This window comes from Malaya genurostris, chromosome 2, assembly GCF_030247185.1.
Source record: "Malaya genurostris strain Urasoe2022 chromosome 2, Malgen_1.1, whole genome shotgun sequence".
In the NCBI taxonomy this organism is placed as follows: domain Eukaryota; kingdom Metazoa; phylum Arthropoda; class Insecta; order Diptera; family Culicidae; genus Malaya; species Malaya genurostris.
The window spans coordinates 329,941,017-330,047,721 of record NC_080571.1 but is presented as its reverse complement, the minus strand read 5'-3'; the positions used below and the strand labels follow the sequence as shown (position 1 = coordinate 330,047,721).

General features: G+C 37.3%; 5 protein-coding genes across 7 annotated transcripts; 2 read left to right on the top strand and 3 right to left on the bottom strand.

The window, feature by feature from the left end:
- Positions 1-8,200: 8,200 nt before the first annotated feature.
- Positions 8,201-46,365, top strand: LOC131431515 (protein pelota). The gene is made up of 8 exons (XM_058597291.1): positions 8,201-8,713; positions 8,769-8,865; positions 8,926-9,072; positions 9,134-9,541; positions 10,617-10,686; positions 10,751-10,943; positions 45,747-45,853; positions 45,909-46,365. The coding sequence occupies exons 1-8, from the start codon at positions 8,673-8,675 to the stop codon at positions 46,004-46,006; spliced, it is 1,161 nt and encodes a 386-aa protein (XP_058453274.1). The 5' UTR covers positions 8,201-8,672; the 3' UTR covers positions 46,007-46,365.
- LOC131431516 (uncharacterized protein DDB_G0271670-like) lies at positions 10,959-36,566 on the bottom strand. Of its 2 annotated transcripts, none has more exons than XM_058597293.1 (3): positions 36,437-36,566; positions 27,245-28,322; positions 10,959-11,122 (listed from the first exon to the last, which is right to left on the bottom strand). In XM_058597293.1, exons 2-3 carry the CDS (start codon positions 27,967-27,969, stop codon positions 10,993-10,995), a joined length of 855 nt encoding a protein of 284 aa, XP_058453276.1. In that variant the 5' UTR covers positions 27,970-28,322; positions 36,437-36,566; the 3' UTR covers positions 10,959-10,992. The 2 variants fall into 2 exon arrangements, with proteins under 2 accessions (XP_058453276.1, XP_058453275.1); XM_058597292.1 differs by having other exon boundaries at positions 35,964-36,550.
- A 5,752-nt stretch (positions 46,366-52,117) lies between the features above and the next one.
- Positions 52,118-72,852, bottom strand: LOC131431513 (maternal protein tudor). 2 transcript variants are annotated; one of them, XM_058597288.1, is made up of 8 exons: positions 72,695-72,852; positions 72,042-72,120; positions 70,622-71,921; positions 69,881-70,545; positions 62,130-62,294; positions 61,419-62,068; positions 55,306-55,528; positions 52,118-55,242 (listed from the first exon to the last, which is right to left on the bottom strand). In XM_058597288.1, the coding sequence occupies exons 3-8, from the start codon at positions 71,903-71,905 to the stop codon at positions 52,725-52,727; spliced, it is 5,505 nt and encodes a 1,834-aa protein (XP_058453271.1). In that variant the 5' UTR covers positions 71,906-71,921; positions 72,042-72,120; positions 72,695-72,852; the 3' UTR covers positions 52,118-52,724. The 2 variants fall into 2 exon arrangements, with proteins under 2 accessions (XP_058453271.1, XP_058453272.1); XM_058597289.1 differs by lacking the exon at positions 72,695-72,852 and adding an exon at positions 72,193-72,214.
- Positions 72,853-79,110: 6,258 nt separating this feature from the next.
- Positions 79,111-97,520, top strand: LOC131431514 (zinc finger protein Xfin-like). Its single transcript, XM_058597290.1, has 6 exons — positions 79,111-79,371; positions 79,447-79,968; positions 89,076-89,954; positions 90,012-90,497; positions 90,559-90,942; positions 96,879-97,520. The coding sequence occupies exons 1-6, from the start codon at positions 79,249-79,251 to the stop codon at positions 97,323-97,325; spliced, it is 2,841 nt and encodes a 946-aa protein (XP_058453273.1). The 5' UTR covers positions 79,111-79,248; the 3' UTR covers positions 97,326-97,520.
- A 2,250-nt stretch (positions 97,521-99,770) lies between these two features.
- LOC131431512 (uncharacterized protein DDB_G0284459-like) lies at positions 99,771-106,027 on the bottom strand. The gene is made up of 5 exons (XM_058597286.1): positions 105,840-106,027; positions 105,202-105,713; positions 105,029-105,143; positions 102,865-104,921; positions 99,771-102,771 (listed from the first exon to the last, which is right to left on the bottom strand). The coding sequence occupies exons 2-5, from the start codon at positions 105,645-105,647 to the stop codon at positions 100,473-100,475; spliced, it is 4,917 nt and encodes a 1,638-aa protein (XP_058453269.1). The 5' UTR covers positions 105,648-105,713; positions 105,840-106,027; the 3' UTR covers positions 99,771-100,472.
- Between the last annotated feature and the right edge of the window lie 678 nt (positions 106,028-106,705).

The following is a 106,705-nucleotide window of genomic DNA, read 5'->3' as shown; positions in this document are numbered from 1 at the left end:
AACCCATTTCATTCACATCATTTTCGCTTAACACAGCTCAAAAACAGTACCCTATTCTACATCTGGAAGCTTTAGCTTTAGTCTGTACCATCAAGAAATTCCATAAATATTTATATGGACATCAATTCATTGTTTATACCGACCATAAACCCTTAGTGAGCATTTTTGGTAAAACTGGCAAAAATTCGATCTTTGTAACAAGGTTGCAACGTTATATTTTAGAATTGTCTATTTATAATTTTGAAATTAGATACAGACCGGCCGCTAACATGGGTAATGCGGACTTTTGTTCTCGTTTTCCTTTAACACAAACGGTTCCAATTGATTTAGATAAGGAATATTTAAAAAAATATTAATTTTAGCGATGAATTACCGATTGATTTTACACGTGTGGCACTTGAGACAGAAAAAGACACATTTTTACAAAAGATCAAGAGTTATTTGATTAATGGCTGGCCAAAACGTGTAGATAAACAACTCAAAAACGTCTATGCAAGCCAACAAGATTTAGAATTCTATAATGGTTGTTTATTGTTTCAGGATAGAGTACTTATTCCACAATCAATGCAGCACGCAATTCTAAAATTATTACATGCGAATCATTCAGGTATCGTTAAAATGAAGCAATTTGCGCGTCGCTCTGTTTACTGGTTCGGTATAAATAAAGACATTGAAGTTTTTGTAGGCTCATGTGAACCATGTAATAGAATGGCTATTGTATCTAAACCCAAAATCAGCTCTTCTTGGACTCCTACTACAAGGCCTTTCAGTAGAGTTCATGCAGATTTCTTTTATTTTGAGCAAAAAACTTTTTTGTTAGTTGTTGATAGTTATTCCAAGTGGATAGAGATAGAGCAAATGAAACATGGTACAGATACGAAAGCAGTTTTACGAAAATTAATAAGCCTTTTTGCCAGGTTTGGTTTACCAGACATTTTAGTAACAGACGGTGGTCCTCCATTCAATTCCGCACATTTTGTTTCCTTTTTAGAAAAACAAGGTATTAAAGTTTGGAAAAGCCCACCTTACCATCCATCCAGCAACGGACAAGCCGAAAGGTCGGTAAGAACCGTGAAAGAGGTACTGAAGACATTCCTTCTGGAGTCAAACGTTAAGAATTTGGACTTGGAGGACCAGATAAATATTTTTTTATTTAATTATAGGAACACTTGTTTAGCTTCTGATGGGAAATTTCCATCTGAAAGAATATTTAAATACAGACCAAAATTATTGATAGATTTGATCAACCCCAAACTACACTTCAAACAATTTTTAAGCCCTGCACCGAAGAGTTTCAATGAGGATTCAAATGAAACATTAGTTAAACCAACAAAACAAGACAATATTGATAAGCTAGTAGTAGGTGATATTGTTTATTATAAAAATCATAAATCCAACGATTTTTCTAGATGGTTGAAAGCAACATTTTTGAAACGATTTTCCTTGAACACATTCCAGGTGCAAATTGGAAACGCTACCCTGATGGCGCATCGCAGTCAACTGCACGCACCTAATGAAATAAAACAACGAATTCGGGGGAACATTCTCCTACCCATTGTTACAGAAAATATGAACAAGAACAGTAATTCAAATGCATGCGAAAAAGGAAGGAAAAGAGCGAGGGCTCCTTCCGTAATAGACAACGATGAAGTCATCAGTAGCAAAATACCAAGACACGACGATAGCAATTTTGGTACGGGGAACGGTTTTCGAGGATTCTCGACCATTGGCGGGGAAACCTTTAGAGGATTTGCGAGTGAAAATTTTAAACCCGAAAGTGATGCAAACTTAAAATTAGAAACGAGACCGAGAAGATCAGATAGGTTGAGTAAGAAGAAAAAAAAAGTTTACAGAAAATAAATTAATGATTTAAATGATAATGTATTATCGCTCGAGAATAGAAATATCAATTTATTGCAAATGCAAAATCAAATTTTAAAGATTCATGAATTTGTAAAATTATTAAGTGAATTACGAATAACTATAAAGCTTATAACTGCTTGAAAACTTATGAAAATTTATACCATTTTATGTAATTAAATGTCGAAGTTTATATTTGAAAGGAATCATACTCAAAATCTGAAAGGGTGAAGAAGTTGAAATGACCAATTAGATGGTGCATACCAGACTGAGAGGAGGAACTCTTTCTCAATGCTAAATTGAGAGCGCGTTCGATTCGTGCGAATAAAGCGTTCGACAACGATGAGCAGGCTCATTCGTATTTTGTATCTCTAAACTTGTACGCGTGTTTATTAGTAATCCGAAAACCCTTTTAAAGTATTATAGATATATAAAACCAGTGAAATTTGTCGACCCGTATAAGTCCGATCATCGGCCCGATTATCGGACCGATTAAGCACGATATGGGGCCGATCGTAGCGCTTCAATCGGCCCGTCATCGGACAATTCTGCACCATTTGCATCAACCGCGTCGACCTAAAAAAGCTTTATGTTTACATTATGTATCGCTAGCGAAACAGAGCGAAGGAATATCAAACAAGGCATTTTCGAGCCGACGTCTCCCCGATAGGGTGTGAAAGAGGGTGTGAAAGAGGCTTTAACCTTGAGGTCATTCGCCTCTTAGGGCCAGAAAGACTCCGGCCCTACACACTTAAAACCATTTCTTGAGCTCGGCATAATAAAATGCCGAAACTGATCAGCAACACGTAAATGTGCTGATTGCTCAGTAATCAATATGCATGTTTCTGAACTTCGTTAAATGCATTCACTGATATTTCGGTAAAATGCTTCACTTTGCCGAAATTTGGCATAATTGCTTGCTGAATTTATCAGTAAACAACAGATATGCCGACATCAGCAGAGATGTTTGCCGAGATTTCGGAATATGCGCTAGCTGTTGCCGAGATTCAGCACGACAGCTGTCATTTATTGCCGCGTTACATTTTCCAAGTGGATAGAGATAGAGCAAATGAAACATGGTACAGATACGAAAGCAGTTTTACGAAAATTAATAAGCCTTTTTGCCAGGTTTGGTTTACCAGACATTTTAGTAACAGACGGTGGTCCTCCATTCAATTCCGCACATTTTGTTTCCTTTTTAGAAAAACAAGGTATTAAAGTTTGGAAAAGCCCACCTTACCATCCATCCAGCAACGGACAAGCCGAAAGGTCGGTAAGAACCGTGAAAGAGGTACTGAAGACATTCCTTCTGGAGTCAAACGTTAAGAATTTGGACTTGGAGGACCAGATAAATATTTTTTTATTTAATTATAGGAACACTTGTTTAGCTTCTGATGGGAAATTTCCATCTGAAAGAATATTTAAATACAGACCAAAATTATTGATAGATTTGATCAACCCCAAACTACACTTCAAACAATTTTTAAGCCCTGCACCGAAGAGTTTCAATGAGGATTCAAATGAAACATTAGTTAAACCAACAAAACAAGACAATATTGATAAGCTAGTAGTAGGTGATATTGTTTATTATAAAAATCATAAATCCAACGATTTTTCTAGATGGTTGAAAGCAACATTTTTGAAACGATTTTCCTTGAACACATTCCAGGTGCAAATTGGAAACGCTACCCTGATGGCGCATCGCAGTCAACTGCACGCACCTAATGAAATAAAACAACGAATTCGGGGGAACATTCTCCTACCCATTGTTACAGAAAATATGAACAAGAACAGTAATTCAAATGCATGCGAAAAAGGAAGGAAAAGAGCGAGGGCTCCTTCCGTAATAGACAACGATGAAGTCATCAGTAGCAAAATACCAAGACACGACGATAGCAATTTTGGTACGGGGAACGGTTTTCGAGGATTCTCGACCATTGGCGGGGAAACCTTTAGAGGATTTGCGAGTGAAAATTTTAAACCCGAAAGTGATGCAAACTTAAAATTAGAAACGAGACCGAGAAGATCAGATAGGTTGAGTAAGAAGAAAAAAAAAGTTTACAGAAAATAAATTAATGATTTAAATGATAATGTATTATCGCTCGAGAATAGAAATATCAATTTATTGCAAATGCAAAATCAAATTTTAAAGATTCATGAATTTGTAAAATTATTAAGTGAATTACGAATAACTATAAAGCTTATAACTGCTTGAAAACTTATGAAAATTTATACCATTTTATGTAATTAAATGTCGAAGTTTATATTTGAAAGGAATCATACTCAAAATCTGAAAGGGTGAAGAAGTTGAAATGACCAATTAGATGGTGCATACCAGACTGAGAGGAGGAACTCTTTCTCAATGCTAAATTGAGAGCGCGTTCGATTCGTGCGAATAAAGCGTTCGACAACGATGAGCAGGCTCATTCGTATTTTGTATCTCTAAACTTGTACGCGTGTTTATTAGTAATCCGAAAACCCTTTTAAAGTATTATAGATATATAAAACCAGTGAAATTTGTCGACCCGTATAAGTCCGATCATCGGCCCGATTATCGGACCGATTAAGCACGATATGGGGCCGATCGTAGCGCTTCAATCGGCCCGTCATCGGACAATTCTGCACCATTTGCATCAACCGCGTCGACCTAAAAAAGCTTTATGTTTACATTATGTATCGCTAGCGAAACAGAGCGAAGGAATATCAAACAAGGCATTTTCGAGCCGACGTCTCCCCGATAGGGTGTGAAAGAGGCTTTAACCTTGAGGTCATTCGCCTCTTAGGGCCAGAAAGACTCCGGCCCTACACACTTAAAACCATTTCTTGAGCTCGGCATAATAAAATGCCGAAACTGATCAGCAACACGTAAATTTGCTGATTGCTCAGTAATCAATATGCATGTTTCTGAACTTCGTTAAATGCATTCACTGATATTTCGGTAAAATGCTTCACTTTGCCGAAATTTGGCATAATTGCTTGCTGAATTTATCAGTAAACAACAGATATGCCGACATCAGCAGAGATGTTTGCCGAGATTTCGGAATATGCGCTAGCTGTTGCCGAGATTCAGCACGACAGCTGTCATTTATTGCCGCGTTACATTTTCGCTTAGCAGTGAAAAAATGGATAATCTTCGAAGAAGCGTGAAACCAGTTGCAAGTAAAAATATTGAATAAATATAGTGACATGTTTCGCTTTATAAAAAGCGACTTTATCAGAGCACTCGCGATTATAAGGGAAAAACACCCAACACAGGCTCAAAGCGTCCTCGAGACAAAACTTTGGGGAATATGCGAAAAAATAACCCAATGCATGGAATAATTCAATAGATCAAAGTACGTTTATTTTTTTAACAATACCGTATATGCATCATTAAATATTGAACATTTTTGTAAGCCAAAAATCAATATATATTTTTATTTTCATATTTCCAGCTCGACTCAAGGTGGCCGCATCTGAAAACGCCGCTTTTTCTATGCTACATGTTTTCATATAGAGGCTTTAAGCACTACTGACAACAAATTTGTAAGCCTCCTTTAAGTGTTAATAAAATGAATTTTTGATCCTGAATGGCGTGTTTATAATGTTGAGAAATTACAAACAAAATTAATTGACTAGATTTTCAATTACTGATGATTCGGTAATTTATTTTTTCATTTTTTCGTTTTATTGGATTGCCGAATATTCAGTGAACGTTTCACTGAGCAAACAGTAAATCTTATGCTGACGATTTCGGCAATATTTGACGTTTGTCAAATTTGAGGGTGCCGAGACGCTCAGTAATTCTATTTTTGCCGAGATGATTGCTGATTCGGCTGTGCGAATCTCGGCATTTTTTTGCCGAGACTCAGCTAAAAAATTTAAGTGTGTATGTTCGGGGTTGGAAATCCATCCCTGACATATTCCATCCCCTGAGTATCAGACATCCGCTCTCTGCTTTGGTATATCTTCACTCTTTTGTTCTACCGATACACTATGTAAGCTCGAAACGCAATCAAAAGCTTTCGTGCACGATGCGTCCGATGTTCGGATTTACTGGGTATTGGTAGATTCGGGTACTCTACGATTATTACTTATTCAGTTTTACCCTTCTCTCGTTCGTGCAGTGAATAGTTCAACGTTGTTCGAGACAAGCATGAATATAGACAGGATATTCGCACCGAGGAAGGGTGAATGAATTAGTCAAACTAAGAATATGTGCAACATTGAATAATAATCCTAAAATAATTCGATGCGTGAAACTCAAATTTTGAGTAAGAGTTACTTATAACAATCACGGACAACCAAATACAAATTATAATACGGAATACTTCGACCAATTTTCTAGGACACATTTTTTATTTGTATTCGGGATAACTACTGAAATTTTGACGTTTCCATGTATCTTTTGACAATTAGTATCTAGTACTTGAAATCTGAGTAACTTTTTCTAAACGTGTTTATGCTGAGTCGTCTGGTCACGCTAGCAATTCAGTATAAACTGTTATGCACTGATGAGTCAAAGACGATACGTAAAATCAAATCAAATTGAGTATGTGCGTTTAGCATAAATGTGGATGTATAAAAAAGATTTTTTCCCCTTCAAATTATCACAATCTGTACGGCTAGCAAGACGAAACTTTACCTTCAAAATAACAATTCAAAATTGTTATTGTCACCATATCAACGAAAAATTCGTCTTAAAGTTATTTTTTTTTATTTTTCTGCGTATAGTTACCAAATACTGTATTACAATAACATTTTTGCTTGCCGACTGCCGAAAGAAAGTTGGCTAGTTTCTTCGATTAAGACAAATTAGTGAAAAGTTCGGAAGCCGTCTAAAATTACAAAAAGGAAACATTTTCATCCTCTCCTCCTGGAAATTAAAGTTGGCTGTTTATTGGCATAGAACGCGAAGGGCGATACTTGTAGTAACAAATGAAATGATTGTTTCGCCCTTCATAATTTGTTTACCCGTATTGAGATTTTTTCGGAAGCAAAATTTCAAAACTAAATTGTTCGATTCTATCATTTATTTTTTACAAAAGATAATTTATCTGTAGAAAAGAGAAACTCGATTTGTTTACTTTTGTTAGATTCGCCCTTTGAAACAACTGATTTTTGATTAATTCTAAATTGAAATTTAAACTTAAAATATTCATCGATGTTTTCCTCCATTTGCTGTCAATGAGATATAGTTGAATTGGTTTTAAGGATCAAGAGTAAACCAAGTTAACTTGTGTTGGTAATTTGTGTATTACATACATTTTATTTGATACGTATGCCATATAGGGTAACAGAGGTATTTTGGCCCACTTTAGGATTGATTTTATTTTGGCCCACTTTGTACAAATATCCACCAAATGTTGTGATATCTTTGAAAAACCCTTCCGCAATAGGTAATTTTATATGATAGGAATCAAATTGATGCAACATGGGTTACTTAACATGGATAAAATCTGATAAATTCGATAAAATTTGTTAGGTGGGCCAAAATATATGAAGTGGCCAAAATACCTCTGTTACCCTAGATTGCGCTACACAAAATAAACAAAACTAAATATTTTCTGTTACAAAAGCAGTTTTCCGAAAAAATAAATAGTTTTACGACAACATTTCATATCCATTGCCTTTCGCGTGTTAAATTAAAGGTTTCTTTTTTGCGGGTTTACTTATAGAAGGTACTTAAATCTTTATATTGCAATAATTTCTGCAAGAGGAAATCCATATAGGAATGTGTTTGTTGCTAATCAAATGTGTCAGTGGAATTAAGCTGAAACTGAAATAATTTTTCTCGAGCAGTTTTAAGGAAAACGGAAGAGTTTTAGACTACGATTTTCGCTTTTCCTGAATTGCAATTTTAAGTAGTATGAACCGATTGGTTTATTTTTCAACCTAATGGGAGATTTATTGAGTAATATCAGGAAAAGAAGCGCCGGAATTCGTTTTTACGCACACATTGTTGGCATTACTCATACGCTTGCAAAGAGTCTTGCTCCTTAAACCCATATCATAAGTAATGCAAGAATTATTATTTCTCGGTTGATTTTTCAATAGGGCGTATAAGCAAGTGACAGTTTCTCTTTAATCACTCTCTTTTTCGATTATTGTGATGTGATTAAAAAGATTTTATTTGATATCACTATTCTGTTTGAAAGTCGAAAGTTTCGGGTATCATTTCATGCAAAGAGTTGAGTGATAAACGTGGGAACCGCTTGGTAAAAGTAAATAAAGAGAAACTGTCACTTGCTTATACGCCCTATTGAAAAATCAACCGATATTTGCCTTTAACCTTATTGCTGAATAAATTTAATCGGCATCACTGCTTAATACATAAATGAAGACAAACACGTGAAAAGGTCCTAAGTGCAAATGACAGTTTCTCTTTGTTTACTTTCTCTTTCGAGTATAACGGTCCAATCAGCAATCTTTCCATCTAACACTTCACATAGGATTATAGCAAAAACCATCAACTTTCGATATGCACTGTAGAATTTGTTGGAAATTACTGGAATTTGCCGTAATAATTGAAAGAGAAAGTAAACCAAGAGAAACTGTCACTTGCACTTGGGATCTTTTCTAATGTTCATCGAGAAATAACCGAATTCGATGACAACATTAACGTGGATCACTCTTTTATAACGTTGTTCTTCGTGATAATGCTCCGTCGCAGTCCACCGGTGTGAATTTTATCTTTTGATCCGTAGAATTTACTGTTACAATGAATAAACTTCAGGTCAAACTACATAGCACGGATTACGAATTTATATGACCTTTGAAAACTACGGTACAGTGGAGTTCTTGAATCTTTTTTTATCAAAACAACTTTGAAGATGAAGCTGGTTCATAAAAACTTAGATAAATTCGGCGATGGGTAATATATAAAGGAATTATTTTGAAACAAATAAAAATATTCTTTGTTCGATCAGGAGCATTACATTGATTCCAGAAGAACCGGAAGACATGTGGCATGCCTACAATCTGATTGCGGAAGGAGATCAAGTACGGAGCAGTACGATTCGAAAGGTAATTGATAACTTTGATATGTTGTATCAAAGCATAAATATTAACATGAATAATCTGCAGGTGCAAAATGAAACTGCGACAGGATCGTCAACCAGCAGTCGAGTTCGTACTACTCTTACAATTAGCGTCGAAACAATCGATTTTGATACTCAAGCTCAGGTGTTACGCCTGAAAGGTCGTAACATAGAAGAAAACCAATTCGTAAAAGTAATGCTTATATTCTCCTAAATATACTGATTAGTTTATCAGTAGAATATTTCCGTTCTAGATGGGAGCTTATCACACCTTAGATCTGGAGTTGAACCGTAAATTCATTCTCACCAAATCGGAGTGGGACTCGATCGCCTTGGATCGAGTAGAGATGGCTTGCGATGTGACACAAAGCGCGGATGTGGCTGCGGTTATCATGCAGGAGGGATTGGCTCACGTTTGTCTGATAACCTCCAGCATGACACTGGTACGCAGCAAAATCGACGTCTCCATTCCACGCAAACGAAAAGGCAATGTGCAGCAGCACGAGAAAGGCCTAGCGAAATTCTACGACTCTCTGATCCAGGGCATTATACGGCACGTGAATTTTGATATCGTCAAGTGTGTGCTGCTCGCATCGCCCGGATTTGTTAAAGACCAGTTCTACGAATATATGTTTCAGCAGGCCGTTAAGACGGACAATAAGGTGGGTGAAATTTTTGTTATTAAACATTAAATAACTTTTGCCGTCGCAAGTGGCGACCCCTTTGCGTGTGCCACTGAGTTTTTCTTGAGCTCGCTGTGTTATGCCAATTGTGCCAATAGTCTACTCATTATTCGAATCAACATATTATATTAATTATTCCTTGTTCTGCGATCAACGGATTGCGTTGTAATCGGTCGATATATATTGGCTTCGGTCCTTAACAGCAATATTACTGGAAAAATTAATGAGACAAATGTGCAATGCTTCTGTTATAGCAGACCCTGTCTATCGGCATCACATTCAACATATCTTGCCAATTGTATGGGTGCGCAGTACTGCTATTTTGGTGCGCACGAATTCGACATATCTCTCCCTTACTTCTATGTACTAGATTCGATGCGTGCTCACCTGAGGGCACCATGCTCGCAGAAAAGGATGTTGCCAATGATTTGTTCGGGAAATGCGAGAGTTGGATATCTTGTCAATATGGTGTCTTTGGTTATAGTAACTACTAATGTACTACTACTTCTGGATGGCCAAACAATGTACATGTTTTCATTACACCTTCTAGTCCAGAAAGGTGCAACAAACGATTGCGAACAACCTTTTGCGCATTTGCTTTCAAGCTGCGTTGCAATCTAAGCAAATTTTCTTCCTCTGCCCGGGCGAGCAAGATTATGTCTCACGCGAGGTTGAAACCAACAGGGCGTCAGATTTGGCCCCGCGGTTCTTAAAATATTGGATTTTGGGTTGGTCACTTCATCGCATGCAATAAATTGTGAACTGTAGCTGAAGGTTGAATCTACACAAGGGTATAGATAACTTGGGTAAAAACCTAGGTGTATTGTACTGTACATCGTTAATTTATATCCGGCTTTAACCTAATAGTGATCGTTCACTGGGTGTAGAGTTTATGTGCCTTTTTCATTTTCCAAAAAGTGTTCGGTTTACCCACCTAAACGAAAAAAAAACTGATGGTTCTTTGACGATTAAAAAACCATCGTTATCTCAGATGAACCCCGGAACGAATTGTTTCCGCAGTACTAATTTACAATGTTATTTTGTTTTCTTACAGGTGCTACTAGAGAATAAAAGTAAATTCATGTTGGTCCATTCGTCATCGGGGTTCAAGCATTCACTGAAAGGTAATGACATTTTTGTTTCCGGCTAATACAAAATCAATAAAAAAAATTCATTGTCAATCTCTAGAAGTCCTACAGGATACGGCGGTAGTAGCCAAAATGTCCGATACCAAAGCCGCCGGTGAGGTAAAAGTGCTTGAACAGTTCTACACCACATTGCAGTGTGAACCCGCTAAAGCATTCTACGGTAAGAAGCACGTAACCAAGGCAGCCGAAGCTCAAGCTATTGAAACAATGATGATTTCGGATAATTTATTTCGGTAAGTCCAGTCAAGTTATGTTCAAGTCTTTTATTATTTTGCCAAACGGTCATATCTGCAACGGTGGTAGCACAAACTGATCCAACCGGTTGTAGCCGAAAATTGTGCGGTCATATTTTCTCTGGTAATTGATCCGGTTGTCGGTTGCCGGGGGTGGTGTTGGCACTGCTAGCGAAAATCTGCAATGAAAAGCGAGAGAAAAGAAACGAGTCAATTAGCATTGGTAAGACCTTTTGATTGATAGTTGTTTGCCGCTTACAGGCGCGGAACCAGCAAACAGAAAACGAAATCAGACGAAATGCGAAAAACGGTAAAAGATGTTCAACCATACGTTTGTGCTATCGCTACTGTTCCAACGATAGTCAAACGCACGCCTTAAGCTTTTTGAGATACGAACATTTGATCTAATGGAAAGCAGTTTTTTTATAATATTTGAAATTTTTCAAATTTTGGTTAAACCTAGCTTCAAATCTGAAGAGAAGTTCAGAGTCGAGGCATTTTTTGTTAATACACCGAGGTCTTTTTTAAGGCCATCGTCCAAGTACCATGCGCGCGGGTGATTTTAGGAATTTTTCGATGGAAATTTTGAAAAATTTGACAAAACCAAAAACATACAGACCTTTGAAATACTTTTATCTATCTACAGGATGAAAATGGCTGGAAAATTCGAAGGATTTTCCGAGTCTTATCAAAAATATCTACACGTATTTTGGTTTTCTCAAATTTTTCAAAATTTCCATCGAAAATTTTCTAAAACCACCCGCGCGCATGGTACTTGGACGATGGCCTTAACGCGGGGTGTCGCGTAACTTCGAAGATACGCTCACAGACAGGACTCGAACCTGCGTTCATATGCAATCCGTGCATACGCGTTTACCATTTCCGCAACACATCCTCTCTGTTCATCAGACCGCAAACACTAGGCTTCTCGCTCTACACGTATTTGCCGCTCAAGCACTGGGTAGAAGAGTATATTTATAATCTGTGCCAGTCGCTGCCAGGCTATCGTCAGCGACAGACTCTAACAAGGCTGTTTTGATAGTACTTTCTTCCGTTTTAGAGCCATTGAAACTATTCAAAAATAAAGTTTTTGGGAAATGAAGAAATAAGATGTGACTTTCCCTTTCCCATATAGAATCGAGCTGCCCGATGGCCTGAGTGTCATAAAAAATTTGACTCAGTTAGTCTCTGGGTGTCATAAATAATAATACTTGGTTTTCTCTAAGTTTGTTGAATCGTTTTTTTAAACATAGATTCAAATAGAAGACCCAACAGATCGAAAATAAGCTATCCACAATTTTTTCTTTCAAATTATAATAAAAAACGATATTTTATTCAAACTAAAAATTGATCCTTTTTTGTACGAGGTTAAACTTGAGCATAATGAAATCCGGATGAAATTTAAGTTATTCCCTCACGAATTTTCGATCTATTGATCAAACGCTCTTCATCAAGTTCCGGACAAGTGTTGCATCACATTTTTTGGACGCTTGAGCCCAATTTTTTTGAACTCCTGCCTTACAAGTCTTCTTGAAGACCTTCTTCACGATTGCCCAGTAATGTTCGATGGATTGAAGCTGTTGGAAATTTGATGGATTGATATTTTTTTCAACGAAATGTATACCCTTTTCCGCAAGCCAATTGAGAATGGCTTTGACATAGAGAGCCGACGCTAAATCCGCCTAAAACAGTGGAGATGTACTATGCTTCTTATATAAAGGCGCAATCTTTTCTGGAGACACTCAGATCGATAGATTTCAGCATTTAAAGTTCCGGTAGTGTAAAAAATAATTGACTTTAAACCACAGGAACATATTGCTTGCCATATCAGTACCTTTCGACCGAATTTCTCTACTTGAATCGACCTGTCCGCATCGCTCACATCCTCTCCAACGACGATAGTAATGTATTGTGGACCTGGAAGGGTTTTCAAGTCCTCCTTTACATAAGTCTCATCGTCCATCAAAACGCATGCAAAAATCATCCGAACACGGCAAAAGACGTGAATACAATTTCCGGGCCTTTGTTGCTGCTCGCTTCTTCTGTTCTACACTTTGTTTCGAGATTTTCTGCTTCTTGTAGGTCTTCAGGAGATTTCGCCTCTTGATACGCTGGATCATTCCGACACTCGTTCCTGCTGTTTTGGCCAAATCACGTATTGACATTGATTTGTTCTTCATGATTAGAGATACCACTTTCCGGTCCAGTTTCGGGTTGAAAGAACCGGATTTTAGGCCTCTTCCCGGTAGCTCATCCAAAGAATAGTGTTCCCCAAACTTATTAATGATGGTTTTAACACTGGCATGATGAATTCCAAACCGCTTCGCCAATTTTCGCATAGTAATACCCTTCTCACTTAGCCATGTGTCCAGAACCTTAATTTTCACTTTCTTTTCAATACGCGAAATTTTGAAAACGCCGAATTTCAACCGTACAAACAAGTAAACAAACGAAAACTGACAGAAAAACGCAAAGCTTGCTGTGATTTGAGCATAAAAAATCATTACAAATATATGCGTACAACACAAATGTATGTGGATAGCTTATTTTCGATACACTCCTTATGTCACCAATTTTTTTCAGAGATGGTGCAACCGATTTTAACAAAAATAGTAGCGAATGAAAGATCATACGATCCCATTAAAAAATTATAAATCCCATTCGGATCTAACTTCCAATTACGAAATTACCAGAAAATTCGTCAATTTCTTCTAGAGTTTGCTTTTATAAGCGAATATGTAAAGAGGATCGAACTTCTAAAAATCCGTCATAAACATTCTTCTGTTTTTTGGATCCAATATTCGGATGTAAATCACCCGAATCTTCTAAGTTGGGTTCAAAATTATTTCAATTTGTAAGTCTTGTTAGTTGATGTTCATACAAATTAACTTCGGCCATAACGAAACTTGGCTTGCAGTCCCGAAAGTACCGGAAATATAGGTCAAAAACTAAAAAAAATACCACACTTCACTTAAATTTTTTGGGGAGGGTGAGGCCGATTCCACCAAACTCATCTTCAAACTAATCTCACACAACTTAAATTAGGTTTGAAGAATCATCCGAATATTCCCGAATGGAGTTCACTCCGATTTCTTAGAAATGGCTTAGTCGATTTCATATACTTAGATTCAAATGAAAAGTTTTATGGTCATATACAAAACTCGTGAATTTTATCTGGATCCGACTTCCGGTTCAAGAATAACAAGACGATGTAGACTTTTAATCCGGCGGTCAAGTGCAATACGGAAAACGAAAAAAAAACTTTTAAATTTTGCTCAACACTGTTCGCAAAGGTTATGCTATTTTATGCATACATAAACTTTTTTGTTTTTATTATAGATTCAATGAAAATTTTTTTTGAAAAATCCCTTTGGAAAATTAGAAAATATGAGTAATATGAGAAAGGCATAGAGTGATAAAAGCTGGTTTTTAAAAGTGACGTTGCAAATTCCATGAAACTGATTTCTCAGTGATGACTGATCCGATTTTCACAGAATTTGAAATGAAAGATCTTACCTATAAGACTGTTAGATGTTGTTGTGCAATTTTATTCGGCTCTAACGTTAAAACACATAGAAAATCAACGAAACTGTTCTTAAAATTGTTATAATTCAGAGAGTAAGTTTATGACCAAACGAATCAGTTTTTACTATACCAGTCATTGGGTCCAGCTCCGGAATCACCGGAAATATTTGTTCTGATTTCTTAAAGATGGTTAAACCGTCTTTCAAAAACGTAGATTCTTATGAGAGATTTTACGATCCCATAGTCTACATAGAAAAAAATATTTTGTGAATTTACATTTTTTTGCCTTACGTTATAGAAAGGTATTAGAATTGCTCGAAAACCCGACTTTCGAACGGAGCCTCGGAGACCCATAGTGTTATATACCATTCGACTCAGTTCGACGAGATCGGAAAATGTCTCTGTGTGTGTGTGTGTATGTGCACTTTTCGAAGATATTTATACGCGTCCAATTTTCTCAGAGATGGCTGAACCGATTTTAACAAACCTATGCTCGTTTGAAAGGTATTGTCGGGCTATTGATCATGTTCGCAGATCAAATGGCTTTGACTTTCGGTTCCGGAGATATGATTGTATAAGTGACGTAACCGACAAAACGCGTTGTATTTTTTCGCGCTCAATTTTCTCATAGATGGCTGAACCGATTTTAACAAACCTATGCTCGTTTGAAAGGTACTGTCGGGCTATTGATCGTGTTCGAAGATCAAATGGCTGTGACTTTTGGTTCCGGAGATATAATGGTATAAGTGACGTAACCGACAAAACGCGTTGATTTTTACCGCTCTTATACATGTAAGGGTGCCAATATTCAGGGTTCACCTCTAATTTCGTAAAGCGCTAGTGCTCAAAAGTTTAAGCACCTCGAAAAATGAACTCATGCAAAATTTGAGCTAAATCGAACATGTGGGTGCTGCTCGGCGGTTAAGGTTTGAAAATTTTCGATCTTGAAAAAGCACCATAGGGGGGAGTACATGAAATTTCCAAAATCGAAATTTTTTTTTGATGCCGAAACTCTTAAAACTGCAAGAAACGTCAAGATTTAGTGTCATCTCAAAAAAAAATTTTTTTGAAAAAATTAACTTCCAAATTTTTTCAAAAAATTTTTTTTTCGAGATGACACTAAATCTCGACATTTCATGCAATTCTAAGCCTTTTGGCATCAAAATTTTTTTTTCGATTTCGGAAATTTCATGTACCATGAAAAATCATGAAGTAAGCTGTCACGCAGCATCATCAGCATTGAAGCCCAAGCCCCGCGGTTTTACAGATATTAAAATGATTTTTTGAATCTTGGTGTATTCAAGCCAATCATTACGTCAGAAGCGACCAGAAACTAGCTATAGGCACGACAAAGTCTTATCTTCAAACGCTGTGTACCCGCCATACAGTCCAGATAAACCTCTGTCAGATTTCTAACCGTTTCGACAACTGATGCATGACCTTGCTTTAAAAAAAAACACGGTATCGATTCTTGGATGAATTCGAAATCGCTCAAAAAGAGGATGGTGGGCAAAAATGGTAGAAAGCGATGACGGGTAAACTGAATGAAATTTGTTTTCTACGATGAAATCATGATCTCACTTGTAGACCCAAAATAAAGCTTCATTTGTAACCAATTTTGAAAAGAGAACAAAGATTTGTCCCACTTCACAAAATGTTCTATTTCGACTAATTAGTAAAGTAAATAGATATATAAAAGCCCCATATCTCAGGTTGCGTGATGTGATGGACAGCAAGCAAACAACACGGCTTCAAACGAGAAGTGATTTTGTGTTGAAGATAAACAAGTCACCCTCAGTAAAAAAATGTACACCGTCATGTCAATCAGACTATTAAAAGCATCCTATAATAGGAAACTGAATTCTCCATACTTTGTTTTCTCGGAGAGCAATCTTCTTGTACTGTTCCAGGAAATACGATTTAATTTGAGTAAGTTACTGCAACTTGTTGATGAACAGTAAGATGTTGAAAGTGGTTTTGTCGTCAGCGAAAGAATTTCGTAATTTGTCTCATGAATTTAGGCATAACCAATAAACCTCATGACCAGCGCTAAAAAAGTCATTTTCATTGACTCAAAATATACGAAAAATAAATGTCACTCTCAGCTGCGCTTGTAAATTATGAGAACGAGAGCCAGGTCCAGTCAATGACATAAGCGGAACAGTAGTTTCGAAAATTGTGCTCTTTCTTTCATTTGAAAATTCCATAGTATGCAGGTCGGTATTCAACCGATGCTTTGGAAATCGATAATGACAGAAAACTGACTTTTACCTGTTGGTGTTCGAATTTGTAGTAGTTTTTGTTTCCAAAGAGCTTCTGGGATGATTTATCATAGTTTAAACACTCTTTTTAGCCAAACGTCACAGATTTTCTTTTCATCGATGAAAAAATGAGAATTGAAATTCTATTGATTCTCCCTGCAGACGTTAGTTTGGTTTCGTCTTGTCGTAGAGAAACGAGTGACGCTAACACTGATACTCTCTTTTTTTGCAATGAGAGACGAAAATGCTTTGTCTCTCTTCGTTTGTTTTTGGATGCGGTCATTTGCGAATGAGACAGCAAGAAACGAATTATGAGATTGTTGGATTCGATTCTTTCATTGAGAATGCGTGACAATGATAAGCTTTGCTCATGACAGTTTCCTGATCAATCCACAGTGAACAAAATCGACCATATATTCCGAACGATGCAGAGTTTTTTTTTTTCAAAATCACAATGTTGGTTGTCGTTACATCCGAACAACTGGTTGTGAGCAAATGGAAGAGTTACTTGGAGTAACTACTCCTAACTATGGTTAGAATATTGCGCTGAAACGAAGTAAGGTGCACCCTTGTAGGCCTTCTAGGTACACTGAAATGAAGAAATTACTACCAGAAGGTTGAACCGGAACCGGAAAGTGTTAACAATGCATGTGTATTTTCTCTTCAGCCTGTAACAACGCGTCCATGTGAAACGATTAATCACCAACTGACACGTTGAACATTCTATTGATCTCTAAAAACTACAATCTAAAACACCAGAACCAACATATCAATCGAACAGCTTCATAAGCAGTGCGTTACGATTCTCCGGTTGAAACATAATCAACATGCATTATAATGTGGTTAACGGTCGCCAGCACACTTAAGCAAATTAATTACTAAGCACGCGATTAAAAAATCGTTATGTTTTATCGATCAATCGGCTAGCCTATAAACAATACACCTAATCATGTGTTGGTTGTTAAGACGTGTGTTCAAATTGATCAAATTTCTACTTCCATAGGAGGAGCTGTTATAATTCGTAATCGTCATATTTGGTTTGCATAACGCAGTTGATATTTGCTCTCTTCAAAGTATTTTGACGCTAATGTATAAAAGTAATCAATCAATCAGCGCAAAACATGAAAAGTAAATTATAATGTATTACTTCCAGGTAGGTTTAAGTGTCTCGTAAGACGTTGATAAGAAGTTGTCTTATCTAAATGCAAACAATTTCTAACATTGTTTGGGTCGTCCCAGTTGCATTCCGTTTAGCGAGTGTTATCTAAATTCGTATATTTGAGAATCCGGTAGTGTTACCACCACGCCTAGATTACTTGCCCTAGAGATTTTATGAGCAGACAAACGGCAGGATAGTCGGGCGTGTTCAAAGATCGTACTGAATACAGAAGTGAAAAAAATTTTCATGTATGTATGTATGTATGTGTGAAGCCACCATCAGTTCAAGGCATTACCAGTGGATGCAGGTAGACTTACAGTAGATCCGAATTTGATTATCAGATAACTTTCATATTACTGCTGTTAAGAAGGCCAAAATGGACTTTGAGGACCCGGCGCCTTCCAGCAATAACATCCGGCCATATAATAAAAGAATTCGCTGTACCAGCTTAAACCTGCCTGATGGTTTGTTTGTTAGAAGGGTGCGTCTTACTCATTTCAGACCTTCTGGGGAAAACACACAGCTTTCCCCTGTGAATCGGGTTGACATTTCACTCCTTCATCCAGTCATTCACTTGTAAGATACCCTGATGCACTCCCATCCCTCTTCCCTTACAATGTACTTGAGCATAGTATTATATAATGTAACATAATACACTTTAATATAATTTCCGGTAGTATAATACAATAAAACATAATATAGTATAAAACGATGAAAAATCGTACGGTACAGTGTATTATAGTCTACTATAATATTTTATGATGAATATAATAGTATCATAATGTTATGTGACATAATATAGTAAAATATACCATAATATATTATAATATAGTTTGGTCACTATACGACACTGAATATAATAAAATATTATTATGCATAAAATATAAAAATGTAATACATCACAATGCAATATAATACACTTATAATTGTGTATTAAAAATGCATTACAATACTATATAAAACAATACCAAACATTGTACCATAATATAGTATAATATAGTACAATGTAATATAATATAATACCACAAAATATGACGTAATATAATATGATACAATTTAATAATATATGTGTAAAGTGAAATGTTTAGTATGGAAATGAAAATGTAGCTGATATTGATAAAGATTATAATAATGGTAACAATAGTAATAATAATAATAATAGTAATAAAAATAATAATAATAATAATAATAGTAATAATAATAATAATAATAATAATAATAATAATAATAATAATAATAATAATAATAATAATAATAATAATAATACTAATAATAATAATAATAATAATAATAATAATAATAATAATAATAATAATAATAATAATAATAATAATAATAATAATAATACTTATATACTACAAAATAATATAATATAACATAATATAGTAAAATATATTTTAATTTAATATAATATAATACAATGTCATACAATATAATATATTATAAATCAATATATAAAATAACAGTTACTGTAGAGTGTCAGTTATGCTCTTCTATCTTCGCAGTACTGCAGGAAGTAGAATATTTCTCTTCTAATAAGAATAATAATATCCACATCTATAAAAATAATATATGTTATTATTATTGATGACAAATTAATAATACTAACAATAAATATAATAATGAAAATAATAAAAAAAACAACATAATATAGTACAATGAATTATATAATAAATAATAGAATGAATAAAACACAACAGGAACCAGTGAGGACCAAGCTCACCTTGTGATGACCTTGATCTTTAGTTAAAATTTACTTTAAAAATGATAACTTATAAGGAAAACAAATTTATATTTTGCGCAGAGGTACGTAGTACTACTCATAATAAACCCTATAATATAATATAATATAATATAATATAATATAATATAATATAATATAATACAACATAATGCAATACAATATAACATAATATAATAGAATACAATATAATATAATATATTATAATATAATACCATATAATATGATATAATGCAATGCAGTATAATACCATACAACATAGTATATAATAACATAAAATAGTGTAAGCCGATAATATGTGAAATTATATGCTATGATACAATATAACAGTTAATGTCGCAGTGTAAGTTACGCTCTTCTAATAATAATAATAATAATAATAATAATAATAATAATAATAATAACAATAATAATAATAATAATAATAATAATACATGATGTAATAAACAACAGAATTATATGTTGTAATATACTATGATAAACACTGCACTTTAGGATGGGCTTCAACCTACAAGCCATTTCGCACCCTCTCATTCTGCTACTAACGCAGAAGGCGATAGCACCCAGTCGACGCCGTTCTATTGATCAAATGTCATCATAGACGCTCGGGGAGGCATGAGATAGGGACTTGTGAGGACTTAGTTATCTCACCATTTGACGACCTACAGAAGTGAAAAAAATTTTCATACTCCTAAACATAGGAACAAGTAAACTTTCAACTGTAATTTTAACAAAAAAGATTACTGTACACTTAATTTTTCAATGAGAAACTCAGTGGTTTTTGTCTCTTATTAATGAATTCTTTAAAAGTTGATTTGTTAGTTTTTATATCCCATGGAAAAAATTTAGTAAATTATAATTCAATATGTTTGTTTACGATCCGTCTTTGACCCATCAGTCCACAGCAGTTCAAATTAAACTGCCCTTTTGCAGAACTCGGCAGTTCAATTCTAAACGCTAAGCAGACGTAAATTATAATTGACGGGATTCACAATCATTTTCAGTTTAAACGTGCCCTCTATTACATGTATAAAATGCAAAGAGTAGGTCATGTCAGAGACATACGCCATTATTCTGAATAACGACGTATTGGTTTTTCGATCGAATATGGTTCGGTTGAATCCTAGCTACCTTTGATTTTGCTAGCGTTATTAGAAATACGAATGAAATACGATAAAAAAACGATACGTCGTTATTCAGAATAAGGGCAATAACCGGGAGATTGACGTAGGACTATATTTGCGTTATGCGTAAAGTTTCAGGGTTCCTGCCTAAGTTTCAAACTTTATCTGGATTGATATTTAACCTACCGAATTCAATATGATAAAATATCGTACACGGTTCAAAAAATGTTTGTCAATCTACACCATTTTTCATGCACATATTTGGAGCACACAATATGATATAACAACATTTAGTACTTATTTGGCTTTTCATACATAGTAATAAATCGTAAGTGTCGATTTAAAACATTATTATCCATTTAAAAATCACTTATATTTTCCCACTGACTTAATTGTCGAGTACACTACGGTTTCTTTTTACACGGGGGTTACCGTGTGCAAAAAAAAACCGCGAGAAAAATTGGATAGAATTATTCCAAAAAAACGTAGATTTGATTATTTGTTTGTTTTGTTTGTGTTAAAATGTAACTGTTACTTCATAATAAAAACTGAAATCTAAAAACCAGCCTGAAAACACATTGGATGACAAATTAAAATTAGAACACTTAGCTGGCAATATCACTCATAAACACAGCCAATAATCCCGTGAATTGCTAAATGAATGATTAACTTTCGAACTTTAAATTAGCTCTCATTTTCGTTTTCTTACAGACCAGCTATTCCATTTTTGTAAATTTTCACAAAAAATGACAGAGTGTTTTTAAACTCTCATCAGAACCCACGTTATTTGCAAAAACCGTGTAAATAGAAACCGTGTTAATTCCGGAATCCATGTAAAAAAAGCCGTTTATAAAAAAACCGTGTAAAAATAGTCCTTAGTTACACTGGAAATTGAGTTTATTATTATTTTTTGCCTTTCTCATATAGAAAGGTTATGCAATCACTATGAAAACCGACTTTTGAACCGAGGCCCGTATGGCCGAGGTTCATATACCGTTCGACTCAGCTCGACGAACTGAGCAAATGTCTGTGTGTATGTGTGTGTATGTATGTCACTCGATTTTCTCAGAGATGGCTGAACCAATTTTCACAAACTCAGATTCAAATGAAAGGTGTCACGGTCCCATAGATCGATATTGAATTTTAACCCGATCCGACTTCCGGTTACGGAATTACACAGTAATATGCACCAAAAAAATGAAAACAAATGTCACTCACGTTTCGCAGACATGGCGTGACCGATTTTCACAAACTTAGATTCAAACGAAAGGTCTTATAGTCCCGTAGATCGCTATTGAATTTTATCTTTATCCGACTTCCGGCTCCGGATGTGCAAATCTATGAGAACATGCGCATTCAATTTTTTCGGAAATTTCTCAACCGATTTTTACAAACTAAGACGCAAATGAAAGGTCTTGAGATTTTTCAAAAAGTCCTCGAAAAGTTGATCCAAATCCGACTTTCGGTTCCGTTGTTACAGGTGGGATCAGTATAAATTTTCAATTTCATGAGGATTTTTTCACAAGTAATGGCGAAACGAAGTGCACATTTTTGTAAAATTTAATGATAAATTCATCTAGTTGACAGACCTTGTTAGTTGGTGGATATATAAATCTACTTTGGGACTACTAGTGCCCGGTTTCCGCTTCCGAACACACACATAATAATGAAGAAAAGCTCCAAAAGCGGAACTCACCGATTTTCATGATTCAAATTAAAGCTCTTATTATCTTAAAAGATACTTTGCAATTTCATCCAGATCCGACTTCCGGTTCCGAAATTATAGGGCAACGAGTATCAAAACTTTCAAACTGTCATACAAAATGATGCAAAATCAGTACGCATCGGTACGTGCTGGTACGGAGGAAGAAGAAAAATCGCACCCGCCTAGCACACAGCGTGCTTTGTTCAATTTTGTATAGCGTGCGGGGTTACCACAGTTAAACAATTAAATTATGGAAGTTTATACCCAAAGAAAATTTTTGATTTTCTTCAAGCTTCAAAAAAATAAACTTGACCAAATCTGCTAGTAATGTTTTTGAAAATATAAGTAATATGAGAAAGGCATCATTACACCACTAGGTAGATTAAAACATGTTTTTTTTTACCTTTTTTATGAGAAATCGCTCATAGTCGAGCTTTTCTATGAGCTACCCAAAATTAGGTAGGAAAACAAATTTTGGCGCCACCCAAATTTTAGGTGAATAACCCATTACTCTTTTTAAGTTCATAATGAGAAGTAACTGAATTGTTCTCTACTCAAACTTCGATTTGATCGTAAAAAATAGGTGGCGATCATCGCTAAAGTTGCCATTTTCCATTTACCTAAATATTGACTAAAGAAAAATACTGGCTTATGTAATACGCTAATTACCTGAAAATGGGGAGATACACTTTAGTTGATTTTCACAATACGGATGATATTTTCCTCAAAGGCGAAGGATCAGCAGAATACCGACGAAAACAAAGCATCTCGTACAGGTCGAACGGTGCAAAAAAAACGAATCAGCGTTTGTTAATCGCACAAGGTGCGAACCAGTTCAGAAGTAATGTTAGTGGCTTGAAAGAGCTCTATTTAAGGGGCGGATAGGGTCTAACACTTTTGAAAAATCGTTTATTTTTTTCTTTGTATTTTTCTAGTAAAATATTTCGAAAACTTTCAAGCCTATCGGAACAAAACTCAGCAAGTTATGGGCCTTATCTCATACTGCGAAGAGTGAGAGCTCGGCGCACAGGCCCAAAATTTCTGCTTCGATTGACTTAAAATTTGACAAAATAATCTTGAAATATTCCATTATAACAAAAAAATGACATTTGGAAAAAGTTAGACTCTAGAGGAGCCCTAGGGTAATAATTTGTTTCCTTCGATTTTATAGACAAAAAACTTTAAACGCGTTTTTCTTCGAAGCAGATTTTGAAAGTCCGTGTCCATCGTCATTCAAAAACTACTGTCCCAATTCATTTCGAATTTTGCAAACACTTTCTACATGTAAAATAGCAGACCACAACGTTTTTCTTTTCGTTGTTTAATACTTTGGGGAGGTTTTACAGTTACAAAATGGCGGTTTTTTTTGTCGTGAATACTACTTACTTTACTATGGGGTGCCTTTTCAAAATTTACCCTCTGAGAGAGTGATAAGTTTTTGATCGTGAATATCTCTTGCTGTATCTGACGAATCAACATAATTTTTGCTACATGCCAACGGAAATATGATCACAATTTTATGATAAAATATTCAGTTGTGTGACATAATCTCAAATAATTCAAAATTAAACTTTTCTGAAATGTTTGGTATAAACGAGTATCAAAGAGGATAATTCATAAGGCGCGTTTGCCTTTCTCGTATTTTTAAAGCTCATAGCTCAGTGATCTGTGAAAGGATTTATATAATCTAACTACCAATAGAATCGAAATTTTTCAACTTAAACGTGTATAGCAAAAGCATTGAAGTATTTCAATAGTACACTATTGAAAAACTTGTCTCATTTGACCCATGTCAAAACCAGCCAATCAGAACGCGTTCTGAGGAAAAGAACAAAATATCTGCTGCTGTACAACAAATCGTTCGAGGAAAATGTTCCGAACAGTGTTTAATATCGTAGTGAGTTCCACAATTTGGTCCTTCTGAAAGGCAGGAATGAATCCCGTACAGCACCCTGACAGTTTCTTTCAATGAAATGCAAATCCGAAATGAAATAATCGACATTAAAATTTTGTATGCGGCTATTTTTATAGCCGTTAGGACCGCCCATTAGTGAAAAAGCTACAACCGAAATCACATAAAAAGAAATCTCTTAACAAAAATTGAATCAGTTTGGTTTCTATCGCCACTGCGAGCAGATGTGTTTTGTGTCGTCTGCACAGCTAGTTTCGCTTTAGACAAGAGCGATTACGTCACAGCTGCCAGTCATTAGCATTGGTGAAAAAACAACGGTGGAGAGCATTACACAAAATCAGCCGTTCTAATGGCTCTAAAAGTTTTCTAAACAACTATTAGGATTTTTTGTTCGCAAATCGAAGGTAATTATCCTCAGTTCAGTGCAAATCAAGAACAGTTTGGTTAGATTTGTGCACTTTTCGCTGTGTGAAATTCACAGTAATCGAGATCAAGTGAAGCCTTCTTTTTTTGCGAAAAATGTGAAAAAGGGGAATGCTTGCATAATTCATACAATTGATAAACTAATTGATATTCGGAAGTGTTAAGGAACATGTCAGTTGTTTTCGTATTCACGACATCCAGTTATGTCTCTGACATTAACCACCCGCCTTTTTCTTTTCGTTGTTTAATACTTTGGGGAGGTTTTACAGTTACAAAATGGCGGTTTTTTTGGTGAAAAATTGTAATTTTTGACTTTGAACAATCACCAAAAATTAAAAAAAACACAAAACAAAAGCGTTTTCAAAAATACCCTTTTGCTCAATATTTTTCCACGAAAAAATTACAAAATGTTGTTCGAATGATGCTTTGTGTAATGCAAAACGTTTGAGCTTATTTTATTGAACGATAGTTCTTAAAGAAAATCGCAAAAATGATATTTTTTTCATCATTTAGATCCATTCAGATGCATTCCTGTTGCCGGTAGAGATAATTATTCATTCTGAAAAACTTCTCCCCTTGTAACATGCGATTATTTATTATTTGAAAACACTTAGACAAATGCTATTTCAGTCAAAACTATAGCTCTGAATTAATTTTGATCAGATGCTTGTTTTAAAGAAAACGCTTAGTTGAAACAGTTTAATAAAATTGGTCTAAACGCTAATTTTTGCAGCTTTATCAACTGAATTATCTAAAAATACTATCGAACAGAAGTATCCAAAGATTTGATGCTATTCTCAAGTACAACCAACATAATTCGTGATTGTAGACTTTCTCTTTGTATCATCCAGTGATTGTTAAATAATCTCGTATACTTTCCACATTGACAGGACGTAAAAACAAATTGAACTTAAATCCTATTAAAATTAATAATTTAAAAAGATGATCCGAAAAACAAAATATACAATATCAAACTACATTGGGACCGCCGTTCCTGGCAACACATTTTTCTACCACCCTGCAATAATATTAATTTCAACAAATCACCAGCTGGTCCGAAACTGGCTCTCGTAGTGGATTAACAATTGTCAGGTCCTGTCCTGAAATATGCCAAGGATTCCTCGTTTCTAAGGCTGTGAACCATTTCGCGGTTAACTTTAACTTTTGGTTAAAATCTGACACTCGAGCGACTAATTTGATGTTGTCAAAAATAACCCTGCTCGAGAGCATGGTTATTTTTGACAGATCGATGGTTATTTCCCGACACTGAAAAAAAAATCTTGCAATGAAAATTCGAATATTAATTCTTTAATTTAAATTATTTCCAGTGGAAAATAAACCCAAATAACTTTCCGCCGCAGTTTTAGTTAAATTTAAACTACTCGACACAAAATAACCACTCAAGTGTCAGATTTCAACCAAAAGTTGAAATTAACCGCGAAATGGTTAACAGCCTAAGTAGCAACTTGCATCGAGCTTGCAATTCTTCTCTTCCTAAGAACATTTGGACGTGGCTGATATAGAAATTGTTCAGCATAGAAGGAGGGAAATAATATGAAAATTAGTGAATAACGTTTCATGTCAAATGGCTTTCTGCCAATTGAATCGGAAAAATCGTACAGAATTGTAAAGTAACTTGAAGTTTATTTTCCTGCTCCAAACATGTGCATGAAAATAGATGTAGTTTCACGAAACATTTTTATCTGTGTACACTTTTTGGGCTATTATGTCGTAATCCGACATTCAACGAATTTTTGTTCTGTTTTAATACAATCAAATTTGATACTCAATTTTCTCGATTACCTAATTAGTCTTACTCAACGATGAGAAATCTAGTTAAAATTAGCATATGCTTCGGAAACCCCTTTATGTTCATGCCTCAAGCTTGCCAATTCCGAGAACCCTAGAACTAAAGTGGAGCTAATTAAAATGTCACAAGTATCAGCGCCCACCGCATTCGTCAACTGAGCCTCGATTGTCTTCCAAGACAGCAAACGAAAGCACTTTGAATGAATGCAAATAAGTCACAATTTAGGAAGTCACCCGACTGGAACTGCCATAACTGAGAGCTGTCTGAGCAAATTAAATGGAGCAGCAAACATTCACTGCAACCATAGGGTTTATTTATTTTGCGTTGATACCTTCGACCAGGTCATGTTGCGTGCACGCATACTTCAAAAGTTCTGCAACCATGCGATATGTGCGTCAGATAGATAGTAGAACATCAATTTGAATTGATAGTTTTTTACGAGAGACAAAGGCTAACAAGTTACTCAATGTACATTGGAATGTGGCCTGGAATTAAATGGTGATCTGGGACCAGCCTAGCGTGCTTACCCAATGTTCGACTATTGTATCATTAAAACAAAACTGCAACACACTATGAGCCGAAGAAACGATAATGTCAACTGTTGATTGACCTGTCGAAAGTTAATCACTCGTATTACTCACCTGCATTGTCTCATCACGCGTTCAACGGAATCAGCAATTCGATTCGAATCAACTGCTGAAGTGATATTCGAACGCTGTCTGTTGCTGAGCAGTACTGGCGATCCCCAATTAGTGACTCCACTAACCCGAATGTTGCTATTATTGCTACCGCTGGTGGTACCGGTGGCTTGTCTAGAGGCTCTACAAGTATAGTTATAATTTCTATTACTATTACTAGGAATGGGCTGGGTGATGGTAGGTGATCTGGCACCGTTTCTGCGCGCATCAGACATACGCGCCATCAACGGTGACGCAACCGGACCTCTCCAGTTATTCAATACTGATATCGATGACGAGGATGAACTTGCAGGCCTGTGCGATAAATTTGTAATTGTCGAACTGCTGCTTCTGCTACTACTACTACTACTGCTACAACTGTTAGTGGATGAGTTTGATTTACTGTCCGCTTGTTTCCTTATCTCTATATCACTTTCAATTTTATTGTTGCGATTGGTTTGATTTATTTGGCGGTAGCTCGCTATGTTATTCTTTCTAACTTTTATGTTGTGCAAGCACTTGTTGAGCTTCACCGGATCGGTCGGTGATATGCTGCTGCTGGTGCGTCTCGTGGAATCCATCCCGACGTGATGTTCGGATGAATGAACAACTTTCTCCACTAGCCGCGGAATTCCGTTGCTTCCAACAAAGTAGTCTGGCTGTCTGTTGCAGGCTTTGATTCTCTTCATACCTTCTTCAAGTGTCGTTCCAGCGTTTTACCTTTTTCGGAACGCTCGGCCCTCAGCCAAAGAAGATTCTTATTTTACTGAGCTGCCTGTTATGGCTACAATTTGCGGGATTTTTCTTTTCTCTTTGTGCTTCGCTGGTTTCAAGGTTATCGACTGGATATCGCTTCCCTTTGCAAAAAACAATGCTCGCGGTAACAGATTTTCAACGAAATGCGGCGCGCAAGAACCACGTTAAACTTTTTGCTCCATGCTTCTTTTCGTCCATTGCGCTGTTTTATGCGGTAAACAATTAGCTAAGTTTTCACCGAAAATAGTCATCCGTTTGGGTAGCAGGATGATGATGATGATGATCGCTGTTGAAAAAGTATAGTGTTACTGCTGTTAACCTTGTGCTGTTTTAAAATTAAACATGGATGGTAACTTGAGACAAAAACTAAGCAAAGCCTACTAGGACACCTAAATCGTACAATCATATAATAATTGTTTATACAAAATATGCATATTTCTGCTTGCGTGAGTGATCATAATGACGATTTCAGTACGTGGTTGTCATTTGGAATTATTCCACTCTTGTTATTTTGTTGAATAAAAACGAACTGACTCAGCAAATATTCAAATCAGTTGCGTTTTGAAAAAGGCAAAAAAAAACATTTCTTCAAGACGTCACGAATTATATTACATTAATTTCAGGTTACTTTAATGCGAACGTTAGTTTTATTTTTCGGAGATAAAAGAGATAAAACAGTATGCACTACTTTTAATAAAATTGTCTAGTTTTCCTGACATAAGGCTGAATTAAAACTATTGTAGCAAATGATGGCCTCAGCAAAATTAATCAAAAAATTTGAAAATGGAAGAAAAAAGCATGTTTTACTCTGAATAAAAATATTGTATACTCGAAATTGGTATGAAGGTGCTTTCTTTATTAGAAACGTTATATGATTCAGAGAAGCTTTTCCAAGGACACCTAAACTTGGTTTTTTGGATAGAATTACTGAAAACCGCTAGTTTTGTACTACTATCATTGCTACTATTACGAATCACTTACATTTCCGGCTCCGGTGATATAATGGCATAAGACACACTTCCTTCTATGCGCTAAATTTCTCAGAGATAACTAAACCAATTGAAACAATTTTAGGCTCGTTAGAAAGCCATTATCAGGCCATTGATTATGTTCGGAAGAGCTAATGACTAATGGTTCCGGATTCGGGGATACAATCGTATAAGAGACGAAATCGACAAACCGTACTCTTTACTATTCGCTTAATTCTCTCGAAGATGACGGAGATTCAGACAAATATAGGCTACTGAAAAGTGAACAAAAGGATGTCGTAGGTTTCAATTATACACTGCGGATACATTTGCTGCGCTCCACACAAAGAAGAAAGCGCACTTCTTCTCAGTGTCCAGACAGACAGACTTTGAGTGCGTGCTTGTGTTGAAAGAAGCTGGTGCGAGAGAATAACATTCTCTTCGCACGAATCGCTCTCACGTGCTCTCGCCTAAATACACCCAAGTGATCACTGGCCCGTGATGGTGAGCGAACACTTCTGTGAACTTCAATTTATAGAGAGTAGATCTGGCCTTGCAATGAAAAATTTGCAATGAAAACCGAAAATTTAACAATAAATTGTTTTATTTTGCTGATTTTGCGTGCCCCATGCTTCTTCTTCGCAAACCATACACCAGAGTGCTCACCGGCGTGTACACCTCTGTAAAAGTATCTGCATCCACCAAAGAGAATTTATTAGCTAATGCTCTAGCACTTTGGTGCGATTTAGTGCTAGAGGTAAAAGAAAATAAACACGCGCACTCATTATGCGTGCACACTTTATACAACAGTGGTGTATATATGTGAAAGAGAAGAGCTCTCGTTAAAGTTGTCAGTGCGAGGGGAGAAATTTTGCTTGCTCTTCGTCACAAAGAGGAGATGGACATCTCTGGGTACGAATGCTTTTCGTACTTTTCAAAGGATTCAAATCCTGCGATGTTTTATTGTGTTATGATACTTTATTCGGATTTTTCAAATGTCCAGAACATTGAAAAATATCAATTGTTTTCAAAAATGTGTATGTCCAACAAGAATGAGTGTAAATGTGTCAAATCATGTCAATATTCCAAGTTTAATTCATACAGAGTGAAGACAAAACATTCACTCATGGGGCTTTTGTTTGACTTCTTCCATCAAATTTTGCACTGCCTCCTTACAGTGGAGTATCTAGGATCTAGAGTGGGATCGGCTTAGCGAGCAAACAAAGGTCCGTCAATTTCACCATCGAAGAGCGACAAAAAAAGCAAACCGCAGATTGTTTTGTCGCCTCCCAAAAACGTTGTGCCTGGGCCGAATTCAGTCTTCGTGGCGTTCGGCAAACTTTTTCCGAATACTTTTATTACATTAGTAACAATTGGTTACATCACATAGAACAATTTTGTCTATTTTAAGTGCCAGTAGCTGGGATTTTCGATATGCGCAAGCAAAAGTTCCTTGCGTCAGAAACAAATATCGAAATTAAACAGTAGGCATGATGCCTGTTGAGGTTCAAGTTAGTCTCGAACCTAGGCTGGGCAAAGATATGTGAGATTTTGTGTGTCTATGTTACCGTCTCAGCCAACGTTTGCTCGATCTTGAATTAACATGTTATTTTAATCTTGTAAGGTTAGAAGAATAACTAGCCATTTCACTATTTTTCTCTATTTTTCATTCGAAACTCAAGTTAACTGCTAAAAAGCTAAATGTTAATCCATCCATCTAAAATTATGTATCCAAAATAGACATTCGACCAAAAAATCTTGGGAAACACTGCTCTAAAAAATAGTACGGTTATCAAACAAGTTTTTTTGATTCAGCAATATTATGAATATTCTTCGTTTACTTGGTATATTATTCTTTTTGGTGCTGCTCTACTCATCTGTGATCATAATATAATATAAAACACCTAATTGTTGTTACTAAAACTCATCGAAAAAAAAACAAAAATGTTTAATTATTCTTCTGAAAAGGTGATCAGACACTAAATTTCTACTACAATTCCCCTTGAAAACGGTTCAACACGGTGGTACCAAAATCGAACAGCACTGTGAGTTGAACTTCAAACGACCGTATAAAGTACACAGAAAGAAATCCGTTACTGCTGTTATGATTAGAAAATCGTGAAACCAATCATTTTGACTTATCATGAAATCATGAGCAATAACTCTTCTCCCATGAAAATTATTCATGTTTCGAAAATGCGTTATTTAAAGAATGCATTTCTTTCAAAGCTCGTAACTCTAATTTTCTACCCGGATATCACTTTGAACCCTCTGCCTCAAGTGATGTGATAGATTGATAGATTAATTGTAAAGCAAAAAGCAGGCATTAAAAAGCAAGACCTACTGAAAATGTTTACTTGATCCTGAAGCATGTTATTTAAGCACGGCTACGCTTTTCATTTGACAAACATCCAATGTTACATTTTGTTCGAATGTATTCTTACATATTTGATGTGATCGTTGTTGCAAGAATAATATTCCGAGAGCTAGCGTTTAATTGAATTGTGAATTTGGAACATCATCTAACGAAAATCAGAAAAATATTTTGTTCAATCACTTTGATTAATTTGTTTCATAGATATAACAACACAAGCTGTATTGATGCACCTAAATATTATGAATAAGACGATTTTTTCGCAAGAATTCGACATAGAGTTTCTTTTTAAGAGGTTTGATTCACTCGTGTTTTTCCATTCAGTTCGTTTAAGTGTTTAAATTCTGAAACACAATATCAAAACTGAAGTAATAAACGCGTTATCTCTTGTGTCGTCGTTTTTCAAAAACAGAATATTTTCATTTTAAAAGAAGTACGTCGTGCTTTTCACTGAATTTATATTGCAAAAATTACCATCGTAGCAGAAGCACGCCTGAAGTTATACCCAACAACGTCAAGTGCGTTACTTTTAAATTTCGTCGAAATCAGTCCGAATGGATCATGATCCGAGAAATTTTAATCATGATGTATTATCATAACATGAAAATATATTATTTTCCCCAAATCATGACTCGTTTTGCTCATTTCTAGAATCAGAATTTTGCCCGTGTAGTATGTACGTTAGGGTGGTACACAATATTGATTTCAGTTCCACCAAACTTTTCGTGATCCTCTTGAGTCCCATAAGAACTAAGCAAAGTTTAAGCTTGATCGGTGAACCTATATTTTCGCGCCTGCGGTTTAAAATTTGTATGGGATTTTGTATGGAGAAATTCAATTTTCACAAAAAAAAATTGGCTGGAGATCAACCTATGAACTCTTAAAATCAGTGCATTTGTTATTTTCGTAGAAAATTTATTGAGGAGGAAAACCTTCGAAGACCGCAAAGCAATTTGTAGAAAAAGTAATTAAAGGAAAACGGACTCAATATGTCTAGCAACACTGCTGCTAGTAGTGGTAATATGATTTTGTTTTCTTTTATTATGCTCCGAGTTGTTTAATGTCTCCAAGATATTTACTCAGCTTATGCCGTTTTCGCTTGATGTCGAACCTAAACCAGTTTTCACTCTAACTGCTGTCAAACCGTTTGTTTGAAGCTAGTTTCGAACCTAGTTTCAACGTGGTTGAACTGAAAATCGAGCCTGGTTTTTATATCAGGTTTGATCAAACCCTCGTTGAACCCAACACAGTTTCGTAAGAAGTGTTTTTTTGAAGAAACTACCCTGGGTCTGTTTCAGTTTGCTCAAGCGAAAACGACATTAGAATGAAGATTTTTTAAGTGACAAACCATGCTTCAAACCTTACTGTAAAGACACAAAAAAGTCATGTAAATTATATTTTTGTTTTTCATAAAATAATATCGTCTATACCTGCTAAACTATAAGTGATAGAGAGTTTATATCTTCGGCAAAGTTATTAGATTTGTGTTTTTCTAAAATATTGTAGAAGATTCCTAAGGTTTTAGGAATCTTTAAATTAAAAAGTTAGAGTTTTTTGTGTCTTTATAGTGAGTATAAATGGAACTTGGCTTGTTACTTGAGTAAACCTGTTTTAATCCACCTAGTGATGTAATGATGCCTTTCTCATAAATAATATTGTGGTATTCTATTCAAAATTTTTCTCTTCGATTTTTGAAAGAAACCAAGGGATTGTTTGTGCTAGTATAACATACAGAATGAAACAGTTCTCTGATCGGTTAGGCCATCAAAATGAAATAGGTTCACTATTATGTGTACTTCCAGCACCGGAACGGGAGAACCGGTATAATCGTCGGTTCGTACGGCCACCAACTAACATGACGTACAAACTCAACTAGTTTTTATTTAAATTTTTAAGATTTTATACAATTTTATCATCGTACTCTAAACGACGATCAAAATTTTTGTTGTATCCGAAAACATGCAGTAATTTTTGGTTATGGTTATTTGACTTATATATCTTTCATTTGACCCTAAGATTGAGAATAAGGGGTTTGAGTCCAGTTTACAACGGTGTACAATATTTAACACACTTTACCCTATCACTCCGGAACGAGAAGTTGGATCCGGATGGGACCGTGAGACCTTTCATTTGAATCTAAGTCAAAATCGGTTCAGCCATCCCCGAGAAAACCTAGTGAGATTATTTGACACATACACATACACACACATACAGAGAGAGAGAGAGATTTTTACTAGTCGGTTTTTCAAGTGACCTTTCTATATGAGAAACGCAAAAATGTAACTTTGGTGAGGACATCAAACAACCATGTCAGAGTAACAGAGTTGGAATAAGGAGATAGTTGTCCTATTCGAAAATTCTTTCTCTATTTTCCCTCTCAGTTTGTTCCTCGTTGGTTGCGATGAAAAAGCAAAAACTGAGTTCAACACATTTCTAGTGTCTCAACATAAAACCTAAAATATTTTTGTCTTTTGTTTTTATCTACACAAATTTATAAAATAATTATGTACACACTTAGTAAGATTCACACTACCTGACACCTTTTTTTATTGATAATTAAAAGCTGCAAACGCAATGAAATGACAATAACTAAATTCGATTCTATTCAGAAAATCTAGTGAGATATTACTAAATCAACGATTTATTTCAACCACTTGTGTTCATGAATCCGATAAGTTACGGGCTATGGTGTTATGCAAACAAGTTGTGCAGTTTATTTCTAGTATATATCTTTTGCATCGCCTGAATAAAACTAAATTTCTACATAGATTTCCCTAGTGCATTCGGAAAATAACACTCTCTCCTAACACCACACGTTGTAGGATTCAAACACAGATCCGATCCGTGAGCAGTCACACTTGACATTAAACCTGACCTGATTTTTTGAAATACTCGATTGAGTTATCTAACGTCAGTAAACTTTGTCATTGAACGGTTCTTACGATTTTATTGATCTTGACTTGACGAGTTCTATTGGTCTTAACTTATTCATCTAGACAACACCTTTTATTATATGTTATGAGTTAAACTTGTCATCATTTACGTGACGTAATAAGTCAATATTTAAAGCAGTTCGTTACGCGTATAGTGAATAATTAAAAAAATAGATTGCCGGTTCGTAATTCAAATCAGATCAAGTTTAGTATCCATTCGTTAAGATAGCAGTTACTTGTCTGTTTGTTCGCGTTTCCAGCATCTGGAAATTACCTACACCGTCACGGTTTGCTAGTTACCTCATGAAGAAATATAAACTTGTTCAGCTGGCATTTTTGCTACTCTCATTCCCATACTCAATTTGATTGTCCATTCACCCACCCGCATTCTAGAATGAAAAAATAATAATAATAATAATATGTGTACGAGATCGAAAGACTGGATTGTAGCTTGGCCTTTGCAACCACGCTGTTTCAAGCCAAGCCGGTTTTCTTGGAGCAATTGATTTGAATGCTCAATCTTAACCAGAAAATTAACCACATTGACGCCTGTGGTTTAACTGCTTTTACAAACTCCTAATGAAGCAATATGGCAGGATCAGCAGATATATTGAACAACATCCTAATTCGACTATTGGAATCGCATTGAAGCTATGTTCCATGATAACAATAACAATTATTAAAAAAATTGCCTCTGTCACCAATCTCAATGTATTTAAATTTGACGCATAACAAAAGACACGGCCGACGTGTTCGCGTTTTGTTTTGCCGCAATCAAATCGTACTGAAACGCGTAGTTCGACCACAAACGAATTTCCAGACATGACAGTCACGATCTTTTTTTGGCGCACATCTACGGTCCTCCGTGAAACTGGCACCAATGGTGATAAATTGGTTGCACTGATGAGTTCCCATCAAACATTCATAATGCAAATGTCAAACCGTGAGAACCCTTTCGATTCGGTAGCTCATTTGTATATATTGAGATTTTATGGCACACTTTGATTGAAATGATAACATTGCAATTAATCTCGCGCTCCACCAAACGGTGAGTGCGGTCATTTCAGAAGGTACCGGGAACGAACCACATTTTTCAAAAATATTTATAAGCACATACATGTCTTTATTATTTATCTTTGGTTCGACTTTGATTCCACGTTTTGCATTCTGCATAGCTGCCCGTCTGCGTTGGCCATGATAGCGAAAATATAAATAAATGCGACTTGTTAAAAACAGTCGATGGTTACCGCAATGAGACAAATTTGCAAACATGCCAATCAGTTTCGACGATTGCCTTAATTGATCAGTGGCATGCGGAATACCATATTCCCGGTGTACGTAATAAGTGTTTCAGTGCTTGGCTATTTAAAAATTGCACGTATTTTAGATAAGCCCTCAAATAAGACCTATTCAAATCGTCAAACTTCAAACTGTTATAGCCGGCAAATGCCATAAATCAAACACAAATGAATCATTCACGCTTAAAACGTTGATAAAAATTCACACAGCAATTCGAATCGGAATTTCACCACTGCAAAACTACGTTGTTTTGTTCCGTTAAAACTTTCTCCTGCGTTTTCCGGCATAGGAGATTCATACACCATCCCAAGCACAAAGTCATTCCATGCTTTAACCTTTGGAAACTTTCTCACCATTCTTTCTCAATTTCGAAACATGATTTTTTTGGTCGGCATGCTCTCGATTTCCAAACGACCCAAGTCACCACCACTGTTGTTCCTGCTCCGCACTAAGGGTTCTCTTTTTTGTGTTTAAATATGAAACTGTCTTGTTTATTGGCTGCCGCTACGGTTTATATAACATTAAACACTGCTCGCGAACGACGTGTGCATTTTGAATATCCGATTAGCCAGTTTGTCTTTTTGTCTTGCTGGCAGGATCTGGTTTTTCCAGGTTTAAGAAATGCTGCTTCAATCGCGTTTGTAGATCTCATTCATATAATCTCTGTTGCATTTTTTTTCTATTCTCTCACGTCTCTGACACATATTTGATACGATGTTGGTTATGAGGTCAAAAGAATGATGGTCGTATCCGTATCTATTCACAAATGAACCAGAAGAAATTCGAAACTAGCTCTCGCAATCATTCGAGTTGTTTCTTGCCTTACTTTCGAAATGCGCGCCCAGGAAAATTTTTATCAACCATATCTCGGACCGGTGCCTTTGCTTACATGAGGCGTATCGCGTTTGAAGCTCAGCGTTCAACTGACTGACTGACTGACTGCCTGACTTAGTTGAAGCTGCTGAGTTTATAGTAGTGGCGATTCATGCGTTACTCTCTGATACTCTCTATTCGAAACAGTGAGTCCAGATATATACCCACATAAGTATGTGTGTTGTGAGTTTGTTGGAATTATTTCCTTAAGTCACAATTAAATGTAAAACTAAATCTAAATTTCTATATCGGAAATAGGTCCAGTTTATAAAGCTTCACATAATATAATCTTGATTCGTGAGTTCGACGGCATCGGGTGTGGCAAAGTACTCCTCCGTGGCGTCAATGATTACTTCGAGTGAGCTTAACTTGTATATTGAAAAGCCGTCTTCTGAGTTTTGGAAATAGATTATAGTCCAAAGGAGCCAAATTGGACTAATAAGGTGGCTAGGGAAGCTAGAACTACCCGATCAGAAGAGAATATCAAACGAAGACCATATTTTGTCATTCTTTTCGGAATAGCTAAATAATTTTATTTGGTATTGGTTAGGTTGAATTAAGAGCTAAAACATCAAAACTGAATACCAAAAACTTACACCATTTATATCAGATTCATAACAAGTTGAGCTATTTAAGATACAGAAACAATACCACAAGAATTTTAGTTTATACCAAATTTCTTTCTTGATGTCTATTTGAACCCAATTTTGATTACTACGATTTAGTCGTGCTGATCTAAAAATAGAATCACAAGCTTAATGTATTTATAGCCAACTTTTAGGCGTATGAAATTTGTTGTGAATGAATTATATTTAACATGTTTGTTAAAGATGAAACAGTTTCGAACCTGCGCTTTTGAAGTGGAAGGCGGTAGCTTCAACGCAAGGCCATGACATCCGATTGTTAACTTTTGTGCATGCATTCCAAGTAGATTCATGAGATTCTCAAATATGTAGTAAAAACATAATTACTATATTAAATTTTTTAAGTGCATTTAGTATGTAACCACACAATGAGGTCTTGTTCATCGCACCTCAACGAAATTATAATGCCATTCTATGTCGCATTATTTTGTGCGGGTTTCTTAATTATAATGGCTTTTGAAAAGGAATTAGGTTAGCCTTTTCAGCAGAAAACACATATAATTTAATGACAAGTGGATATTACAGGCCGGGATTCGACAATACAAAGGGAGAAAATATCTCAAATGTTCATGGAACTAGCATGGAGTAAGACCCGTCCCCCAAAAACACATTTTGGAAAGACTAAACAGAATATATGTTAACCGGAATCCATTTCATCTATTCAATTTCGGAAAAGGTCTTTTTGTAAATCTTTGTAAGGTACACACTAAGAGAAAATCATGGAAATTTACATCTCAGCTTACTTAAATTTACAACCAAAAGCATGTACAAATTTATCATGTCACTAAATTAATTGACAACTTTTAATATGTCAATATCGGATGAATACAGTTAAATTTTGAAAAGCGGTTTTAGTATGTATATTTGAATGTACAAACCAAACACTGACTTAACACTACTAAAATCGTTTAGGAAACATTATTTTGCGAGAACCAAACAAACATTTGTATCGAAAGAACGAGTTTAGTTTTGACCGAATTTCGCTGTGAACGAAGAACAATTTGTTTATTTATTATGGGGTCTGATCCACGCTGCGTTCCTGAACGACAGTCGACCCAAAAGTATTCGGATATAGGCATTAGATTCGGAAGAACCTGCTAACCTGAAGCTATACACCGCGTTTTGCATACAATTTTTTTGTTCGGTTCTAGAAATGAAGATTATTTACAACAATTTTTGCATTATATACGATCTGAGTCTGTTTTTTACACCCAATATTTTTATCCGGTCTTTGTATTTAAATATATTCAAGAGTGTTTCTCATACTAAATAGTACGTTTCCGATTTTTGCATTGATTTACAAAGTGTCATATACCAATCGAATCCGATCGTCGAGATCGGCAAAGTCTGTATGTGTGTGCTCAACAAATTGAGTGCACTTTCTCTCAGAGTTGGCTGAACCGATTTTCATAAGATTAGATTCGTTTGAAAGGTCTTGTGATTCTATGCAATGCACAAGAATTTTAGTTGAATCCAAATTCCGGTTACGGAGTTACAGTAAGATAAGTGCAAAAATTTTGATTAGGTGCTTATCATAAGTGACCGTGTAGAGAGCTGCGATTCGCTTGAAAATTGATCATAAACTTCTCTAGTTACTAGATCTTGCAGACAGATCACCTACTGTTATACCGGTTCCAAGTTTCTGGTTCCGTAAGTACCGGAAAATATTTTTTAAAAAAGTTTTATACTAAACTAAAATAAAGTCCAAATTTGTGTGAATAAAAAAGTAAGACGGGCTATACCCGTCAGCATGATGGGTTAGCCGAGGCCTTTCATGCAGCCCATCTGGATTCGATTCCCAATTACCTTAAGGTTAAAATTTCTATAATTAAACCAAAAAAAATTAAGGAAGTTAAAGCTGAAATAATTATTAGGTACTTTTTTAGCTTTAATTTAGGAGAGACGGAGGCTAAGCCAGGTACTTTTGGGAAATTGAAAAAAAGTTGTGTTGGTAAAACCTTCAACTGCAATTCCCAACTTGTGTTTTGGAAAAATATGCGCATTAACAGTTCGGCTGAAAAGTTCGTATCGTTTAATAGAAACACACATTTTTTTGACAAAATTCGTTTTTATTATTCAACATAATTGCCATCAGAGGCGATACAGCGATTATAGCGATCTTCCAACTTTTCGATACCATTTTTGTAGTACGATTTGTCCTTTGCCTCAAAATAGGCCTCAGTTTCAGCGATTACCTCTTCATTGCTTCTAAATTTTTTACCAGCGAGCATTCTCTTGAGGTCTGAGAACAGGAAAAAGTCACTGAGGGCCAAATCTGGAGAATACGGTGGATGAGGGAGCAATTCGAAGCCCAGTTCGTTCAATTTCAGCATGGTTTTCATCGACTTGTGACACGGTGCATTGTCTTGATGAAACAAAACTTTTTTCTTCTTCAAATGAGACCGTTTTTTTGAAATTTCGTCCTTCAAACGCTCTAATAACGCTATATAATAGTCACTGTTGATGGTTTTTCCCCTTTCAAGGTAGTCGATGAAAATTATACCATGCGAATCCCAAAATACAGACGCCATAACCTTACCGGCCGCTTTGGGTTCGGTTCATCGCGAGCAGTCCACTCAGCTGATTGTCGATTGGACTCCGGAGTGATGTGATGGAGCCATGTTTCGTCCATTGTTATATATCAAAGAAAAAAATCGGTTTTATTTCGATATAACAGCTCCAAACACTGCTCAGAATCATCAATTCGTTGTTGTTTTTGATCGATTGTGAGCTCAAGCGGCAACCATTTTGCACAAAGCTTTCTCATATCCAAATATTCGTGAATAATATGTCCAACACGTTCCTTTGATATCTTTAGGGTGTCAGCTATCTCGATCAACTTCACTTTACGGTCATTGAAAATCATTTTGTGGATTTTTTTCACGTTTTCATCGGTAACAGCCTCTTTTGGACGTCCACTGCCGTCTTCGGTGCTCATATGACCAGTACGAAATTTTGCAAACCACTTACGAATTGTTGCTTCGCCCGGTGCAGAGTCTGGATAACACTCATCAAGCCATTTTTTGGTATCGGCGGCACTTTTTTTCATCAAAAAGTAGTGTTTCATCAACACACGAAATTCCTTTTTTTCCATTTTTTTCACAATAACGAAAGTAGCTTCACTCAAAATGCAATATCTCACGAACTAATAATCAGACAGCTGTCAAATTTATACACGTATCTTTTGAAGGTTGGTACTAACTGAAAATGGTATGGATTTAATTCTAGTGGCGCCCTCTCATAGAAACGATACGAACTTTTCAGCTGATCTGTTAGTTTCCGTAAAAAGTCGCAATGAAGCGACCAACCCAAAATCCAAAATTTCAGAAACTGCGGGGCTAAACCGGACAATTTTTGGGACGAAACTCCATCTCTAAAGCACTTCAATTCGTGAAACAATACTACAAACTGTCGAAAGACACCCAACGTACACTTTTACCCCAAACAAACAATCTTGATTTTACTTAATAATCTTGATTTTACTTAATTTTAAGTGAAACCGACATCCCTGTCTTATTTCTCTAAGTTAGAAGAGAAGGAGCAATCTCTAATGATCAGACACATTTATTCTCTCACCCTCTCTCTGTATTTTTCGCTCTCCTCTCTCTCTCTGTCTGTCTGAGATGATACCTTAAAGCCAACAAACGGTTGATCTGCATTCCCTCTCAATGACCACACAACGATCGGAGTGCTCCTTCGCTTACAGCTGAATCAATGTTTGATCTATATGTTGTTGTTTACTTGACTTTTACCGCAATTTACCTGTCTCAGGTTAATTCTCACGCGACTACCAACAAACAAAATTACGTTGGGGTCGACCGACTGAATGTAACTAAGACTCAGAGCAAGATCGCTGCATCTGATGCGCACGAGGGAAATGACTATACATCAGAGAGCATGTTAAAAATATATACCAATTACGCATCGAAAATGCGAGCTAATATGCATTCATTGGGCTATGAACTTTCCGTTGAACTTTTCGGCTCTGTCCGATTGAAGTCAATATATGAATCAGCAAGGAAGATGATTGTCTCATGATTTATCAGAAATCGAACTCATTTATTGTTGTTCATAACAAATAGGATGCTTTGATTTGAGAGATTTACACTGAAAAGTGTAAAGCTTATGTAGCATCTATGAATCTGCTTTCAAATGTTACATCATTCGTTCTTATGCTTTCATATTTACAAAAACTGCTTCGCTTGAGATCAGACCTAGATTGGAACCACGTTTTTGTTTTTGTGTTTCGAAGCAAAATTCTATTTTTATGCTGCTATTTTACGATGTTTGTTTTAGCTTATGCTCTCGCGCGCGCCTCTTCATCCGGATTGGTTTGATAATGTTTAACGAGTTCTCGTTGGACTATAAATATAAGATCGGTGCGTTTGTTGATCATAGTTCTAGGCCGACGCGTCGACAGTATTCAATGGCATCATACACAGTCATCTGCTAACTGGAGAAAGAGTAGAAGTATCATCGTGAACGATCAGTAACGTTAGCACAAGAAATCGAATATCAAATTCATTGACACATGGGAAGGCATGAGATAGGAACTTGGGAGCACACAGTTATCTAAACTTTCAAACAGCAGAAGTCGGGCTGGATTACAATTCGATAGCAGTTAGCATGACTTTTATTTGAAACCGGGTCTGCTAATTTCGAATCGAGCGAAATCGATGTGAGTTCCAGTGTGGAGTCCGTTGAGGAAATCGTTACTGTACATGTGATGTGATGTGATGTGATGTGAAGTGAAGCCACCATCAGTTCAAGGACTTGCCAGTGGATGCGGGTAGACTTACAGTAGCCCCGATATGACTCATCCATTCACCTTCTTACTATAGCTGTTACCGAAAAGCGAACAAAAAGGGTTGGGCGGATACGTAAGTAGAGTCACTTACTCGTATTCCGCGGGAATAACGCGGGAATTCCAACCATAATATCCAGTGCATGGATGAAGCATATCGCTATACATGCTTGAACCCGCCTGATGGTTTGTTTGAGAAGGGCGCGTCAGACTCATGTCAAACCTTCAGAAGGAAACAAGTTTCCTTCAAGTGACTTGGGATGGCTATCCACAATCCCTCGTCCAGTCATCAATTCGTCCGATGCCCTGATGCTCCCTCCTCTTTACGCCCCCGTGCAAAATATTTTATATTGATAAATACAATGAAACATAGTGTAATGAAATTAATATAACATACAATGATATAATAGATTACAAAATAATATAATATAACATAATATAATATAATATATTCTAAAACAATATATAACATAACAGTTAATGTAGAATGTCAGTTATGCTCTTCTATCTTCGCAATACTGCAGGAAGTAGAATATTTCTCTTCTAATAACAATAATAATATCTACATCTATAAAAATAATATATGTTATTATTATTGATGACAAATTAATAATAATAACAATAAATATAATTATGAAAATAACAATAAAAAACAATATAATATAGTACAATGAATTATGTAATAAATAATAAAATAAATAAAATGATATGTTGCGATATGCTGTGATATATTACTTGAATTTATATGTCATTTCTCATTCTGCCATCAACGCCTTCCATAGACCATTTGTCACCACAGACACACGTGTAGGCATGAAACAGGAACCAGTGAGAACCAAGCTCACCTTGTGACGACCTTGATATTTAATTGAAAGTTACTTTAAAAATGATAACTTATAAGGAAAACAAATTTATATTTTGCGCAGAGGTACGTAGTACTACTCATAATAAACCCTATAATACAATATAATATAATACAACATAATGCAATACAATATAACATAATATAATAGAATACAATATAATATAATATAATATAATATAATAAAATATATTATAATATAATACAATATAATGTGATATAATGCAATGCAGTATAATACCATACAACATAGTATATAATAACATAAAATAGTGTAAGACGATAATATATGAAATAATATGCTATGGTACAATATAACAGTTAATGTCGCAGTGTAAGTTACGCTCTTCTAATAATAATAATAATAATAATAATAATAATAATAATAATAATAATAATAATAATAATAATAATAATAAAACATGATGTAATAAACAACAGAATTATATGTTGTAATATACTATGATAAACACTGCATTTTAGGATGGGCTTCAACCTACAAGCCATTTCGCACCCTCTCATTCTGCTACTAACGCAGAAGGCGATAGCACCCAGTCGACGCCGTTCTATTGACCAAATGTCATCATAGACGCTCGGGGAGGCATGAGATAGGGACTTGTGAGGACTTAGTTATCTCACCATTTGACGACCAGGAAATCGTTACTGTACATGTACATCAGAAACAACTGATTAAATTGTCATCCAGCCATTGGGTTCGGTACGGTATCCTCAGATGCACCCACGGTGACGATTCTCTATCTTCTCTTGAAATCATCGATAACATGTGGTTTCCTCTTAGTTTAGAAGAGTATCCGCTTAACTAGAGTCCAGTATTTCTCTATTGGGTGAAGTTTTGGACAGTTTTGTGGATAGGCAGTTTTTGGCACATATTTGATCTCTTGTATCGTAATCTGTTCCAGGGCGGATTTCGCGGTGTGACAAGAGGCCAAATCAGGCCAAACCAGAGCAGGGGAGTCGTGGTTTCTGATCGATGGTCCACAGACATTCTTTCTCGTTGCATCCTTTTTAATAAGGTAGACACTTTTAGATGTCTTGCCGAATCAAATACTTCCTCGGGAATTTGGACACCTGCTGTGTCGGTAAATGCTCGGCAACGGCGTTCCTTCGCAACTTCGGTATACAAAAATCAAACCTGGAAGCTATTTAAAGTCTTCAAGCACGTACGTTTCATCGTCCATTATGGTACCAGATTTTTATTTTTCCAAAAAAGGTGTAACGCTCGTAAACAACGTTTTTTTTGTAGTGAAATTTTGCTTGTCATGACGGTTTGGTAGCTTTTCCGCTTCGTACGCCTTCAGCTCTTGCCTATACTTCCCAACTTCGCCATCATTGAGATTGGGAACGGTCCATTTGTCGGTAGCATACTTTTCGATTTGTTCCATTTCCAACCTTCCGATCCGAAGTCAAGCACTGATAAAATGATTTTCTGATACAAAACACGGTACTATTTGGTAGTTTTAGTTTGAAGAGTTTCAGCAGAAGAAGCTAACTAGAAGAACTTATGGATTAGTTTGATGAAATTCACTGCTTATAACATCGCCATTTGTAGGAACACACTTTTGAAACTGTAAGTTTTCAACTTTCATCACTCAGTATCTACGTTACCGGAATTCTGGATGGGTAGCTTATAAAACCAAATAAATTTGAATGTAAATTTGTGAAAATCAGTTTCAGTTATCAAGCAAGACGCTCCATAAAAGTATAATGGTCCGATTCCGACATTTTTTCTTCAATTATTTGTATTCCATAACAACAACTTTGACAATTTTCATTAAAAAAAATTCGACGACGCCTGCTCTGATTCTAATGGCGTTTTCGTTTTTAATTTGCACTACACCGGTGCAGTGCTACACTGAGGCATGAATAAACGAACAAAAATGACGACAACATAAACAGTAACCATTGACTACAATACATGATTCCATTGCACAGAGCTACACCAAACTTTTGATGAGTGCTACACCAGTGGTATCGGTGCAGAAAAAGTGTAGCACTGGTGTAGTGCATTTGGCAAAAACGAACGGTTTCAGTGCAGCTTTCGCTACACCAGTGTAGTGCATTTTAAAAACGAAAACGACATAAGATAATGATTGTGGTACGGCCATGCTGTATGATTGAAAACTTTGCCGTTCCTATTACAATTGTTCTCTCATCAAAATGTACAATTTTGTTTGTTGTAAAACATGTTTGAAAAAAAAAACAATTTCGGATTGTGGAAATATGCATAACTTATTAATGGATAGTCACACTGCCACCAATAAAGTATGCATTAATAATTTCCAAAGAAAGCTGAGCAGAACATCCGTAATAATTCGGCAATTAAACGAACACGACGAAAAGTTATTGAAAAATATGTCACATCAAAAATAAAGCAAAACAACGTTTATTATGAACTTATTTTGAAATCCCCGAATCATCGGAATTAAAAAAAAACTTAGCTGATCTTATTTATGGGTTGCACTAAACAAAACAGTTTCCATCAGCAGCTGCAAAGTGCTTGGCGGCGGCCCCTGAAAGTCGGTTGACTAAAAACGTGAAATTTGTGTCAGGCTGCTTTGATTTTGCAGTATCGTAAAAGCAACCACGTAAACATACGCAAAAATGCTATAAATAAGAACACATGTGCGATCAATGCGAAAACGTGATTCCTTCGATGCTATAGATGAGGGAGTGTGGGGTGAAATCGGAATTTCATGCCGTTTTTCATTGAAAAACACTGGTGGCGTGGATTGCTCTGATTTTGCACTTTCGAGCAGAAATGCAATATTCTGACGGTGTTTCATTGCCATTTCTGCTCGAAAGTGCAAAACCAGAGCAATCCACGCCACCAGTGTTTCTCAATGATAAACACCATCAGATTGAAATATTGAAGGATATCATTTCTCCAACTGTTTTCAAACGCCTCTTATAACTCTATTCTTTCTTGTTCCAGGTGTCAAGATGTGGCAACGCGAAAGGAATACGTCCAACTGGTGGATTCTGTGCGTGATTCTGGTGGCGAAGTGAAAATCTTCTCAAGTATGCATGTGTCCGGAGAACGTAAGTCCAAATTGTGTGCTATCTGGAATTTCGAATCAGTTGTCATATATTTCAGAACTAGCCCAACTAACCGGAGTAGCTGCCATTCTTCGTTTTCCTATGCCAGAACTGGAAGACAGCGAAGATGAACAGAGCAACTCAGACTCGGATTAAAAAAAGCCGACCCTGGAAAAAATAGCAAAGCTTTCTAATTGTATTATGCTAAGTTTAGACCAGTTTATTTTTTGCTATAACCACAACGAAACCACATTAGATATTCACTTGATCTTGAAAAAATAACTTATTACATATAATCACTTAGCAAGACACTAAAAAAAGGGGCGTTTAACTCCCACGAGCAGGAAGTACGTAATGGTGATACACTTACATCGTATGCCAAACAGGAAATCACCAGTCGTTAAATATACCTAAAGATAAATTGTTGGTTGACTGGTGAAAATGTACATATGTTATAAGATATTTTTTACTAAACGAAACCATTCATAGAATAAAAACTACGACTTCGAACAGTATTTATTAATTCAATTATAATTTGAATAAGTGAGAAATGCCTCTAAAAGTAGATAATGGCGGCTTCCATACTAGACTGCAATATTCCAAAACTTCTTCTTCCATTGGTTTCTACTAATACATTGTTTATCTATATACATATATGAAAAACGTGCTTAATCCACCTAGCAGTGAGATGATACCTTTTTTTTATCAATCCGCAGGTGTTTTTTGCATGAATATTCTTCGGTGTTTCAGTTTTCATGACATTATTTTAACGACCGTCGTTTTAAGCAGCAATTTGAACGATTTATTTATTTTTAGTTTGACGTAAAGCCGCCATGACTAAGTTCAGTTTTTGCAATGACTGAGCGGAAATATATATTGGAGAAGCCAAGTAAAAGAAAAACTAACAGAAAAGATGAATTTTTGGCAAAAGATACGCTCAGAGACAGGACTCGAACCTGCATTCTTATGCATCCCGTGCATACCAAAACAGCAATTTGAAATTTTAATCACTCATTGCTCTGTAATGTCGAAACTGCAAATCGGATCGAATTTGAATCTAAAAGTGTGACAATAGATTAAACATTCCATGATATGTCGAAGTAAGTTTCACTTTAGAGTTTACGGTAATTTAAGGTACTTCCAGCAAATACAAATAATAATGCCCCTAGGTCTCGTACAAATGCATCAAATATTTTTGGTTCATCAAAGCAACAAGTTGGCCTGGCCCATTCTTTAGTTTCAAACTGACAATTTACAACCGACGAAACGACCTGCCACTCGTCTATCAAAACTGTATCGTAAATTTAACTACCCCTCAGTAACTGGAAATGTCAAATTGGAAACGCTAGTGAATTTTTTTTAAACTGGCAGCACAAGTTGATATATTTATTGATTTTGAATAACAGTCACCATAACCTTGGTTACTGCATATCAAAGGCAAGATGAATGTAAACGAAATAAATTTCAGATCGGAACATTTTAATGGATTTACCTGACTCGAGCGGAATGTAAAAATTGAGGAGTATGAGTTATGTCTTTTATAAAGCCAAGTTCAAAATTCAGGTCTTGACTTGAAACCGTTGTGTGAGAAGGAAGACATGCAAATGACCGACAACGAGCTGAGCGAGGCTAGTGCTCTGCGGTACCTGCATAACGTACGGTAAAATGATTTCTTTGTGGAACTCCACTAGTAATCCTGAATAGAGGCCAACAAGGTAAAATACTGTTTCCACTGCTGCGCAATCAACCGACACAAAACCATTTTGACACCGGCATATTACACCGAATCTTACTGCCCAGAAAAGCTAGCAGTTGAAGTGTACGGATGAATCGCTGGAAGCAGATCATTGTCCTCGTTCGTTGGTTTCATCCATAGTTTCAATTAAATTCCGAAAATCGAGTTCATTTAAATGCATTTCTGCTTAATTTGGATAAAGTTTAACACTAATAGAACTATTCCACCGCTTTCAAAACATGTTTATTTGTTTTGGGGTTCCTTGGTAACTAGTCCATAGCAACTTAAACAGTGTTGCTCGAGCAGATTATTTTTATCATTTACAAGGGGTCGCTAGATTTGTGGTAACTGGCGGAGAATCGTTAGCGAACAGTTTTAAAGCTGATTTTTCTTCGGAGTGCCTGGTCGTGTCGTCGTTACAACGGTTGATAAAAACACATTTGGCAACGCAAAATCGAAGTTGCTACGATACGAGATTAATTTGTTTGTTGTTTCTTTTTCACTATGTGCCTATGTTTTAAAATCGTGTAACCAAAGAACATGCAGGAGTATTTAATGATACTTTTAATGTTTGAACGAAAGCATCAAATTGAAATGTTAAATGACAGAAGTAAGTGATAAATCAGTTCTAAGTTTGATTTACTTATATTAAAAGTTCAATTCTTTTTTTCAATAGACGTATTTTTTCAGTTTTTTGTAATTATACTCCGCAAAATTAAGATCGACATTGCTATTATATAAAACTACAAGTCAAAGCTGTTTCCCGTCCTTATCGCAGCGACAGAACGAGCGAAAAAAGTGAAAATCGCTCGGCAAACAACTGACCACTGTTTAGCGCCTGCCAGGTCTAAAGAGCGATGAAATCTATGCTATTGAAAAAAAAAATAATATTGACTTCCACCGAATCGAAAAGTGTCCTATTCAATAGATCTTGTTTACGTACGTAATAGGAACATTGAGTTGAGGACGTTTAGGTGAAGAAGTTCAACTTGAAGTATTCTGTGAGTTTTTTTTACCAATTTTAGTAGAGTTTGATACCTGTTCAACTATATTTCGTTATTTGTTTAATTTATGCAGACAAGCTGTAATTCCAACTCAAAAATTGGTAGACGAATGATAAAGGACGTAAAGACAATCAGCGAACTAGGATAACAGTCTTGAGATCAGTGGGTCAGTTTTTTTAAATTTTACTTTAAAAAGAGAATATTGCAATGCTAATAAATAAAAATAAAAAACAGCATCGTTCAAAATGGATCAGGGTCATTTCGCCGAAAGCCATTTCGCCTAAGGCCGTTTCGCCGAAAGTCATTTCGCCGACAGCCGTTTCGCCGAAAGTCATTTCGCCGAAAGGGTTATTTCGCCGAATGGGTCATTTCGCCGAATGCCATTTCGCCGAAAGCCATTTCGCTGAATGCCATTTCGCCGAAAGCCATTTCGCCGAATTCTGAAATCGTCCTGAAATCGTAATTAGAATTGATTTAAATTAAAGACAAACAAAAGACGATAGCGTTAACGCCCGTTTTGTTAACCTACCATTGTACTTCTTGAATAATGATTGATTGTTGTACTCTTGAATAAAGATTGATTCATGAACCTCAGAAAGTAGTTCCCAAGAAAACTTGTTGACTATTAGCTAGTAAGCATCAAAGCAATTGCATAGGTGTATCTACTAGGCAAATGTAGGTGGTATTTTCGGTTAATTGAGTGAAAATGAAAAAATACTAATGCGGCTACGCCACATCGCTTTGGTTCATGTGCTGTCCGACCTCGCTACCGCTCGTTCGGCCTAGCTAAAGCAAAGAAACCTAGCTTTGAGTAGACCAGGCAAACGAGGCGGTTACAGGTTTGTATGCAAGAGGCCGCCGCTTCCGACGGCGGGTCGGCGGCTTTATGCCCCCGAGCCATCTTGGCTTCGGTTATGTGGCTGCGCCACATCAGTTATACAGGAGACATAACATGCAGGAGATTTGACCCTTACGGCGAAATTACCCTTTCGGCGAAACGACTTTCGGCGAAATGACCTATTCGGCGAAACGACTTTCGGCGAAATGGCTTTAAGTGATATAACCCGCTCCCGTTCAAAATATATAATCTTTTTTCTGTTCTGGAAATAAAATTTTAAAAATCTCTGCGAAAATTTTGATATTAACCAACATTCGAAAAAATCCAATAAAAATTTTTGAAATTTACCCACGGTCTTCTAATAAAAACCACCTTTATTTATTTTTGTTCGGAGTTTCGATTCGGTTTAGCGATGAAACTACATCAAATGGCACTTATTTAAGTGAACTAAGAAAACCTTATTGTGTTCTATATATTCGGCGAGCGGACTCATTGAACGCAAATTTGCACTTAGGTTGAACAACAGAACCTAATTGGAGCGTTGGTTTGTAGCAAGTTTTGGCCAGTATCCTTACTGGTTTTGTATCTTTACTGATTTTGTCACGTGTATCACCATACACAATTTGTTGCATAAATATTTATCCTGGACCACATTATCATCATTTACTGCATACTTCATATACTGATCAGATTCAATAAAGAAAATTTTGATTCTGTTTTCCTCCTTTGTTTTTAATCATGTTTCATTTCTTCTAATTTTCTTTAAGACATTATTTGGATCGCCTATAGGTTAGATTTAATAGTTACTAAATCTGTCCACGAAAAGTTGGTGAAGTACATTATATTTTTCAACCGATAAAGTAATCAACTGGAAAGTAAATTATTTTGCCATCCTTCCGGGATACGTCTTAATATACGAAACCAGCACCCTACACAACGATTCTTTTTGGGAGCAAGGCATTATAACTGCAATATATATCGAAATATATTTGATTTTATACATAAAATACTGTAATTTATCTTACACGTAGTTTCAAATACCACAATTTTTCTCATGAAATCGCAATTTATCAAAATAAATAAACAGTATCCATGGTGATCTGGTATTCAACCTTCAAAGTTACCAGTTTTATAGGAAATTTGTCACAGTACACCGTCATTCTGACAGCCATACCCTAACAGTGTACCGCAGGTTGTAAAATGTGTCCTTGAAAATTTGTCAAAGCATTCCGTATTATAATTTGTATTTGCTTCCAGAGCCGGTATTCAGCTACCAGCATAACCCAAACCGACGTATTCAAAAGTTTTGAGTCCAACTTTAAAGCTTTTCGGGATTGTCATCTTCTATATCGGTTAGAATTTTAAAAATTCATCATCATCATCATCATACCGGTACGTGCTCGTATGGAAATAAAACACCACCGCCTTCGTGTACGAAGCACACAGCGTGCTTTGTTCAATTTTATACAGCGTGTACGAAAGAACGAAAAAAAATGAAAACTTACACCGTTTTCTAAACACAACCAAATTCATCGGCACCAAGCACACATAGGCACGTTTTTCCAACCACAGCGCCGATGCACGCACAAATGTCTGTTGACGGTGTTTGATTTGGTTGACCACGGTGCTGTACTTGAATACGGCACTGTGGCAGAAAGAATGAAAAAAATTCCAATGGGTTCAAGTTTAATTGAAATGGCACGTATATTGCCAATAAAAAAAGTCAATAATATTTACATACATGCTATAATTACAATTGATTTTATTGATAATCATAACAAACATGAAAAACCAATCACAAAGAATGTTTTATGATGCTATTTGAGAAATATTACTCCTCATTTCACTTGGAATTGCATTTATAGCAGTAACAGGAGAACAGGTTTTCGTTTAGTTGGCTCAATCAAAAAAGTGCATGAGAGATCAGCCTTAATTCAAACAAAGTCTTTATCTCCATAATCAACATTTCAATGGAAGAGTTTTTTTCGCTGAACTTATTATATGTAGGTAAAAATGCCCAATATTTAATGGTCGCCAAAACTGTTCACGACTATGACTGGTCTCCGTGTTCTGGATCTAGATATAAATTGTTTAAAACTCCATCGGAACTTGCAACAATGTCTCACGAAATGTTAATAAGAAAGGCATCATTACACCACTAGGTTAATTAAAACAGATTTTTACACATTTTCCCCGTTACTTCGGAATTGGAAGTCAGATACGGATGAAATTCAATAGCAGGCTATAAGACCAAGACACTTTTGATTTGAATCAATGTTAGCGAAAATCGGTCCAGCCATCTCCGAGAAAATCCAATGCGTATTTTTGTTACATACACACACGGAGACATTTTGCGTACTCATCGAACTGAATCGAATGGTGTATGATTAAAAAGTCGGTTTTCATAGTGATTGCATAAACTTTCTATATGAAAAAGCAAAACTATGAATAAAACGACAGCAGCAACAGCGGTGACGAATCAATGGACAAAGGTGAGATTAGTGAACCAATAGACCCTCTTTACTTCCTCGGCGAAAAACGTAAAAATTAAAACCGGGGTTAAATATACTTAAAACTAACTAATATACTGCTTCGAAGTTAGTTTCCCATTAAAACCAGGGCACAAATTAGGGAAGTTCTCAATAAAAAGTATACTTTTACATACAAAAAAATAAAGATTTTATTGATCGTTGTCAACATTTATAACTGTTAAATAAGTGCATGTGTTTTACAACACAGTGCTGCTAAATATGAAATAAATATCTCGTTCGTTAAATAAGGCCTCGTTATATATTGCGTGTGATTTTACTCTCGTGCACGGTCGTGTTTTCCAAACGCAAGAGTATGTGACTGCTTTGCATTTTTTTTAAATAACCACATGGAAGTGTATTATCATATTTAAATATTATGGATCTATCTATAAATTGTAAGATCAGTTCGTTCAACAGACTTAGCATTGCTAGTATAATTATATCGTTATATTTTGGACGATTTCTGAGTGCTTGTTTGACTTATAAATGGACCAGAATATGAACAAATGAAAAAATCAACAAAAACTAGTGAAATAAAACAGATTTAATAACAAAATCTCGATAAAAATAAGTAATGAATTCAGGTGATGTTTCGATTAGTAGGCACGCCACCAAAGTATATGAATAGATGCCAAACTTGCATGAGGTTTTAGAAAGTTCAGTTCATATTAACACATTTGATGACATCTTTTTTGGTATTTGATGGTTTCTCTCAATTCAAATCTTACACCCTAAGCTTACATACACAGTATGACAAATGTACTGTTTAAAATTCGAGGTCACTCTTCGCACGGAAGAAGGCCGGCTTCGTTCTCGGCCGTGCAGTTTTGACCAAATCCGCCGGCGTCGGCGGGGGAGGAGCTACTGATACCGTTGGCTTACTGTGAGCACTGCTACCATGATTGTTGTTGTTGGTATTATCCGAGTATCCGGTAATCACACATTCGAGCAAATCTTCCACATTTTTCCCATCTTCAGTGAACAAACGAACAATGCTGGGTTCGGAATCATTGCGAACGATGTCGAAAGAAAATTGAGCACGCCCCGAATCAGTTAGGGTGATAAACCGTTTCTGAACTACGTCCAGTACGTTCTCTTCATTGGGAGAATACGTTTCTAGGCAACATTTTTTCGCTAGTACCGCTATTTGTTCGATATCAATGGGCATTTTACGCAGATCAGTAGCAAACGATGTGAATCCATAGTCGATCAGTTGTACTTTGTATTGCTGATTTGAGATTGAAATAATTTGTGCACGGTAGTATTTGTCGTACGACCCCAGGAAGGCCAAGCAGTACATGCCCTCAACGATATCAGTGTGACTGAGTCGTTCGCAATGGGATGCTTTGCTTGTAAGCAATTCTTCCATATTTTTAAGAGCATCAAATGTATTCTTGAACTGAATATAAAAATCCGCTGGGGAATTTACGTGACTGACAAACACATACCCTTCCAAAGGATAACTATCATCCAGTGTTTTGTCCTCACTGAGATAGAAACTAGAGTTCATCGCACTTGCGGAACCTTTCTCGCACAGATCCATCAGTTGAGCGTCAATGTTTAGTTCATCTAAAAACAATTCCACCGTGGCTACCAATCCAGGGCTACACAGCTGTACAGTAAAAACGGTTTCACCCATAGCTGAAATTTCCTTGAATTTCACTTCTGCTTTGTCCGACCAAGCTTTGACACCGTCCGGTATTTTGAGGGTACATTTGGTGCAAAGCGAAGGCATTTCGGCAATCGACGAATCCAGTTCTCTAACATTCTTCACCTGAGACGTATTACCATAGTCAACGAAAAACACTTCAAATTCATTGTCCTCCAAAATCTTCAAAATTCGAGCTCGATACCAGAGTCCATCGTCGGAGAACTCGGCGAGGTAAACCGCACCCACCTTAGGGCTTTCCACTAGAGCAAACTCTTCGAAACGTGCCGTGTAATCGGCCATTATATCTAGAGGGTTTATGTCCCGTTCGAGTTGCAGATAGAACTCGCGGATAGACTCGATGTGACTAGTGAAGCATCGATGATCGGACGGTACATATTCCATCTTCACTGCCAACTGTTTTGAAATCAATTCTTCTCCCAAATCACGTTCGCCGCACTTCAAATTAATATAGTTTAAGCCTTGTGATTCAGCTAGTACCTGAATTTGCACTTCTTCCAGGTCTCGCAGAATCATGGTAGCCTCTTCGTTCCAGCTTTTCTTGCCACCTGCAGGAGTGACCAATAAAGAGCATTGTTTCGCGTATATCTTAAATTTCATCAAACTATCGTTAACATCTTTCAGGTCAGATTTCTTATTGCTAGTTATCACGTCACTGTTACCGAAATCAATAAACTGAATAATTAAATCATCATGACTGTCGATAATCCGAGCTCGGTACCACAAATCATCGGCCGAATATGGCGCAATGCAATACCGATTAACTGAGAAGTCTTTTAACTGAGGCAAAGCCTGTGCGATGATTTGAAGGTTCTCCTGCAGCTGATCCAAATCATCCAAATCTGAGCACATCTGCACGAAGAACTGATTTGGATTGTCAACGTGACTGACGATGGCCTTCAGTTTCTGATATTTCTGTTCGCAATTGATCTCCGGTTCCGGTTTGTCAGATCCAGTTTCCGTACTTTCGTTAACTAAAGTTGATTTTTGATTCAGTATTTCCTCATGATCTAAATCCTTCACCAGCTGTTTATCTTTCAGGGCTTGTACGATGCTGTAATCGTTAGACGTGATGTCAACAATCCAGATATCGTTTCGGTAATCCAAAACAGTCAGCTGTAATTCAAATTCTCCGGTTAGCAGAGCGATTTCCATTTTCAGCCGATTTTCCTCTCCCTCGTTAAGGCACGCCATTGGCAAGTGGACACAATGGGCAAAGGCGCAATGCTCACGGAATTGAGACTCCAACACTTTGAGATCCTGATGTTTAACTTTCTCGCGATTACCGTAATCGACCAGAAGCACCTCGATGTTGTCTACATCTTGCAGTGAAATAATCTTTGCCCGATACCAGTTACCGTCGTTGGATTTGGAAGCACACAGCTCATTTACTTGTAGATTCTGAATTACGTCTCCATTCTTCTCGTAGTAATCATATAAATCGTCCAACAGCTTACTGATTTCCAGATTCCATTTGGTGTTTTGCACATAGATGCAATTTGACTCATAAACGTAGGTCACCAAAACATTAAATTTGTTCTGCAATATTGGCATGTCGACAATGTTCGGTGGGATCTGATTCGAAAGCGTTGGAACCAGTAGTGCTAGTATCAGTCTAAAAAATATGATAAGGATTATAGTAATGAAAGCATAGCGAATACAAAACTAAAAATACAACCTATCGTCATTTGATACATCTTCCACTTGTGCGAAACAGTACTGATCCAACCACTTCGATCGGATCTCATCCGTAACTGATTGGTCGTAGGCACCGTACTCCACATGGCTACAGTTCAGAACAGCGTCGCTTCCGAAAATCTTCACTCGGAACTGATCCAGTTCTTTCATTTCCACAAGCTTAAGCTTGAGCGTCTGGCCCTTTAACCGGCTGAGATCAATGTCTGAAAACAAATACGAAAACAATGTTATATTGATTGATCTAACAAACGATTAACAAGTTATTCAATGATTGGTTTAATCATAGAACGCCGTTTAAGTTGAACAGCTGTTCAGTCGCTGAAAATACTAGCTTCCGTAATTTTTGAAAACTCACGGTTTTACGGTAGATGCCATAAAATGTGTTCGATAAAATCTTATCCGTATTAATTTATTAATAATCAATGTGTACAAAAATCAAGTATTCTACTACGTGAAAGATTAGAGTCAAATTCTAATGATACTTGATGGAATGACCTCTGCAATCCAACAACAGCACTGTTCACACCGTAGTTGCTACGTTGTGTAGGTAGTCGGCACAAACAAAGGCACTTTTGCGGAAAGAGCGAGGTCGTATATACTTCGTAGAACAAAGCGGATCAGCCGATCATATTGTTCAAAGCATCAGCTATTATTGAAGTGCGTGCCATTACTCTGCCAAGACAAAAGTACACGGAGGCAGATAGAGAACAGAGACTGTATTTAGGTGCAATTCACAGTATTTGGAAAACAAACACGAATCGAAGCGTCAGTTCCTTTAAAACATATTTTTATATCATGTTTTACCTTTCTCTAGAGAAAGGTAATAGAATCTCTGGAAAAACCGAATTTTAATCGGAGCTCCAGAGACCCCTAGTGTTATATACCTTTCGACTCAGCTCGACGAGATTGGAAAATGTTTGTTTGTGTATGTGTGTATGTTTGTCAAAAAATTTCAACCACTGATTTTTCTCGGAAATGACTAAACCGATTGTATTGTAATATTGTTGTACTTCATTATAATTGAAGCAATCTTCGTATTCCAAAAAAATGGGTCTTTATTCATCCAATTCAAAGTACAAAGTGAAAATTCTATTTTTTTTTATTAATGACACTTTACCATCTTTGTGGCATTCGTGTCAAAAGAAAATTCTATATTCCTGTTTCTATGGTTAGCTAGGGTAATTTGAGATTTTTTGAGATTCGTCTTCTTGCTCACTATAAGGAGTGTATCGAAAATAAGCTATCCACATACATTTGTGTTGTACGCATGTAATTGTGATGTTTTTTTATACTCAGATCACAGCATGCTGTACGTTTGGCTGTCAGCTTTCGTTTGTTTACTTGTTTGTGCGGTTGAAATTCTGCGTTTTTAAAATGTCGCGTATGGAAAAGAAAGTAAAAATTGATGTTCTGGACACATGGCTAAGTGAGAAGGGTATTACTATGCGAAAATTAGCGAAGCGGTTTGGAATTCATCGTGCCAGTGTTAAAACCATCATTAATAAGTTTGGGGAACACTATTCTTTGGATGAGTTACCAAGAAGAGGCAGAAAAACCGGTTCTTCCAACCCGAAACTGGACCAGAAAGTGGTATCTCTAATCATGAAGAACAAATCAATGTCAAAACACGTGATTTGGCCAAAAAAAAAAACAAGGACGAGTGTCGGAATGATCCAGCGAATCAAGAGGTGAAATCACCAAGACCTACAAGAAGCAGAAAATCTCGAAACAAAGTGTAGAACAGAAGAAGCGAGCAGCAACAAGGGCCCGGAAATTGTATTCGCATCTTTTGCAGTGTCCGTATGCATGCGTTTTGATGGACGATGAGACTTATGTAAAGGAGGACTCAAAAACCGCTCCAGTTTCACAATACTTTACTGTCGTCGTTGCGGAGGATGTGAGCGATGCGGACAGGTCGTTTGAAGTGGAGAAATGCGGTCGAAAGGTACTGGTATAGCAAGCAATATGTTCCTGTGGTTTGAAGTCAACTATTTTTTACACTACCTGAACTATAAATGCAGAAATCTATCGATCTGAGTGTCTCCAGAAAAGATTGCTGCCCAGTGCAGTAAAACTTCATTCAATTCAATTGAAACTGAATGTGGAACACATTGACGATCTCTCCACTGCAGTAAACTTCACTCTCTGACACAGACAATGTTTGCTGACGGCCCGAACGAGCAGCATTCAGTTCATCACTCGTTTCTCTTCAATCGAGGCTCAGTTTAATTACCGTCAGTTGATCTCTTGAAGTAACAAAATATCTCTTTCAATAGTGTGAGAGCGGCCTTCAAATGAGGTTCATGTAAACATTCGAATTGGTTCAAGATAATAGATGAAAGACTAATCAGATAACTGAAATGTCAATCACAGAATACACATAAATTAATTGTTACGTCCATCAGTTTTCATTTTTAATACTTTACTCCATTTATAATTCTATTCGTTCGAATCTGCTTACTACCAAGAGCGAAGACACTGAAGCAGCTATACTACTTGGCACTTGAAACTGAGCAAGCAAAACTTCAACTGACTAGGTACGATTATTCAAATGACGATGAATTCTGGGAGCTTCACTTGAAAATGGCAGCAGAAGTCAAATGAATTAGTATGAATACGCTGACGGTCAGCGGCCATAAATTTCATTTTCATCTTATATTATTCGATTGAAAATGAAATTTTACCGCACTGTTGCTGCCTTTATATAAGAAGCATAGTACACCCCCAGCGTCGGCTCACTACGCCAAAACCATTCTCAATTGGCATGAGGAAAACGGTATGAATTTCGTTGAGAAAAATATCAATCCACCAAATTGCCCTCAACTTCAACCCATCGAACGTTACTGGGCAATTGTGAAAAGGGTCTTCAAGAAGACTGGTAAGGCAACTGAGAACATGCAGGAGTTCAAGAAAATTTGGGCTCAAGCGTCCAAAAAAAATCGATCAAAAGTTCAAAAATTCGTGAAGGAATATTTTAATTTTCATTATGCAATAAATACAATAAAGGATCAATTTTCAGTTTCAATCAAATATCGTTTTTAATCGTAATTTGAAAGAAAAATTTGTGGATAGCTTATTTTCGATACACTCCTTAGCGATGCTTAATTTGATTTGCATGTGATCAGTAAGGTCGGACAGCAGGTCATTAAAAACGATGAGGCCTTAGCCGCATTAGACCTTTCAAAATCGCAGTAAATTAGAACAAATTCTATTAAGCAGCATGTTGATCTGGTATGTCATATGATCGGTATGCCAAATAACCATTATGCCAAACGGCATTATACCAATAACAATATTCTAGCGACTAATGCCTTCGGGTATACGGTTTTCTGGACTTTGGTACATTCTGGGAATTTTTTTCTGAATTTTATTACTTTCTAGAGTTTGTATTTCTGAAGATTAGTACTTTCTGAGCAATGAATTTCTGGGGCAAAAGCTTCGGTTTTTTTTATGTTCAGGAAAATAGTTTTCGAGAAAATGTTATAGAACCGACGCAAACGACAAAACTCATTACCGCTCAATTTTCTCGTATATGGACGGATCCAATTTCAATAACTTTCAATAATAACTTCAGCTATATTGGGTTGTACATCAAGTTTGAAGTTCATATGATTAATAGTTCAAGTTTCTAAGATATTCACCCCTATTCTGTACGTCGATCGATTCGAAATAATCCGATCGAATGTGCAATTTCCATTCTGCATTCCGTTCGAGTAGGGTATGAACTCGAATATCATTCATTCGAGTTGTTAAATTTTCGAACATTACTCGATCGACTTGCGTACGTATTATTCGGTTTAGAATCGTTCTAATTTGTTTATACGAGCGTGGCGGTTTCGTTTACTAAGAAATGAATAATATGAAAAGAACATGTAAGTATTGTTGACAGCTTTGATGGTTAGTGTTCGAAATTTCAAGTGTTCCCGAACGAGAGTCGATCGAATCATACAAGTCGAACGGAATAAAGAATGCAAAATTCGAACTCGAACGAAAGTGTAGATTCGTTCGTATCACAGATCCGTCGGGTTGAGAATCGAGGTGATTTTCGTACAAGTGACGTAAGCGACAAATCAATGCAGCGAATAATCAAGTTTAAATTTATTACTGATACATTTGGGTTCAGGAATGTTGCCGAATATGTGACGTAAGCGCTGAAGCGAACGTATCAATCTATTTAGATTTGTGTAGAAAATGAGCCCAATTTGGTGTTAGAAATAATTTATTTATTAATTGATTTTATGTATTATTTCCTATTGGGTTCATCGGATATACATGTCTAAATAAACCGACAGAGTGGGAAAAAGCATATAAGAGTTGAACAAATTTCATGCCTGTTCTCAGACAATGTGGTAGAAACAGGTGGGGCAGAAACAACCCTTTTGTGTTAGTGAAATTGACTTTGGTTCAGCAAGCCAAGTAAAACTAAAAACCATATGCTTGCTTTCGTCACACCATTTGGACTGGTTGGCATTGACTCAAAGCATGTCTCCCCTTTATTAATTTTGCAATGGTCAATTTTTGTTGAATTTTCTTCGGCGCTGTAATGTATCGATTTCCAATAATTGGCACCTGTCCGGATATGGTGACAAGTTTACAGGATCTCTCCAAGGAAAATGTCGTAATGCCATGCGAACAAAGCGTTTATGAACACTTTCAAGTCTAAGGCTCCACGATATTTGATACGGACACCAGATTACTGAAGCATTATCCAGAGTCGGGCAGACGAGTAAGCAATATAAAGCCTTCAAAGAAAGCGGTTCTTTGAAGACGTTGGCAATTTAGAGATGAATCCCAATTGACGGGAAGCTTTCGAAATAACTAGCGACCGATGGACATCGAACGTCAGTTTGGCATCCAGTTGTACACCAAAATCAGACAAAATTGTTCCATCAATGTTATAGTAGAAAATAAAAGGACGTAGAATCCGATGGAATGTGATAACTTGGCATTTGGTTACATTGATAGTAAATTGATTTTCTCTGCACCAATTTGCAAACCTTGTTTTCTAATCTTGCAGTCGTTGGCAATCCTCAACACTATGAACGGCGAGATACAGTTTCAAATCATCTGCGTAGATTAATTTACAACCAGATCCCAAGAGCAATGCAACATTTGTGTCAGAAATTATCTTAATGTAAGGAGGTAAAACATGTTTTAATAAAACTGTGTCAATGACAATCACATCCCCAAGGTTTAGCAATAGATTATTTTTTACAAATATTAATCTAGTAATAGGGACAAATTTACTTTTTCTAACATGGTAAAATGCGTCCTAACAGTTTTCGATCTGATGTGAAGACTATTATCGTTCGGCGTTACAAAATAAAAAGTTTTCTGCAAATAGCAGAAACTACTGTTCAAATTGAACTGCCAAGTTTAGCATTAGGCAGTTTTATTTGAACTGCTCTGCACGGATGAATCAAAGACGAAACGTAAAAATATTATTTATCCTTTATTTTACCCCGGATTTCAACCGATGTGGAGACTTATGGGGTACGATACAAAGTCCAGTGTACATTGATGATGATGTAATTGAATAAACGGCCTTTAATCTCCAACACACACACATTCTATCGCTGATTGGTTCCCATCCAACCACGAGCTGATGCACCTTGTCCAACACTATGGAGCCAGTTCCTAGTACACTAGATATATCACCGATCCGGTAGATCAATGTACACTGCCCACATGAGACGAAACCCGATGCAGTGAAGGAAGCATTTTACGCGCAGCTAGAACTAACCTACCACAGCTGCCCAGGACAAGATGTGAAACTCGTTATCGGTGACATGAACGCTCAGGTAGACTGGAAGGCAATCGGACTGGAGAGCCTGCATACGGCTTCCAACGATGCGTGAACCAAAAGGTTTCGCTCGATACCCGTTTTTCTATACCCCATCTCTCGTCCAACAAAGTGCTGTTGTTTGGCGTAATGACTGTTCCCCATAAGTACATTTGACAGTAAGAAAAGTATTTCCCCTGAAACACGGAACTACAACGACAGATTCCTTTATAAACATAAATAGTAGATCTTAGTGCCTCACCTGTAAGTGGTCGAAGCCGGGGTAAAATAAATGATATAAAAAAACTCACCTGTAAGTATTTGAGCAATTAGGTTGTCTTTCAGTAGTGCCAGCTTTAGATCAACGCCTTCAGTTTCCACATCACATACATACTTCTCCTCAACACGATCGAGAAAAACGCACTCTACGGTACGCTCGTTACTAACGTAGTTATCGATTTTAGCCTGCAGCTCTTTTGCATCGCAATTTATCTTGATATTGGCTAAAGTACATTGGATTGACATCTTTGGCAGTTTAACGAAGCGCTTTTCAAGTTTCCACAGATCAGTGCTAGTGACAATTGTTTTCTGGCCGCAATCGCACAGTTCCACTTTGAACTTACCGAGCGATTCATTATACTTCATCACTTGGGCCCGATAAAATGTGTTGTGCTTCTGATAGCGAGCAATAACGATCGAACCGACGGGGGGAACATCATTAACAGGGGATTTATTTTTGTAGAACTTCTGAATCTGTATCATCATTTCGTCGAATTTCGTTTCTTCGTCCTTAAAAACAACGTAAAATTCCTCCGGTGATACCCACCAGGTCAGTTTAATTGACACCTTTGTATTCATTGGTATGACTTGTTCTGGTAGACTGAAATCGTAAGGGACGTACTCATCCGCCGCATCTACACTGACCGTGGATGATTTAAAGCTATCGCGAGATGAGGGTGGCCTAGAACAAAAATCAACAGATAGTTTTCGAACGTGTTGCCGAAGCGATAAAAAGGACGAACCTTTCCGCAGATAATGTATTGAATCCAGACTCGCTGCCCGTATCGCTTTGTCGACCCTTGTGGCTAACCAATTTATCTCGATTCACGTTGCGATTATCGTGATGTTCGTAATTATTGTTCTCTTCGCATCGGTCGTCATGCTCAACATAGTATGGAGTTTGATTTCTGGAATGAAGATTTATTAGAAAAACCAACAAAAACCTAATTAATATGAAACATTGCGTTGCGTAGTGCCCTATGGTCTTAGCAAATTGCACAATGTTATCATCGTGTATTCTACTAATTGACTTATAAAAGTTTCTTAGGAAATGATATTAGGATAAGATAACATACAAACTAGGCCCGAACCTCTCAACAGTAGGTTAGCCACGCTCTCGATCCCCGTCCCTGTCCACCATCTTCATTGGAACTAACAAGATCTTTTTTTTATGTCACTAACTTTTTCGTTCCCCCTTCCCTGTCTCTTCACCATCTCGTTGGCAACTAATTAGATCTCTGTCGTTTTCAGACATTTTGTTCCCACATCCCCTTTTTACCACGTTTTCCACAATATTTACTTCTCTTTCATTCTGTTCGGCAATATCACCATCACCGCCCACGGAAGACCGCTCCAATCGAAAACCAACATGCGGGCCACCCGCCGGGCCTTCGTAGCCTGGGGGTGTTTCCCGCGGACCCACACAGACCGAAGGATGCGGCCAGCATAGATATTTACCAACGCCATCTGGAAGACTCGTGCAACACTCAATTTGTCGACCACTGCCGATCGCCAGCTGAAAGCTGGATTTACGAGAACCCGAAATGACATAGTCTAATGATACTATTCTAGTTTTAAGTTAGTCGTTAATTAAGATTAGAAAATACCCTTGGCATCTTAGAGCTTAAGCAGTGTGCCTAAAATTATATTACATTATTGAATAAAAAAATCAGGTTAGCCACCATGCCCACCATTCGGATAAACGAAAACCTACTTTACGGAAGGGCAACGACTCATCGAACTCTTCAATGTGTAATTTATATTATTCAAACAATCAATCAAAAATTTGCAGTCGAGGTGTAAAACCAAAATACACTGAAGTCTTTTTTACGCGGGGGGTACGTACCGTATAGAAAAAAAAACCGCGCAAAAAATAAACGTGTAACTTCGGAAATCCGCGTAAAATAACCGCAAAACTAAAGAAATTTTCAAAATGTTTTAGAAATGCATTAATCGTCTCGATCTGGTGTAATCTCAAGAATTAAAAAAAAACAATCGACTGGGAATTCTGAGATTTCCGAAATCGTTTTTTTATGCAAAATGTCTTAGAAATGCATGAAACATCGATATCTGGAGTAACCTAAAAAAATCACCCTCATTCTTGATTACGTCCGTATCGGTCATACGACGAACGGGTACTTTCGAACAAATACGAATAAGCTATTCTTGTTTTCATTCGAATGAATTCGAACGCGACTCGCCTTTAGAATTTATTTTCTCGTTTTAGACCACAACGAGGACAAATCAACCTCGGCCAAGCCGCCGAGGTAACGCAGTCCGAGTCGTCCAATCACTAATCGGAAAACCTATAATCCAAGTGTTTCAGGCCGTTATGTATTTCAACATTTTAAATTACTCCCAGAATAAAACGAATCAAAAGAAAATATGCACAATTGAAATCATGCCAAATGAAAATTATGCCAAACAACAATTATGCCAAATGAAACAGTATATATTTTTTATTTTATGCCAAACGACATTATGCCAAACAAAAGTTATGCCAAAGAAAGTTATGCCAAACAAAATTCGGCCAAATAACGTACACCCGTGCCGGCTGGGGAACGAGTAACCATAGGAAAGATCGGGTAACCAACCCCGGTGGGACCTTGGTCGTATGCTGACAGGGGGGCTTGCTTTCTCTTTACAGAGAGCAAGTCTACCCGAGCGTCTGTTCCCCATGTTGGGGAGGCTCGAAACAGTGTCTGTTCTCCATGTTAGGAGCGGCTGATTACCGTCCTTGCGTCAGTGTGGGACTCTAAACAGTAATGACACGATGGCCCTCCGGCGAGACAGGAGGTTGGTGCAGGCCTAATAAGCCGCCCGGAAAACACTTGTTACGAATAATCAGGATATAAATACGACTCGGAATAATCGGCAAAGACCTACGCGACGAAATAAGGACTACGATTGGAAGCTTGGCACATGGAACTGCAAATCGCTTGGCTTCCCAGAATACGACCGAATGCTGCATGATGAACTTCAAATTCGCGGCTTCGATGTCGTAGCACTGCAGGAACTTTGTTGGACGGGACAGAAGGTGTGGAAAAGTGGGCATCGAGCGGCTACCTTCTACCAGAGCTGTGGCACAACCAGCGTTCTAGGAACGGCATTTGTAGTGTTGGGCAAGATGCGCAAGCGCGTGATTGGGTGGCAGCCAATCAGTGACAAGATGTGCGTATTGAAGATCAAGGGTCGTTTGTTCAATTACAGCATCATCAATGTGCACTGCCCACATGAGACAAGATCCGATGACGAGAAGGAAGCATTTTACGCGCAGCTGGAACGAACCTACGACATCTATCCACGGCGGGATGTAAAACTTGTCATCGGCGACATGAATGCTCAGGTAGGCCGGGAGGTCATGTACAGGCCTGTAATCGGGCTGGAGAGCCTGCATGAGGTAACAAACGACAACGGCCAACGATGCGTGAACTTTGCAACCTCCCGAGGAATGGTAGTTTGAAGCACCTTCTTCCCCCGCAAAGATATCCACAAAGCCACCTGGAGATCACCTGATCAACATACGGAAAATCAAATCGACCACGTTCTCATCGACGGGCGATTCTTCTCCGACGTCATCAATGACCGCACCTACCGCAGTGCCAACATTGAATGGCGAATGTCAGCAGTTGGTCGAAGAGAAGAATGCAGCAAGGGCGAGGATGCTGCAACACCGCACTAGAGCGAACAAGGAACGATACAGACAGGCACGGAACAGACAGAACACGGTTTTCTGAAGGAAAAAGCGCCACCAGGAAGACCAAGATCGCGAAGCGATGGAACAGCTGTAGCGCGCAAATGATACACGGAAATTCTATGAGAATGTTAACCGCTCACGAAGAGGCTTCACCAAATACAAATTATAATACGGAATACTTCGACAAATTTTCAATGACACATTTTGCATCGTGCGGTACACTGTCATGATACACTGTCAGAGTGACAATGTACTTTAACGAGTTTTCTATAAAACTAGCAACACTGAAGGGTAAGAACAAGTTCACCATAGTTACTGTTTATTATAGTGAAAAATAAATAAACAAACAGTTTTTATCTGATAATCAAGATCACAAGCGAAATGTAAGTTAAACAATAATCTAGAATGGTTAGGCCACCATGAATATACTACTAGCTGTATTGATATTTGTAGATTCGTGGGTGTTTGTGTTCATTTTTCATATTTTGTGCTAGTGCCGGTGATATTTAGACTGATTGTTGCAGTTTAATACCGCAACGATAAACATAAACAAACAAGTTTGTTTTGCTCAACGCCGCCTACAAGGTACTCTCCGAAATCCTTTGCCGTCGTCTATCACCAATAGCTAAGGAATTCGTAGGGCCGTACCAAGCGGGATTTACTAGATCCCGCGCCACTACGGATCACATATTCGCGATAAGACAAGTACTCCAGAAGTGTCGTGAATACAACGTACCCACGCATCACCTATTCATTGACTTCAAAGCGGCATACGACAAAATCGATCGAGAACAGCTATGGCAGATAATGCACGAATACGGTTTTTCGGATGAACTGACGCGATTGGTCAAAGCAACGATGGATAGAGTGATCTGCTACGTCCGAGTATCTGGGACGCTCTCGAGTCCCTTCGAATCTCGAAGAGGGCTACGCCAAGGTGATGGACTCTCTTGTATCTTGTTCAATATTGCCTTGGAAGGTGTGATTCGAAGAGCGAGGATCGACACGAGTGGCACGATCTTCCGAAAGTCCGTACAACTTTTTGGCTTCGCTGACGATATTGATATTGTAACACGTAACCTTGAGAAGATGATGGAAACCTACATCTGACTGAAAGCTGAAGCTAGACGTATCGGACTGACCATAAACGTGTCAAAAGCAAAATACATGAGAGGAAGAGGCTCTAGAGAAGAAACACTAGATCTCCCACCACAAATATTGACAGACGGTGACGATATCGAGGTGGTTGACGAGTTTGTGTATTTGGGCTCACTGGTGACCGCCGACAATGACACCAGCAGAGAAATACAGAAACGTATTTTGGCAGGTAATCGTGCATACTTTGGACTCAGAAAAACCCTTCGATCGAGAAAAGTACGCCACCGCACGAAATTGACCATCTACAAAACGCTCATTAGACCGGTTGTTCTCTATGGCCACGAGACCTGGACTATGTTGGCAGAGGACCAACGCGCCCTCAGTATTTTTGAAAGAAAGGTGATGAGAACCATCTATGGCGGAGTGCAGATGGAAGACGGAACGTGGAGACGGCGTATGAATCACGAATTGCAACAGCTGCTAGGAGAACCACCTATCGTACGGACAGCTAAAATCGGACGTCTACGCTGGACTGGGCATGTCATAAAGATGTCGAACGATAGCCAAGTGAAAATGGTTCTTGAATCTAATCCGACTGGTACAAGAAGAAGAGGAGCGTAGCGAGCAAGGTGGATCGATCAAGTGGAGGGTGATCTCAGAAGCGTCCGTGCCTTGAGTGGCTGGCGACGAGCAGCTATGGACCGAGTTATGTGGAGACGTATTATTGATACAGCAAAGGACACCACAGGCCTATAGCGGTTAGGTAAGGTAAGGTAAGTGTATTCGAACATCAATTGTACGAACGAAAACTCCCTTTCTCGTTTACGGACGAATAGACGAAATGCCGTGGCTTCATTTCGTCAGTTTAATGTTGTTAATCAACCGTTCGAACACATTGAAAAATGTTCAACCAACTTCCAACAAATTTATTCTTGAATCTAAAGGTGATTTGCAATCAAATCACAAATTTGTGTTTTACATAAAACATTTAGAAAGCATAGCAGTCATAGTAAAATGCTGATTTTGTTCTGGTGAGCCTACGAATAAATGCGCGGTTCCAAGTTTTTACGCATCAAATTTTACATCTATTAGGTACTTTATGGAAATACGCAATAAGTAAACATGTTTTGTTTTATATTAAATGCATGATTTCACCAATATAAATGACAAAATTGCAAGAAAAATGCAACATATTTTTCGCAGATATTACTGATCAGCTGCTATTTTCGATGTATTTTTTACTTTGCACGAAGTTTAATTTGAAAGTTTCATTTAACGGCGTGAATAAAATTGGTCCTGAGTACGATATTTATTTATTATGTAGCATTCGTCACTTCCTTGATGCTTGGAATCTTCCTAAAAAAAACTACCTGCGCTACCGATCCTTCTTTTGCACAGGAATACACGTTCGAGTGAAAACAAGAATGGCTTGTTCGCATTCGTTCGAAAGTATGTATTCATCGAATAGTTGATACAGCAAGCATGATGATACAAAATCAGCGAAATAACAAGTCAAATAACAAATCATATCAACCTTTTCTAATTACAGCTCAAGTCTGTACCAGAACTGATAGTTCAAAATTGGATGGGCGTTGTTTTTATGCATGTACGATGTTTAAAAGTGTGATGGATGCGAAAGTAAACGGGAATATGAATTTATGAGCATGAACTTAGCAAGGCACCTCTCGCCGATGATCAATTTGTTGCTAATTAGTTAAGGTAATTTTGAATTTATTGCTCAATCTTTTATTTATTTTTCTTCGCTTCGTTTATATAAGGTTAGCGCTAAGTTTATATAAGGTTAGCGAAGCCCTCCTTCCAAATATGCTTCAAAACAAATTGAAGCGAATTTTTTCAAAAATCTTTGATCGAACCACAAATCTGTCTGTGCAAAATCTGTGTACACTTCCCATAACAACACTGCAGCTCAGATTTATTCAATAATTGAGTGAAATGAGCGAAGTACTCGAAAAAAATGAGCAACAAATACAAAATCTTCGTAACTAATTACCGAAAAGATTGCCATTTGTCGGTGAAGAAACGTCGCATCCTCTGAGGTGCGAATAACACGGTAGATCTTGAGGTCATCTGCAAAAGATATGCGCGGTCCTTCCACAGAAAAAATAACGTCGTTAAAGTAAAGCAAGAAGATCAAAGCGCCGAGATGGCTCCCCTTCGGAATTCCAGATGTTGCAACAAATTCTTCCAAAGCACAATCGTCAATTTTAACCACAAGATGACGATTCCTGAGATATGATTGTATCCATCGAAGGACGTTTGTACCAAAACCAAGTCGATCCAGTTTTGCTATTGTGATATCATGGTTAATTTTATCGAAGGCGAGAAAAAGATCGGTATAGATTACGTCCGTATGAAAACCATTTGTCATGGCGTTGGTCACGTAAGATGTAAAGGATAATCGCCCTTATTCTGAATAACGTCGTATTGGTTTTTCGATCGAATATGGTTCGATCGAATCCTAGCTACCTTTGATTTTGCTAGCGTTATTAGGAATACAAATGAAATACTCATAATTCAAAATTGATTTTCTAAAACGAAAAAAAGGACACCGGATATCTGAAAATTCGTGTAAAAAACGAATAATTTCGTGAATCCGCATAAAAAAAAATGCATAACTTCATAAATCCGCGTAACTTTGGAACTCCGCGTAAAAAGCCGCTCAAAAACACACACACAAAAACCCGTAAAACAAGACCTCAGTATACTTAGCTGGATTACGTACGATTTGCCGAACCAGGCACCGCGCAACACAAACAACACTAATTTCAATTATGAAAATACCACTAGTTAAAATGTTAAAAATGTACTATTGTTTTCGCTTGATGCCAAACCTAAGGGCATATTTAGTAGTGTTCTAGTCCTAGATGCATAATTTATGCCAGTTACAAAATTTAAATCTGAATTTTATAACAAGAAAAATTGGCAGTGTTTTACTCGTGTTTCAAATATACAAAAAAAAGAACGACATCGTAGACCAGTTTTAAATTTGACAGAAGAACTGCTCGAATAAATAAAACTAGAACGGCTTGCTGGGGATACATTTGTTCCAGTTTTTGCTCTATTATAGATCTTCCATATAGAACTTCTAGCTGCTGAATTTGGTCTAACCCAGTCTCCACCTTAACTGATATCATATCATTTGTTTAAAGCTTGTTTCGATCATACTTTCAACGTTGTTGAATTGAAAATCGAATCAGTTGCTAAAGTGCAAACCCAACACAGTTTCCTGAAAAGTGTTTGTTTGATGAAACTACTCTGGGTCAGTTTCGGTTTTCTCGAGCGAAAATGACACTGTAATTCACTAGAAATTAATGTCGTTTTTCATTGAGAACACTCGTGGAGTGTTTTGCTCGATTCGTGCACTTTTCGTGCAGTCGGGCAATCAAAACAGGTGCACTGTGTTTCATTGATTTGCACCGCACGAAAAAAACGCACTTTCGGGGCAATTCGCGGGCAACTATTTTGCACCCGTTTTCTTTTCAGAGCAGCAAGCGTGCAAACCAAACTTGACAAAACCGTTTCATTGATCAACTGTCAGGGCAAAACACTGGCATCGAGCGAGTGGAATCAATGAAAAACGACATAAGCATGAGCGATAAAAATGCACACGCTTACTGTGATTCCAATCGATATTTAAATATGAAACATTTCAAAGTTATTATGAAATTCATAGTCTACCTTTCCTTATTGAATCTGGGAATGTCATTCCGCTGGAAACGTTCCTTTTTAATGCTGCCATTACTGCTATTGGCGTCTCGTTGGTTGCTATTGTTATCACGTCCATTACGATTGCCGCCAGAACGAACACCATAATTACTGTTCCCATATGGCGCTGCACTAGTTTGAAGATTTTGTTCGTTACCTGTGCCGTAGCTGTTCGAGAAATTTTGTTTCGTCGCTTGCCAATCATCGTTAGTTAAATCAATTATTTCACTTTCCGTCATTCTTGGACTCGTAATTTGCGAAAGATTCGGTGCTTCCGAAATGATCGATGTCGAATGGAATGGATTCAGTGAATTGATCGTTGAAGGTTGTGGCACCACAGACGGGACTTGTACCGAATGAGTGGACTGGAATGATTGCTTAGTACCGAAAGCAGCTGCTTTTGACTGTTGTGCTTGTGATTGCTGCTGTTGTTCTTTGATAAATTTCGCTGGATTTTTCAGTTTCAGCAGCCGCTTCGATACATTCAACACTGGAGACACAGACTCATCTAGCAGATTGACAATCGCAACACCATCCACAATGTCAGTAACGGTGAGTTTGTACTGCTTACGATCTCCATCTTCGTTCTCGGCTAGCATTTCTAGCTGAGCCGTCGATAGATTATCCTCACTTAAATCCTTCAAAGAAAATAAAGAATGTACATGATAAGTAAATTGAGCGTACAAATCGAAATCATAATTCTACTATTCTAACCTGAAATCCTTCCAAGCAGCATTCGGCAACCTGCGGAGGCTGTTCAACGAACAATGGCGATATACGTCTTATCTGATTCTTTTCCACGGTCAATATTGTACCATAGTCAACCAACCGGACTTTTGCCTTGCCTCCAATAACGCAAACAACTTCGACTCGGTAGCATTCTTCGTCTCCAATGCAGATCACGCATGGATCACCAGGGCTCAATGCGTTTATCGGGGAACTTTTTCGCCAAAAATCGAACAATTGATCCATCAACACATCGAAGCTTTGGATGTTTTCAACAGGTTGAACGTAGAACTGCTTGCATGAATGAATGAATCGAATTATAATTGTAGAGCTGCTTCCGAGACCCAATGTAATTGCCATTGGATACTTTAAAGGTTTTGCTTTACACATATCGTACAACTTATCGAAAATGTTATTCTTGTTTTCATACAATTCACAGTACTGGACAAACGCTGGTCCTTCCAGTGACATCACTTTCATCGTCAGCAGTTTGTCCAACACAAGTGAGGAGAATAAGCCGGCGATGTCCGCGTTGGTTTCTTCCAGAGTCTTTACGTTCGACAATGTGAATCTTATGGAAAAAACTTTATGTTTCAGGAACTCGTGTGGAATCTCATAAAGATTTTTAAAATCCACCGTTTCGCTGTTACCGTAATCCACGTAAGAAACCCGACACGAATCTACATTTATTCCCATTATCAATGCTCTATATAGTGCTTGGTCTTCTGAGAAACGGGCAATACAAGCCATCCCTAGCGAGGGTTTACGTGAAAGATTCTTCAATGGAATACATTCCAAATCTTCCATCATCTTGTTTAAGGCATTTTCCGAAGACTTCAATTGCACCGTAAACAATTTCGGCCCATTTTCGACAAATGAAACGTAAACTTCGTGTATGGATCCAGTAGTCAACGATGTCGAACTAAACGTTACAATTGTCGGCATTTCTTTACCGCTACTACTGCTGCTAACGAGACTTGTGTTACTCCCAAAGCTGGTCTTTTGCGAACGAAGGACATCATGACGGCGTTGGCCATTTTTTACACCAGAATAACCACTGATACTGTGTGATGGAGAAGATTGTGAGCGAAGGCTGTGTCTGCTGTTATTGAAATCGACTGAACCACTTGTACCGTTCCCGTTTATTTGACGTTGAAAAACGTGAATGGGTTCTGGATCAAACCCAAAATTACCTAGGCCATTTCGATTTGGAGCTGGCGTGCGAAGACCTCGCGCCGGTTGGAGATTTTTGGCGGATCTGGCAGTGTTCATGGTAAGTTTTACAAATCTGTAAAAAAAAAACCATTTAAATTCAAAGCTGTTATAATTTATCTCAAATTTGTTAAAGGAAAAACAAACATGCTTTATAATTTCCAATCAGACTAACCAAAACAAAACACATTCTTACCAGATCTTTTGTTCGTATTAAGAACTAAATCCATGAATCATTACTTTGCCAAATAGCTTCAGAAGAACACTTAAAATTTCTGAAATATAAAAAAAAAACTTAATAACAGCCAACTAAAGAGAAATAGAAATATTTTTTAACGAAATATTACACTCAACAGATTCAATATTAAAGGTAGCTACCGACTACTTTTAAGCTAATCAGAGTAATTTGTCATATAGATAAAAAAAACAAAATCGAAACAAAAATTTCTGCTCACGATGACAACCGCGAGAAAGAAAAACTTATTACGAGCTTACTGTGTTCCTTCAAAGTACTGCAAAGCAGTACTTCGCTCATTGTTTGGGTGCAGAGATAAACAATCTTATTGGAATTTTCTATACCGTTTCGCTTGCCTTCTCTATGAGGAAATTGCACAACAAAAGCAAAATCAATCGCAGCTGGCCACTTAACATCAGCTAGCTACCTCACCACCCGTTACCGTTTTTGGTATGTATCACATCTTCTACTCAGTGATGCGGTGGAAGTTATGGTTGATCGAAACGAATGAAAGTTATAGTGGCACTTTCGATGCGAAAAAAGCAAGATTCGAACGCATTTTTTTTCTAATCTGGGTACCTTCCTACGTGATTTGAAAGCACTTTCCAACTTACATTCGCTTTGCAACTGAATCTAGATAGTTTTCGTCAAAGAAAAACTACAACACAGTTAAATCTTTTTTCGCTATGTTAACCTATATCACTTGCAACATCGAGATTAGGTAGAAAGGAATTCGCGATCTTTATCCACAGAATGCAACAAATGGAATGAAGAGATTATCCATCGCGTTTCATGTATGCATACGGCAAACTCAAATCGACAATGTGCACACGAAGGGGAAATTCAGATTTACAAAGGTGTTTGTGCGCCCTTCAGAAAATGGGTGGTACACTGAAACAAAAATTCTTTTTATATTCATTAGCGTTAGGATTCTCTGAGGGATTTCTCGTCACAAATAATCGCCAAACATTGAACGAATTTGTTTTTAATATCACGAAACATATTGTCGTGATTTTCGGTTGAAGGTTGACTGCGTGTTAGCTGTTATTCCGCCATACTTACACTGGACTGGAGACTCGCGACTGCCGTTGCCAAGGTAACTGTGGCCTACTGCCCACAGAAAATTTCGTTTTCAGAGCAGAAGATTTTGCTACTGAAATTGATGTCCGTCCGTTAAGCCGTTCGTTAATGGTATGAATCGTATGTGCGAGCCACTAGTAGTTTTATAGCGTATTGATGTTTGATGAAAGCTCCACCAGACCAGTTTGACAACTGGTTTAAGCCACACCTCCCCTAGTAAACTTATTAAACTTGCAGTTTACATTGAACATGCATCGTTCAGGCATTTCAAGCCCAATTATTATGCTTGGATGATAGTGTTTTATAACAGAAGTATTCATAATGTTTTTTCTTTGGATGTTTGAATAAAATATGTTCTGTATTTGTAACGATTTGATTTATTAATTTATTTTTCTGGTATATTTTATTGTTGTTGCTTCTTTGATGTTTGCTACTACAATACTCTTGTCTTCTATTCTATTTTAAACTGTTTGAAACACATAAGATCTTTATTTGCTATTTGGTTGATTTACAATGTAATGTATATTTACTCTTATTTTATTCATAAATTGTATTAAGAATCATATCTCGAAATCTATTCGGTTTCCTAATGAATCTCTTAGGACGCTGATATTTATCTAGATTAAGGTTTACAGTCTCGTTAAGCGGAATATTTGGATCTATTTCTGAGTTATTTCGTCTCACAATATGCTCCTTTTGGGTGATTGTATCTACTGGGTCTTCCATTTCGACTTTTTTTTACATCCTGGACATTTGCTTCGAATAACAACTTTAGCTCCTTCTCTGGCTATTGCCGTGAATTTTTCAGGTGAAAACGTTGGGCTTGATTTTTGTTTTTTCTGTATCGCCACCAGAACTTTATCTCCTACTTGGATATCAGAAAGTTTTTCCACTCTGCTTTTATCGGCGTACATCTTACTCTGAAATTTAGTCTTTTTCTACTATGTCCGTTCGATCTATGGAATCGCACGATTTTAGTTCCTAAAGAGCCGGGAAAATACCACCGTATTTCCACCCAACCAACAGTTCAAAAGGGGTAACACCGAAACGAGACAGAGGACGTACTTTGTTGTGTATATGAACGTAATTCTGTAGAGCCGTTCTCCAACTTACGTTGTCCAAACGAGCAGCCGCCAAAGTTTTTGTATGTTCTGTATTAATAACGATTTGATTTATTAATTTATTTTTCTGTTATATTTTATTGTTGTTGCTTCTTTGATGCTTACTTCTACACATATCACTCAACATAAACTGCTAGGCAGACGTGATGTTAATGCGCCATCAGGTCGAGCGAGCAGTTCAACACAAACTGCTACGCACTGATGAATAAAAGACGAAACGTAAAATCAAATCAAAATGGGTATGTGCACCTAGCATAAATCTGGGGGTGAAAAATAAAAAATAATCTGCTCAAAGTTATTAATGAACACTATATTTTTACCATTCAATTGTAAAAAAATTAAGCTTTTCTTTTCTCATGAATGACTTTTACGTTAAAACTATTCTTGATAGTACCAAAGACACCATATTAACAAGATATCCAGCTCTCACGTTTCCCGAACAAATTATTGGCAACATCCTTTATTGCAAGCATGGCGCCCTCAGACGAGTCCGCATCGAATCTCGTACATAGAAGTATGGGAGAGAAATGTCAAATTCGTGCGCGCCAAAATAGCAGCATTTGCGCACCCATACAATTGACATGATATGTTGAATGTAATGCTGTGCGATGGCGTTGCTGAACTGAAGATTAATTTCGCTCCAAGCTGACAGGGTCTGATAGTACCCAACTTCATGCAAAAGACAACATAGAATGAAGTGGAACGCTGCACGCTGAAATGTAGAGGCGCTGCTTGTTTAGAGATTCTTATAAAAACGAGCAAATTCATTTGAAAAATCATAGTGGAAGTTAAAAACAAGGTTTTTACTCTGAGGTGGTAATGTTGATCTTAATTTATTGTGCAAAAACTATCGTTTATTTAGAATGGATCATTAAACTTGGTTAACCTTTTTTCAATTGCCTGGAAATAACAGATGAAGTATCAAAAATAAATGGTACTCGATCGCTATACATTCTAGTACTCAAGAAATCAACATTACACTGGTTCCTGTTTGAAAAAATATTGATCCGAAAAAAATCTAACCTTACCCAATTTCACACATTTCTGAAGATTTTCCATGTTTAATCGTAGTTTACACTAAAATAGTAGTAATAGTAATCAGTTTGAAATCGATTTTTTTCAACTCTTTAGTAGTGTACTTTTATTGCTGATATATGTGTAATTCTGTCATTCTGCAGAATCACCCAACACGTTCTGTGAGACATTAAATCTTACCTCTGACCTTATATAGAACCAATAATCGAATGACAGTATTTCACATCCTAACAAACGATTGCTGTGATGATGCACAGATTAATAGCGGTCATCGAATGTGTAAACGTGGTATCGCAATATGAATGATAAACGTGGTATCGCAATATGATTGATAATTTACAACCACACAATATCTATTTGTACTGTTAAATAAACGATAAAAACGTTGCAAATCACTACTGCGATATGAAAATTTTCGAAAGAATCCTCCTTTTCTTGGTTCCATTTTTCATTGGCAGGTGTCACTACCGGCAATTCAATTTCGCGGCAATGTGTCAATTACGCTTATCAACAACCAAATGGCATTGTACTCTTTAGATGTTTCTCTGTGGCCCGTACTTCAACTAAAAATATGCATTATTTAAAAAAAGTTATAAACCAATAAAAGTAAAACTAATGCCATTTTCTGTTTTTTTTTCGGTGAAAATGTTTTATTTGTAGTATCGACTATTGACATTGGGTTTTTTACCGTCACTGCTAACCTCAATTTATTTGACAATTCAGCCGTACTATTTACATGCTCGTAGGGCAACACAACAAAATTTTTACATCGTGATACTAGGGTAACAGAGATATTTTAGTCCACTTTAGGACTGCTTTTATTTTGGCCCGCTTTGCAAAAATATCCACCAAATGTTGCAATATCTTTGGAAAACGGAGGAGGACGACACTTGAAAACTTTACTTAAAAACTAAAAGAATAAATCGTTTTTTTTTGGTGGTACATTTTTTGCAGCCGTTTGTTCATCTTTACTGCGCATAGTAACGGATGTTTTTGGATCGATCGTCTTTTGCTGAGTTTTTTTTTCGGATTATAAATATTACCATTGTGATTTTTTACGTTGTTGATAACAATATTTATTTGTATAAATGAAGCTTTTACTTACTAGAAGAATCACGACTGAGCTGAATATTCACAGTTTACTTGATCAAATTTGATTTATTTCATACGAGTAGAGAACAATATCCCAACATGGACTTAGAGGCAATGCATTGTTTGGTGACTATAATTACACAGTTCATCTGAAGAACTTATTTCATATTACTAATGAGCTAGAAAATCGAACCGGTATCATGCACAGCATCAATTCCTAGATTGTACCATGTCAAGACTTTGTTCATGAATTTTATGATGAAGATATTGGGGAAGTGGTGTTTAGCAATAAATACTTTCTGGATCACCCATATTTCTTTTCAGTCATGCCACTATCAAATCAACTTCAAATTCGACACATAATTAAAGTATGAATCTCCGGTACCAAACATCACATTCAGTACAATCAAATTTAAGTTGTATCCAAACAGAGAACGCGAGTAGTACTGATATCCTATTTCGTCTTGAAATTCGTCATCGTCATATAGATATCGGAAATTTTTCCAATATTTGAAAATAATTCTCAAATCTTAAATAAATAATGTTCAATATGTCTTTAATGAAAAATTAGAAAATATCACATGTGCTTCGACGTTCTTTTCAACGGTTATAGGGTAACAGAGGTATTTTGACCCAGCTTGTACAAATATCCACCAAATGTTGTGATATCTTTGAAAAACCCTTCCGCAAAAGGTAATTTAATATGATAGGCATCAAATTGATGCAACATGGGTTACTTAACATGGATAAAATCCGATAAAATCGATAAAGTTTGTTACGTGGGCCAAAATATATGAAGTGGCCAAAATACCTCTGTTACCCTATATGATTTTGAACGGTTAGATATATTTTTAAGGATATATGGAATTTGATTAGATTTTAATGACGTTTTGTGCTTTATTGGGAAAAGTCAGGTTCTGTCGTACCCTCGTGAAAAACCCTTCCGAAATAGGTAATTTAATGTGATTAGCTTCAAGTTAACGCAACATGGGTTATTTAACATCGATTAAATTCATAAAGTTTTTTAGGTGGGCCAAAATATATAAAGTAGCCAAAATACCTCTGTTATCCTATATTTTTTTCTCAAATCAACCATAAGCCCAGAGATGCCAGAAATTTTCATAGAAAATCTGTATCTCCTTATATTCAAAATCTGTATTTATCTGTATTCACAACTAAAACTAAATTTTCGCAATAATAACACCATTTTACGATTGAAGATGAATATAAGCAAATATCTGCAATGTTTTTGAATATTTTCTTATTCAATTATTACTATCAGCAATCCCTCCCTCCAAGTATTTTAACAGTATAATGAGCTTTGCTAAACTTTTTGAATATGCGCAGAATTCTTGTTATTGAGTCAACATGGCATTTCAGTGCCTAATCTGCGAATTCAAGTCGGTTCCCAACCCCAGTAGTTTCTCAGTTCGATAATGAGGTTTAATTCAAACATTGCATCGATTTGCAGTTTAAATCTAAGTTCCATATTTTCATATACCAGATCTGTAAGTTCAAAGTGTCGTTTTGTTGTCAACATATAGCGGATAAAATCTATTCGTTTTTTTGACCCCACACTTCAATGCGTGTTTTTGTTTACGTGATTTCGAGAAAAACTTGTTTTTATTTTGTGTTAACCATGTCGAATTTCGAGCCAAATATATAAAAGCATTTGTGTGGCAAGATATGATTTAATGCTCAATTAAATGAAAAATGAACCGAGTTCTTATTGAGACTTATGGGGATCTTGTTGCAACTGTCAAAATATATGCGCTTTGATTTCAACGTTTCAAAACAGGTTATTTTTATGTTAATGACAAAGAACTTGAAATTCGACCACAACTGTATGTAGATGAGGAGCTACAATTATTATTGGACTAAAATGATACAAAAATAAAATAAATTATGGCCGAACATTTCAATTTAATTTCTGATAGTCTAAAAGCCTTGGGAAAAATTTAAAATGGTTTGTAAATGGGTTTCACACAAACAGAATGAACATGCGAAAAACCCAGTGCGAATTGTAACTGTCGATGAAAAATAAGTATACTTGGGAACCCTAAACGCAGAAGTTAATCGTTTTTGAAAAACTCGATTATTTCTTGAAGAAAAAGACATTTTCAATTTCCGCAACTTAGTAATTAAATCAAATTTAGTTCTTTGGTTACGAAACTTTTATCTCATCTCTATTACTGAATCTTTAATTATGGCTTAGGCCAAATAAAAACTAAGAACTTTTTAAAAAATCTGCATAAATCTGTATTAAACATACGAAATCTGTACAAAATCTGTATTCTGTATAAAATCTGTATGTGCATGTAAAAATCTGTATAATACAGATAAATCTGTATAAATGGCATCTCTGCATAAGCCCAAGATGAACAGCTGTCAGAAATCTTAATATTAATATGGACCTTCAGAAACACTATGGAAATAATTATCCATAACACAGCCAACCGCATTGATGTACTATTCTTGCAAATAGCATTCTCTGACAGAAAAGCCAGGTTTACAGATACTTTCCATTTAATGTCTATTTCTATCTTGTGTTTCCACCTGCATCCTTTTCGTTTTCGAAGATAAACAGCAGATTTTCGAAGATTTTACAAACTCTAGACAAAGTTTGTCGAGTTTTGAAATTTAGCTTGACCTTTATATTTTGCTTCACTAAAATTACAAATTTTAACAATTAAACATTTGAACATTAGATCTGGCATCCCTGGTCTCATATCCCGCCGGCATCTTGTCATTATAGGTATTTTTCATTAAAGCATTTTCGTCACAATTTAAATGGTCGAGACTGCGTGGAAATTGTTTCGGGCAATCCAAAAATAGTGGTAATGGATTCTTGGTGCCGAATTTGTTCGCGGAGCGACGATTTTCGTCGTTTTCCGTTATTTGCTGTTGCCGAAGTGAGCCAAGAAGTTATCGCCAACATGATCACAAGCTGCACGGATACTCATGTATGTACGAAGAAAAAAGTGAAATTGGGTGTTGTTTTCCTGACTTTTCTTTGCGGTTTATCTATACTGTCGTAGGTATCTGGCGAAGATGGATTGCCGCAACAAATTTGCCCAGACTGTTTGATTACACTAAGTTTAGCGTATTCATTTCGACGGCTGTGTCGGCGATCCGATGCCAAATTTCGGGAATGTTTTCGTGAGAGAACACCTTCACAGACGGCTGATCACCAGCAACAGCAACTTTCACAAATGTCACAGTCACACGACGACAGTACATATGAAAATATTACTGCAATCAAGGAGGAGGTAGAATTCTACGATTATGAATGTGAAGCCCCACCGCAAGAAAATCAGTGGGTTATTCAGAATCCAAGAACTATCCGAGAAGGTGCTATGACAGTAGTGCACAATTCGGGTCAATATTACGATCAAGTTGACGAGCGTAGCTGTCAAGAATCACAGATGAGCACAGTCACATCGATGGTCAACCTTGACCAGACTCCAGAGCTGGGAGAATCATCAAATTTTCACAAAAATGAAAAGTTGAAAAAGAAACTGCCCCTCGAGCCCGAACGATTCAGTAAGCGCATTCGTCAGGTGAGTGCAATCATCCTTAACAATCGAAAGGTTTCTGATAATATTAGGATTATTTTTTTTACATTCAATGGGTTCCATATTTTGAAGCAAATGCTGCTATGGTTCAGTGTTTTGAGTTTATCTAAAACACCAAATAAATCTTGGATTGCGTATTAGGTTTTATTTTTGTTAGTGAATGCAATATTTGTTCATTCGAACACAACACGTTGGGGTTTACTGTTTTCTTGAAACATTTTCTGAATAACGAATGAATTTATTCACATATCAATTCTTGATGGTAATAACAAATGATCCAAAATCACTATTATAGTAGAATGAAATCTGGTTGATTTGAGAACAAAATCGGAGTGTAGTAATATTTTGTAGTTGTTTGAGAAAAATAGCTACAAGTTATATGTCAACTTCTTTGGTGAGGCAGCCAATTTTCAGTGTATATCCAATTACCCACTAAAAGTTTATATCAAAGTCGGGAGTGCTATCAAAAATGTGCTATCATAAAAACATTGGACATTTGTAAGGCAAACGGACCAATTGTGTGCTTATTTTTCTGTTTCTTCTTGCCAGCCGGGTGATGATTGTGGTGAATCAAACACATCGAATACACTTGAAGTACTGAAAACTTCAAGGGGAAAAGATCTCTTAGCACTGGACGGGTATGTGTTCTACAGGAATACGCAGGTAAGTAACGCTTATTCTCTATTATTGAATAACGTTAACATTTACCATTGTAGAAAGGAAGCCGCTGCTACTGGGAGTGTAAAGGTCGATCGATCAAAGTAGAAGGGCAAGTTGCTCCCAAATGTCCCGCTAGAGTAACGACCGATTTTTTCGATAATAAACACGAACTGCTGTCGTACAAAAGTGTGCATACTCATGAACCGGACCTATCACGAATTCTCGCCATAAAGCAACGGAATTTGCTGAAAGAATGTGCAGCTTCAGATAGTAGCAAACCATCGGAGATAATACGGCAAGTGTTTGATGCAACAGGATCACCGAGTGGTCAACAATGGTTAAGCAAAAGTGCGCAACGCAAAATTATCAAACGTGCTCGTGGTGAGGAGCATAATTCTGAACCTGCTACATCTCTCGACACGGTTGAGGTGCCTTTCGAATGCATACAGACGTTGCATGGTGTGCAATTTTTCCAGGACATTGTCAGAATAGAAAATCACGCTGCATTCGTGTTTGCTACTCATGCTGATATGAAAATTCTAAGCAGTGCAACATTTTGGTTAGCCACCTCAACATTTTCTACCAAAACTGGTTTACAGCGTCAACTCCTAACAATCCACGGCAGCTTAGGGCCATTTCATCAGCAACTGACACCAGCGGTCTTCGTTCTGATGTCGTCGTCATCCGAGACCTTGTATCGACAAATACTAATCAAGATGAAACAAATAGCGGGAAGTATAGACACAAAGCTGAATCCTCCGGTAGTGCTGACAGATTTCGAAAGGCCACTAATCAATGCATTGGAAGCAGAATTTCCTCACTGCAGACAATCGGTCTGCTTTTTCCATTTGGCCCATCAGTTGTTCCGGGCAGTGGAAAAGCATGGGCTCACATTGTCTTTCGAAAAAAATTACTGGCTATTGCAAAACTACAAACGAGTTAAAGCATTAGCATTCCTACCAGCAGAGCACATTCCCGACGCATTCCACGTGTTGAAAAATAATGCCCCATTAGAGCTTCACAGATTTCTAGACGACTTTGCGGAAAACTACATATTCGGTAAAGTCATGTTAGTAGCAGTCGATGGTACACCAGTTCGCAGTCGACCTCTGTTCGCACCAACCTTCTGGTCACAGCACGCTAGCATCGTGCAGGCCATTCCGAACACGTACGGCCACAGCAAAGAGTGGCACTACAAAATGGCGAGAATTCAAACTGCTCACCATACTGATCCGCACAATGTGTTCCGCATGTTTCAACAGGAGCATCAGGAGGCGCAACAAAAAATGACAGCTAACCTGGCAGGGATGGGACCTTCGAGATCTGGCGAGCTGGAGCAACGCAACGAAAGCATCCGGAATATAGCGGCTAACTTTACCAGTTATTCCACCTTGCAGTTCTTGGATGCTATAGCAGATAATATAGCGGGAGGGGCAAACTAGGCAAACATTCACAATGTTCGCGAGTTTAGAGCATCAGTAGTTTAGATACACCAGGATTGTGAAATTGAGAAACTATTAAAAAGACGGGCAAAACGATAATTAGTGTTTTGCATGCCGTTGCTAACAATATTCATTTGTCGTTATTTTGAGAAGAAAAAAATTTAACACCCTTGACATGCCCATAATTTCTCTTCTAAGATATACGAGCACTTCCAGATATTAACAGCAGAGCATGTGGCAAAATGAGGATCTACTCGCTACTGTTGGGATGAATCGTTGCACACATTTCAGCATTAAGAACATGAACGCAAAATTGATTTGCAAACAGAACAATTCTAGAAATTAACCACAGGAAAGGTAGCAAAACCGGGATAGACTTTCTACGATTTGGATGGAACTCTGTACACATCCTCAGTATGACACACCATTAATTTTTCTTAGATAAAGAGACCGATTCGAATGCATTTTTTGCATGCACTTTCAACTCCTAACCCGGAAACTGTTACTTGTACCAAAATGGTGTCCAAAAAGAAATCGTTGCAAATCAATTGGTAATCTCTCCAAAGTAATTAAAAAGTGAAAAAATATTAATGTTTTTCAAGAACTAGAAAATAACCGGAAAAATTGAGTTATAGGTTCTACAATATTATTTTTTCAGGTTAGCTATGAAAATCATTTTTGATTACTCTCTTTTTCAAAATGAAGAAGTTACAGTTAAAACGATTTATATATATATATATATATATATATATATATATATATATATATATATATATATATATATATATATATATATATATATATATATATATATATATATATATATATATATATATATATATATATATATATACATATATATAACAGATCGGCTGAAAAGTTCGTATCGTTTCTATGAGAGGGCGCCACTAGAATTAAATCCATACCATTTTCAGTTAGTACCAACCTTCAAAAGATACGTGTATAAATTTGACAGCTGTCTGATTATTAGTTTGTGAGATATTGCATTTTGAGTGAAGCTACTTTTGTTATTGTGAAAAAAATGGAAAAAAAGGATTTCGTGTGTTGATGAAACACTACTTTTTGATGAAAAAAAGTGCCGCCGATACCAAAAAATGGCTTGATGAGTGTTATCCAGACTCTGCACCGGGCGAAGCAACAATTCGTAAGTGGTTTGCAAAATTTTGTACTGGTCATATGAGCACCGAAGACGATGAACGCAGTGGACGTCCAAAAGAGGCTGTTACTGATGAAAACGTGAAAAAAATCCACAAAATGATTTTCAATGACCGTAAAGTGAAGTTGATCGAGATAGCTGACACCCTAAAGATATCAAAGGAACGTGTTGGACATATTATTCACGAATATTTGGATAAGAGAAAGCTTTGTGCAACATGGGTGCCGTGTGAGCTCACAATCGATCAAAAACAACAACGAATTGATGATTCTGAGCAGTGTTTGGAACTGTTATATCGGAATAAAACCGATTTTTTTTCGTCGATATATAACAATGGACGAAACATGGCTCCATCACTTCACTCCGGAGTCCAATCGACAGTCAGCTGAGTGAACTGCACGCGATGAATCGAACTCAAAGCGTGGAAAGACTCAACAATCGGCCGGTAAGGTTCTGGCGTCTGTTTTTTGGGATTGGCATGGTATAATTTTCATCGACTACCTTCAAAAGGGAAAAACCATCAACAGTGACTATTATATAGCGTTATTAGAGCGTTTGAAGGACGAAATTTTAAAAAAACGGCCTCATTTGAAGAAGAAAAAAGTTTTGTTTCATCAAGACAATGCACCGTGTCACAAGTCGATGAAAACCATGCTGAAATTGAACGAATTGGGCTTCGAATTGCTCCCTCATCCACCGTATTCTCCAGATTTGGCCCCCAGTGACTTTTTCCTGTTCTCAGACCTCAAGAGAATGCTCGCTGGTAAAAATTTAGAAGCAATGAAGAGGTAATCGCTGAAACTGAGGCCTATTTTGAGGCAAAGGACAAATCGTACTACAAAAATGGTATCGAAAAGTTGGAAGATCGCTATAATCGCTGTATCGCCTCTGATGGCAATTATGTTGAATAATAAAAACGAATTTTGTCAAAAAAATGTGTGTTTCTATTAAACGATACAAACTTTTCAGCCGAACTGTTATATATTGTAAAACACATCGAAAAAGTTGAAATAATCAGTTCTTTTCAGAACCTAAACTTCAATACTTTAAAAAGAACTATTTGCGGAATTGCTTTATACGCTGTTCGCCTAACACCAGAGGATTTTTCACTATCAATATTCTACAGATTTTCGCATTCCAGGAAAATCACATCAACATTGTCATCTAGAAGGTAATTTAGTCGGTTCTTTTTAAAACCATCAAAACAATCCCAAACCCTGGTTATGAGTTGTTGGCATTAAAAATACCTTACTCTTCACTATACGGACCGGGTGTCAATTGAAAAATTCTAAACTTTCTCTGTCATAATTTTGAACACTGTTTGTTGATGAATTTAAATAATTCAACTGCCAATCGATTCGGAAACATTTATTGTAACGTCGTTTTAGTATTTCAGTATTACATCATTGAAAAATCGTTTTAAATTGCCCTTTGTTTTGACGAACGAGTCAATCACAGCATGCTATAATGATGTCATGTTTTTAATTCCTCTAACATGGACGACAGTGTTGATCGTTGCTTCTAACCTCACATTTCATTCAGTAGCAGCTCTGCTTCAATCGGTATCGGGGGCTGCGTGTCATGCATGAAAAATTCCGAACTGTTCAACATAGACTGAACTTTCGCCCAAAACGAAATCTGTAAATGAAGGTTCTGCCACATTTTTCTTGTCATTCAACGCCTGCCTGCATGCAGAGCGGATGGGATAAATGTTTACATTATGCGGGTATGCCAAATATGTCAAGAATGTTCTTGTTTGCTGTATACCGTGTTCGTTTGTACAGGTGTTCACTGCACTGCAGTTCACTATTAATTTTGGTTCACCGGTGAACGAATAACGATGGGGTTACAGAAGATGTTGTACTAATAGAGTAGACTCAGAATTACCATACCATCAAATGCTTGTAGCTAGTGTCGTTTTCGTTTGAGGAAATTTAAACTGACCCATGTTGGTTTCATCAAACAAACACCTTTCATGGAACTGTTTTCGGTGTGTACTAAGCAAAGGGGGTGTGAGCGAATCCGACATAAGAATCAGGTTCGGAACTGACTCGAATTTCAGTTCTATGATGTTGAAAATAGGTTCGAAACTGGCTTCAGATAAACGAGTTGATGACTGTGACTTCTAGTTCCGGAGATATAATGGTATAAGTGACGTAACCGACAAAACGAATTGTTTATTTCGCGCTCGATTTTCTCGAAGATGACTGAACCAATTCCAACAAGATTAGGCTCGTTTAAAAGCTGCTTTTAGGCCGTTCATCAAGGTCGAAGATCAAATGGCTGTCACTTTTTATTCCGGAGATATAATGGTATAAATGACGTAAACAACAGCTCGTTTTACCTTTCGAACAAATCCTCGGAGACCCATGGTGTTATATACCATTCGACTCAGTTCGACGAGATCGGAAAATGTCTGTGTGTGTATGTGTGTGCACTTTTGAAAATATTTTTACCGCTCAATTTTCTCAGAGATGACTGAACCGATTTCAACAATCTTAGGCTCGTTTGAAAGCTACTGTCGGGCCATTGATCGAGTTCAAAGATCAAATGGCTGTGACATTTGGTTCCGGAGATATGATTGTATAAGTGACGTAACCGACAAAACGTGTTTTTTACCGCGCAAGTTTCTCAGAGATGACTGAACCGATTCCAACAAACCTAGGGCTATTTCAATGTTATTATTACGCCATTGATCAAGTTCGAAGATCAAATGGCTGTGACATTTGGGTCCGGAGATATGATGATATAAGTGACGTAACCGACAATATTTTTTAATCAACTCTAATTTCATACAGAGGTAGAGCTCAAAACTTTAAGCACCTTAAAGAAAGTCTTCAAACAAAATTAGAGTTAAATCGGATATGGGTAAGGTTGTTAAGGATTGGAAATTTTCTATCTTGAAAAAACCCCGTAGTACATGAAATTTCCGAAATCGAAAATTTTTTTTTGATGCTGAACATCTTAGAATTGCATGAAACGTCGCGATTTAGTATCATCTAAAAAAAATTTTTTTTGAAAAAATCGATTTTCTGGGATTTTGATAATTAAGTCCCAGATAATCGATTTAAAAAAAAATTCGAAATGGCACTAAATCTCGACGTTTCATGCAATTCTAAGACTCTTGGCATTAATTTTTTTTTCTAAAATGAGCCCAAATCAGTGTCAGAAATTATATCAATAAAAGTACGGGTGTGTAATGTCAGAGACATAACTGGATGTCGTGAATACGAATAAAACTGACACGATTTCTTTACACTTTCGAATTCGAATTGATAGTTGATCGACTGTGTGAATTGCGAAACTTTCCCCCATTTTCACTACTAAAATTTTCAACGATTTTTGACGTCGATTATCTCATTTCGATTATCATATTTCATTGAAAGAAACTATCAAGATGCTGTACAGGATTCATTTCTGCCTTTTAGAAGGACCAAATTGTGGAATTCTCTACGATATTTAGCACAGTTCGGAACATTTATCTCGAACGATTTTCGCACAGCGTAGTAATCTTAATAGTTCTTTAGAAAACATTTAGAGCCATTAGAACGGCTGATTTTATATAATGTCCATTTTTCGTTTCTTGTTTTCTTTTTCTTCAATGCAAACCATCAGCAGCTGATGCAATCGTTCTTGCTTGAGTTGAAACTAGCTTTGCGTACAAACCGACACATCCGCTCGCAGTGCCAAATGATGCGAAACTGGTTTAATGCGTCTTCTCGCCTTGACGACCGGAAGCCTAATGAGAACCTGAGCGTTTGAGGTTTTTTACCACGCAGAAGGTGCGTTCTCCGTTGCCGCTGTTTGAATGCGTTTTCTCGCCCCGACGTCTGCTTTCATCCAACGCACAAGAAGAAATTATCGATTTTCGACCACGGTTCCCCTTTTATAACGTTCAGTTGAAGATATGTGCCTGACTACCTCAAAATCGTCGTCCTTGCGCGAAAAAAACCCAAGCAAAAGTAAAAAGTTTACCGCGTTGTTTTAAAATTTTCAGAAAACTTAATTTTTGAGTTGTTTGTGGTTATCTCACACTGTTCAAAATATTATCCTAAATTCCTGATCACATTTTTGATGAAATAGTGAAAGAATTATCGCCCTTATTCTGAATAAAGTCGTATCGTTTTTTCGCTCGTATTTCATTTGTATTCCCTATAACGCTAGCAAAATCAAAGGTAGCTATGATTCGATCGAAAAATCAATACGTCGTTATTCAGAATAAGGGCGTATGTTGCTGCCGTTAATACAAATCGATATGTTCACGATTGAGTTCTGCCCATTCTTCCATATGGCTAATTTTGAAAAGGCGCCCCAAAGTAAAGTAAGTCGTATTCACGACAAAAAAACGAACAATCGCCCTTATTCTGAATAACGACGTATTGAATTTTCGATCGAATGTGGTTCGATCGAATCATAGCTACCTTTGATTTTGCTAGCGTTATGGGGAATACAAATGAAATACGAGGGAAAAAACGATACGACGTTATTCAGAATAAGGGCGAATATTTTAATTAGAATTTGTCGATGAAAGAGAAAGACATTATCGCACCAGTAGGTGGATAAGGAATAAGTTTTAGTCATTTATTTATGCATTATCAGTCATCTTAAAGTTAATTACAATTACTACAAACTTTTGAATTTACTCCAGCCGTTAGAATCGGCGCAAACTTCTCTGCAACCGATTTAGCTGCTTTTGTTCAAGATTTTCGAAATTTTTCTATTGCTTGTTGAATGATTACTCTTCACGAGAGCCTAATAGTGCTCAATAGTTCACAACTCTGGGCAGTGAGTGCGCCTCTTTCGGTACAACATGAACTCCATTTGCTTTATACCATTCCAAAACATCTTTGGTAGTGATAAAACGCCAAATCACACCAGAATAGCGTTGAAGAATGGTAACAATCGCAACTGTAAGCATTCTTCACAGTATATTTCCTTGTATACCGTTCCGATAGTGGTGAAGCTTTGGTTTACTCGATCACGGCTGCATGTTTCCTGCCGAACAAAATAATTTTTTTCTTGACACTTGGCCTTTTTCTTCGTCCCGAAATGCTCCTCTACGGCGTTTCGGTGCATGGCAGTACGAAAACACATCCCGGGAAGCTGCTTAAAGTCTTCCAACACATAAATGTCATCGTCCCTCATCACGCAGGAAAACTTGGTCAAATATTTGCGATTCCGGGTTTTAGCCGTCATATGCTGTTTATCAATACGGTTCGGTACAGTTTTCACCTTGAACGACTTCATACCTTGTCGGTGCTTTAAAGTATACACAAAAGTTAGGGACATTCTGCAATATTTGCTTCACCTTCGCATCCTTCTGGTGGATCCTGAGATCTGTTTTTGTCTCGCCTCCAGCCTTCCTGGCTGTTGTCAAACGTTATCGAAAGCTATTTTTCAGGTTTCCTTACTGACAGATCCGGATTTTCATTGCGACCACACACAATTGCTTTTCGCACTTGCTCTATTTTCGACGCCATCTTTGATCTAAAAGCTTGTATCGCCGAAAACTGATTTTACATAATAAGTCTGTGAAATATTTCACGCGTTGATGGAGTTGATGGAGTCCAGGCTGTGACGCGAATAAGCCTTATGTCTGTCATGTCACATGATAATTTCTGCAACAAGAACAAATTTAAGCCGAATGGCTGTTATGTCAAATAGCTCAGAGTCATTCAATCGAAATCCATAGAATTTTTCTTCTATTTAAACTGTTGGACTAATGATTTTTCTAATATATCTAGCAAGCAAACAGCAAACTCCGTTGGAATAATCTATAGATTTATATCGTCTTTCTCAACATTGGTTCGCAGGAAAACCCTATTCAAAATAATTCAACCACAGGAGCGAACTACTTGCCGAGCAGTGATAGTGGACATCAGAGGACTGAAGAACGCTGTGAATATTGCAAGAAAAAAATGAAGAAATCCTACAAACACCGAAACGGAAAATGTCTAATTCTGAAAAGTAAGAATCCTTCCAAACCTCGCTGCGTCTATTGTCATATGACGTTCGTTCGTAGCACAAGCATTCCCAATCACTTGCGGAATACCTGCCGGGTCTACCGAGAGCTCTGTAAAACAACAGCCATCGATGATTCAGAGATACACGAGAAAGACAATTTGCCGGTCGCATCCACCAACGATGAAATAATATCGACACGCGTTGTTTCAGTGGAATCTGCTTCTCGAGAAACAAAGTTTGAACAGAAAACAACTGCGAAGGAAACAGATACTCGAAGCACATGTGAGTACTGCGAACAAACTTTCGCGAAACGTGGTAATCTGATTAAACACCAACGAGAACGATGTAAAGTTCTTCGCAAGATGAGTTACCGGCTGAAGAAGCAATGTATCGAACGTACCATTTCAACTGGCGTTGGACGCGGCATTCAACAGACACCACCCCCTACTTCGAACCTTCAACAGCAGCCACTACAAGAACGTAAATCACCAAATGTTCCATGTGCCATTAGTGAGAATCCGTCGGAAAAGCCATCTGAAGAGGAGGAGACTAAATGTGTGTACTGTACGCAAATGATGAATAAGAAATCTCGTTTCCTACACCATAACGGTCGTTGTGTACTAGGAAGAGCTAATGCAGAACATCCTTGCCCGTACTGTCCGATGGCATTTTCCTCGCGTAGTAATCTATTGCGGCATCAACGGGAACGATGTCACCAATATCGTCAAGTATGTCAAGTTATAAGGCTTTTGAAAAAAATTATAATAACTCATTTTTATTTCTAGGAACAGTCGGTCGACGACGTCCAACCTGTTGCCGAGCAAAAGATGGTCCCTCCGAAAAAACAGAAACAACCCTCAGTGCAAGAATCCAAAAAGTCTAGACAATACGCAGACGAACAACCGAAGAAGTCAAAGATACTTTCAACTGAGCAGCAGCAGACCATCGACCAAAGTACAGACACCGGTAGCGTGAAAAGTGTAGTGAAACGGTCGTTCTGTAAGTTCTGCCAACAGTGGATCAAAAGTGTAGATATGTACAGGCACAAAGACAAGCGATGCATGAATTTCGCCTCGATCAGTAACCAAGCAACGGACTATTCTTGTGGCTACTGCCGTAAAGGTTTTGGAAATCGTGATACACTGGTTGAACATCAACGCGCGTGTACCGTTCGGAAGTTACACAAACAAGTCAAATGTCAGCACTGCGGAATGACGATTTCTAACAGGGGAAATTTGCGCAAACATCAGAAATTGTACTGCAAGTCTGTGGTGAGTCAGTGCAGATTAGCGCATGTAAAGTTCTGCATTCAACAGTAATTTCTCATTACAGCAACGAACAGAAGACATCAAGACGGAAGATAGTGCCGAGGTCGAATCTCCCAAAAAGCAACCTGTGAAAAAGATTAAAATCAAGGAAGAGAAGAAAGAAAACAGTAAAGTGAACTATTCAAATCCACCTAATCAACGGATAAAAACCGAGCCAAATGTTCAGCGTAAGGATAAAAAACAGCAGGATATCAAACTGCTTCATCCTTGTACGTATTGCAAACGTCGCTTCAAAACGGCCGGTTATGCTCGCAGACACATAAATCAGTGTACCGTGAAATCCACGTCGAAGGATTTCACCTGTCGATATTGCTCCGAAACTTTCACCTGCAAGAGCAATATGTACCGGCACCAACGAGTGACGTGCAAGCGAGGCAACCCGGAAAAGGTAGGTTCCAATTTATCCCAATGCCGAACACGATATATTTACAAACCATTAATCGGTGCACAATTAGTTTCAAGCCGTTTAGTTTTTGCTTTCGTCAGTCTCAAACCATGGGAAATGTCTTTATAGATCAACTACAGAATATGTATTGTTGTTCGTAATAATTTCCCTGCTCGCTTAGTCTTTCTACTGAAAATATTTACTGGAAAAAATTCATTCAACTTCCTCTTGTTTATAATCTCAAACGATTTCTTTTGGCATGCTATTAAAATGGAAATGTCCTGCATGCCGGCCCTTATTACCGTTCTCACTCCCACTTTCACATTCACTTCATTTACATGTCACTCACCTGATTTTACCTATTACCAGTATCACGCATAGTGAAGTGATCACTGTGGTGAAAACACTAAATTTTTCAACAAAATGTTGATGGCGTGATGTTCATAATGACATCAAGTTCATCCAAGTAATTACTTTTGTCTCTGAAGCGACTTCTGTAATACGGACCTACATTCACTTCACTTGATTTCCACCGTGAAGTGACACCGATAATAAAGAACCCCATATCTTATTTCCGATCAAAATATGTTTTCCGCGACAATTTCTCATATTTTGTACATGAAAAAGTCAGGGTTTCTAGCAATATATTTCACGTTGTTTCATCCACCAGATGTGCGAATTTCCGTCCGAAAAAAGTACTTATACATTTCAAATCCACAGGGTTAAAATAATTTTGCGAAATTTGCTGAAGAATTGAATTTTTAACTCATATCCGAAGTTTAATAGTGAATGTGTTTGGAGTTTAGATTTTAGGTATAAAGTATGTCAGTATCAAAGTACTACCCAAACCTAACAATTTGTTTAATCATTTGTTTTTCGTTTCATCTTCGACTTATCAGTGCACTAGCAGATAACTACGGATCTCGACTTTTCATGTTTTGCCAAGACATCTATAACCATTCCAACATGCAGAGAAAAAAAAGTAAAAATAACTGAATTTGGGGTTCACACAACGATTTTTTTATGGAAATAGTCGGATCGGACTGGTCATAAATGCGTCAAAAACAAAATACATAAGAGAAAGAGGCTCTAGAAAAAAAACACTACGCCTCTCACCACGAATATAGACGATAGACAGTGACGATATCGAGGTGGTTGACGAGTTCGTGTATTTGGACTCACTGGTGACCACCGTTAATGATACGAGAATGTCAGCTGGAAATCGTACGTACTATGGACTCGGAAAAATCCTTCGATCGAGAAAAGTACGCCACCGCATAGTGGTTCAAAAGCCCAATTTCACGCTCTTAATTGATAACTCAATAAAAACGTGGTTCTCGAGGTACAGTATTTTCAGCAAAGTTGCTCAGATTGATAGACGCCATATTTTGGCAAATTTCATTTTTGTGATTAAAGTGAGATAAAAATATTAGTTTTGATCAGGGTCAACATAGGGGCTAAATTACTTCGGCAAAGTTGTTCAGAAAGTCATTTCAAACAAATTTGCAGAAAATACTTGAGTGTAATTCATGATATAATGTATTTACTGAAAATACTATCCCAACACCAGTTTTTGTAAGAAAACATACATATTATCAATTTATATGAGTTTTTTGTGTTCTACAAAGTTTTTCGTCATTAAAAACTACACAACTTTCTCAAACATACTATGCTGCTATCATTTCAGTTCAATGAAATAGAGACATTTTTCATGATTTTTTTAACAAAATTCCAATTTGTCTATCATCAAAAGGCGCAGAAAGGTGCAGATGAGACTACTTACATATTAAACTAGTTCAAAAGAGCTTTCATACCATGGTTAAATTACTCGTCTGCAGGCGAGATATGTTCTTTTCAAATATCCTTGTCTTTGACATTTGCAATGATAAGATTCATTGAATGTCAGATCAAATTTCAGTAGATATTCATTACCATGGTACTTGCCACAAAATATAATTTTTGCATATTGAAGTCTATAAATTGAATAGTTTAGTAACTGTTTTGTCACGACTTTTAAAAAAAGCAATCATCCAATCGAATTAAGTTATGTCATCGTCTGGTAGAGCAAAATATGATCAAAACTCATTTTTAAGTTATTTGTTTTTATTTTATGATAGCTGACAATGTTCTTAACCAGCTAAAAACTCTTAGCATCGTCTGACAGATTCTTCCTGGACTGTTTTGGTCATTCACGAATATCAAAGGATCCGATGAAACTAATAACCAATTCATGGGATTACGATTTGTAAGTGATCTGGACTGCTTGCGTGTATAATACTCCCGACATCTGTATAAAAGAAACTTTTTAATAATTATGAACAGTACAATATATCAAGAGTTTATCGATCTCCACTTTAATTGATGAATAGAGGATATTTATCCGCAGAGCTTTTCTGTAGAAAAACTTACAAAAAAATGACATAACGTAATTCGACATGATGATTGCCTTTTTTCAAAGTCGTGGCTTCTTATCTCACTTTCAAAACCGTCTGACAGTTACTTAAAAAAACGACTGTAATGATTACTAAACTTTTCTGTTTGTAGAATTCGATGTCCATAAAATCATTTATTGTGAGAGTTACCATGGTAACGAATATATACTGAAATCTGATCTAATATACAATGAACATTATCATTGCAAATGCCAAGAGCAAGAATATCTGAAAAGAACATATCTCGCCTGCAGAAGATCGCAAACGAGTAATTTAACCACGGTATGAAAGCTCTTTTGAAGTAGTTTAATATGTAAGTAGTCTCATCTGCACCTTTTGATGATATACAAGTTGGAATTTTGTTTAAAAAATAATGAAAAATGGCTCTATTTTATTAAACCGAAATGATATCAGCATAGTATGTTTGAGAAAGTTGTGTAGTTTTTAATAATAAAAAAATTTGTAGAACATGAAAAACTCATATAAATTGAAAATATATGTGTTTTCGCACAAAAACTGGTTTTAGGACACCCTTTTCAGAAAATACATTATATCATGAATTACACTCAAGTTACGGGAATAGTATCTTCAGCAAATTTGTTTGAAATACCTTTCTGCGTAACATTGTCGAAGTAACTTAGCTCCTACGTTGGCCCTGAGCAAAAATAATATTTTTGACTCTCTTTTAGGTGGATTAATCACATAAACAAAATTTGCCAAAAGATGGCTCTATCATTCTGAGCAATTTTGCTGAAAATACTGTACCTAAAAAAACACGTTCCTATGAGTTATCAATTAAGGCCATCGTCCAAGTACCATGCGCGCGGGTGGTTTTAGGAAATTTTCGATGGAAATTTTGAAAAATTTGCCAAAACCAAAAACATACAGACCTTTGAAAAGCGTTTATCTATCTTCAGGGCAAAAATGGCTGAAAAAAAATTCGGATGATTTTCCGAGTCTTATCTAAAAAATGCACTGAAAAAATGAGCTTATTTAGTGATCTTTCACAATTATTTGAAAAAATAATTCGATGGTATGAAATTTTTTTTCCCAAAAAACTTTATGCTTGAGGACGGGTATAGTGTGATGGGTAAGTCGATGCCTTTCACGCAGCCCGCCTGGGTTCGATTCCCAACACGGCACATAGGGTTAGAAAGTTTTTCTGGCCCGAAGAGGCGTATGACCTTAAGGTTAAAACCTCTATAATCGAAACAAAAAAAAAACTTTATGCTTGCAACAAGGATCACATTCTGACACATTTTTGGAAAATCTTTTCATGGAAAACCAACGAATTTCATGTAACCGATTTCGTTGAAATTTTTGAAATTCGTGGATTTTCTATGAAAAGCGTGGAAAGGTTTTCCAAAATGTGCCCGAATGTAATCTTTGTAGCCATCAAAATGTATGTCATCGCATTATTTTTTCAGATAATTGTGAAAGATTACAAAACCACTCATTTTTCAGAGCTATTTTTGATAAGACTCGGAAAGTCCTCCGAATTTACCAGCCATTTTCACCCTGTAGATAGATAAAAGTATTTCAAAGGTCTGTATGTTTTTGGTTTTGGAAAATTTTTCCAAATTTCCATCGAAAATTTTCTAAAACCACCCGCGCGCATGGTACTTGGACGATGGCCTTAAGGGCGTTAAATTGCGCTTTTGAACCACCGTCCACCGCACGAAATTGACCATCTACAAAACGCCAATTAAAACTGTTGTTCTCTATGGCAACAAGACCTGAACTATGTGGGCAGAGGACCAACGCGCCTTTAGTGTTTTCGAAAGAAAGGTTCTGAGGACCGTCTATGACGGAGTGCAGACGGAAGACGGAGCGTGGATACGGCGTATGAACCACGAATTGCAATAGCTGCTAGGAGAATCACCCATCGTAAGGACAGTTAAAATCGGACGTCTAAGATGGGCTGAGCATGTCATAAGGATGTCGGACGACAGCCCAGTGAAAATGGTTCTTGAATCTAATCCGACTGGTACAAGAAAAAGAAGTGCGCAGCGAGCAAGGTGGATCGACCAAGTGGAGGGCGATCTTCGAAGCATCCGTTCCATGATACAGCAAAGAACACCCTAGGACATTTGACATCATCCTACGCTACACTACGTACTCGAGAATAAACGTTTACCTCATCACAGCGACCCCCTCCGACATCATCAGGAATCGTTTTAATTGACTGCCTTCCTTATAAATATCGATTGGGACGACATTCTCGACAATGATGATGTTAGCGCCACTGTACAAACCTTCTCCAGTCTACGCGGTTGATTATTTTGTTCCAAAACGATCCGTTCGACATTCTCAGCATCCACCGTGGCTAACCGCTGAACTTAGACATCTGAAAACTTCCAATAGAGCTGTTATGTTTTGCGCAATAACTGTCTTCAGATAAATAAGTTGTACAAGAAACCGTGTGTAACCCAAAAGCTTTCTGGAAGCACGTGAATGAACAAAGGAAGGAATTTGTTTATTTACTAACGTTAATGCGATTCAGGTTCAAGAAATTATTTTCGGAACCATTCGCTTGTGTTTTCTTTGCTGAAGTATTATCCCCACAGCAAACCGAACGAGTGGCGATTAATGTTACGGTATCCAGTTACTTTTTGCACTCAATTGACATAGACGTGGACTCGGTACAGACAGTTATCGCTGGAATGAAGTCTTCGAGATCTGCAGGACCAGATGGCATACCAGCAGTTATTCTGAAGAAATGTTAGATTGGGATAATATTAGCTTTTTGCCATTTGTTCAGAACCTCATTAGCTACAGCAGTGTTTTCGGACCGCGGTATCACTTCCCTTAGCGCTATTGCTAAATTATTCGAAAAAGTTATCCTGACTCATTTTTAACCATTGCAAGCTCCACAGCTATCAACCTCTTATCTTTTATATCTTACGCAACAACCGCTTTGTCAAACGGGATGTGAACGGACGTAATGATTTATTTGACATAGTCGTTTCAAAATTGATTTTAATTTCATACGAATTAGATTGTTGTGCAGTTGGATACCGCATCATCGAAATAGATGATTCAACATAACCAATACTCAGGTCTTAATAGACAATCTTCTGCAAAGTAACAAAATTTTGGTAAACTTTCCAATATCCAGTGGATCGAATATTCTTCGATCTTATTGACTGTGTTATGAATTATTCGCTTGACTGTGCTATGGAGGATATTTATCTAATTCTATTAGTCTCTCTTCAACAAAATATCACTGATAGCTAAGCTTTTCCGTTCGTGGTAGATTCTTATTACCGAATGATTACCAATAAAATTCTGGTTTTCCGTGCAAAGACCAATGTTCCACATAAACAGGTCGAGTTGTCCCAATTTTATGTGATTCATATTTTAGGTTATCTCTTTATTCCTGAGTTATAATAGCATTTTGTAGCCTTAAGAAGGTTCTAAGTTAGTGGAAATCGGTCTCGCCTCTCCTCCAGTTTTCATAATTTTTTTTTCAAATCTAAACTACTAATTTTCTTTTTACTTTTCTAGATAACCGCTAATGACACTATCGAAGATTGTCTCGCTTCAGTTGACAAAATACTGAGCAGCTCCACTCCTAAGCAAGCACAACAAGACGCAACTGAGCACAATCGATTCCTTCTCTTGGGTGAATTACAAACCGATGGTAACTCTTTGTCGAAAAGCCCGCTTGAGACCCCAGTGGAGCACGGTGATAAACAGGAAGAAAACAATGCAACAGTACTACCAAAATCCCAATCCGAAGAAGAGAGGCTATCGCCGGAACTGCAAAAACAACAAGTACTCGACAACAACAACTCGGAAGAAGAAAAAGATTCGGTAGGTGATATACCTCCAGTGTCGGAACCGGAAAATCTCCCAATTGAAGAGAAGAAGGAAAATCAGGAGAATGATAAAGAAGAGGGAGAAAACCAAACTGTTCATCAGTCTTCTATTGAGACACAGCAAAGTAACTAATCTTCAAACGCAGTAATTATACATTTTACCATAACATTCGAAAGTGGCATGTTCAGAGCTTTTTCGAGTTTCAATTGTAAATTGAATTTACATTTAGTGGTGGTCGTGATCATTCATACCAAGTATTGAGCAACTGTTATATAATAGAGCTTGACTTTGTGTATAACTATGAGAATATATGGAAATAGAAAAGTAGCTATTGTTTTTTTTTGTTCGAGGGAAACATGAGACACTAAAGACGTTAGTACTTAGTACGCACATCGGAGTTACTGTGCACTTAGATGAGACTGATGCGTGTGTACGTGTGCGGTCGTGTGTAAGTGTGAACGAATTGCAACATTCGTTTTTTGGCATTTTATAAGTATTCCAATTGGATCTTATTTTAAGTTTACAGAACTATACTTAAATTTATAAGATAAACTGTCTCTGTTCAGCTTTAAGGATCTATAGCCACGTCAAATGAAAAAAGTAAAAACAATCGGAGCTTCATCGCGACGGTAGATTTTATTTAAATCATAGATGTTGCAATGAGACTCGCTTCAAGCGAAATGAGCGTGTTTTTGGATGCAGCTGTAGGGTATTTCGAGAACAACGCCACCATACTAAAGCCACCAACTACCTCGATATGGTGGATGCAGTCGGTTTCTAGCGAGAAGCTGCATTACGGAAACCTTCGAACCGTAACAGAAAACTCACTCGATTTACAGCTGAAATACGCCTCTAAATTTCTCTGCTGGCATCATTATCTTAAGTCAACAGTGAGCCTTAAGTACACGAAATCGTCAACCACCTCGATATCTTCGCCGTCTATCAATAGTCGTGTTGTATGGTGAATCGTTTCTTGTTTAGAACTTTTACCTCTCGTACATTTTGTCTTTGATGCATTTATAGTTAAGCTTCATATTATAGTGCAATCAGTGGCGTCTCGTGGCAAAATTTACGGATTGTGCACTGATCATATCCGATGTAGCAGTTCGTTGTATGTGAAAACCAGATTGAGGAATTGATATTTGCTTGTGTTTTCATATTATCGATAAACAAGAAAAAATCTGCACGTCGAGCAACTCTGTCAGTAACGTCATCAATAAAACCGTTTCGATGTTGCAACTGAGACAGTCAGGCCATTTTTTTTAAACTGTATTCGAACCAAGAATCAGTCTAAGCAAAAAAAATGTCACTTCCAAACGCTCGGCACTGGGAGACTTTTAGCGGCTAATTGTCAGTCTGTGATTAATTTCAGAAATCTGGGAAAATCTGTGTCATTTTTAAGATTTGTTTCAGATTAATCTGTGAACCTGGCATCTCTGGAGACAGCAATTTGTTTTCAACTGCCATAAGCATAAGTCACTAAAGCCTCTCCTGAAGGTGTTCAAACAAGTTTTCACAGAGCCAAACGTGACAGAAAGAACAACAAATCTCAGAGCTGAGTAATTTCCTCTCTTCTTGAAACTGTACAGTACTCATGTGCACGGAAAAGACATTAACACTGCGACAAGAGATACTTGAAGTTTTAAGTTGGATGTATATGTATGAGATGTGTGTGAATACACGCAATTTCGTTGCAATTTTGTATCGCAATATCAACGTCGTCAGTGAAACCAAAAAAATAAAATTTCACAGTTATATAGTTACATTTCTTCAGTTCGACCAAAATCTAGATCCTTTCTCTTGATGTAGCCCATCAGTGCCCGTACAGTTGAAACGGACACGGAATTAGCGCATTTGTTCTATCTTGCCCGCGACTAGTTAAATTGATATTGTCCGCAGAATACCACTCTAAAATCATCTTGCTTGTCAACTTGTCCCAACAGATGATTGATATGTCATCGTCGAGGATGTGACGATTGGTTTCCGTTTTTAGGCCACAGCATCATGCCTTTCTTCGCAAACTTTTCGACAACGAACACGAACTTACCTCATCCGTCCACGTCTAGTCGCGTGCAGCCCCAATGTTTCGACAAACTGCCATGAAACATTCGATTTTTTAAATGACAACTTCTTCTTCTCACAAACTGGCATGAACTATCAGACCATTAAAATGACCTCAATTATGTACCAGAAAGTTTTGAAATAAAAATTTTCCAAGTTTAGAAAAAACTGACCGAAACGAGAAATTTTTTCTTCGCCATTTCTGACGCCGCCTACTCCAACTTGCACCGTAGAAGTGTGAACAAATCACAGTAAATATTTTCGATTTCCAATACCAGAGGCACACCAGCGGCGCCCTTTTAGTCACTCGATCGAATTACAGAATGCAAATTTGTACTTTCGATCGGAATAATCCGATTCGATCGAAACACAAAATAGGGAAGGACATCTTTTAAACATTTACGCACATACAGACAATTAGTTTACATCCGTTCAATAGGGGACTGCCTGGAATTTATATTGGATGTGATATTGAAAACTTTAAACTATCTTCTAGTACTTTATATGTTACTTTTAATACATCCCACTTTCCAGAATAAACAATTTTTGTTCATTTGGCCTACCGTTTTTCATATAAGTTTCTTTTTCTTTGCCATAGTACAAAATTCCTATCGACAATTTCATTATAATTACTTTCGTGTCGAATATGGGTAGGAGGGAGTTACCAAACATTTTGTTACATTACTAAATATATACGTTTCATGGTATAAATATTCACACATTTGGGGAGAGAAGGAATCGTCTGATCAGCGATGTCTTGATGGTTATGTTTAATGCTGGGCAGTTTAGATTTAGTGCTCCACTCAGTTGAGGAAGGATTTTCCTTATTGCTGCATCTTGCCAGTCGATGCATCTGACTGCTGTTTGGAAACTGAATGAAATTCTTCTGTTCAACGCCAGAAGGTGCAGTTTGTTCCAGTACCAGTTCCTTCTCCAAAATTGCCTTTATGTACAAATAAGTTGCCATCCGAATGCAAAACCAAGTAGAAGTTTAAGTGTTAGGTTTTCTAGATACCATTTGTTAGTGTTCCGAACATGACCGTTTTGACAACGGTCTTTAAAAAAAAAACTTGAAAACAACTAGTCTTCGAATTGAATTGAATAATTTGCTACGTTTGAAACCGAACATTCAAACTCATGATATGATAATGAACTAAACACAAATCGGAGTAGCAGTCACTTGATATCTCAACTGAGAGCTGAACGCCTAACTCTGGATCATGTGACGTTGTGATGTCCAGATACGGTAAGTTTACTGAGAACTATCTTCACTTCTCGAGTCAGTAAATTCTTATGAGTACCCAGAGGTATTTCTGCGTCCTTTTCAAAGCGTACGGATGATGCCGTCGTTGTGTTATTCGAAGTATTTGTGATGGGCGATATTACTACGGCCTGTTCTGTTTCTTTGTTTTTAATCGCCTGTTCTACCGGAACGGATATTGGTACCGAAACTTCTTTCGATTTTTTTGAATCTACCAAACGACTGGATTCACTTCGAAGTCGTCCTCCAGCTGGTGTGTTGCTACTGGTATCAATAGCAGTAACCGTACGAGTCCTACGACGCTTTGCTGGAGCTGCTTTTTCCTCGGGATGAATGGTGTTGTCTTCGGAATGACTTTCTTCGGTAGATTTTTCTGATCCCAACCTACGCCTTTGGAAAAGTTTCAAAATTTGTGTGTTGTCGCTGATTTTGGTAATACGTCGAATGGTCCTTTCCGAACCTGCACTGGGTTGAGCAATAATTTCTTCCGGTTCCGACGATTCCGGACCCGACATCAAAGGAGTACTTTGCTGTATTTCTTGAGCTATACTCGGTACGGGTTCTACTGCTTTTCGTCGCTTGCTTTTCGGAGCAACTTCTGTTTCCACTTCAAGATGTCGTCTGCGATTGGTCACTGAGGGGCTGACCGATGTCAACTTTGGAACGGTTTGGATAGCAGTCAGCGTACTTAGTTCACATTCTATCAGTGCAGCTCGAAGTGCATTCAGCACCATAAAACGATCATTTTGCAGCTGCATAGAGCTCTGATCTATTTGGAATTTCTCCGAATTTAATCTCATTATCTCACTATCGATTTGCATTTTACGGCGTTGAAAATTGCTCATTTTGTTATCAATATCCTGCATTTGATTCAACAGAGTCATGACCGGTGCAAAAGCGTTTACTGGGGGCGTTACTAGCGGACACAACGTCGCAGGGATCGCTAACCTAGTTATGATATCGGGTTGAGTCAGTACAGGTGCAACTACCTGATGGATATGCACTGGTTCTGGACTTGCTGCCGTGGGTGGAGTAGTTGGTATTGGATTCGGTGCGAAGCGTTCCACACGGGGTGGAGACATCGGCACTAAAGTAGTAGACAGCAAAGGTCCTGCAGGAATGAGTTTTTTCTCTCCCGGCGATTTCCACGGACGCGGTGATGAAGTACGATTAACGAGTATGGTTGCTGTCGAACGTACTGCCAAGGGTTGCTGCTCAATTACCGAAACCGGGACAGGCGTAGCGGAAACAACTGTATCTCTGCCAGGTTTATGAGGTTCAACTGACACCGGTGTAACGGGAGAACTAATCTCTTGACGGTCTTTGACGACAGTAGAGTGGTTGTGGTTTGCTATCTCTGGGACAGTTTCTAATTTATTTTCATTTTGTGGCTCAAATTGGTTCGAGGCCACCACTTCTGGTACCTCTCTGCGTCCTTTAATCAGATTCGGTCCGCGCAGAAGATTTTTCTTTCTTTTGGGAGATTTCTTCACCATTTCATTTGGCGGGATCTCTTCTATCGCTTTTTCCTGTGTTCCCTTTTCTTTAGCAACTTTTGTTTCCTTTTCTTTCGATTCTTTCTGTTTCACAGATTCCTTTGCCTCTCGCTCTTTAGCAGCGTCCATCAAATCTCTATCAGTTGAGGATTCACGAGGTTTAGCATCCTTTGTTTCCTTTTCTTTTGAACATATTTTTGAGCTCTGTTTTACATCTACTTCTTTTGGCAGTTCCGTTTTGACATCGTTTGAATTGGAAGCATCGATGGCGTCTTCCGGGTTAGTTTTATATGATTCTTTCATTTCTTTCATAACTAGAGAAGGCTGTACTGGTTCTGAAGCTTTTGGTTTAGGAATTGGAGACTTTTTTCTCTCTCGCTCGACCACCTTTTGCACTGGCTCTGTTGGTTGTATTTTGGCCGCATCATTGCACACAGCACCGGACGATTCTGGTTCCTTCTTGTCTTCCTTTTCCTTGTCAACATCTCGTTCTTTCTTCGTTTCCTTATCTTTCTCCTTTCGGTCATCTCTGGATTTCTCTTTTCTATTTTCCCTTTCTGATTCCTTTTTTTCTTCACCATCTCGACTTCTTGTTTTATCTCTTGTTCGATCACGATCTTTTTCTTTTTCCTTTTCTCTGTCCCGTTTCCCGTCACATATCATTTTTGGATCAACCGATCTGGCCCGTGTTTCTCGGAAGGTCTTCGGTTCACGCTCTGGTTCACTGTTCTTTTTCAATCCGCTACTGATTGATGTGTCTCTGGAAAAAAAATCAAAAAGATTTATCCATGGTTTGCGTGAGTTATACTGGATAAACAACAGAACTCTATAATACCGAATGAATAGAACTTACCGTGACTGGGCTGGTGGTGGAGTTGGCGTAACTGCCGGTCGTGATACTCGGAGATCACACTCCAACACCATTCCTAGATCAGGTGAAAAATCTTTCCGTCTACTACGCTTTCTTTTCTTTTTGTGTTTGCTAGAATCATTAGCTGCAATGGATGGGGGCCCGGGAGTTCTCGATCTACCAGCGACCGGTTTCAATGGCGATGGTGATGCCGTCAACGTAACTTCATTCTGGGGTGATGAACGATTGCTGCTTCGACTTGGACTAGCAATGGAACTACTAATAATGTTGTTACTATTGCTAGAACTGGGTTCACGTTTTTTAGCACTTCGACTTTTGCTAGTTTCTGTAGTAGAGGCACTGCTACTGTTTTTACTACTGTTATGATGCTTAGCACCGTCAGTAGGTTGTTTCAAAGCTGCAAGGTTCGGACCAGGTTTACGTGGTTTCGATACTGGCGCCAAACTGTTATTACTAGGAGAATTCGCAGAATTCGTGGAAGAAGATCGAGCAAGAGCTGCGGTCTTACTTTCCCTTTTATTGTGCTCGTGCTGCACAAGGTTGGGTTTATAATTTCTTGAACTTTTAGATTTGCGCGTTGAGAGTTCTGGATGTGTGGGTGCACGGATGACATCAGCCATTGGTTCAGATAGCTGAATATTAGGTTCAGCATTTGTAATTTCAACTGTACTGACTATTTCCGAGGGTATGTCAGCAGAGACTGGTGTAACAGGCCGATTCGTTTCGATTGGTTTAATCATCGACTCATCTTCAATTTGAGCCTTTTCAACTGGTAAACTTAATATATTTGAACCAGTATTCGAATCATTATTCGTCTCTTCACTAGCAGTCTCAAGTGACTGGTGACATTCGACCGACCGGTCCGAGTTTTTAGTCGATTCCACCTCATAATGTTTTAAACCGTTTGAAACGGTCATAATCTCCGAGTTTTGTGCGTGTTCATTTAAAGGCAATTCTAAAGATACATGTTCAGGCAGTTCTAAAGATTTCTCATCTACAGATTCTAAGTTTGACACAAATTGTGGTTCATTGGGTGAAGAGGATGACGGCAGAGTTACGTCCGTGGTACAGTTGGAATCGTCCTCTATTGGCGTTGTTATAGTATCTACTTTTTTATTCAGTTCTTCAACAGTGTTGACGCGCAAGAAACAAGGAAATGCTGAATTTACAGCTTCTTGTAACAAATTTTCAGATTTTTCATGGTTACTCTCGGTTGTATCCAGCAGTTTTTCGTATCCATTTTCTTCACTCACAATAGAATCAATCTGATCGTTTGGAAACATTTCGTCGGTTGGAGAACTTGGTCCGGACGAATTCCTGGTTGCTCCTGATTCACTGCCTTTCATTAGCAGTAATTCAGCTCGCGCAAAAATATCCTCTGCGTCTAGATGGAGTTGTACATCGTCATCGGTCAGTCTGAGATTCTTATCCAACATTTCGGTAGCGGAATAATCAGGATCGCTTGGGTTGATGACACAGTCTTCGTCTTCCACTGGAGCCACCTGAGTCGGCTCTTCGCTTACATTCAGATCCAGAAGGTTCAAATCGAGTACTTTACCAATTTGTTCCAGCAAAGCGTCCGGTATTTTATCAGAATCAACACTTTCATCCGGTTCCAGCATACCGCAGGTTTTGGCTTGCGATGTGCTTTCACTTAGACTGAAATTTCTTAACTGACGCCGTACTTCCGCACGCAGCTTCTGCCGAGCATGTGTCTTGAGTGCCGTTTCGTACTTGCTATCTGGGTTATTGATCATCTGCTTCAGGCTATATTTATTCATTGTAGTCAGTTGATTAATCAATTTGCGAGTAACCTGCTCAGCACTTCTTTCGATCGTAGCTTGGCGCTCGTGGTTCTGTACAGGTTCCGATGATACTGTTGCTGGTATTATACTGTCTTGGGACATGTTCTGCGATGATGTCGAACATAACGGTTGTTCAGCATCACTAATAATTTTCAGTGCCTCATCTTCAATTAGTTTGATCAATTCATTTTCATGGGAACTTATTTCCAGTTTATCATCAAGTGTTGGGGATATCTGCAATAAACCATGTATTTAGTAAATGAAAGGGTCGATGAAATGGATCAACTGGACACACAAACAAACAAAAATTAAAGGAGGGAGCGTCCAAGTTGTATACTAACCTCTGTAGATAAAATTATGTCACTGGTGTGCACACTACCCCCGTTAGTCGGCTTCGAGGTTTCACTAATATGGTCCTCTCCGAGAGGAACTTTATCATTGGGTTCCGCATGCATGCTGTCGAAATAAAACATTATACGATACATTGAATATTTAGAACAAAAGAAATAAATACCTTGTTTTAGCAAACTTTTCCCCGTTACTACGTCCTTCGTTGGTAGAAGCATCTGAGTCGGAATTAGCTTCTGCCTCCCCATTCTTCACATCGGAAAGCGGCTCACTGAAATCCATCATTAAAGGTGGAATTTGTTGCGTCAACTTAGTATTTTTCGGGGCCCAATTTGGTTGATGCCTTGAATGGGAATAATTTCCTTCGGTTCCACTATTCATCCAGGAAGAGCTTCGATAAGGATTTCCTCCCCGTCTGTCCTCGTAAGGGCGGCGTTCGTTTCTTCCTCCATATCCACGGAAGTTTCGACGATCCTTGCTGTACCGATTATCCGAACTATAGCGGCTGCCAGACCAATTACGTTCTTTATATCCACCCCCACTACTATCATTGCTACTTCGTGAGCTCCGGTTAGTCCACGAGGCATTTGGATCACTGTTTCTGTGGCTCATGCTTTTGGAGATTTCAAGACCTCGCCGGTCCCATTCGATGTCAATTTAGGAAAATTGAAGTAAATACTGCAAATCGAAAACACTACTATCACATCGATTTTTTTTAGAAATGTATGGTAGACAGATATCTCAACAAATCTATCGAGCGCACAAAATGTTGCACTCCTTATGGCTACATATTTCATATTTTACCTCTTTTCGGAACCTTCCAACAATCAAATCACAAGCGAAACGGTATTCTCCTGTCCTATTTCTCTAATTCAAACAGATTGTGATACTTTTATGTATTAATTTTTCCTAAGAACATATTTTTTCAATATGCACTTCACAAATTTTCTTTCGAGTGAAATTCCGTGCTTCATGAAAGAAACGCAGGATTTCTTCTTCTTTTTAGTTGACATTTGGTAGCAGCCGTCAAATACAATTTGGCAGTGTTGGCAAAAATATGAAAAGTCTGTAAGAAATCGATTCATCATTTTGAAATCGATTCGAATCTCATCGACTTTTTGCAGTAATATCACAATATCACGCCTTTTTTGAGAACGGCCAATAAGCCATCCATCAACATTCACTTTGGAGTGTAATTTCGAATGACTCGGCACTCGCTGAGAGTAAGTCATAATAGTAAACGGCAGAGAAAAGTTTTCACTTTCGTCTGGTGTTAAATTTAATATTCTATCTTTCATAACTCGCTTGCAATTCCTTTCGAAAGTGGAAGTTGACAGGTGGCTTGTTGGCCGTTCTCAAAAAAAAAAAACGCGTGATATAGTAATTTTCATTGGTGGTTAACAAAGATTGCGATGCGACAAGATAGCGACAAAATGCCGCAAAAATAGCGAAACCGTCATTCGCATCGATTCAACCCCTTCGAACCACAAACCAGAAAAATATATATTTAAATTGACCGTTAAATGATAATCGTTTTTATAACCAGAATTATTATACATTGTATTCATCGACGTTTTTGTCTTCAAAACCACGCACTTCACTCAAAACATTATAAATATTAACTATAAAAATAAACTACTATGAAAAAATTGTAAATCGTATACACTAAG

Coding starts and splice junctions, on each gene's coding strand:
- LOC131431515 (XM_058597291.1), top strand. CDS start 8,673: ATGAAGCTGGTTCATAAAAACTTAGATAAATTCGGCGATGG. Junction 8,866..8,925: donor GGAGCAGTACGATTCGAAAG/GTAATTGATAAC, acceptor AATAATCTGCAG/GTGCAAAATGAAACTGCGAC. Junction 45,854..45,908: donor TATGCATGTGTCCGGAGAAC/GTAAGTCCAAAT, acceptor CATATATTTCAG/AACTAGCCCAACTAACCGGA.
- LOC131431516 (XM_058597293.1), bottom strand. CDS start 27,969: ATGAAGAGAATCAAAGCCTGCAACAGACAGCCAGACTACTTTGTTGGA. Junction 11,123..27,244: donor CGCGTGATGAGACAATGCAG/GTGAGTAATACG, acceptor TTTTCATTGCAG/ATTTTCGCTAGCAGTGCCAA.
- LOC131431513 (XM_058597288.1), bottom strand. CDS start 71,905: ATGAACACTGCCAGATCCGCCAAAAATCTCCAACCGGCGCGAGGTCTT. Junction 70,546..70,621: donor GCTGCTTGGAAGGATTTCAG/GTTAGAATAGTA, acceptor TTTTCTTTGAAG/GATTTAAGTGAGGATAATCT. Junction 62,295..69,880: donor CCCAGATTCAATAAGGAAAG/GTAGACTATGAA, acceptor TCTTCATTCCAG/AAATCAAACTCCATACTATG.
- LOC131431514 (XM_058597290.1), top strand. CDS start 79,249: ATGGATTCTTGGTGCCGAATTTGTTCGCGGAGCGACGATTTTCGTCGT. Junction 79,969..89,075: donor TCAGTAAGCGCATTCGTCAG/GTGAGTGCAATC, acceptor ATTGGTTCGCAG/GAAAACCCTATTCAAAATAA. Junction 89,955..90,011: donor GATGTCACCAATATCGTCAA/GTATGTCAAGTT, acceptor TTTTATTTCTAG/GAACAGTCGGTCGACGACGT.
- LOC131431512 (XM_058597286.1), bottom strand. CDS start 105,647: ATGAGCCACAGAAACAGTGATCCAAATGCCTCGTGGACTAACCGGAGC. Junction 104,922..105,028: donor ACATAATTTTATCTACAGAG/GTTAGTATACAA, acceptor GGTTTATTGCAG/ATATCCCCAACACTTGATGA. Junction 102,772..102,864: donor CCACCACCAGCCCAGTCACG/GTAAGTTCTATT, acceptor TTTTTTTTCCAG/AGACACATCAATCAGTAGCG.